General features: G+C 33.1%; 10 protein-coding genes, 1 long non-coding RNA gene and 1 other non-coding gene across 16 annotated transcripts; 7 read left to right on the forward strand and 5 right to left on the reverse strand.

The window, feature by feature from the left end:
* Window positions 1-1,759: 1,759 nt before the first annotated feature.
* On the forward strand, window positions 1,760-2,997 carry LOC126674323 (ethylene-responsive transcription factor ERF105). The gene has a single exon (XM_050368763.2). The coding sequence runs from the start codon at window positions 1,890-1,892 to the stop codon at window positions 2,706-2,708; it is 819 nt and encodes a 272-aa protein (XP_050224720.1). The 5' UTR covers window positions 1,760-1,889; the 3' UTR covers window positions 2,709-2,997.
* A 2,910-nt stretch (window positions 2,998-5,907) lies between these two features.
* Window positions 5,908-7,058, forward strand: LOC126674324 (ethylene-responsive transcription factor ERF106-like). The gene has a single exon (XM_050368764.2). The coding sequence runs from the start codon at window positions 6,215-6,217 to the stop codon at window positions 6,791-6,793; it is 579 nt and encodes a 192-aa protein (XP_050224721.1). The 5' UTR covers window positions 5,908-6,214; the 3' UTR covers window positions 6,794-7,058.
* An 8,610-nt stretch (window positions 7,059-15,668) lies between these two features.
* On the reverse strand, window positions 15,669-22,032 carry LOC126674321 (ATP-dependent 6-phosphofructokinase 4, chloroplastic-like). The gene is made up of 14 exons (XM_050368760.2): window positions 21,512-22,032; window positions 21,358-21,404; window positions 21,215-21,254; window positions 21,063-21,125; window positions 20,761-20,898; window positions 20,506-20,664; window positions 20,305-20,358; window positions 20,097-20,165; window positions 19,244-19,373; window positions 19,101-19,141; window positions 18,050-18,274; window positions 17,099-17,147; window positions 16,530-16,684; window positions 15,669-16,377 (listed from the first exon to the last, which is right to left on the reverse strand). Exons 1-14 carry the CDS (start codon window positions 21,761-21,763, stop codon window positions 16,210-16,212), a joined length of 1,590 nt encoding a protein of 529 aa, XP_050224717.1. The 5' UTR covers window positions 21,764-22,032; the 3' UTR covers window positions 15,669-16,209.
* A 588-nt stretch (window positions 22,033-22,620) lies between these two features.
* Window positions 22,621-26,308, reverse strand: LOC126674322 (putative lipase ROG1). Of its 2 annotated transcripts, XM_050368762.2 has the most exons (11): window positions 25,935-26,308; window positions 25,690-25,757; window positions 25,385-25,455; window positions 25,041-25,277; window positions 24,053-24,216; window positions 23,895-23,950; window positions 23,752-23,804; window positions 23,551-23,671; window positions 23,269-23,366; window positions 22,893-22,996; window positions 22,621-22,819 (listed from the first exon to the last, which is right to left on the reverse strand). In XM_050368762.2, exons 1-10 carry the CDS (start codon window positions 26,072-26,074, stop codon window positions 22,925-22,927), a joined length of 1,080 nt encoding a protein of 359 aa, XP_050224719.1. In that variant the 5' UTR covers window positions 26,075-26,308; the 3' UTR covers window positions 22,621-22,819; window positions 22,893-22,924. The 2 variants fall into 2 exon arrangements, with proteins under 2 accessions (XP_050224719.1, XP_050224718.1); XM_050368761.2 differs by having other exon boundaries at window positions 22,621-22,996.
* A 1,125-nt stretch (window positions 26,309-27,433) lies between these two features.
* On the forward strand, window positions 27,434-27,626 carry LOC126675951 (U2 spliceosomal RNA). Its single transcript, XR_007640132.1, has one exon. It is a non-coding gene; the product is annotated as a U2 spliceosomal RNA (small nuclear RNA).
* A 408-nt stretch (window positions 27,627-28,034) lies between these two features.
* LOC126673280 (uncharacterized) lies at window positions 28,035-30,539 on the forward strand. Its single transcript, XR_007639273.2, has 2 exons — window positions 28,035-28,429; window positions 30,161-30,539. It is a non-coding gene; the product is annotated as an uncharacterized LOC126673280 (long non-coding RNA).
* Window positions 30,540-30,796: 257 nt separating this feature from the next.
* LOC126672949 (uncharacterized) lies at window positions 30,797-32,014 on the forward strand. Its single transcript, XM_050366895.1, has 3 exons — window positions 30,797-30,942; window positions 31,103-31,419; window positions 31,470-32,014. The coding sequence occupies exons 1-3, from the start codon at window positions 30,797-30,799 to the stop codon at window positions 32,012-32,014; spliced, it is 1,008 nt and encodes a 335-aa protein (XP_050222852.1).
* Window positions 32,015-44,307: 12,293 nt separating this feature from the next.
* On the reverse strand, window positions 44,308-50,817 carry LOC126673279 (protein ARABIDILLO 1-like). Of its 2 annotated transcripts, none has more exons than XM_050367362.2 (13): window positions 50,659-50,817; window positions 48,704-50,100; window positions 48,299-48,457; window positions 48,144-48,224; window positions 47,917-48,048; window positions 47,289-47,416; window positions 46,921-47,008; window positions 46,272-46,366; window positions 45,840-45,903; window positions 45,544-45,719; window positions 45,186-45,404; window positions 44,976-45,060; window positions 44,308-44,844 (listed from the first exon to the last, which is right to left on the reverse strand). In XM_050367362.2, the coding sequence occupies exons 2-13, from the start codon at window positions 50,057-50,059 to the stop codon at window positions 44,671-44,673; spliced, it is 2,757 nt and encodes a 918-aa protein (XP_050223319.1). In that variant the 5' UTR covers window positions 50,060-50,100; window positions 50,659-50,817; the 3' UTR covers window positions 44,308-44,670. The 2 variants fall into 2 exon arrangements, with proteins under 2 accessions (XP_050223319.1, XP_050223320.1); XM_050367363.2 differs by having other exon boundaries at window positions 50,598-50,817.
* Window positions 50,818-53,233: 2,416 nt separating this feature from the next.
* Window positions 53,234-56,284, reverse strand: LOC126675129 (uncharacterized). Its single transcript, XM_050369722.2, has 6 exons — window positions 55,780-56,284; window positions 54,916-55,404; window positions 54,463-54,684; window positions 54,300-54,372; window positions 54,064-54,171; window positions 53,234-53,876 (listed from the first exon to the last, which is right to left on the reverse strand). The coding sequence occupies exons 1-6, from the start codon at window positions 55,894-55,896 to the stop codon at window positions 53,509-53,511; spliced, it is 1,377 nt and encodes a 458-aa protein (XP_050225679.1). The 5' UTR covers window positions 55,897-56,284; the 3' UTR covers window positions 53,234-53,508.
* Window positions 56,285-58,589: 2,305 nt separating this feature from the next.
* Window positions 58,590-75,576, forward strand: LOC126674710 (uncharacterized protein At3g06530). Of its 2 annotated transcripts, XM_050369197.2 has the most exons (39): window positions 58,590-58,913; window positions 59,000-59,213; window positions 59,314-59,409; window positions 59,505-59,622; window positions 59,712-59,885; window positions 60,000-60,170; window positions 60,648-60,703; window positions 60,802-60,891; window positions 60,986-61,134; window positions 61,417-61,499; window positions 61,675-61,803; window positions 61,910-61,984; window positions 62,832-63,000; window positions 63,191-63,330; window positions 63,447-63,539; window positions 63,934-64,114; window positions 64,750-64,847; window positions 64,950-65,102; window positions 65,198-65,357; window positions 65,935-66,068; window positions 66,204-66,285; window positions 66,379-66,541; window positions 66,899-66,974; window positions 67,118-67,291; window positions 67,390-67,458; window positions 67,563-67,667; window positions 67,974-68,063; window positions 68,668-68,879; window positions 68,978-69,179; window positions 69,304-69,486; window positions 69,712-69,807; window positions 69,901-69,968; window positions 70,041-70,389; window positions 71,222-71,437; window positions 72,023-72,691; window positions 72,776-73,185; window positions 73,630-73,891; window positions 74,372-74,542; window positions 75,122-75,576. In XM_050369197.2, the coding sequence occupies exons 1-39, from the start codon at window positions 58,754-58,756 to the stop codon at window positions 75,353-75,355; spliced, it is 6,474 nt and encodes a 2,157-aa protein (XP_050225154.1). In that variant the 5' UTR covers window positions 58,590-58,753; the 3' UTR covers window positions 75,356-75,576. The 2 variants fall into 2 exon arrangements, with proteins under 2 accessions (XP_050225154.1, XP_050225155.1); XM_050369198.2 differs by lacking the exons at window positions 58,590-58,913; window positions 59,000-59,213; window positions 59,314-59,409; window positions 59,505-59,622 and having other exon boundaries at window positions 59,795-59,885; window positions 60,004-60,170.
* A 16-nt stretch (window positions 75,577-75,592) lies between these two features.
* LOC126674711 (pentatricopeptide repeat-containing protein At2g21090-like) lies at window positions 75,593-77,946 on the reverse strand. Its single transcript, XM_050369199.2, has one exon. The coding sequence runs from the start codon at window positions 77,727-77,729 to the stop codon at window positions 76,059-76,061; it is 1,671 nt and encodes a 556-aa protein (XP_050225156.1). The 5' UTR covers window positions 77,730-77,946; the 3' UTR covers window positions 75,593-76,058.
* A 10,071-nt stretch (window positions 77,947-88,017) lies between these two features.
* Window positions 88,018-90,675, forward strand: LOC126675332 (uncharacterized). Of its 2 annotated transcripts, none has more exons than XM_050369956.2 (7): window positions 88,018-88,327; window positions 88,409-88,622; window positions 88,724-88,890; window positions 89,099-89,223; window positions 89,749-89,809; window positions 89,923-89,971; window positions 90,349-90,675. In XM_050369956.2, the coding sequence occupies exons 1-7, from the start codon at window positions 88,151-88,153 to the stop codon at window positions 90,426-90,428; spliced, it is 873 nt and encodes a 290-aa protein (XP_050225913.1). In that variant the 5' UTR covers window positions 88,018-88,150; the 3' UTR covers window positions 90,429-90,675. The 2 variants fall into 2 exon arrangements, with proteins under 2 accessions (XP_050225913.1, XP_050225914.1); XM_050369957.2 differs by having other exon boundaries at window positions 88,019-88,321.
* The last annotated feature ends 14,832 nt before the right edge of the window (window positions 90,676-105,507 follow it).

The following is a 105,507-nucleotide window of genomic DNA, read 5'->3' on the forward strand; positions in this document are numbered from 1 at the left end:
TTAATCTGATAACCTGACATGTAACAGATATGCTGTCTGATTCGCATACTAATGAAGTGCAAGCTTGATTAAACTCCTCCACCAGCCGCAAACTGATTTATCGGTATTAAAAATTACAATCATATTTTACGAATTTTAAGAAACCAAAAACCATGTTTTGCTTCATTACTATCTTGCTTATTCTGTTTGGGTGATATTTTTTGGTATGTTCTGTGTTTCTTCGACAATGCCTACCGATTGCGGGAGTTTTATAATTCAGTGGCGTTCTATTATTTCGAAGGACTCATATAAAACACTTTGTTATTCTTAATGGAATTTCATTATTTGAGAATTATGAAAAAACAGAAATAGAAGAATTTTATTTTTGATAACGTGCGTGGAAATTCTGATGTTGTGGTCTTCATTTGTGTTAATAAGGCAGTTTTCTAATTTGGATTTTTATAGAATTATGGAGTGTATTCTGTTTTATCGGTTGTAATTTTTTTTTTTAAAAGTTGTAGTCTCTAGTGTGCAACTTCGTGTGTGCCACTTTTTTTGCGTAAGTTTTAGGTTAGAGCGTTTTTTACTATTTTTATGACTCTTAATATAATTTTACATTCATCAAAAAGAAAAAACTACAACCATCAAATTTGATTGAACACCACCTGACAAACCGTTCATTAATAGGGGACAACAAATCTCTCACAACAAAAAACAATCTTTCACAAAGGATAAACATAAACTTTCAGAAAAAGACAAATTATTATAACCATAAACCATACCATCTTTGTTTTTGAAAAATTTTCAATATGTATTCGATTCTTGATTCACATTAAATATATGCATCATCGGTAAATTTTAATTGATTAACAAAAAAAAGTTGGCTATTTATTATTTTTATTAAATTAAAACAATAAAAAATGACTATCATTAATGGTAAAATTAAACCACTAATGACAACCAAAAAATTATGAAAAAAAACTAACAAACAGTTAAGGTTTTTTTAGAGAGAATGGAGAGAATTTTTATTTAAAGGGGAGTCTACTAACATACAATTGTTAGTTAATCATTTCCACCGAAGCTTAATTGAATTTATTTAAACAGGTTTGAACTAAAATTTAAACTTGATATTATTAGATTTATTTTTATAATTCTAATAAATTTATATTATTATAAATAATACTACTTCATCCCATTTTAACTGAAAAATTTCATTTATACATTATTTTTTAATTTTTTTTGTATTATCATATTGCATTGTATCACATCTTTCTCAAAATAATTATGATAAATAAATTAATTGCAAAAGATAAAATAAGAAATTGTATAAAAGATATTTATAAATAAAAATATCAACTAAAATGAGACATTTAAAAAGAAAACTAAACAGAAAGATAATTAATAAAATAAATAGACAATGTTCAATAAAAACTATACAATCACAATTTTTTAAAATTTAAAATATATAAATATATAATACTGGCATAACAAGCATTATTAAAATTCACAATTAATTAAGAGGATATAGAACGTCATAAATAAGTATTGTCAAATAAAAAAAATCACAAATAGCAAATTGTCAAAATAACTGGAACCATCCCAGAAGCATATTATAATCTAAAAGTAGAAATATTTGGACCCTCCACAAAATTAAAATATAAGCAATAATGAGTAACCATTACACTACACAACAAAAAATAAAATGAAACATTGAGGACCTACTCCAAATTTTCCACTACGATACTTCGTGGTTATACCCAAGAACCTCGCACGAACTACCTTTGCCTTTTCATTTCTAACCCTTCTATATAAACACAACACCCTTCACTCTTTATTTTCCACTCAACAATTTCTTCTTCTTCTTTCACCTTCAAGATAGTATTAAATTCAAGAACTAAGAACCTTTTTCAATGGCGTATCATCAAGAATACGAGTGTTCTACTCTAGAATCGATCAGGCAACATCTCCTTACGGACTTCGCTTCTATGGATAATTTCATTTTCAATCTTGACGGAGTTATCAAACCTGAAATACAAGATGATTTTGCTTTCGGTTTGTTTGTAGCGCCGAATCAACAGCAAGAAATCAAGACGGAATCCAAGCCGTCTCCGAGATTTAGTTCAACTCTTAGCCAGAGAAAACCAGCTATGACTAAAATAGCTATACCTCCTCCTCCTCCGACAGCGGTGGTTCCAACTTCCATGCCACTGCAGCAACACCAGCAGGCGGCGGCGGTAGCTGTAAGTGGAGAGAAACATTATAGAGGAGTTAGACGTCGGCCGTGGGGGAAATACGCAGCGGAAATTCGTGACCCTAATAAGAAAGGTGCTCGTGTTTGGTTAGGAACGTTTGATACTGCTATAGAAGCTGCTCGAGCTTACGATAGTGCAGCTTTTAGGTTACGTGGAAGCAAAGCTATCTTGAATTTCCCTCTAGAAATCGGTGAGTCTTCATCAATTAGTTCCGAAAATAATTCTTCAAAGAAAAGAAAAGTTGAGGAGGACACAGAGAGTGTTGGAAACTATAACAAAGCGGTAAAGATTGAAAAATCTTCGCCGGAAAGGGAAGAAATTAAGGCGGTGACGACGGATCCATTAACGCCGTCAAGTTGGAAGGGGTTCTGGGATGGTGATCAAGACCGTGAAGTGATGGGGATATTTAACGTGCCACCGCTATCTCCGTTATCGCCACATCCTTCAATAGGATATTCACAGCTTATGGTTGTGTGAAAATTAAGCGGATGCTAATTAATTAAAGATTAATTATGGATTACGGAATGAAATTGTCAATTATCTGAAGGCGAAGAAAGTCTCGGATCATGACGCAGAGATTGTAGAAAAATTAAAAGTAGTGAGTAGTGAGTAGTGAGTGAGGTTTTGGATAATTTTGTTGGATATGTACATAAATAAGGGTAGTAATGGCAACCAGCAATTTCATGAATGGTTTTGCTTTGGTTGAGAAATTAATTAAGATTGTATTTGTTCTTTTATTTCATTAATTATATGATTATTTTATCAACTTTGTTCAATCTTAATCTTCAATGGATTTCTTAACTTTGAATGATCATTTGATTTGTAAAATATTAATGGTTGTTATAGCCAGTTCGTTCTTAAAAAAAGACTTAATTGCTTTTAAATAAATCATAAATTTAATGTTTTTTTTATAGTTTTAACACGAATTCCTAATTTTTACAGTTTATATATAAAATATCATATTTGATAGTCGAAATACCTAGAAATTTTTTGTCATAAAAACAATAAAATATATATTTTCCGGCGTCTATATCATTGTTTTTTAATAAAAAAAATTATACGGTGTTTCAAATTGCAAAAAAATTAAAATTTGTGTCTAATATTGTCAAAATTGAAAGTTCTTGTCAAAATTACAAAACAAACTAAAATTCATAACTTATTAAGCAATTAAACCGGAAATATGTTAAAATTATTATTATTTTAATTTTTTTTACTTAAGAGCTAAATATATAGAATTATAGTTTATCTAATTGGGTGAAAAAATAATTGATAAGACATGGATCTTTTACTTTAAAATACAAAGGAAGTGATGAGATAATGTAGAAAAATACAACTACATAGTTCATACCTTGTCTTTTATGCATGGTAATGTTTAATTAGAAAATACAGAAGTTAGCAGCCGACAGTTAATATTATATATAAGCAAATTGATAGAGGGCGGTTATAGAATTCAAAATCTAATCAAAATAAAACTCTTGGAAATGGCATTAATTAATTGTCGTATTTCTGTTCATGCATAATTTAAAAATGTAACAAATAAGTATTTAATTTATTAATAAGTAAATAAAAAAAGTTAAGAAATTTGAGATTAAAAATGAAAGTATATTGTACATATCGAGGATACAAAAAAGATATTGAAATGTATTAATTATAAAAAATATAAATCATAGCATAGAGTAGCTCATCAATTTGTTTATTGCATATTTGTAATTTTGATTAGATTTTGTAAATTTAACTAATTCGTCTATACTTTAATTTTGTATTGAATTGCATTTTTAATTATTTAATTTGATTTAAAGTAAATTATAATTATAATCTGACTATCCACCTATCATGAGTGATATAGGCATTTGTAATTAAAATCTTATCTTATAACAGGACATCACTCGTTTTAATTAAATTATTCGTCATATATGTCTTTTAAATTTGTTTAAATAATTAAGACATATTTATTGATACAAATTTAAAATTATAAAATACACATAAAATTTTAATCCAAGCATTAAAGTAGCATGTATGAGTATTTCTATGGATCTACCATCTTATTTACTCATAGATGCTACTTTAATACTTGGATTAACGAATTTTAGTTGCATTCAAGATTTCATCATGTGAGTTGAACTAAAAAAAACAGGAAAAAAATATCTCGAATAAAAATTAACTGAAATTTCACTTTTTTTAGAATGATAATTAAAGAGTTAAAAAGGATCAATCAGAAGTAGTAGAGTTGTACATATGCATGATTCATGAACCTCCGGCAGCATTAAGACATGGATGGACAGATTAGCTCCACTTGCTCGGCTACGCATATTTATGAATTGTTGCTCCAAAATGGGGCCTCTATTTTACCAAGTGGCCAGCAAATCAACAATCATGTCATCTAGAGTGAAAATAATCATTTTGTTTTTCTGTTTTATTTTTATTAACTTTCCAGGGTCGCATCATAAATAGTGTCTTTAAAAATCAAAATAAATTATGAAGTAGCTAAAGACAATTTAATCTAGTCAGTGATCCCAATATCCCAAAACCATTTAAGATAAATTAATCTAAAGTCGAATCCGGTGGATTCTGAAGAAAATAATTATCTTTTCATCGTTGGATTTATCAATAGCAGTGTTTTGAATAAAATTAATTTATCTAACTAGTCTAGACATGTAGTGTTATTGAAGTAGGATTATGAATTAATATTGAGTAATCACTCAGCAATTGACATAGACATGATTAAAAAGCAAGTGATTCTGTTCATAGACAGGGTTTAAGCGCTGTCCCACCCAGGCTGCTAATCGATTTTAAATTTTGTTAAGATAATTAAATTTAAGGCCTTGTTTGGTTGGGAGTAAATAGGGAAGCTGTTCTTTCTGGGAAGCAGTAATTTTTTTTACTTGGTTCAATTTATATATTTTATTTCTCGAAAAGTTGAATCTTTGACTTCCTTTTAACTAAGGAAGTAACTTCCCTAGCAAAATTTAAGAAAGTAGAACTTTTCTAATATTTTTGTTGGATTTTTCTAATTTAACCTTAATTTTTTCTTTTAAAAAAATATATAGAAATATTTTTATTTATTTCAAAAAATATATCTATATTAAATTTTCCGGAAAGTAAAAATCGAAAAAAACAACATTTATCAAACTTCTTGTGAAGTTAACTTTCCAGGAATTACATTTTTCGGAAAGTTACTTTCCAGGAATTATTATAAATCGAACCAATCTTTACCGCAAAAATCTAGAGGGATCGATGTGGATCAAATTTATACAATATTATATTTCAATGAAAACTATATTATGTATTTATCAAAAATTCAAATGTAATATGTTTGATCAAATTTATTACTATCACTTTTTTCACTGGCTAATTCTGCTAGTTGATTTTAATCAAATGATCTAAATTTTAAAAGTAAAATATAATTCTGATATATGATCTTATCTTTCTTTCATAAAAGTCAAAAATTAGTTAATTTGATGTAACATTAGGGATCGTTCGTAATTACTCCAAAATAGATACACCAAGCAAGAACTAGTTGCAAACTTGCTATATGCAAAGATGGACCGTTAACAAACTAACAAGTAAATTAATTTGACGTAAATGTATATAATGGTGGCATAAAGCTAATGCTGGAGAGTCATTTTCATGTTGCAAAATATAGTTGTATAAAACAACAACTTGAAGGCAAAACTGTACGTCTCCAATTTGACATGAATCTCTCTCATATTTATTAAATAAAGCTGGATAAGATCCAAATTCCAGCTGCAACTCAATCGTTAAAACCGTGTGCACAACTCACTCTAGCTCCCTATTTTATATACTTCTAACCAGCCCAACAATTTCACCCACATCAAAATGAACACTCATTCTTGATTTCTTTGCGCAAATTTTCTTCTTTTAAATATCCCGACGATCTTATCAGAAAGCTGCTCAGCGCTTATACCAATTGAGCTAAAGCTCGTTGGTTGCTCCGGTTTTCTTGAATTTTAAAGAAAGTTAGAATGGCAACACCTCAAGAATCTTCAGTTCTTGAACTGATTAGACAACATCTTCTTGGAGACTTCAATTCTACTGATATTTTCATTACCAATCTTGATTCTTACATCTCCTCTCTTGCTCTTAATCTCCAACCCGCCGTCAAACTCGAAACTGAAACCTCTCTGTCCGAGTCGGAGTCCAATTCCGCTATGTCCGACCCTATTCATGACTATAACCAAGAAACTTCGTCGAGAACTCAACAGCTTGTTAAGCGGTCTCCGCTGCAAGACCATCAAGAGAAGCATTACAGAGGGGTGAGAAGAAGGCCGTGGGGAAAGTTCGCGGCGGAGATTCGTGACCCGAATCGGAAAGGAAGTAGGGTTTGGTTGGGGACTTTTGATAGTGATGTTGATGCTGCTAAAGCTTATGATTGTGCTGCATTCAGAATGAGAGGTCGTAAAGCTATCTTGAATTTTCCGTTAGATGCCGGCCATGCCGAGCCGCCAAAGAACACCGGCCGGAAGAGGAAGAGAGTGAAGAGAGTAGAAGCTGATGTGCCGCCGGAGTCTATAAATGGGTCTCCGGAGGTATGGATTGATTAGTTTTGGAGAAGTAAGAAGTGGAGGGAATGGAGTAAAACAGAAATTAACCGTATTTGCTTACTTGTCAGTAAATGATTGGTTCGAGGGTTTAGTAACAATGAACTATTTTATTTGTGTTTTTATGCATGAAATTTCTTTCCATCACCACTGTACATGAGTATCCTAATTCCTATAGATTATTGAATGTATGAATTAGAAGGGTTGTTGAGTTAAATTTGAATCAAGTGTGAATTATGAGATGATAATATAGATTAAAGTTTGATAATAGTGTTAGTGGGTAAATATACCATCTTCTTAAGCCACTTGAGTAGTATGAGGGGCAATTAGCTTTCTTAACTTTTTTAAAAATATTCTTTTTCTATTTATTAATATGTAATTAAATTAACTTTTTTTATATTGTTGAGATCCATAGGCATAAATAAAAATATATAAAATGAATAAAAAATTATTTTGTATAAGAATTTTTGGATTCAAATAAATTTTTAAAAATTAAGTGATCTTTTATGATTTTTCCAAGTGTACTTTTAAAATAAGAAAATTATTTTAACAGATACTTTGCTGAAATTTTCATAATTTACAATTTTGTTCTTTCTGTTTGATAATCAAACAATATGGTTTTTTATTTTAAATTTCATTAATATTTTAGACATCTCGTTCCTTTTTTATATATTATTTAAATAAGTCAAAATACTTAGTTTATTAAATTAAATTTCAATTTAGTTTTTAAATTTATTTATAATATAAATTTAAATATAAACTATATTTTTATGAGATTTAAAAATTTAATGAATTCAATTTATATTTTAAATAGTAATTTATGTCGTAGATAATGTTTTAGTATTTAATTTTTTTAATTTTTAGATAATGTTTTAGTATTTAAATTTTTTTACAATTTACATAAAATAAGAGAAGAAAATAAAAAAAATAACATTAAAATAGTGACTATTATCAAAAATGAACAAAAGGATTAAATATAACAAAAATAAAATGAAGAACTATATTATTTGGTTTTCAAATGATATAAAAATACCTTATATTATATTATTATTTTCATTTAAAATAAAAACTAACAGATTGAGGGTAATATATATTTTTATCAAAAATGAAATCATTGATTTCTCAAAATATCTTATTAATCTATAGTGCAGAATAGTCAAATGATAATTTGAAGTATAAATTCTACTATTCACATGTCAACACTAAAAGTATAATGTTTGAAGTTTGAATTGACTTGTGCAATGGAATTAAAGCATGTGGAGTATAATTTTCCTCTTATCTTAAGTTACTTGTCATAATTTGTGAATTTTGCTTGCTATTTTAACATAGACCACACATGCACAAGTTTTTTTTCCTCATAGGTAACAAGTCCAATTCTTTGAATGATTTGCCTATTCTATCTATTTTTCAAATTAAAGGCATTCCGAAAAGAGCATTTAGATTGATTCTGGTTTGTTGGTTTCATCCTCCAATGGACCAGATAAAAGTTAATGTAAAAAAGAGAGAGTGGTAGAAAAGTTTTGCATCGATAACGATAGCCTTTACAAGTAATATATAGAGCTGTACAAAATAATATAGGAAACTAATTAGTGCTAATTTCTAGCCTATGAAACGGTAATAATCCTTTGTCAAAGGAATTAACAAATCAGCTAACTAAGGAAAGTCAAACTCTACATATTACAATAATATTTCTTAACACTCCCCCTCAAGTTGGAGAGTGAATGTCATGAAGTCCCAACTTGTTACGCAGAGATACGAATTGATCTTTCCCTAATGCCTTTGTGAAAACATCTGCCAACTGAAAGCGTGTAGGGACATAGGCAGGACTTATCATTCCAGCTTGAAACTTTTCTCGCACTATATGACAATCTATCTCGATATGCTTTGTTCGCTCATGAAAAACAGGATTTGCTGCAATGTGTAATGCAGCTTGATTGTCACAAAATAATGATGCAGGAGATATATGAGGGACTCTCAAGTCTTGTAGTATCTGTCGTAACCAAGTCAGTTCCAAGCACGTATTGGCCATAGCTCGGTATTCAGCTTCTGCCGACGATCTAGAAACATTTGCTTGTTTCTTAGACTTCCATGAAATTAGAGAATTGCCAAGAAATATACAATATCCAGTTACTGACCTTCGCGTAGCACGACAACCTCCCCAATCTGAATCACAAAAGGCCTTTAGAGCAAAGTTGTTATTAGAAGGCAGCAACAAGCCTTGGCCAGGAGCACCCTTGATGTATCTGAGTACCCGTATTGCAGCATCCCAATGAGGTTTACGAGGTTCATGCATAAATTGGCTCAAAGTTCGAACTGAATAAACTATGTCTGGTCTGGTAACAGTAAGATATATTAGTCTCCCAATCAATCTTCTATATTTAGTTGGATCATTTAATAACTCTCCATCAGTAGGAGTGAGCTTTAAATTTTGCTCCATTGGAAATTTTTCTGGCCGAGCACCTATAAAACCCGAATCTTGTAGAATATCCATTGCATATTTCCTCTGTGACATGAATATTCCTTTCTTGGATCGAGAAAACTCAATACCCAGAAAATATTTTAAGTTTCCAAGATCTTTGATGCGGAAGTGATTGAGAAGAAAACTTTTGAGATTTTGCATTTCTTGCAAATCATTTCCTGTCAAAAGAATGTCATCAACATAAATAAGAGCCGCAGTAAAGGAGTTGCCTTGAGTTTTTGTAAAAAGAGAATAATCAGCCTTTGATTGCTTGTAGCCAGCCTTTTGAATGACATTTGAAAAAGTGGTGAACCAATTTCTCGATGCTTGTTTGAGTCCGTAAAGGGACTTGTTGAGTCGACACACAATGTTCTCCCCCTGTCGATGAAGACCTGGTGGTGTTTTCATATAAACAACTTCATGAAGATCACCGTGAAGAAAAGCATTTTGGACATCTAGTTGGTGAATGAACCATTGTTGACAAGCAGCTACGGTAAGAAGGCAGCGGAGAGTAGTGAGTTTGGCTGTTGGAGAAAACGTTTCTTGATAATCAATGCCCTCAATTTGATTATATCCTTTAGCAACAAGGCGTGCCTTGTAGCGTTCGATGGTCCCATCAGATTTGTACTTGATTTTGTAAACCCATTTGCAACCGATTGGCTTTTGTCCCGAAGGCAATGGAACAAGATTCCATGTGTTATTTTTCTGCAATGCTTCTAACTCTACATTCATGGCATGTCTCCAATTTGGATCAAGGATAGCTTCAGCATGTGATTTGGGCTCTTGATGACCTGTAATATTAGCTAGAAAAATACGATGGGCAGGAGTGATGCGAGAAAATGAAAGGAAATGAGATATAGGAGTACCTGTTGTAGAACTTGAACTCGAGGTGGAATGATTGACTTGTGAAAACATTTCATAATCTTTATGCCATATTGGACGTTGCATGGAACGAATGGATTTTCTTACAGGAATTGGAGTGATGGTATTAGGTTCAACTTGAAGAGTTGTGTCAGATTGGTCAAGAGGAGTTGGCATATCTGTTGTGGCTGCAGATTCATTTATATTGGATGGCCCAATTTGTGGATTTTGTGCAAGTGTGTTATTTTCCATAGATGGTTCATTGGTAATCCAATTTGGTGTAATATCAACAGAATGATCAGTTGTTATAGAAGTTGGATTAGACAATGGTTGAATGGAAGAGAAAGGAAAAATGGTTTCATTAAAGCGAACATCTCGACTAACAAAGAATTTCTTATCATCCATGTCATAAAGTTTGTAGCCCTTTTGACCCATGGGGTATCCAATAAAGATACAACGTTTGGCCCGAGAATCAAATTTGCTATGAGGATGAACGACAGTTGCATAACATAGGCAGCCAAAAACCTTTAAATGATCTAGTGATGGTGGTTTTTTATATAGCATCTCAAAAGGAGATTTACTAGATAGTAATGGTGATGGAAGCCGGTTGATAAGATAGACAGCAGTTAAGACACATTCTCCCCAAAAGTCTAAAGGTAAGTGAGATTGAAAAAGCAATGCACGAGCAACATTGAGTATATGACGGTGTTTTCGTTCGACGACTCCATTTTGTTGTGGACTGTAAATGCAAGTGCGTTGGTACTCAATTCCATTAGATTGAAAGAATTTTCTCATAGATAAAAATTCAGAACCATTGTCAACTCTAATGGCCTTAACATGAACATGAAACTGAGTACGGACAAATTCAATGAAGGATTTACAAATCTATTGTGTTTCAGATTTATGTTGCATAAGAAATAACCAGGTGCATCTTGTAAAATCATCTACGATGGTAAGAAAAAAACGTGCTCCTGAATGGGTAGGAACTTTATGTGGCCCCCAAATATCACAATGTATTAAGTCAAAAGCATTATAAGTTGATATAGAACTTAAAGGAAAAGGAAGTCTTGTTTGTTTAGCCATTGGACAAACAGTACAATTATTATCAGGAGACCAATTTTGTAAAGGTAACAATGAAGAAACCAGTTTGAGACGACCTGGTGATGGGTGTCCGAGACGCATATGCCATAGGTTTGAAAATTGAGAAACTTGATGTGATATAGGTGTATTTTGCAACGGAGACATGTAATATAGACCATTATATTGTTTACCCGAGCCAATCATCTTCCCCGTGCTCAAGTCCTGCAAGATACAAAAAGAAGGAAACAGAATGGCACAACAATTTAGTGCATTAGTAATTTTGCTTACAGACATCAAATTTAAGTTAAAAGAAGGAACACAAAGGACATTGTTTAAAGTTATGTCTGAATTGAATTGTGTTGTTCCCATTGAAGTGATTGGTGCAAACGATCCGGTTGGTAGATTAACTACAGGCATGGAGGGGGATTTTGTTTGTGTGAGGTTTTTAGGGTCTGAAATTATGTGATCGGTGGCTCCGCTATCCAAAATCCAAGGCTTTAAAAAAACAGAATTAATTGAAGTACTAGAAGAAGAGCACAGACCTGCAGCATTTGCATAGACATTTCCATTACCAGAAGCAGGATTTGGAGGTACCATTGAAATGGCATGAGCAAGCTGTTGAAGCTGTTCTGTGGAGAGACCAAATAGTGATTTAGAAGATTCTTGTGTGTTTGAAAGATTGACATCTGAGTGATTGTAATTTGCAGCATTAGCTGATGGAGAGAAACTATTGCGATATCCATGTTGTTGCTGATTTTGCCGATTATTATGTGATCTACCATTATTAGAGACCCATGTACCATCTTTGTATTTGCAGCGCTCTTCTGTATGACCTTTCCTGTTACAAAAGTTGCAGCGGAATTTCAGGGTTCTACAATACTCAATTGTATGGCCATCTCTCTTACAGTGGTCACAATACTTGTTTTTAAAATCATTTGAGGAGCCATGTGTGCGAGGTTGAATTGCAGCTGCTATAGAAAAGGTTTCAGTTGATTCTGAGATCATCTGTCGTTGTGCTTCATCTTGGACAACAAGAGAATATGCTTGTCGCACATTAGGTAGTGGTGATATCATCAAAATATTTGTACGAACTGTGTTGTAAGTATCGTTTAGACCCATAAGAAATTGCATTAGTCGATTTTCTTCTCTCTGGTCATTATGTGCCTTCATCTGGTTGCAGGTTGGAAGCGATTGATAAGTCTCCAATTCATCCCAAAAGCCCTTGATTTTAGTGAAGTAGGCTGAAACTGTCATGGAACCTTGTGCAAGAGAGGCTAAAGCCTTTTTTATTTTATAAACTGTTGGTGCATTCTTTTGTGAAAATTGATCTCTGAAATTTTCCCATACCTGTTGGGCTGAATTGGCATGAACAACTTCTTTAGCTAGATCTGGCTCTACTGCATGAGTTAGCCATGATAAGATTAGGCTATTGCATTGTTTCCAAATAGCATAGTCTGCTGGTTCATCAATTTCAGAAGGTTGTTGGATGGATCCGTCAATGAAGCCAATTTTATTTTTGGCTATGAGAGCATGAATCACAGACTTGCTCCATGATGAATAATTCGAACCATTTAATTTTGATGATACGAGTACATGTCCAGGTTGATCTGATGGATGAATAAAGTATGGGTTTGATGCATCTATGGAGGGATTTATATTTTTGGTGTTTGAGAGGGTTTTTGTGAACTCGGATGATGTTTCAGTGGTCATTTTATTGGCTGGTATATGAAGGAATGATGAGGCACCAGGTATTGCTTTGATACCATGTAAAAAAGAGAGAGTGGTAGAAAAGTTTTGTATTGATAACGATAGCCTTTACAAGTAATGTATAGAGCTGTACAAAATAATATAGGAAACTAATTAGTGCTAATTTCTAGCCTATGAAACGGTAATAATCCTTTGTCAAAGGAATTAACAAATCGGCTAACTAAGGAAAGTCAAACTCTACATATTACAATAATATTTCTTAACAGTTAATGAGGACGGAGCCGCTTTTGGTTCTTCGAAAGCTGCCGGAGCAGGAGGAAATTACAGAACTTCAAGGGAATATTTTAAGGGCTGTTTTGTTTTCAGCATTGGGGTATTTTTTGCTTATATGGCTGAGCTTATGGCGGTGATGAAGGCAATCGAGATGATTTGGAATATGGGTTGGCATTAACTTTAGTTAGAATGTGATTCTTCTTATTGGGTTCAGTTGTAAATTTTCAAATTAAAATCCGTTTTTTGGTTGGTTAAAAACAATGGTAATGACTACAATACGTTTTTAAATGAATTTTCGGATTTTCCATTTATACAGAAAAGAATGTATGGCATTGAATATTTTAGCTAGACACGGAGTCTTTAATAGGATGACCTCTTATTGTTTTTAGGCTTATCCCCTTAAAATCCCCCCACCTTTTACCCCCAATTCGTTTGCACCCTCACGTTGTAAAACCACCAAATATATCCAAATTACGACCTTTCACTTTCAATTGCACCCTTAAGCATTAAATTGATCTTTTTTCACTTGAAAAATATTCAAATCAATACTTTAAATTTTAGCATATATTTTAAAATAGGACTTAATATTTTATTTAAAACAAAAATAAACCTATTTTTTCAAGTGAAAAGAGATCAATTTAATACTTGAGGGTGCAATTGAAAGTGAAAGGTCGTAATTTGGGTATATTTAGTGGTTTTGCAATGTGAGGGTGCAAACGAATTGGGTGTAAAAGGTGAGGGTTTTTGAGGGGATAAGCCTTGTTTTTATTAGTTATTTCTTTTTGCACATTAGTCAATCCCATCAGTATCTCATCTTCATATTATTAGTTTGTGTGTTTGGGATACCTGTTTCAAAGATTTATTTATTGTTGGAAATTTATAACACTCCAACAAAATATTTCCAATAATTAGGTATAATAGGAAAGTTAGTTGTACCAGGTTTATTTTCAATGATTATAATCAAAAATTCCAATATGATGTTTTAAGCGGGTGATGCTATTATTAAAATAACATTTGATAATGATAAAATAAAAAGTTTATTTTGATAAAACCACCTTCTTATATTGATTGATAAAGAGAAAATGTATTCAAATAAAAAAAAATATTTATACAAAAAAATATTATTAAAATAAAAAATATCATTCTTCCATATTCTAAAAAAAGTATTACACATTTTAAACAATTAGAAAAGTATTAAAATAAATTTAATTCGCCATATAAAATAATAAGCTATCTATTTATCATGTGATATATATAATAATAATAATAAATGTAATAATCAATCAATAATTTTTTTTTGTTATTATCATATGTCACATGATAAATTGATAGTTCATTATCTTATGTGACAAATTAAAAACAGGTGTGAATTTTTCAATTGTGGAGATTGTTTTTCACTTGCACATATAGAAAAAGGTCAAAAGCAATGATAGAAACAGAAACAGTAGTCGACTTCATGGTCCAATAATGTGCAACTTGCAAGACTAAAGCTGAATGAAAGTCTTTTAGTTCTATTGTCTATCGCATTTATTGTGTCATTATAAAAATAAGCCACCATTAATAACCCATAACTCTTTGTAGATCGGAATAAACCTTTACTAATAATTTTATAGTCCGAGTCTGAGCTAATTTTAACAGATTGGGATTCAAATTGAGGTTGTTATTTTCACTATCTACATCGTTCATTACAAAATAAGCGGTGTAAATTAAAAAAAAATAGTTTAACCAAATTAATTTACATCGTTCATTTTACAATAAACAATATAAATTGTAAATATGATCCTCTAAAATATTCATTTGAACGTGAGGGAATTCCAATTCAATTGTAACCCATTTGTTATTAAAGTCAATGCCAATAGCCAGCGGTTAGGGTGATGCAACATGAAAAGTAGGGCCAAACAATTAGATGCATATAGCCAAAAGAATTGGGAACTTAGCTATAACAGAAGTTGTATTTAGCCATCCCACTTGATCAAAACAATTAGGATTGATGGATGAACAAGTTGTGTTGCAACGAGGGTCCACTGCTCGACCCAGTTGCACTAAATTTGTTAGTGAAAATCCGTACATGTCCATATACAATGTCCCCAGTTGGCACAATAACAAGTTGTAAATTATGGTCCAATCAACTTGCAACTATTGCGAGAAACACGTCACATATTATGGCTATCGTCATACAATTTTATCCACATGACCTCATAATTCTAATTTTATTTTATTGGTTAGGTTAATAGGTTCTAATTCTTGGATTTCAAGGTGGACCACCTTAGCATTTACATACATGTCATGCAAATAGATGATTTTGATGTCCAAGGGATACGTTAAAGTTTTGTGGCTCCTACAACTATTAATGTCAATCCTACAATTACTATATGCACATTTACGGATTCTATTGAAGGAGCATGTGTTATGGAGCATGATAATGCTGTACATATGAACAAATAAATTGAATTTTTAAAATCATATCAAAATCGAGATTTGTTTTTATTGCAAATGATAAAAGTCGCAAATGGATGAATCTTTTATAGATCCTTAGACCATAAAAAAAGATAAGTGGATAACATATCAAGTACTGATTGAGCATATCACATAAACTTGACTGCGCCTAGTGGAATCAATCCAAATATAAAGGGAAGGTTTCATCAAAATTCTCCCAACTCAACAGTCAGAGTATCGGATCGTGAAAACCTTGCCAATGAACATCTCAGCTGGTACGCAACAGCCAACAGACACTCGATTCAGAAAGTATATGCCCCTCACATCCTTCCCAACAGGGTGGGTTACTGCTAAACTTGAGCCATTTCAAGTATGAAAGTTAACTTTCTATACATGCCATATATTTTGAATCAATGATAACACATCGAGCCATTGAATGATTTATAACTGCATGTCCTAGGCAGAAAATGTATAAAGCTAGGCTGCCAAATAATACTTCTCATACGTAAAAGTATATACTTCACAGGAACTTCGAATTCAGATCAGAGAAATTTCTCCATTTTGGCGCTGACCTGTTTAGCTTTCACGTTCAGATCCTCAAAATCTAAGTAGTAATCTTAATGTTGTCATTTCCCGCATCAACTTTGTTTTCATCTATTTGTTCTTGCAACATTTCATTTGATTTTAAGAAACTAGGCTGATTTGTGGATGCAAGTAGTCTAGCCCACATCCTATCTGTCAACTTCACTGTATTTGTTGCCTCTGTCACTCTCTGCATAACACCATCATCATGCTATTATAAACATATCAATTGAAGAGCATAAATTACGGAAACTCATTTTCATTCGGCAAAACATACACATGAATCCAATTTTTGCGCCTTGAATTTTATAGACATGACACAGATTAAGGATAAGTGCTTACTGCAATGGGAATATAAGCATGTCTGCTGTTCACAGGTCCAACTGTGAAGCCCGTATACCCAGCCATGGCTCCATGAACTGCACTTTGTGCAAGAAGAGTGCAATAAATGTTGTCTGATGCATTACTAGGAATGGCTCGTATCATATATGTTGGATCTGCAGAGAAACAGATTAAATATTAAACTTAACCATATTCTAGTCATCCAAATCATGAGTATATTCATCAAAAAAGAAATCATGAATATATAATATATTTCTTGTTCTTGTTAAAATCCCCACCGAGTATCACTTATTTTTCAACCTACACTTCTGCATGATATGGCCTCACAATAATCAGTGATATCATGAATAATATATGTTCTTTTGGCAAAACTTCCACTTAGCTGCAACAAAATGCTTGTTCAGTAATATATTTTTCTTTAAAGATTTGACTAACAGGATTTTTAAGAGCTGGAGTTCATATAGAAAAGATAGTGTAAAATTTACGGGCAAGTTTTAGTAGAAGTAGAACTCGACAAAGGTGTTGCTATAGAAAGTGAGATTCGAGACGGAGAGTATTTCAGAACGTACCTATATACTTCATATTTACAGCCATCTTGCGGAAGTTCGTAAAATGATCCTGCGATATTATAGATACAAATATGTCAATATGAGAAATTATGTAATAATAAGAAATAGCTTAGATGCAGAGAGAGTAGTAAAAGTTCAAATAACAGACGCGGAGCACTACAATCTCTTTCCTTGCGTGAGTTCAAAATGCTAAGTCACTAACTAGTGCAGTTGCTTAGTGGCAACAGGGTCCAAAAAACCCTATACTGAAACCCTGCAATGGGATTTCCATGTTTGATCCATTCTTCCTTACTTTTGCTCGGTCAAGCTTAGCAGGCCACAGGGCATGTTGCTGACATGGAGCAGTTCTATATTCTCTGCATTTTAATTTCTAAATAGCATCCCTCTACACTCTCACACAAGAGTGTGACTAGTGACTAGTGAGTAGTGAATGTGCGTTAGTACATCCTAGTGTAATATTTACAACATATTTTTAAACATCCCCTCAGGTATGTGTTAAAATCAGCCAAGATACTACAGAATCCTTGACTTTCACGTGATCTTTTCACTTCTGGCCAAATCTTTCGACTACAACAAAATTAGCCATGACCAGTTGTAACTTGTAAGTGATATAATTGCATACATGCTGTGCTTTCAATAAAAACCATTAAGCACGATCACAAAGAATTAATTCATCCTCATCATGTTTCTTTACCTATAGGCATTGGATGTAGCCGAATATAATTATGTAATCCTTTTCCACTATCAGACAACGCTTTAGCAACAGTTGACTATTTTGGGTGATATAATTGTATCCTCATATCTATATTTTAGGATCTGCAGGTGATGTCTGGTTCCAAGGCCAAAATGCTTCTAGATAGAAATAAACTATTTTGTGACCTTGCGGAAAGAGATGTTCAGCAGAAAATGCAAATAATAAATCAAGTAAAGAAAGCACATTTTGACTTCTACCTTAATGTTCTGGGTCAACCACAGGCCAACATCAAGAAGAAGCTTGTTTCCTGATGCATCTCTCTCATCAGTTGCTTGTGTGCTCTGAGCAACATATTCCTGTCCTGCTCCTTCTGCTATCACAATGACCAAATGGCCATTTTCTTTTAGCCGCTGCTCAATATATTCATAGAGCCCACCTGGGCCTTCCAGAAAGAATGGAGATTCTGGAATTAAGCAACAATCCTGTCACATCCCAAATACGTTCATGACACTTATGGTTACACTGTCCAAATCACATCAAGGAATCAAATACCCAAAGAAACATGTCCTATTTGCTACTTGTTTAAGTAATGACAGAAATTGGACAACAATGGTGATAGAAATAGAAATGAAGCTAGAATATAATGCAAAGATGGTTGCTTCGGGAAATGGACCAACAACCTTATCCACTGAATTGAACAGAGATGTACTTAAATTTATTACTCTGGTATTACTCTCTTGCAGACTAAAATACTCATTACCAAAATGAGATTGTGAAAATCACATTCATTGTGGGTTCAAAAAAACTCTAAACAAATATTTTTCACAGTTTCCGTATCAAAAATAATTTTTGTTACTGATATTATCTGGAGGAATTACTAGCAAAAACCAGAATGGAAGCTCATATTGAGACAAATGGTTATAAAGAAGGAATCAACTCATACGTTTATAATAAGCTACGAGCCGTGCAAGAATGCGGGGATATAGCAAGTAAGCAGCAAGGTTCTCCCTTTAGCCTTTAGGACCAACTACAACAAGCTCGCGACTCTAATAGAAAGAAGCAAATGATTGACCCATCATATCATCCGAAGAAACGGAAAATACCAAAAAGTTCAAATTCAGCCAAAGTTAGCCTCACACTCATCTCAAAACCAAGTACATTAACCAAAAGTAGCTCTTACACACCTTGAATTTACTAAGTACTAATAATTGACAGTTCATTGACACCCAAAAGTGTATATATATAAACAGATTTTTGTCACAAGGAAGAAAGGTCTTGGTCCAAAAAAAAAAGGAAGTAAGGTCTTACCACATCTCTGCTTGCCAAAGTTGCAAACATAGCAATGAAACCTGAAGAAATAAAAAAAACAAGGCAACAGGAAAAAAAAATCATGAGAACTTGAATCTGTATAGAAATTTAGAAAACCTTATAGATATTATCAAATAACCTACCACTGTATCTACCCATCAGTTTAACTACTCCAACTCCATTCTCTACACTTTCAACCTCTACATGCGCAGCATAAATTGCTCTTTGAGCTTCCTCAACAGCAGTATCAAATCCAAAAGATTTGTCTATCACCTAAAACCGCAAACACAAACCACTGCAATGTATAAGGACTTCATATAAGAATAAGCCTTCAAAATAAATACCTAACAGGACTCAAAAAATATAGAAATATGGGAGACTTGACCTAATGAACCTGGAAGACACTTTGAAAAGAAGGGTCAAGCCCCCAAGAAACATAAAGAAAGGCTAGATGAATAAACACAAATTGGCAACTTACTCAACAAAATTATCATTTTTTCACCAATAATAAATTGAAGAAAATTAAAGTTTTCACACAAGCAATAGGCTCAAATTGCAACTATTATGCAAAACTCCAGGTAGCAGCTAAGTACCTTGCTTCATCCTGTCTAAGACAAATTTTGATAGTGTCAAGGCATCAATGATTCAAGTTCAAACTAATTGTACCTATCTCATATTCTCATACCAAATCAATTTGCCCCAGCTATAAGTTGTTCTAGAAGTTCACCGCCCTATCCATGATATTCCTGAATATAGTGAACTTGGAACTAAAAGGAAACTGTACGGAATTAGCATGAGATAAATGAAGTTCACATGAATAATTGAAATTTTAACCATTAAATCTTGTTCTTTGTGATAAATTGAGATATTCTATAGATTGTTGTAAGTTGATACCATAGAGTCTATTGTCCCTCTAAAGCCCTTCTTGTAACTTCTACTAGCTGCAGTACAACAACACATTTTGCCATGAATTAGGGAAGAGTTGATAAAACTTACAGCAATATCATTATCAATTGTCTTGGGGACTCCAGCAACTGCCACTGGAAGACCACGTCTCTCAACTTCCTTAACAAAAGAAATGCACCAATAGAACCAAAAAATTAGAAAATTAAATAAAAACTGCTGCATTTTCCCAAAATGCAGTATGACTAATAGCTGTTAACTAAAAATAGAAGCATTCTTTTTAGTCAGATGATTTGATCACCTTGGAAATTAGAGCTGCTCCTTTCTGAGTGCCATCACCTCCAATAATATACACCTACAATCCATGAAAGTTCAGTTTACACAAAAACTTAATGAAAGTTCAGTTTGTTTTATCTTTTTCTTTGCTACTGTCTCTTGATTTTCCTGAAAAAGAAACTTAAATACCAGAAAAACAAAATGAATTAAAAGAACAAATATATACCTGATTTATCCCCCTGTCCTGAATGCTATCAACAATCTTTTGAGTATCATGGCCGCCTCTAGACGTTTGAAGAAAAGTTCCACCACGCTTATGAATATCATTCACACCTTTAGGAGTCAATGTCGATGTGTTTCTGGAGTAGAATCCTTTATATCCTCCCTTCAAAGTTCCAAATTAATAATTTCTCCCTTGATAAAAACAAATGAAATAACCAAGGGAGTATCAACGAAGCTAGGTAATTCAAAGAAAACTCACCTGAATGCCAAGTATATTATTGACACCATACATATAATTCAGTCCACAAACTATCTCCCGGATAACTGTGTTAATCCCTGGACATAAACCCCCACAAGTCACAATGCAAGCACGAACTTCTTCAGGTTTAAAATAGACCTATCATCACAATCACCGTCTGTTAGCTTTTCACGATTTGAAAGTAACATTATGGTGTGGCTTCATTTGCTACGAATCACTTGCAATAATTCAATTTCATGCGCATTACATTTTTGCAAAATGAAGTCATATTTATAGTAAAGGCATTTCTACTTCAAATTTACCTTTTCTCTCGGGCCTGCGCGCCTAAAATGAACTCCTCTCGGAATATCTTTCTGTACAACAACCTGATTCGAAACAGCACAACAATTACGATGGGGATAACAACAGAATTGCCAGTCAAAATTTAGTCAAAACGCGGTTTATATATACTCACTGATTCAGCCACCGCATCCTCTGGCTTAACAAAAGTTTCCCTAGCCAAAACAAAAACATTGTTCAATTACCGGCTAATTACTCAAATCAGTCTATTTAAATACATTGAAGTGAAATAAATTAAATGAATAGTAACTGACGTACTTGACAATGGCATATGCTTGACTTTTATGCAGTGGATTAGGGTAAGACTGGAAATAAAGAAAAGTAAGTAAGCAAAGATTAGCAAATTAAAAATTAACTATAACAACGATCAAACATATTAATAATACATATAAAAAAAGAGAAAAATAAGTACAGGTAAATCAGGAAGAAAATCTGTTAAGTGAGGGACGTCTTCGAGGATGAAGCCGTTATCATTAACAGCGCCGTTAGATGTTTGAGCTTTGAGAGTCAAGATACGGCGATTTTGGCGCCAAAATAAAGATTGCGTGGATTTGGGATTGGAATAGCGAATCGCTGGAAATAGATACGGTTGCTGTAGTAGAAAACGCGAGGTGGTAGAAGAGGAGGAGGTGTGAGAGACGGAGAAGTGAACGGTAAGATTCATAGTCTGATTTCGAGGGAAGAACTGTAAGTGTTGCAATGGAGAATTGGTGAGCGTGTGGAAGAAGAAAGAAAAGAATTTGTGTACGGAGTCGTTTGCTGCAGGCAGGCGAGGTGATTGTTATGCTTTTTGCTTTTGCCCAAGAGATCAGTTCTTCACTAGTCAAACGACAGCACACGTACCCTAGTCTTTGGGTGCTACTGTCAAATGAAGAAATTAATTGGAAGCTGTAACTAGAAAGGAGGTGAACAAAAGGTTATAGAGGTGCCTGAACTTGTGTGTCAGTATCAATAAGCTTACGTTTAACAATTTTAATTAATTAATAATATTCTCTAAAGATCAATTAAATAGAATAAACGTGTTCGTGGCCTTGATAATCCAGTTTGAAGCTAAGTATTCGACGGGAATGACCTTTTATTTTGAAAAGGGATCAATTAGTAGAATAAAATAATTTAGAAAAGTTCTTATTATGAACGAGAAATGAATAACCTTTTGTTTCTTTTTAGTCAAAGTGACTACTACAACAAATTTTAGTACTATCTTTTTGGAACTGATTTCTCAAGTGTCATGCCAACTGTTTCCTTAGCATCTCCGTTACAAAAAATACTTAGATGAACCAAACTCGTTATGTATTTAATGAATGTTCTGTAATTCTACGTCGTGAACTATTCATGTAGAAATTCCTTCTTCCTTGCAGTATTCATCAAACCATTTTGTTCATGAAGACTTTCCTTTTGCAAAAATATGATAAATTTTAGTTTCAAACCTCAGCAAAGAAATTGATTGAATATGATATCAAATTCCTTTATGTTGCGACTCTACCTCTCATAGGGTTATATTCGACCAAACTGGACTCTACATAGAGAAATCAGACATTTTTACCTGCATGCTTTAAGAAAAAGGCAAGTCCTTACTACATAGCACTAATTACATTTTATAAGTGTTCTCGTATAATTGTAATTACAATAATTTGGTAAACAAACAAAATTTCCCTTAATTGTGGATCTCGCGGCAGGCTTTGTCGAGTTCAGAGTAACTGAAAAGTAGATGAACTTCAACCTGCAACAGTCACATTTTCGATACAGGTCTAAAATCCAGATAGAAGTTTAAGACAGTTTTCATTGTAGCTTACCAAATGGAAGTAATATCTAGAAGTTGTTTAATCTAAAGAAGAATATGATCAATAATGTGCTGTATAACATCTGCACCTTCTATATGCATCACATTATCTTTAACCTGCCAAATTGATCAAGCATGCTGTAAGTTAATACTCAAGGTGTTTTCGTTGCATCTAAACACCAGAGAAACAATTATCATTCCCGGGGTACAACATTTTTTGATGTTAAAAACATGCAACAAACGCACAACCAGCTATTCTATGGCGATTACGATAGCATGTGAACCTACAGAATGTGCAAGCTAGCACCAATGGCAATGGGCACATTTATGCAAGCATCCAGCGCGTGAAGTTGTCGAGGAAGCAAAGAGAGATGATCTGAAAGAAATACCTGAATGACACTATGAGCAGCAAACCTCTGCCTGCTGCTATGGAAGCTAACATCTACTTTTTCCCACGACACTCGGGATAGACCTGTCACTAGCTCCTCTGCATCAACAATCTCCACTCAGCAAACTTAAAGAATAAGCAGTTGTTGAGAAAAGCAATATGAATGTCCAACATTTTCGATGAAGTGAATGGGTGAACTTGAGATACACTAAGGGGCCAATATATCAATCACAGCAGGCAGAATGTCCTATATATCAACCAGAAAAACAAAATTGGGACATACCTTCAATCTTGTCAGAGTTATTTTCCTCTGTTAAAATAAGATCAGTTCCTTCAGAATCATAGGACTTGCAGCGTTCTTCATATACAATATGTGGATACTTTTCATTCAAATGATCCTCCCACTAATATCCACAAAAGTAATCAGATCCGAACATCAGGTTACAAACATTCTTATAGAAGTACAAAGAACAAGCAGATGTACCTTTGGCAATTCACTGTTACGCCTAATTGATGATGTCCTCCAGCCCACAATATCTACTTATCATCAAGGAAGCAAACCAGTGAAGACCAAGAATAATTTTCAATCACACAAATAATACACGCTTCAAATAAATCCAAGGATACGGTCATAACCCACGTTTGAATACACAACTCGACGTCTAAATGTGCGCAAAGCAGACCTACACAATGAGTTTGATGCTTCTGTCAAATTACTTATAAAAATATGTAACAGTAATGACACCTTAGTATAAATAAGCAAGACATGAGATCCAAGTCTATACATGAAAAAGCAATCGCCATAGTCTTCTATCATCTGTTTAAGCAATGGAGGTTTTCCTTCATCAACATCAGTTAGAAAAAGGTGTCGGCCTGTTCTCCTGAATATCCAATGAATAACAAGGCCTGCAGCTTTCTCAAAGGCATTTACACCAAAAAGAAAAGGTACCTGCACGTAAAAGATAATGATTTTGGCAAAACTGGAGATGGAACAACATTGAAGTTGCTAAAACCTATAAATAACTTTTGTCACATCTAGCAGTTTGTTACCATCATAAAAAATTTGAGCACATATCATATTAGTTTAATTATGCAGCCTCAAATTAGTGAGTATCCAGGGTAGCTTACCATAAAATGGATTGTGATGAAGCAACACTAAGAGCTGATGAAAATACATAGGGAGAGATTATTCAGAATTTTAAGTGATAAGCTTACATAATGATACGTGTAGGAGATGGTGGGAGGCAATTAAGCTACTTTTATCATCATTCCAATTAGATATTGCCTCAGAGTTGCTCAACCCAGCATATTTACCTAGCATAAACCACCATGCATTCTAGGTTCACTTGCTTTTGCTTTGATAGAAAACATAGGTGAGGCAAGTGTCGCATAATATTATCATGATTTGTGACCTAATAAAGGTGTAAGATTAAAACTCACTGCTATCAATTCAAGCAAGCTCAATTTCTAATATGTACTCCCAAAAATCGCTTTCACTTTATCATTAAGGCTCAAAATTGTGGCATTATTTCAAGCACCAATTTGTCATCTCAAAGTTAATTTGTGGAAGCAACTTAGATATGATACTCTTTCAACTTCCATTTGGAAGAATCTTACTTTATCAACTAATAAATGTTTCATAACTTTTACTCATTACTCAGATGCAGAGAATTTCATGTAGTCATCTCTCGCTATGTATTCTCAAGTCTTAGGGAGGATACTGTTTTTTTTTTTAAATAATATGCACGAACAAAAAGAGTTGAGATGCAAGACCTGCTTGTTCCCCCTTGAACCAAGATGGGGTGTAGCAACAGTGATGAAGTTCATAGCTTCCAAGCCACCAATTGTAGCCTTCAAGCCCTCTCTATCAGCTGGTGACTCTCCTAAATTTTCATCTATGAGAGGTCTATACAATCTCCCAATTGCATATCTCGCCACCAACCCTCCCACAGAATGTGCAATGAAGGAAATCTTTCGTAAATTTGGCTTTCTTTGAATCACCTCAAGAACCTGGAATTCATGTCAGTTAGAAACGAAACAGAACACATAGCACTTGGTGAAAGCACGAAGCAAAACTGCATTTTATAACACAAATAAAAAAAATATGAAAAACCAACCTCCTGAGCTAACCGCTCACCCATCACATCCACGCCATCAAGAGTCAGCCTTGACGCATTACGTTCACTACCTATAAGTTTGTAAACCAACATAAGCATTCTATTCAAAGGGGAAAGAGCCATTGCTTTAAGAGCAACTAATTAAATTTAGCTTGCTTCCAACATAAGCATTCTACTCCGAGAAAAAGATCATTCGGTTTTCATAGCAAATTCCAAATAAAATCCTCAATGGAAACTAATTAAATTTAGCACACGTTCATTTAGAAACATTATTTAAAAAAATAAAAAAAGGAATTGCTCCTTACAATGAACAATTACTTTATCAGGAAGCATTCTAACAAACTGCTCCGCTCCAAACTTCCAATCTGAGGCACTGCACATAATTACATAACAGAACCTTAGTCGATTAACAAAATTATTAAAATAAGCAAGAAAATCCATCAAATAAACTTCCTAATAATAAAAATTAGCGCAACCTAATTCTTGTGAATTAATTACAAAATCAAAACACGAAACAAATTCCTCAAAATAATAAATAAAATTTTCAGACCTTCCAAGAATACCGTGGACCATGATAACAAGATGATCAGCAGAAGAAGAATCAGACTCGTTACAACTCCAAACATCGCAGCTTCCGTTAACCGACTCCGTAGAACAAACTCCGTTCTTAACACCCTCTCCGTTCTCCATAATTTGCTTCAATTCCCACAATTAATTCGCTCTTAAGTTATTTAATACGCATTTAAAATTTGACCAACTAATGATCAGATAAATGAACCAGAGGTTTTGGGTTCGGTTATAGGAAATCTTGGTTAGAGTTTGGTTAGTTAGGAAAATAAATGAATTGAAGAAGAAAGAAATGCCTGAGGGCGAAGAAAGCTTAGAAAAAAGAAGACGTAGAGAAGGAAAGACTCATGAAATGAAAATGAAATAAAAGGTAGTGGATATTTTCCTGCTTTTGGATGCGGTTGCCAGTTAAGTTTCTCCACGTCGGCAGATAAACCAAATTTGCCCCTTTTTATCGGGTTTGCAAATAAATATCCATTGAAAATGATAGGGATGGGAAATATACTTACCGATAGGGGTGTAAATGAACCGAGCCGTTCGCGAGCAGCTCGGTGTTCGGCTCGACAAGAGCTCGGTTCATGTTCGTTCGTATTTTAAACGAACCGAGCTCGAACTTGATTTTATGTTCGTTAATATAAACGAGCCGAACATGAACATAGTGGTGTTCGGCTCGTTTATGTTCGCGAACAGCTCGAATAAGAGTTCATGAACAAGCTCGTGAACGAGCTCGACTAAGAGTTCGTAAACGAGTTCGTGAACGAGCTCGTATATAGTTCACGAACAAGCTCGTTTAGAAACTCGATTAGGTGTTCGTGAACTAATTCATATCTAGATTAATTTGTATAATTATGTTTCTAATTTATTCAGCTCATATTCGTGAACGAGTTCGATTAGATTGTTTTTAATTTATTCAGCTCATATTCGTGTTTGTTCGTTTAAAAGTTCGTGCTCGTTCGTTTATCCGCTAAACGAGCGGGCTCACGAACGAGCTCGTTTAGTACTTATCGAGTTCGTTCGCGAGCTTGTTCGTGAACGAGCTCGTTTAGTACTTATCGAGCTCGTTCGTGAGCTCGTTCGTGAACTTGTTCGTTTAGCGGCTAAACGAACGAACACGAGCTGAACACGAACCGAACATGAACACTATAAAATTTAAACGAACCGAACATGAACACTCTGTTCAAAGCTCGACTGAACATGAACCGAACATGAACACCTTGTTCGCCAAACGAGCCGAACATGAACACTCCAAAGCTCGGCTCGGCTCGGTTCATTTACACCCCTACTTACCGACTAAATTAACCGATCCATAGATGATCTTTTATCGATTCGATTCAACTAAAAAATTTGGATTCGATCGGTTCAGTTTTAATAAAAAAATGTTTAAATATTAATTTGGTTTGAGATTTGAATCGTTAAAATTATTCGGACTAGCTAAATAAACTGAATTTTTTTAAAAGAAGTTCGATTGTTTTTATGTTTTTGTTAGTTTTTAACCGAACCGGCTGAATTATCGACCTATTTTATCGGTTCAGTTTAATATCTGATATGTGGGTCATTGGCCCACACAATATTAAATTTATTTTTTAAAGGGGAGGGTTCACCACAGTAGCTTGCTACTGCAACCGTCACGAGTCGCTTGAGCGTTGCACTACTACTCTAGCCTGGCTCACCCCTCCGAAAAAAAGAGAAAAAAAATAAAAAAAATGTTCCAATTATAATTTTTTATTCGGTCGGTTTGATTTTTTATATTCGGTCGATCAGTTAGTTCGGTTTGAAAAGTTCGGTTCATTTTAACCGAACCAATCAGATGTTTATCCCTAAAGAATAAATATATCTAAAAAAATAAATTATTAACTAGTGCCCCTAAAGAATAAATATATCTAAAAAAATAAATTATTAACTAGTGCATAATAGTTTTTAAAATACAATGTATCATTTTAAATTTAAATGTTATAAGCACTAGATAGTATTATAGTAAAGTCGTGAAATATAAATTTTATATTAATTAATATAAATTTTTAGACAAACTATTTTAAATTTAGTAATATAATTCTACTAGAACTTTTTTAAATTTTCCTGCACAGATTTACTTTCTAAATCAATCACATGCTCTTGTTTTGTTTACCCCTCTGCCCATTATAAGACCAACTCCATTCCCACCGTCAACTTCTGATGCTGACCCACTTCCAATCAAAACATACGGTTCTTGATCTCATTCCATTCCACCTATTAACTCAATAACTTCTACCCATTTGATCACAAGCTAACTCAGTTGACACTTGCTTAGCTCCCAAACAACTTTACAAAACAAAACAAAAGAAAATAGATAGATAAGAAAAGGAGTGAGCTTTGCAAAGAAATGAGAGCTCTTTCTCTTCAAATTTTCTTATTCTTTCTTGTTCAAACTGTTAATGGAGAGAATCCTTCACGTGGAAAGTTACTAACGGTGACATCTACCCTTTAGGTGTTAAGCAACAGGTACCCTCTGCATTACTTTACTTCACTTTTTTGTGCTCTCTGGTTTTACTTTTCTTGGTAATGTTTCTTGATTTTCTTGAATCTAAACAACATGCCTTTTTTCTTTATTTGGTAGTGTTATAAGCACTAGATAGTATTATAGTAAAGTCGTGAAATATAAATTTTATATTAAATATAAATTTTTAGACAAATTATTTTAAATTTAGTAATATAATTCTACTACAACTTTTTCAAATTTTCCTTTCTAAAAATTTTAAATATCATCTGTAACGATTTTTAATTACTCTTAATATGGTGTGCATATCTTGATTGAGATTTTTTAGTAGCCTGATATGTATCAAACAGACTATGTAATTTTTGTGAATAAACATAAGTAGAAGAAAAGAAAAGGCCGAGAAGGCGGCGCGTCGGCTATGGCGCGTTTTGTAGTCGGTACTTTTGACGACGACGACGTGTATTGTTTTTTTTTTTAATTCTAGGTCTACTTGAAAACAATCGGCTGAGCTATCTGCTAAAAAATATAGGCAAAATGTATATCATACGTGTGTCTCTTTATTTATACATATTTTAGCATTAAATCCCTCTATTTTTATTTCATCAATATTCATTCCTGTAATTTTAATTTTATATATATTAAGTCTCCACTATATTAAATAAAATGTATGTACTTCATACGCTATTAGTAAATTGTATTAAAAATTTATATACAAATTTTTGATCTTTAAATTATGTATTAAAATAAAAAAGTGAGTTATAATTTTAAAATCAAAAATAAAAAGATAGCATATTAATTTGAAACAAAGAGACGGAAATTGACATAGAGCAATTCACATGACAGTGTTTATGTAGTAACGGATAAAGACGCTCACTAAACTACAACTATTTCTTTAATTATTTTTATCTAAATTATTGTCACTTTGCGTACATCTAAAAGTTAAAGTGAATTAATTCATCACTTATGTCACATCTTCTTTCAGCTGCTTATTTATTTAGCTTTTAAAATAAAGTAGACGCTCCGCGCAATGGTTATGGTGGATAATTTTTCTTGGTTTACAATAACTTTTTTTTCATTGAGTAAACAAATACAAAAAAATTTAGTACATAACTTGGTTTACAAGAAAAAAAAATTACCGCCTGTGCCAAAATATGTACTTCTTTGTTGAAATTTTGACTCACATGTTGAACAAAGAATTCTTGAAAAGAAGATTGTAGATGCCATATATATTCTGACAAATTCTCCAAACTTGATGTAATTGAAAGATACAATTGAATTTATTGTCTGTATATCAATGTTGATGTTTACAACACCACAAGGAGGAACCAAAAAAGTGGTAGATGGTTGTTGGATTGTTGCATTTGTTGTCTCCATTTCAGATTCATCCATGTCCAAACAACAATATTAGTGTGATATTTATTGATTGTTTATGACATTTATTATTATCTTTTTCATATGATAAATCGATGGTTTATAATCACATATGGTGAACTAGGTTCACATAAGTATTATTCGTGTGGAGAATTTTTTTTCCTTTACTGCTTGAAGAATGTTGAGATGCAAGTTTAAGATTGTTGTTTCAATCATTTATTTCTCAATTGGAATAGGTGTTTTGTAGCATTGTTCTTTAATATATATAGCGTTATAAGTATACCTTCTAATAAAAACTTTATTCAAACAAACGCAAAAATTATACAATCTCCAGTTTTCACTTATTTCATTTGTTCTGGCTGCAGTCTACAGAGCCAAAATTAAACAGAAACTAAAATACAAGAGTTAGGGGGGACATATTTCCTTGATGCTCCTGCATCATGCAACAGACTTGCGTGGTGGCCTGAATGTTGTCCTCCGGGCATAGTAAACTGTGATGATGAGTATAACATTACTTATTATGATAGTTTCCATTCTCATCAACTTCAAGAAAGATCCGACTTGCAATTTCAATCATTAGATTGAGAAAAGAGAGGGTGAGAAAATTACGTGGACAAGAGAAAAAGTAGAACAGACCTCGGAATAAATTTGAACAAGATTGTGCCAGAGAGGCCTAAAATCTTCATCAAAGTAAACATTGATTGCACAAAATGGCATTATTTCAAACTATATAATTTACATCTGTATTGGTTTTGAAATCAATCACGGGTAGACCAAAGTCTTACATTCTAAAGCTCAGCTAGACAAATCATACCTTTGAGAATAAATATTGCTGCCAGAATGCCAGATGGACACAGAAATGGGAGGTGACATCTAGATTATTGGAAGATAATACTTATGATAATGATAATAGTAATAGTACTAGTAATAATACTAATAAGAAGAAGCAGTAACAGGAAAAGAAACTATATTTTGGAGGATTTTCAATGCCAAAACTAGAAATGGCTAGGGGGCGGGGCGGGGTGGGGAAGCTATCCCCATCACCGTCCCCGCTAACAAGATACCACAAGACTGAAGAAGAAGGATTATGTTTATTGAAATGTTCTAATTTGCAATCTGAATTCTATCTATTACACTCTACGAGGAGGTGAATATGCTTTAATCCACCTTGAAACCAGTCCGCACAAAAGCATCACAGGAGGTAGTATAATACGGCTGACCTCTTGAAAAGTTGAGAGTTGACCGCTCGGACTGTCACGGACAGCCGAGTTGGAAGATGTACGGTATAAAAATACTAAACAACCTAGGTCGTCTACTACTTTTAGAAGCCTTGAATTTGTGAAAACAGTAGTAGCTAGAAAAAAAACAAATGACATATGTGTATGGACACGGCTGCTAGGCTTAAGCCTTCCTACTTGTGATAATCTGGAAACAAGGAGAGTGTTTGTTAACGCCTCATGTTCAGTGTGTGGAGGCTTGGATGAGTCTATCAGTCATTTGCTTGCAGCGTGCCCCTTCGCACAAGACTGCTGGTTAAAAGCGGGTTTTGCTCCTCCGTTGGTTGTGTCTCAGAGATTTAAAGATTGGGCGGTTGTCGTCGGCGAGAAAGGAGGAGGCTTGTCTTGTGGCTATGATTTGGTGGCATCTGTGGATTTATCGTAATGATGTGAGCAGGTAAGTGGTCTTTGACGGTGGAAGTGGCGAACTTAGCTTGTGCTCAGTTATTGGCATGGCAAGCTGCTAGGCTTAAGCTTCAAGAAGTTCTGATTCAGCTGCTGAGCAAGGATGATGGAGTAGTGAATTGGTCCAAGCCAGCGATGGGTATGTGGAAGGTTAAGGTTGATGTTGGTCGTAAGCCGGATGGGTCTTCAATTGGGTTAGGCTGTTTAGTTAGGGATAGTGGTGGTGTCTTAGTGCAAGCTAGAGCAGTGAATATTTTGAGTAATTATGATCCAAGAGTCGCTGAAATTATGGGCATCCAAGAAGCGTTGAGTTGGCTTAAGGGTGTGCAGAGTGAGGTAGTGGAGTCAGATGCTTTGGAGGTGATTTTGGATATCTGTAATCCTACTAGAGCGGAATTATATCCTTTAATTATGGATTGTGTGGAGCTAGCGAAACAGATTTCTAATTTAAGTTTTGTTTATGTAAGACGATTTGCGAATCGGGCTGCGCATGTTGATGCGCGTTATGCCCGTTCCATGTCAGGTTATCAGGAATGATTTAGTCAGTTTCCTGAATTTCTTACAACTGTTATTACTTCCAATTTGATCTAATAATATTTCTTTCCATTCAAAAAAAGTATTAATTCGGTTTGAGATTTGAATCGTTAAAAGTAATTGAACTGAACAAATAAACCGTTTTTTTAAGTTTGATTGTTTCCTTAAAAGTAAATGTGTTTTATCTGAACTAGCTGAATTACCGATCTATTCCTTCGATTTAATTTTAAATTTTATTTTCTTCTTTTATTCGACCAGTTATATTCCAATTATAACTTTTTATCCGATTGATTTGGTTTTTAATATCTGAGAGTTAATTCGGTTTGAAAAGTTCGGTTTGTTTTAACCGAACTGATCGAGTGCTTGTCCCTAGAAAATAAATACATTTAAAAAGAGAAATTATTAACCAGTGCTGCAGTACATAATATTTTTCTAAATACAATATATTATTTTAAAATAGTAAACATTAAAATATGTAGTATTTTTTTACTAATATATCTATTCATTTTAACTATTATTATAATAAAAAATAAACTGTACTAAATTTAAACTATAATCAAGAAATGTTAACATTTTTAAACAATTTAAAAAAAAATAGAAAATCCAATTCTTCCTTCAATAAGTTATTTTCTAATTATTTATTTTTAGGCTTAATTCCTTAAAAAAACCTCACCTTGCAATTTTCTTCGTTTATACTCAAACCTTGTAAAACACTATTTGTACCAAATTTTGAGTATTTATGTTTCATCCCTACCCAAAAGCATTAAATTATACTCTTTTCATTTGTAAAGAGTTTAAAACATACTTTTTCTGTTTTAAAAGATACAAACAAATCCTTAAACTTAAAAAATAATCAAATACATTCAAATAATTAATTAATTTTTTAAATTTTATAAAATAATAAAATAAATTAAAAAATATTAAAAAAATCTGGAATCAACGAGGAGCCGCCGCTCCTTCTCCAAATTTGGAGAAGGAGTTGCTGCGCTCCTTCTCCAAAAGTGAAGAAGGAGCAGCAGTTTCTTCTCCAAATTGGAAAAAATGGAGAAGGAGCGGCCGCCGCTCCTTCTCCGATGAAAAGGAGCGGCGGCGGTTTCAGAAATATTTTATAAAAAATTAAAAAAAAATTATATTATTTTTAATTTTTTAAAGAAGTTGGCATTTTTGAATTATTACTAGTTTTTATATATAATTAGTATAAATGTTAAAAATGAAGGATTGTTTTGAACTCTTTTTTAAATGAAAAGAGTACAATTTAATACTTTTTGGTAAAGACGAAACATAAAAACTCAAAATTGGGTACAAGTGGTATTTTTACAAGGTCAGGATATAAACGAAAAAAAATGCAAGGTGGTTTTTTTTTTTAAGAATTAAGCCTTATTTTTTAAAAAATGATATACAAAAATTAAGATAATTTTTTTTGATTCAGTATATTATCTTTTATTTTAGAGTATTAAAGTATTAAATAAATAAAATATTAAAATTTTATACCTTATATTTATCAGTGTCAATTCTACAAAAAATAATACTGATAGGCTATAATTCAATCGTTATAAACACTTTCTAATATCATAGTAAGGTCGTAAAATATAAATTTTATATTAAATGCAAATTTTTAAATAAATTATTTTAAATTTGAAAATATAATTCTACTTGAACTTTTTTAAATTTTTATTTCTAAAAAATTCAAATATCATCAGTAACGATTTTTAATCTCTCTTAATATGATGTGCATATCTTGATTGAGATATTTTAGTAGCCTGATATGTACCAAACAAGTTATGTAATTATTGTGAGTAGACATAAGTAGAAGAAACGGCTAAAAAGGCGGCGCGTCGGTTGTGGCGCGTTTACTTCTGACGACGATGTTTTTTTAATTTTAAGTCTACTTGAAAACGATTGGTTGAGCTATCTACTAAAACAATATAGGCAAAATGTGTATTTGGGTCTATGTACATATTTTAGCATTAAATTCCTCCATTTTTATTTATTAATATTAGTCCTGTAATTTTAACTTTAAATTTAATAAGTCTTTATTATGAAAATAAAATGTGTGTACTTCATACGATGTTAGTAAATTGTATTAAAAATTTCATTATGCATATATAATTTTTTTATCTTTAAACTATTTAAAAATAAAAAGTGAGTTATAATTTTAGGATAGCATATTAATTTGAAACAAAGAGAGAGAAGTTGACATGGAGCAATTCACATGCCAAATGATGGGTATAGATAAAAGATTAGAAGCTTTAGAATATGAAAAGAACAAGCCATGATCTTATTTTGGTGTATGATCAAACATCAAATCTGACCTTACGGTGTTTCTGTAGCAATGGATAAAGACGCTCACTAAACTACAAGTATGTCTTGAATTATTTTTACCTAATATATTGTCACTTGCGTACATTTATAATACTTGAAGTGAATTAATTCATCACTTCTGTCCCATCTTTCTTTAACTTCTTGTTAGGATTAAAAAAAATTATTTTTAATTTTCTTTTACTTAAATAAATTTCTAAATTTTTATGTCAGCATTTTAATCAATTAGATTCGATAAATCATTTTAATCAATTAGATTTTTAAATGTGCGTTTCAGAAGTAAATAAGTCGTGCGTTTGAGGTATACATATTAGGACCTACTTGACCTAAATTAAGAGAGTTTGAAATCTAAATGACCAAAAAGATAAATAATTTTTTTACTCAAAATACAAATTTAAAAGTCTAATTAACTAAAAAATTAAAATAATTTATTTAATTTCAAAATACAAATTCAAAAAATCTAATTGATTCTTTGCTCATTTATATTTTCAGTTGAACCACCATAAGCAAATCCCAAGCAATGTCTAAAGAATCTCAACATCAAGCTTAACTCTCAATTAAGAATATGAAAATTTTGATCTCTGAAAAGAAAAACATCAATCATGGTGTTGCAAATGCGTTGAAAAAGTTCCAAAGCATGGTACAAATTTCCGTGATAGGAATTGTTGCTTAGGCCACAAGTGAGAGCTAAAACTTTGCACCACTTATTAAAAAAATGCTCGGTACTGAATTAGGATAGGAGTAGTGATTAGTAGCACAAATTTTGGGATGTTTTTGTTTTCCTTTTGGGAAAAGGATTTCCATCCAAAATCTATATATATAAACAGCCAACTCATTTATGATATTTAACAAACTCCGTAGTTTTAAAAAATAAATTAACACTCAGATGGAGAGAGAGGAAATTAGAGGGCCAGGGGACTGGAGAGCTCTACGTATTTCAGCAATTCCGGGGAATAAAATTTGGATTATTTTGGGAAACTGCTCTCAATTCCTTTTCTGTTGTATTGCATTTGCTCAGTTTTTAATAGCATATTCTCACAACATGATTGTCATCTTGTCCCTTCCCTGTACACCTGCCGTCACTTCTCTAGCCTGGATAGCACTCTTTAATTCTTTTCGCGATGGCAAAGATGTGACTCCTCATGTGCTCGGCCGCTCAGCCTTATGTCTCCACCAATTGCTTTCAATCGGCGCCGCAATGCTGCTCCGAGCACTGTTGCTTTATAATTATACCCTTATTATCTTACTCGTATTATATACTCTTTATCTACGCTCTCTCCTAAGACTCCGATACAACGTTTTAGATTTGAAAATTGGAGATGCGGTATTGGTAGTATTTATGCAGTTTGGCGTGTATTTTACGTTATTTAGAAATATTTATATTTTTGGTGGGGTTCTCGTCTTCTGTGAACTTGTTATTTTCTATCAGATTTGCGCGTATAAAGTCCCTGATCATGACATCTATACTAATAATAATAACAATGGCAGCTCGAGACTAAAGTCATTCTTTGGTGGTTTAGTTGAGTTCTTTGTTTCTGGTCATCCCGTCGGTGATCTACTAGAAGTGAACGATGCTACGGAAACAGCCCCTGATGCAATTCGTAACCAAATTGTGGAGCAAGTTTGAAGGTTTCGGATTCATTCAAATTGTAATTATCCAAGAATTAAGTATAGAAGAATTTGAGATGCTGCCCGTTTGTTTTCTATTGTGATTCTGCAAATAATTTAGTAATATCCAAGATGAGTTAAAGATATCCACCAAAAAATTAGTTTTTTATAGCTGTGTAATAATTTGATACAATTCTTGACATCTATTGCAATTTCAATGGCTCAATTTTCCTATTTAATCACTTGTTTATCCACCATTATGTTACTCCCGGCTATAATAACTTGAAGTAGGCAATTGTTAATTTTTTCCTTTAATGTTTGGGTTGAGCAATTAAATTCGCTTAGACTACGGAATCGATGATCTTAGACCTTGGTGTACGTCTTTACTCTATATGTAGATGTCTTTTTTTTTTGTTTCAAGATTCAGTGTCATTTCATGTTTGGTGGAATTTGAATTGTCGACAGAGGAAAGAATACGGTAGAACGTTAGACTTTTCGATATAGTATAATTATATAAAGAGAAAGTTCTAAAGATTTGCTTGTGGAGTTAAAACAAGAGACTTACGGATAGAGTGAAGAACATTTGCAACATGTTAGTCCGGTTGGATCTGTTTAATTAATTAAAATTAGTGGTGTTCCGCATTCTAGGAATGCGGTGATAAGATATTCAGTTTTATTAGGATTGTTTTGTTAGAATAAAATCCCTATATGTTAGGGTGTTAGTTGCATATCGTTATTGATATTTTTGTTAGCTGTGTATCACTGTTTAGTGGGCAGATTTTTCTCTTTTCTGTTTTGTAATGGCTATTTAAGCCTAGTTCACTTATTGAATAATATAGATCATTCCTCCAGATTGTACAAGTTTGTGTTCTATTCTTTACAATTTGGTATCAGAGCTTCCCACTGAGGCCTGAAAAGAAAAGAAAAAACAGCAGTTTTTTTTTTGAGTGATTTAGAAGAGAAACAAGAGAATGAGTGAAGATAAGAATTTCGTGCAGCCTGCTGTTCCACGTTTTGATGGTCATTATGATCATTGGAGCTTGCTAATGGAGAATCTCTTGAGATCCAAAGGATATTGGAGTTTGATTGAAACTGGTTATGAGGAATCAGCAGCAGGAGTGGTGTTGTCTGAAGCGCAACTGAAGGAACAAGAAGAATTGATGTTGAAAGATCTCAAAGCCAAGAATTATTTGTTTCAGGCTATTGACAGAACAATTCTTGAGCAAATTCTGGAGAAGCGTACTGCAAAGCAGATATGGGATTCTATGAAAACAAAGTTCGAGGGAAATGCTAGGGTGAAACGCTCGACGCTTCAAGCATTGAGGAGAGACTTTGAAATTCTGGAAATGAAAATAGGTGAGACCATTACAGAGTATTTTGCTCGTGTTATGAGTATAGCAAATAAAATGAGGAGCAACGGAGAGCAGATGAAGGATGTCACTATTGTAGAAAAAATTCTTCGAACATTAACTGAGAGATTCAACTATATAGTTGTCTCAATCGAGGAGTCGAAGGATATTGATGCACTCACAATTGATGAACTGCAAAGTTCACTCATTGTGCATGAACAGAAGTTTCAGAAGAGAAATGGCGAGGAACATGCTTTGAAGGTGACTATGAATGATATGAATGGAGGTAGGGGTCGAGGTAGAGGCGGCTACTTCAGAGGCAGAAGTGGAGGTAGAGGTGGAGGCAGACGAGGAGCTTACAATAGAGCTATTGTTGAATGTTACAAGTGCCACCAACTGGGCCATTTTCAATATGAGTGCCCAGCTTGGGAGAAGGAAGCCAACTATGCAGAACTAAATGATCAAGAAGAGATGCTCCTGATGTCCTATGTTGAGGTAAATTATGCATTGCGTGAAGATACTTGGTTCCTTGATTCAGGTTGCTCAAATCATATGAGTGGAAACAAGGCTGCATTTTGCGAGTTGGATGAGACGTTTCTGGAGACAGTAAAGTTGGGGAATGACACCAAAATGAATGTGCTTGGAAAAGGAAGGGTGAGATTACACATCAATGGTAGCAACCATGTTATCACTGATGTCTTCTATGTCCCAGAATTGAAGAATAACCTTTTAAGCATTGGACAGCTTCAAGAGCGCGGTCTTGGAATTTTAATTCAATCAGGAAAGTGCAGCATATATCATCCGGAGAGAGGGCTTATTATTCAAACTAAGATGACGGCTAACCGCATGTTCATTTTAATGGCTAAATCTCAGTTCGAAAAGGAGAAGGGCGCTTGTTTTCACACAACTACCTCAGATCTGGCTCATCTTTGGCACTGCAGGTATGGACATTTAAGCCACAAAGGCTTAAAAACGCTACAGTCAAAGAAAATGGTTCACGGACTTCCATTACTTTCTACATCAGATGTGACTTGTACTGATTGCATGGTGGGAAAACAACACAGAGATTCTTTTTCAAAAAGGAGCACATGGAGAGCTACAGAGAAGCTGCAACTAATTCATGCAGACATTTACGGCCCAATTTCTCCAGCATCAAACAGTAACAAAAGGTACTCATTATGTATCATAGATGATTTCAGTAGGAAGGCATGGATTTATTTCTTGAGTGAGAAGTCTGAAGCATTCAACATGTTTAAAATGTTTAAGAAACTTGTTGAAAATGAAGTTAGTTCATCCATTAAATGCTTACGTACTGATAGAGGTGGGGAATTTAATTCTAATGAATTTAATGAGTTTTGCAAGGAGCATGGTATTAAGAGACAATTGACAGCAGCGTATACTCCTCAGCAGAACGGAGTGGCTGAACGGAAAAATCGAACAGTGATGAACTTGGTGAGAAGCATGTTGTCCGAAAAGAAAATGCCAAATTTCTTTTGGCCTGAAGCTGTTAATTGGGCGGTCTATGTTCTAAGCAGAAGCCCGACATTGGCTGTAAAAGATGTCACACCACAAGAAGCTTGGAGTGGGATAAAACCTACAGTGGAACATTTTAGAGTTTTTGGATGTGTCTCACATGTGCATATTCATGATGAAAGAAGGACAAAGTTGGCCAGCAAGAGCCTTCCTTGTGTTCTATTAGGTGTCAGTCAAGAATCAAAGGCTTATCGACTTTATGATCCTACCTCAAAAAGGATTATTGTAAGTCGAGACGTTATTTTTGAAGAAGAGAAAATGTGGGACTGGGATAAGCAGTTGGATGAACAAATCTTGGTCAATTTGGAATGGGGAGATGATGATACTTCTACTGCTGAAAATAATGTTGAAGAAGCCAACAACGGAGAACATGATGGTGGAGAAAATGATGAATCAAATTCAGCATCTTCAAGTGCATCAACAGAAAGTTTAGGAGAAGGAGAAAGAATTCGACAAGCTCCAGCTTATTTGAGAGATTATGTCACCGGTGAGGGTTTTTCGGATGATGATATTGAGGTTAACATGGCCCAAATCATATCTGGAGATCCAATTCATTTTGAAGAAGCCCAAAAATGTTCTAAGTGGAAGCTAGCAATGGATACTGAGATGGAGGCTATTGAGAGGAATGAAACATGGAAACTAACTGAGCTGCCTGCAGGTGCAAAGAAAATTGGGGTGAAATGGATTTATAAAACAAAATTTAATGAACTTGGCGAGGTGGAAAAATACAAAGCAAGATTGGTGGCTAAGGGTTATTCACAACGAGAAGGAGTTGATTACACTGAAGTTTATGCACCAGTGGCAAGAATGGACACGGTTCGTATGATTATTGCTTTGGCAGCTCAAAGAGGATGGAAGATTTTCCAGCTTGATGTAAAGTCCGCTTTTCTTCATGGAGAATTAAGTGAGGATGTTTATGTAGAACAACCTTTGGGATACGAGCAGAAAGGGAATGAGCAGAAAGTATATAAACTGCACAAAGCCCTTTATGGATTAAAACAAGCTCCGCGAGCTTGGTTCAGTAGACTTGAAGCACATTTTATAAATGAAGGTTTTCAAAGGTGTCACAGTGAACAAACTTTGTTCATTAAAAACAATGGTGGAGGTAAGATTCTTATTGTAAGTGTCTATGTAGATGATTTAATTTACACTGGCGATGATGAAGTTATGATGAATGAATTTAAAGAGTCCATGTTAAGGGAATTTGATATGTCTGATTTGGGGGGTATGAGGTTTTTTCTTGGCATTGAGGTTTTGCAAAGTACTAATGTTGTTTATATTTGTCAAAGAAAATATGCCACTGATGTTCTAAAACGATTTGGTATGGAAGATAGCAATGCTGTTTGTAGTCCTATTGTTCCAGGTTCAAAGTTGCATAGAGATGAAGAGGGAGTCAAAGTGGATGAAACATATTTTAAACAAATAGTTGGTAGTCTAATGTACATCACTACCACTAGACCTGATATGATTTTTGTTGTGAGTTTAATCAGTCGTTTCATGTCTAAGCCTACAGAGTTACATTTGCAAGCTGCCAAAAGAGCTCTGAGGTACTTAAAAGGAACGGTGAACTACGGGATATTTTACAACAGGAGTGGAACTGAAGAACTTCTTGCATTCACTGATAGTGATTACGCCGGAGATGTTGATGATCGCAAGAGCACCTCTGGATATGCTTTCTTGATGAATTCAGGAGCTGTTTCATGGTCTTCAAAGAAGCAACCACTGGTCACTCTATCGACCACCGAGGCTGAGTTTGTGGCAGCTGCTGCTTGTGCTTGTCAAGCTGTGTGGATGAGAAGAATACTAGAGAAATTGGGGCATGGGCAGAAAGGAAGCACCACAATCATGTGCGACAGCAGTTCAGCCATTAAGCTTTCTAAGAATCCAGTTATGCATGGGAGAAGTAAGCATATTGATGTGCGTTTTCATTTTTTGAGAGATTTAGTTAAAGATGGTGTTGTTAAGATGGAATTTTGTGGCACAAAAGATCAAGTTGCTGACCTGATGACTAAGCCTTTGAAGTTGGAAGATTTTCTCAAATTGCGAAAGATGTTAGGAGTATGTGAGGTGTTGGATAAACTACATACTTGAACGTCTTTAGTTTAAGGGAGGGAATGATAAGATATTCAGTTTTATTAGGATTGTTTTGTTAGAATAAAATCCCTATATGTTAGGGTGTTAGTTGCATATCGTTATTGATATTTTTGTTAGCTGTGTATCACTGTTTAGTGGGCAGATTTTTCTCTTTTCTGTTTTGTAATGGCTATTTAAGCCTAGTTCACTTATTGAATAATATAGATCATTCCTCCAGATTGTACAAGTTTGTGTTCTATTCTTTACATGCGGAACCCCACATGTTCCGCATTTCTAGAATGCGGAACATGTGGGTTCAGACACTCTTTTGGAATTAATTCCAAAAGAGGCACAACAATGGAAATTTGGGTGCCAAAAATCCGAGGTTACTCAATTTTGTCCGAGTTGCAAAACTAAACTCTATTTTTAATTTTAAAAAAATACAGCATCCCCTATTTTCAAATTAAAGCAGCCCCTATAACTTATGCATCTTATGACATAATATTCATTGTTTTTACATCTTGAAACATTACATATGAGTAAATATATATTTTTTAAAAAATAAAAAAATAGTCGTGTTCCCACCGTACCCCCATCCTATTTTTTTTAAAATACCGTTTTTTATACCCGTAACGGTGTCTATACCCGTACTCATACCCGTATCGATGCTTCATAGGTTATAAGTAAGGCTGCGATAAGATAAGCATTTTACCCTAAATAAATGAGATCCAATATGTGCTGATTGTATTGATTTGTTTCATTGTTATATAACAATAACATATATATGCATATTTATGGAATTACTTTTTAAAAACATGATAAATATCATATGCTTCAAAATTATATATTTAAGTTAATTATATAATTAATATGAAGAAAACACAATTTTATTTTTAATTTTTTATTATATGAATGACATAAACTTACTTACATAAATTAATTTTTTAATAAAAAAATTGGATTGATTTGTAAAAAGAATAAGATTTTAATTTCTTTATTGAATTGTTAAAAAATTCGGCACTAAATTAATTCATTTTCTTTGTCTATTTGACACTCTTAGCCCATGTTTGGTTCATGGAATGGAATAACATGAAATAGAATAACTATTTCATAAGAAATGGAATAACCATTCTTTAGTTTTTGAGAGGACTACTTATTCCACAAAATCATGGAATAACAATTCTATGGAATACTTATTCCATGTACCAAAACAAAAAATTGTTATTTTATACGGAATAGCTATTCCATTTCGCACCTATTCCATGAACCACACATGGCCTTGGAATTTTTTTAAAAGATTACCAAATTTGTATCCATCAACTGGACATTCAAATCAATGCTCTGATTGTAATTATCGCTGGAGACCATATGTTCACCTATACCATATTTTACACGAAAGTCTGGTACTGAATTAAGATACAAATACTGATTAGTGATGTTTTTCTTTTCCTGTTGGGAAAAGGATTTCCATCCAAAACCGATATAAACAGCCAGCCAACTCATTTATGATATTTAACACACTCCGAATGTTAAAAAAATAAATTAACACTCTTGACTAGATTCTAAAAGCCCTATATAAGCAGCCGAAGTAAGGAATTCTCATACCAATTAAGATGGAGACAGAAGAAAGTAGCGGAGCTTTATGTATTTCAGCAATTCCGGGTAATAAAAGTTGGATTTTCTTGGGAAGCTGTTGTATACCCGCTATCTTGATAATTATATACGTTCAGCTTGTAACAGCATACCCTCACAATGCTCTTCTCATCTCACTCCTTGGGTTTTTGTGTGTCCCTGCCTTCGCTTATCCGGCGTGGTTACCACTCTATAATTCTTTTCAGGATGGCAAAGATGTGGCTCCTCATCTACTCGGCCGCTCAGCCTCGTCTCTACTGCACCAATTGGTTTCTATCGGCGCTGCTGTACTTCTTCGAGCACTATTTCTTTTTAGTTATACCCTTATTGTCCAACTCGTATTGTACACCCTCTGTATACGCTCTCTCATAAGACTCCGGTACAACGTTTTGGATTTGAGGATTCGAGATGCAGTGCTGGCCGCAATTATGCAGTTTGGCGTGTATTTTACTACATTTAGAATTTTTTATGTTTTTGACGGGGTTCTTGTCTTCTGTGGTATTCTTATTTTGCACCAGTTTCACACCTATAAAGCACCCGATTATGACATTTATAATGATAATAACAATGACGATATTTCTGGTAACTCGAGACTTAAGTCATTCTTCGGTGGTCTAGTTGTATTCATTGTCTCTGGTCGTCCTGTTGGTGCTCTACGGGAACCATCAGAGTCAGCCGCTAATACCATCCATATCCATACCGGGGAGCAAGTTTGAAGATTCTGATTCATTTATTTAGCGCTGTTTTGATTGTAATTGTTATCCAAGAATTACATTATGTATAGAACAATTTTAATTGGTAACCATATCCTTAAATTTATAGCCAAATTCATAAAATTTATTTTAACAATTTACTCCGTAATCTTCTAAAATTAGGGTAATTGTTTCTATTCTAATATTTTCATATAACATTATTGATAATAATATTTTATTCCAATTTCAAAATATTATATTTCTTATTTAATATACCATACCAATTAAAAGACGATTATTCAAATATCTTTGTGGCTGTTTTTAAACGCTCCGAGAATATAAAATTAGATGTAATTGAACTTAAAAGAATTATAGATTAGATTATTAAAATAGACTAAATGTAATCCATATAAACCTATCTTATAAATCTATGGACCTTAATGACCTTTTACTAATTACTCTCTAACATGGAGCTGCCAGTATTGCTTTGTAGGGGTGAGCATTAAACGGTCAAAACCGAATAACCGAACCGAACCAAACTGAATTAATCAAACCGAAATATAATTTGAAAATATGGTTCGGTTACGGTCCGAATTTTTAAAATTTTGACTATTCGGTTCGGTTTACGGTTTTTACAAAAAAATAACCGTAATAACCGAACCGACCGTATTTAAAAATTACGTTGTTTTAAACTTTCATATACTCACATTTATATATTAAACTTGTTTAATTTTATAGTTTTATAATAAAAAACGATAAATATAGATTTAATTTAAAGCACATGTACTCTCTAGGTTAAAATTATCCATTTTTTTTATTTATTTTTTAAAAAACTGTTTTTTTTTCTTTCTAAAAACCATACAAAAAATATTACGGTTTTCGACCGAACCGAACCGTAATATTTCGGTTTGGTTAATACGGTTTTGATATAATTTGGTTAATACGGTTCGGTGACCGAAATTTTTAAAAAACCGAACGGTTTTGAATTTTTGGGCGGTTCGATGACCGAACCGACCGTTGCTCACCCCTATTGCTTTGTTCTTACCATCCGATAAAAACTTCAAAAAGAAAAAGACAAACACGGGAAAAATTTACAATCTTTCAGTTTTCACTTATTTCATTTATAAAGACTGCAGAGCCAAAGCCTGGAACCCTACAGTCTAAGAATATTAAAAGAGAAGTGAATGCTATATAAGTACTGCAAATACAGTTAAAAGAAATTCAAAACTGGACATGTACATGATTTTCTCAGCTTTTGTAGGCTGCTCGCAGATCGATTTGTTTAGGTGCTTCATCAGCTGTCGGAACTAAACTTCTTTCGGCAGAACTTGCTGCAATCTATGCTCTGCTACATTCGGAATTACCTCGACGTCTACACGCCAGCAAAAATTCTTAAAACGCTATAAACTGTGGTGCAACTGCAAATAATTTGGAATCGAACTGTTTTAAGATTTTAGCTTGCTTCCGAATGATTGTGTTCAAGGTTCCGAAGCAAAATTTTTGCAAAAACTTTGGTTTCAATTGGAGCTGTTGCCGCGGCAGCAGTAGCTCTTAAGATCCTTGACGCCCCTGCATCATGCAACAGACTTGCATGGTGCCCTGAATGTCGTCCTCCGGGCATAGTAAACTGAAATGATGACAATTTTGATCACTTATTACGATGGTTGTCATTCTCATCAACTTCAGAAAAGAACGACTGGGAACTCAATTGTAATCAAAAGGGGAAAGCAAAAGGATAGGGCGAGAGAGATTATTTACCTGGAGAAGAGCAAAAGCAGAACAGGCCTTCAGTATAGAAGATTGATTACGTAACATGGCAACAAATCTTCCAATCTCATCCGCACTGATAAGATATGGGAAAAATTATTGTAAGAATGAGGTCAAACAAAATGTTGCAGATTTTTGTACATGTGCATTTGGTGTATAATTCTAATTGTACTTATGGAGGAATAAAGATAAAAGTTAAACCTGCATCTCAGAAGCCCAGCTTCTGGTATGCGTGCTGCTTCTGCTACTCGTGTGAGAGTGGTCCGAGTTGACGATGAAACAACAGTGGCAAAAGTTTGCGAAGTAGAAAATGAATGAACAAATGATTGAATGTGCCTTAGGGCAATTTTTTTAACTCTATCTATGTCCAGACTCTTCAAAACACCCTCTGAGGGGGCCGCTTGTTCAATGTCATTCATTCTGCATACAAAAATTCCGCAAAATTTAGTGAAATAAGCACGGAATAATTATTCTCACATAACTTGTCAATATGTGTTTTACAGATCAAAGTGTGATGAGCTGATGATCACAGAAGACGACGTGCATTAAAAATCTGTACCTTCCATCAAACACATATGCTAATGCCAATGCAGCCATGAAACGTGCCATTTTTGATGGTGATGAAGTGCAAAGACGTATAAGGACAGGAACTCCGCCATCCTCTACAATGCGAAGTGCATTACCGGGATTAAAGGCCAAATTCCAAAGAGCACCTGCTGCTGTCTCATGGACATCCTGATAAAATTAAATGATATCATATATTTGGAATGATCATCTAAAATTACAATATTTAACGAGATCGGCTTGGACATGATGATTCTATTTCTTCTGAGCTCAACAAGAAGAGATACATACTGTGACATCTGAGCATGCTAATGCAATGAGTGGAGCTACACCACCAGCTTGTCCAATAGCAACACTAAGTAAATAGGAGAGAGATAATACAAGTAAGAGTTAAGTATTTTTGATATGCAATCTTTGCCAACCAGTAAAAATATTAGGCTAGATAATATCCAATGAGATAGCTAGATACAAATATAAATGGAAACATGTGAAAAATCAAAAAGTTTAAGGGTAAGAAGAAGTTGCTAGAATCAATAATACGGTGAAGACAAATAAGCACTTGCAAGAAAGGAAGCACGATGTTTTAAATGATGAAACCAAGAACTCATTTATGAAACTAAAATCTTTAAATTTGAAGCGCAGAAACAAAAACTTAGAGTCATCCTTGCACTTACTACTGCATAAGATAAAATACAGAGTGCAGAATTAACAAGAAATTGCTACCTGATAGCTTCTGACACCGACAATCCCCAGAGAGCACCTGCAGCCCGTTCTTGAAGACCTTGGGAGGAATTTGAGCAAGATTGTGCCAGAGAGACCTAAAATCATTACCAAAGTAAAAATCAAATGTTAATTGTGATTGCATACTACCATCATTCCAAACTATATAATTTACATTTGTATTGTTTTTGAAAGAAACATGCATGCATTTTAAGTGGGAACTCAAGCTCGGGTGGATCAAAATAGACATATCATACATTTCCTTAACACTCACTCTGAAGTATATCGAGTATAAACATTGCAGACATATAGACACAGAAAAGGGAGATGACATATAGGTCATCAGAAAATAATAATTATAATGATAATAATAATAACAATGACACTAATAATAATAATAATAAGAAGAAGTAATTACAGGAATAAAACTATGTTTTCAAAGACTTTCAATGCCAAAACACTTGCAGGTCTCCAGTTTTTTTGATGCTACTATCTAGTCGTACAATATGATACAAAGATCCCCGACTAAAATCATGCATGCAAAAAAGGGGAAAGCATGCATATACTTCGATATTAATGCATCAAATCAGATGATAGAAAAAAAGACAAGACAAACAACTAAATAAGGCACCCATGTAATTACAATGCCTACCAAGGCCACAATGCCACCGGCTGCTGCTATTGCTTCTCGATTTTCGTCATCAAATGATAGATTCCACAGAGCACCAGCAGCCTCATGCCTGTTTATGAGTAATTACATGAAACTTCAGGAATAGTTTTAAAAGAAAGCAAAACATCATTTACACTAAATGTTATCAAATTTGAATTTCAACTCTAGCTCAACAATGGAATATATCCAAAGAAAAGCCACGAGTAAAAGACAGCGAAGAGTTAAAGAAATTGAGAATTATTTGAACTTATAAGAAATGAATAAGGTATACTCACTCAAAGCCAGTATTAATACACACGTAAACACACATATTAGTTCATCTGCCGGCAACTAAAAGGAGTTAAACTTACCTTAAACCTTCATGTTGAGAATATGTGAGTTGGACCAATGCTTCAAGTGCACCTGCCTCTTTCCCAACAGCTGTATTATTATCATTGCTATCTCCAGGAGCAGCCAAATTTGCTAATGCACGCGCAGCCTAGTAAAGAAGAAAAACATTTTCAAATGAGATAGTTTACAGTTGCAATTTGCTAGATGTTGTCACATGTTATTGACAGGAAAATACTATTTATTCACACGTAAAAACTTTTTTAACTGGTGAGAATTAGCAAGGAGGTCAAAGATCACGACTCCAACGTGTCTTTTCTACATGGCAAAGGATGAAAAAATTGACAATGTGAATTAATCAACCGGCGTAGCCATGTTGACTAGGGTGCTTCAAGTCACACAATAATTAGCATTCATTTAATGGAAAATATCAGGGTTTGTTTGTGGCATAGTATTCATGTCATTATCTGACATTTCCTCTTCTAAGTTCCCAACCTTTTTTTTCCTGTTTTTGTATAATGAGAATGCATAATCCACTGACAAGACTATAAGAAACCCACTCCATTTAGAGGACTTACAATATGTAGGAAATTAATAATATAAACAAGGACAATTATCAGCCTATGCATGTTAAATGCCAAGTAATACCACCTGCTCCTGAACGCCTTCAAATTTGCAGGATTTAGCAAGCATCACCAGAGCATGGACACCGCCTGCTATTACAACTTCCAAGCTACATTTGTCATCACTTGCCAAATTTGCCAATGCCCCAGCTGCACGCTCCTGACAAGAATCATACAGTTCACAATTTATCCTTAAAATGCTCCAGTTGTTGCAGAATTATTTAGGAAGTCATAAGCAAACTACAAAATACATACAAGAACGCCATCACTGCTGGAGGGCCATTTATAAATGAGGTCGACCAAAGCTTTTATACCGCCAGCTTCAACAATGGCACCCTGAAAACAAACATGAATTATTCAGCCAGGGATTTGGGGTCAACAAATAAGAAGATTGCTTCTGTATCCACAACCTTGTGTTCTTCTCCAACAGAAAGATTCCATAGTCCCCCAGCAGCCTCCTCAGCAACCATCCTATTCAATGACCTAGCTAAATTGGAAAGGATCTTGATTCCTCCTATTTCAGCAACAGCCTTTGCTACTTTTGAATCAACCGATAAATTTGCTATGGCCTGAAAGCTCATCAAAATATAAAAGGGTGATGTCAGTTTCCAGCACCGAAGAAATTAAATTCACATGTTGAGTATAAAATAATATAAATAAAAGACGTGCTTAAAACATTAAAACATCTTTTGACATCTATCTCACTTTCAAGTCATTGTTAGTATTACTTCTAACTTTTTTGTCAAGAATTTCAAAGGATTAGCATCCAATTTCCAATATGATTAAAGACTGATGCCTGATGAAATGATCCTCACCTTTGCTGCCTCAGACTGTAGTCCCTCTTTAAAAGATTCTGCAGAGTCTAAAAGCAACTGTATTCCACCATTTTGCATGACTGCCTCAGCCCTTCGAGAATCAATGGGGGCATTTTCATCATCAATGATAACAAAAGTTGCAATTGCAGCAGCTGCTCTTTCTCTCACATCTTCCTCTGAACTTTGCAATAAATGAAGCAATAGAATTGCACCTTGCTTCAGCCAGAAAGCATCAAGCTCCTTACGATTGAGCTCTGCGATACGCAGGAGTGAATGTGAGATTACCCATTCAATCCACAAGACCTTCTCATCCATGCTTCTGTCTCTGATCTTTAACTTCCTCCCACAAGTGACCGTATTACCTTCATTTTGAGTAGTTTCGGCAAATAATGAGGCTATAGCCTTGAGATTATCATTAAAAATAGTTAGCAATATTTTACCCTTACGAACATGTATCGTGTCATTATTAGCTTCAGATTCAAAAGTTGGGCAGTTCAAGACAACCAAGACCTTTAAGTTTCCGGACAATGACAAAAGTCTTCTGACTGAACTCAAACTTATATCTGTTCTTGACACGTCTAAGCCCGCCAACTTGGGTAATTTACTCCAAACTTCTGATGCTAAGCCCCATTTCAGGTTTCTAGTTCCAGCAACGGATAGAAACTGAACAGAAGTCAGGTTTCCCAGTGCCACTTCATCAACAGCGTCTGATTCCATGAATGCAACATCCAACAGATGTCCACAGTGCCTAGCCAGCAAATTTATAGCCTCAGAGCTAACTTCTCTAACACCTGAAAGCTGAAGCCTTCTCAACTTGGGACAACAAAGGGCTATTGCTTTGATGGCATCAGTACTAATTCTTTCACAGGCATTTGATGTAAGTTGGATACTCTCAAGCATCTCATGCCGTGCTGCTATAACTGAAACAGTAGCATCTGCGATATCCCAACAGGAATCACCGCTGATTTCACGAAGTCCCCTTGCTCGAAGACGGATTATTGCATCAGCAGACTCTGTCCCACGAAACTTAAGCTTCCGGAGATTTTTGGATCGGAAAGAAAGTGACACTGCTGTCTCGATATCAAACTTGTGAGGCCGCAAGTCAAGTGATTCCCATAAACAAGGGGATGAGCCTATAATTCTAAATGTTCGACAAGTGGATGACAAGCTAGCTCGATCCCGATAATTCAGATAAGAAAAGAGTTGAATAACCGCATCGTCCGGGAATGTAGTCCAATCAAGGTCACTAATAGTCTCTAAATGCAAACCCCCACCATCCGAAATTGCTGAATTGCTATCTACATTTTCTACACCTTTTCCCAAATGTGATAACTTTCTTTTCACCCTCCGAGTCATCTCTCAATTAAACAATCTCTAAGTTTGTCAACACCTCAATCCTTCAAGTAAACATATGTAAAACTCATCAACCAAACAAGCTCAAATTTTCCAAACAATGCAGACCAATAACAAACATACAAACAACATTAATACACTAAGTCAAAAACAAAACAAACACAATATACCAGACAATCAAATCACCATTCTTAAATCCATTGGTAGAATATTCAAACATGCAGTCAAACAAGCTTCAAACTTTTCAGAAGCTCAAAACCTAGCATTGGGCAATTCTAATGCAAAACAACCAAACATCCATTAAAACAAGCTCCAATTCAACAATCAAAGAAACCCCATATCTCATAATTCAATAATTCAATCAAAGAACCAATCCACACAAAAAATAATCTAAAAATAACCAAAAATAACAAAACAAAACCAAAATTCAAAGCAAAAATAAGTAATGGGTATTACATAAACAGTCTCTACTAGTTCTTTTTACTCTACTAACTTGATCATCACAATAAAAAAAAGATTAGTTTCTGATAATTCTCAATACCCTGTTGAACATGAACAACACAGAAGCTTTTGCTAGAGTGCAATGGCGGTTAACTAATTACCTTCACATCATCTGAATATACATAATTCGTAAAAGAATAAGACAATAGGGTCTTTGAGCAGACAATGAAATAAAAAAAAGGTTGAAGAAGAGCGGTGGATTAGCTTGTGTTTGTGCTTGTAACTTGTAAGTTGTAAGGCTGTAATATTTTATTTTGGTATTTTAGAAATCTAAAATTCTCTCTTTATTGGATGTTTTACCATGTGATTAGTATTTTTTATTTTTTTAGTTCATAGGTTTAATGCTTTTGTTAAGCATTTCTGTTTTTTTTAGGCCAACTTATTTCCAAGTTGTAACAATTACAAAAATAATAGAGTTGTTACATTCTTTTTTTGAACAAAAATACTTGTAAATTTTATGTAATTTTTTTCATCCAAATACGTATATTTAAAACCATTTTTTAGTAAATTACATTGTTCATATTAATACTTTTTCCATCCCGTAATAATATACGTAAAATAATTATATAAATTAAATTTTCGTTAACACTATTTCTGTCTCAAAACAATATATTTATTGTTTAAAAAATATTTGTTTCCATAGTACATATCTCTTTATAAATTTAAATTATTAAATATTCTTTTGATACTAATGCAAAATAAATAAATATATTAAAATTTTAGAAAGAAATATGATTTATATTTTGGAACATTCAAAAAATAAATATATTATATGGAACAAATGATAGTTTTATTCTGAAGGAGTTAAATTTTTTAGTTTTAAATTCTATAACTAAAATATTTGAGCTTATGATAAATAAGGTGAAATAAATTGGACTTTTTGGATAGTTTATCTAGGATTTTAATCACACATTCTATAGAAAAGGTTTCTATTAATATTTTCAACCAAAAAAAGAGATGAATGTGGTAGAAAGAAAATGTGCATTCCAAAAGGCCTTTCTCTTCCTCAATGAATATGATATTTTTTAAAAGTGATCATTCAATACAATAGATGTGCCGTTTTAATATGCAACACATTCGACAAATTTTACTCTTTTTATTTAAACAATCAATACATGTCAAAAATAGGATTAAAATATTTTGCATAGTGACATGGCACACCTCCATTGTATTGAATAAATTTCTCTTTCTTAAAAGATAACAATAAAGACAAAGATCATATTTAGATAAAATTTAATGAAATTAATTAACATGATCAACATTTAATTAGTATCCTATACATATTGTTTGCTTGAAAACAAGCAAAGTTGAAGTAACATTAAATTCATGTTAAGGAGTTGCATGAGGCAAGTAAATTCCTCTTATCAAGTTTTTATTTAAATAGTTTCGCATTACGTGCTACGCACGTGGCTCGTAATGTGATTCGTCAATTTATGTATTAAGTAAATTTATTATAATTGTAATAATTCATTTTATTTATTATTAATATCAAATTAGTTAGAATTTTTGTTGGAAATAAATATAATTATTTATAATAATTAAATTTTATAATTTCTTTATTTCATTAAAATATCACCGAATTTGTTAAGAAATACTTTTGTAAAGGTATATTATATTTGTTACTTTCAAACACCCTTAATTTCAAGTGTCCAACTCCGCTGTTAAATTAGTTAGAAATTTTTATTAGAATAACAAATACTATCTATATTACAGACTTTAGACTAATAGTTGTAGTTTAATAAAATAAGTTTAATATGATAATAAATACCATATTAAAATACCATGGAATTAGGGAAAGAAAGAGAGGAATTGGAAATTGAATGGGTCGAAGTAATTTAAATTAGCTAATTTTTAGGTAAGACAATTATTAATAATTAAATATCCCCAATAGTTATCTACATCTTTGTTTTGTTTTTTAATGAGAAAAACAAAAACTAATTCTATTCAATATATAACGGACTATTTTTATTATACCTAGGACTCTAAAATTTATGTTCCTAGTATCTTTCTAATTATGTAGTATTTGTTTAGATTAATCTTTTTAATCCTCGTTGAAATCAAATTTTAATTATGTTATAACTCTAACATTTAGATAATGATTTAATTACCATAAAACCTTAAGTTAAGCAATAATTTATTAAGGACATTAACGTAAAAGTGCCTGTCCCCTCCCCCATCCGTGCTTTTATATATAGTATAGATATAGATAAAAAACTTAACATCAACAAGTCCTTGGTCTTCGTTGAGCTAGTGGAGTCAGCTCGCATTTTCTTGCTGGCAGTGGCATCTATTTTTCACCTTCTCATCTTCTACATATGCCCAAAATTCGTGGCCAACAAGAACAACTAAATTCCATGCATAATGGATTGATTCCATGTAATGAATGTTGTGGGTTTCCACTTTCATTCTTGGTTTTGTCTCATTAGCATATCAGCCGAAACTTGTTGCCAACAAAAGTTTCTCATGCCCGTTTTTAGGACAAAATTTTACTACAAGCACCAGCAAACTCGCTAGAGTTTCCTTCCATTGCATGAAATTCTACAGGCAGCAGCTTTGTATTGTAGAATTGAACAAATTTAGTCGAACCTTATGCCACATTCCCTCAAGGATTAGAATAACGCTCAAAAGTGTGATAAAATACCATGATTTCATGCCATATATGTTGGGCTGCTAGCATTTCCATGGAACTTTTGTATTCAAGTTTCAAACATAACTACACACTGGTTAACATCTAATCCGTCCAGCACCATCTCGAATCTCATTTTAGGATACTACCGCTATGCATAGTAAATTTACAACAAAACAGAACTGTCAGTACAGTCCAAACTACAACAAACAGAAGCCTCTCATATACAGCATATTACAGAAACAAAACTGAGAGTCGCAAATGCTTGGTTGATCGTATTCGTAGGTGCCTTTTTACGTTTTTTTTTTTACCATAAGTAGAGATTTTAATCATCGGAGCTATATTCACTAGATTCTGGCAATAGGGGAACTGCAGCACAGCAGAATGATTCCTTGTCCTTGAGGAGAAGACAGCTTCCATTTGAATTCCACTTCAGATCAGTTATGCTGAACTGTGGAAGTGGATTACTTATACAGTATGCACCTGCAGGAGTCCACATGTACAAGTGGCAACTGCCCGTGCAAAGCACTAGTCGTGCACATGTTGGGTCCCAAGCAGCTGCTCTGATAGGATCCTTTTGCACCAAGATGGCAGCAAGCTCAAGATGATGCATGTCCCATATCCACATAGCAGTTGGCATGCTATCATTACGAGTACAGATATACTGGCTATCGCTGCTCCATGACATGAGACCTGCCGAGAAAAATAAAAAACTCATAAACTATTAAAAAAATCTATAAGAAATATAGGATTCAGTGGCATTGCTATTGCTAATTAGGAGATATGATACTGGAAAAGAAAAGTAACAATGTTGCATTCCTAAGGAAAACATGTGTTTTTCTAAATCCACCATTGTAGCACATGCGAAATCTAGGCTTACCTATTCCTTGTTTAGGGTTTGGTTTATCAGCAGGAGGCTTCTGGAAAGGCAGAGTAACAGGCAGATCTGTCACCTCATATCTGACTCCGAAGTGTCCTTCCCCAGCATCTGAACAAAATGCTCAAGCTTAATAGAATTATAATTCAATATAAGAAAGCAGTACAGTTGTAGGCAGAGAGAGTACGAGTTGCTATCATAGCCCAATAAGGCAATAACAATAAAATCAATAAGCTTACCAGAATGGCCTTGGAGAAGTTCATCACTTAAACTAAGTTCAGACATATCCAGGTGCAATGGCTCATCCACCTCCTGGCAATTTGAGAGAAATAGATTAAGTTGCTTGTGACAAATTGAATGACTGCACATTCAAAAGCATCAACAAGCAGAAAAATCAATTACCTTGAACACAGCAGCACAACAAGGAGCACGGACAGTTGATAGGTGCGTAAATTCAGCAAAAGTTTTCCAGGTCAAGTGGTTTAGAACCCGAAACATCTGATCATAGCTACCCACAGCTAAAAACTGCCCACAAGGAGACCATGAAACAGTTTTTACACCAAGTCCACTTTCATATGCTTGATATTTGAACAGACACCTCCCATCTGGGGAATAAATTAGAACCTGAATCAAATTATCCCAGCCATAAGATCATAAAATTTCCAGGTATGGTCATGGTTTAAACAAAGTAAATGCAAAATTAAATACGACAAATTAACATTCTTATGAGAAATTAACCACTAGATATTAAATAAGGCATCAAATTACGACCAAGAAATAGAACAATGCAAAATTTGTTTTCTGTCTTTCACAATGGACATAAACAAAGGCAAGGAAGAGCAGGCAAATTGTTACCTTATATTCAAGAGGTGAATCCCAAATTACTATAGAGCTATCATCGGTTGACCACTCAATATCAGCCAAATCCAATGTATCAACAGCAAAAGTACCCATTATCTCCCAAGTATAACACGAAAGCAAATTAACATAATCCTTACAATCCCGCCTCGTACAAATAGCAGAGAATTTCCCATCCTTGGTAAATGAAATGCCTTTCGAAGCATGTTTAGGCAACGGAACATGAACACAAGCCGTATTAAGCAGTGACCAAACAGTTAAACGCAATTGAAAGTCCGACGTAGTAAGTATGTGACGACTATCGGGACTCCATCTAGCATAAGCAATGCCAGCTGGTCCTTCATCAATTTTGCAAGTCCATTCAGGCTGTGTTAACGACCATGCTTGAATCATCGGTCTTTTATAAAGACCGCATAGGATATACTCGGAATCAAGTGCCCATTCTATATAGCTTATCTTATCCAAACACGAAAATAACTGCACAACCTGAATATAGCACAAAAAAACAAAACAAAACTGCTAATCAACATTTCATTTTAAACCTTTGCTCATATAACAAGCTAGAGTTAAGCTGCAAAACTTCATCCGGTATAAGCGCTGAGCAGCAATCTACTAGGTCGTGATAACAAAGAAATTAAATTATGTCAAAATTGATTTTATTTTGTAATAATTCAGTTCAATTAACAATGCGTAAAATTCAACAGCTAAAAAAACTCAGGTTATTGATTTATAACAGACAGCTCAGTTAATAAAATAAATAAAAAACAAATCTCTTACTCCAAATTTTTTAGATATTATAAAATCAAACACAGCATTACGATAAAGAAATTAAAAAATTGAAAGGAAGACGAAGAAATGTACCTTAAACGACAGCGTATCACGGATGACTAAACGGTAATCGACGGCGAATGCTATATATCTGGCATTGGGAGAGAAACTACAGGGACCTGTATGTTTATAAGCTTCCGTGAACTCCATTTTTTTTACAGAAACTATAGCTAGCAATTTCTAAGTTTGAAATTTGTTTGCATTTGTAATTGTTATGAAAAGGATAGTAAATTAAGAACACAAATCACCAGTTTGGATCTAAAAAAGTGGTTAAATCTAAGAGCAGTTCAAATTTTTGTTTTTGAAAGGAGACAGATTTTTGACTGTGGCGCTACTGTTTTTTATTTTGTCTTTTCCTTTCTCTTTTTCACTGTCTATGATACGGTGTCGCATTACCTTCCGGAAGAGGATTTAATTGTAGATTGCTCCTAAAGTTCACTCTGGTATCCATTTTAGGCTGCAATTTGTGTAGGATTTGCAGCTTAGTACTTTCAGTTATAAGTGTGTTTGATTTCAATAAATTTTTGTAAGCTTAAAAACTTATAATATTTATATTTATTTAATTTTGAAATTTTATTTTTGTAAATACTTGAAATTAATTATACTAAAATTAATAAAATTTTAGTGTAGAATTTTAGTTCTAACATCCAAAAGAAACAATATGAATATATAATATATGAGATAATATTTAAAAAATAGAATATTTTATTAAATTAAAATACTATGTTTATAACTTTTATTTATTTTATCTAAAATTAATGTGATGTGATATTTTGTACAAAAATTAAATATAAAATTAGTTTATAACTGATAAAAATAAAATGAATTTTATAATAAAATTGAATCAACCCCTATATTAATCCTGCAAATTATTCAGGATCATATTCAACCACTATGGTAAGAAAAAATACATTAGAATTATAGTTATGCCTAAGTTTATAAAATCTAGATGTATAATTTTTTATTATATAGAAATATACTAAATAGAATTAAAGTGATTTTTAATTAAGTTTAATTAATAGGGTTAAAATTGGATGCTATATAATTGTGGCGAATACAAATTAAAATGCTTAAATAATTATATTTTTTTTTTAAAAAAATTGTTAGACTTTGCATCTTTAATTTTAATATATATAATTAATTGGTGTTTTTATGTGTTTAATGTCTTTGAGCTAAATCGTGTAGAAAATGTGAGATTTTGGCATTTGGTTTGACATACGATCTTCCATAATTATGGATGATCGTCTGCCTTGCCAAAACGGCAATGCTTTGACCAATTTTCCTACTCAGTTATGCTTCAAGACGAGCTCTCAAAATGATTAACATTGCAGACGATTTTCACCACTTTTCAAATGATTGTTTTATTTGAAAATGATCAAATAAAAAGTGGCATAACCACCTCCAATAATTAAGCAAACAAGTTAGCATACGGTCGTCTATATGAAGCAGCCGGTCGTCTACTGTCCGGACGATCGTCTATGGCTTTAAATTCTTAAAAAAATTAAACGTTTTGAAGAAGTGTTTGTTTGCTAAAGACAATTGTCTTATGTGTTAAGTGTTGCATTTAATTAAGAAAGGAGCTCAAATGGGGCATTCTCAATTTCAAAATGATTGTCACATCACACAAGATTCAACATATATGGGTTCATTCTGTTAGGTTAGAGCAATTAATAACAATTTTGTATACGCAAATTCTATCTAAACTCTCAACACTAATTGTGTACAATTTCTTATATTGATCGTTTGTTTTCGTTTGGTGAAGGCCTAATCACTCAAAAACCCTTCATCTTTAAACTTTTTTTCAATTCCACTTCGACGTTGAAAATTTGTCAATTTTACCCACTTTTAAATTTTCCGTTTTCAATTGTACCCCAATATTTTAATTTTTGTTAATTTTTTTACTTAAATGATGAAATCATTCAATTAATTAAGTCTAAACATGAAATTAAATTCCTTTTTATTCAAAAAAGTACAAATAAGTCTTTTATTTTTAAAAACTAACTAAAAACCATAATAAAATTACACTAATTTAAATTCTTAATTAATTTAACTAAATTTAAATAAATTTTAAAAATATACAATCAATATATGCGAGACATGGAGAATGTTTTAAACAAATTTCCAAACGCAAAAGACGTTAATTTAATTTTTCAGGGTACAATTGAAACACAAAAATGCAAAATAGGATAAAATTGACAAATTTTCAACGTCGGGGTATGATTGAAAAGGGGCTAAAAGGTCGGAGATTTTTAAGACATTAGACTTTTGGTGAAACAATGATTTCACATTATAGGTAGTTTGATTACGCTTAAAAGACAATCAATTTTTTTTTTTGTCAAATAAAAGACAATCAATTGAGTTAAGAGTTTATTCCAAATTAAGTTTTGAATATCTTTATGACTTGTTACATTTACAAATCAAATTTTTTGATTGAATAGTATATGCGGGTTTGATTGTGAACCGGAGTATTCTAAAATTACGTTGTTAATTTCTCAAATCCTAACTTTCTTCTACTATTCAATTTTTAATTTTTTAAATAATCTATATTCATCCATTTTAAATTTACATTTAAAAATTATTTTTCTATGTGTATTAATAATTGATATATATTTAAGTTTTAAAGAATAATATTACATTATGAGTTGTAAAATATTAAACTTTATCAACTACTAGGTAGAAGCATTATTAAAGTTTAAAAATTATTCATGATCTTGAAATAAGAGGCATCAAAATTGTATGTGGAGTAGAGTTCAGGAGTGGCTCAATAATTAACCCTAAATAATACAGAAAAGACAAAACGACCCTTAAATCATGTCATATTTTCCACATTCACCATCCATCTCAAAACCCTAAACATCCACGTCGTTGAAACCTGGTTTACTCAACTCAACAGCTTTTTAGGGTTTAAGCTGCTTCACCTCTCTTCACTCAAATTTTACACTCGTCCATCATTTTTACTTAAAAATCTTCGTTTGTTGCTCTCTAATTCTCCAAATAACCAAAAACCATGGCGACAAGCTTAGCTTCTCAATTAGCAGCAATTAGGTCTGCTATACAAATCGACACAGACTCTCAAAAACGGCCTATAACTCGTCCGTCTATTTTATTCGATTCTAAAGAAGCTGCTGATATCGACACAGACACTATTTTTAGTATCGCGCTTTCAGGTTAGCTCAAATTTACTTAACTTTTAATTTGAAGTAATTGACGACACATTTTTAATTCAATTCGTTGCGTTTTGTGTTTTATTCAGGTCTTGAGATTCTTATAACACTCGATGAACGATTCAGAATCTATAGAAATGATTTGTTTAGTGATAAAAGTAAAGAAATGAATAGAGAATTGATGAATCAAGATGAGAATAATCGTATTAATGTGACTATTGGTTTATACCTGAGGTTGCTCTCTGGTCATCTTCAGTTACCTGCTGCTCATAAAACACTGGAATTTTTGATTCGCCGATACAAGTAAGCATTAGTTCAATTCAAGGTTGAATTGCTATTTTTGTTCTTTCTACGGGGAATTCGCGAGGAGTTGTTTTTTTTGACTGTGTTATAAATAATGTAGGATACATGTATACAATGTTGAGGATTTGATTTTATGTGCCTTGCCCTACCATGACACTCACGCTTTTGTTCGGATAGTTCAGTTAATTGACACAAGGTAATGCAATAAGGTGCCTTGTTATGTATTTTTGTTGCTGTTTGATAAAACATTATGGTGACATTCTCAAAATTTTGAATTATTATTTCATGTAGAAATAGCAAATGGAAGTTTTTGGACGGTGTTAAAGTTTCGGGCGCACCACCTCCTAGGAATGTTATTGTGCAGCAGTGTATCCGTGATATGGGAGTTCTAGAGGCTCTTTGCAATTATGTGAATGTTTAATCTCTTTTGTAGTTCTGGACTGTTGGGTTAATTTGATATGGTGAATGGTTGTATTGAAAGATTATGTTTTGCTGCAGGCATCTCCTTCAAAGAAATTTCAACCTTCAAGACCTGTCATCAGCTTTAGCACAGCAGTTGTTATTGAAACTTTGGGTTCTATAACCGATGTTAATAGTGACGTTGTACATAGAATCCTTCCATTTGTAGTTTCTGGACTTCAGCCTAATCTGAAAGGAGGCTCAGATCACAAGGTTAAATTTAGAGATACTGTTTATTGGTTTTGATGGAAACTTGGAAGTATGTTGTTCGCTTACTTGACTTGCTTTTCAATTTCTAAAGTTAAAAATATTTATTGTTCGATGTAGGCAGGCGCTCTAATGATTGTTGGTTTATTAGCAAATAAAGTTTCCTTGGCTCCTAAGCTTGTTAAAAGTTTGATCCGGTCGATTTCTGAGTTGGCTCAAGAAGATGCAAAAGGGTTGGCGGATCTGCAGTGGCTTCGTTTATCAGTTATGGCTTTAGTTAACCTTGTTCAGGTATTAAATTTGAATTCATCTTCACTTTTTTAATCATTCGCATGAAACTTTCCATGGGAAATCGTCATTTATTTATTTATTCACTTTGTTGACTATTCTTCCATAAAATTTGTTGCTATGGTCTATTATTTTTATCATCATGTTTGTGTTTACTGGGAGATAAACGCGGGTCTGCTCCTTTTGTCATTTCTTATAATTATTCTGATTTGTTGTCTGATTCTGGAAGACAACTTTGATTTTCTCATCACATGTATAGCATACAATCTAATTATATGTACTAAGAATACCGATTGCCAAATGCAATTAGTTCATCTATGCATAAACTTCGTGGCTTCAAAAGGGTTGCTAAGTGTTGCTCTCACTGAAACCTATTCTGAAATTTGAATTGAAAATTTTCAGGCTTGCATGATACTATAAACAATTATATTTATTTTTATTTTGATGACCTCTAAATTCACTTTGTAAAAAATTTCCCAGTTGCAACCTATCAATGCGTTTCCAAAGAAAGTTCTGGATATTATAAAGGGTACTAGGTAAGTCTTCAAAAGCCTCGCATGTTTGAACATTTACTGCATCATGAAGTATGCTAATGCTGGTTAACATTTTGTAATGATCTTCTTATGTACTGCAGGGATATTTCTGCGGTTCTTTTAGAACTGTCTAAGGAATTCAATATTGAGAGATTCCTCAATGTGCTTGTGGAATCTTTGGTTGATTACAGGTGTGAACTAAATTATATTTTGTTATCAACATGCCGGTACCGTGGCATATTATTCATTTAGCCATTGCCTAGACTGATTATTGTTTGTTGGCAGTTCTTCTGATGATGCGTGTTGCTGTGCTTTAATATCCATAATAGAGAGGGTTCCAGTAAAGAATTCTGTTGAACATATAGTTTCAAGGGTCCTTTTTTCTTGTATAAAAATGGCACAGAAAAGTGACAGTTCAATGCCATCCTTATCAGGTATTTCTAAGCACTGGCATTTTCATTGTGTTCACATTGTTTTCATGGTATGTTCGTTGATAATACATGCTTATGGATATTTATCCTACCATATGTTTTTCTTCTCCTCTTTATTTTTAATTTTATGCCATCTGTTCATTAGTTAGTGCAATGATGTTGGGCAAGTAGCTAGCTTTCATCTATTATTTTCAGAATTATTTATTTGGACCTGCTTACTTTGAGATGCTTAAGATCTCTTTGCTAAGGTCATGAATTTTCTATGCTTGTTGTCGGACTTTTCAGGGAGCTGGGCAAAGAAAATTTTGATGGTTATTGATAAGAATTATCCATCTCAACTTCATCAAGCAGTTTGTAAATTCTTGGAGGTCTGCTAGCTGAGTTCTCTTTCCTCTCTCTCTCTCTCTCTCTCTCTCTCTCTCTCTCTCTCTCTCTTTATATATATATATATTTCAATCAATTCATCTATATTTTTACCTATCTATTTCTCTCTAGCATGCATTATAAATTCTGGTTTTATTGATTTTCCTCCTTTTTTGATAGGATTCGGAAAGCCAATCCAAGAAAAAGGGTGGGGTGTTTGAAGCTTTATGTAAAATGTTGGATGGGAATTTGGATTTGTCAATCGCTTCATCAGACTCCAAAATTTGGCTTGCTCTACAGCATCCCATGGTATTATTTATTGTCATTCCAAATTCCAATATTGTGAAATCTATTTGTCAGCTCTTCAAGTTAGCATTTTGTCAAGCCTTCTAAATCTGCTGTAATGTTACAATAGGCTGAAGTTCGGTGTGCTACATTGTCCAGTTTAAAGGAATCTGGTTTTCTGAAAACCTTGGCTGCTGATTCACAGGTAGTATTTGACGCATTTGTTTTAAAATTCTTTGTGGTGAGTTACTGTCATTTGGTATATGGAGAAATGGAGGGTCTACAACACTCCTGTTCTTCACTATAAATGACTGTTGTTGTTTGTGGATTTTTAGTTCTGCCAACTTGTCATTAGTAGTTGCTGTAGAATCATTTTTCTTCTTTCGTACTCTGAATTCAATGCTGAAGTATTATAAATAGCATTTTATTTTTTTTCTTTGGTTGATTATGTCACATGGAAATTTTTCTTTGTTGATTATATGTCACATGGAAACTTGTTGAGTCCTATGTATTGGTGTTTTGTTTCTTTTTGCAGAACCACTTCTGGAATTTTAGAACTTTTTATTTATAACATATTCTTGTAAAAATTATAATTTTTCCATTTTTTCGTTTCAACGTTTTTCCGTTTCTGTTTCCATGCGACATATGTAGTGAGGGTAGCCTGCTTATCAGAAAGCTGTCACTTTATGTTTAAAAAAAGCCACAACTTAGTTTGTTGCATTTTTTGGGTCAAAATATGAAGCTGTGCCTTCTGGCCATTATGAGTGATGTTGTTGCACCTGTTTGGAATATCATGTTGTGCCAAGGAAGCTTATAGTGCAGTTGGGCATGGTTTGGCATGAAATTGATTAACAGAATCAAAGCAATTATTTGATTATGTGTAAAAAAATTCACAATTCTTGTTTGCCACTATTGATTTCTGCCTGAAGGGCTTCTTGCCCTTATGGCTGGAGCAATTAAATGTGGACCTTTTTCAATAACAATTATTTTTTTGTGTCTCGTCATTTAGAATCATGTAGTGATCTATCCATTCTGATTTACTTGTGATGCAGAGTCTTGGAACTATTCGAGATGCAATCTTGCGCCAACTTCAAGATAGTGATCTAACAGTTGTTCAAGAAGCTTTAGCTCTTGAGGGATTATCGGAGATAATAAGCGCGTCTGATCTTCTTGAAACACTGGATAGTGTACTTAAAAGATGGGCTGCCTCCCAAAAATCAAGTGAGCATGGCAAGTTTCTGATGCTTTCCTCTTGGACACTTTATATGGCTACCAGGCATCCTGGTTTTGCTGTTACACTTCTTCCTATTGTTTTTCACTTTTTGTTTGCAAAACGTTTTCATCTGTCTTGTATGTATGCGAGTCTTAGTGCTCTAAATCTCATTTTTCATTTGGTTCTTCTGTTTTGCAGGCTTATCCGACAACTCTACTCTTGCTGATAATGTGGCTGTCTCAGTCCTGCAGCTTGCCATTTCAAGCTTCCATGATCAGGCTGATTACTTGGAGAAACTTGCTGCTAGGATGTTTCCTTTAATCCTTATATTGCCTAAGGTCTGTAGCTGTTGTGCTCTATGGTTTCGAGGTTACAACGCCGTGAAGTAAATTGTAAAAAGGTACTCATTATCCTGCTTTTATTAATTTGCAAGTGTTTTGTTTACTGGATGCAGACACGAGGTCTAAATTGGAAGATTTTGAAGTTATCAAAGAAAATGAATTGGCCATTGTACCAAAATCTCAATGGCATCCCTACTGAAGATGAGGTATTTATTTTTGTGCTATTTTGCTTGCAGTTTAACCTTAAATTCTCTGTATCATATTTCAAAGCATCAGTGCTGACCCATAGTAGTCTATCTTTAACGCTAGAGTCTGGAGTAAGTCAATGCTAGTGTTGGACTTCACTGAAAGACAAGATTTATGTTGATCGATGACATATTTATGCATTTGATATAAATCTAGTACAAATACAGCGATTAAATTTTATAAGTGTAAATGCAGTCTTGCTCATTCTGAGTATTTTTCCAGCTGGTGCATCTGATATTCCACATTTCAAGTTTTCCAGTTGTTGCCTCAGTTTTTTCATTTTCTCAATAGTATTTTGATGTCCGGCTCTACATCACTTAAATAAATTTATCTGTCAACTGGGAAATTATGCAGGAACTATCCAAAGAAAACATATCTGCGGTCAATATAAAAATTATTAGCAGCTTGGCAGAGACATTCTCAATGTATCCAGATGACTATACATCTTGGTTTACCAAGAGCTTCAATGATTCGAGTTTGTCAAAGACTCTTTTCTTCTTGGTTGTGATGCAGTCATTTATTAATGCAAAGAATGGTATGTTTTCTACTCTTTGATAAGATTACCATTGTCTTTTTGCACTGCTATTTTAAATGTGTTCTTACAAGCTAATTAAGGTTAGGTTGCTGTTGAGATATGTTAAGCCCATTTTATAAACTTTTTTTTGGGAAGAAGGGAAATATGAGAGGAAAATTTGAATGGAGTTCCTTGCCTTTGTTTGCGAGGAGGAAAGTAAAGGAAGGATGAAAGTAGGAGTTGTTTCTGCCTGGCACAATCAGTCCAATGTGGAGAGAAAATAAAGAGAGGGATTTACAAAATAGTTCTTGCCCTCATATTTTCCTACTAGTTAAATAAGAAAGGAAAAATATGAGAAAATTTATCTGAATTTTTTCTTCCATCACATATTTTCGTAGGTAGGTGCACCTAAGTGCAAGGCTATTCTCTTGAGCCAACATTTGTATTATGGTATAGCAAGAGGGCACAACAGAGGTGCCTGCTTTGTAGCCTAGCATGCATCGCTTATTTTAACAGTAGTTATGGGCTTTGTATATCTATGATACACCCATAAATTTTGTATATCATGTAACTGCCACTTTCATTTAGGTTCATTGTATTTGTTTTGCTTCTGAGCCCTAACTATGACAAGAGACTCCTGCATTCTCTTGCTGCAGATGGCGCGCAACTTTCGTTGCTTTTTGATGCTTGCTTCCCTGTTTTAAAGACTGAGTGGGAAGTTCTTGAGTGTGCCGCTGATGTTTCTGTAAAAGAGGTTGGTTGATTTGGTTGGATATTAAAAGTCCTGTTTTGATTTTCTTATCTTTTCTCTTTTTCCCTTGAGTTTTAAATTTATGCTTATTCTTATGGTTGGAAGTGCAACAAGGAGATGATACACTGGGAATGTAAGAAATTCACAGATCAGCTAGCTGATAATGATTTCAGTGCGTTGAAGTCAGACATTCTAATTTGCATCATGTGGAGATTAGTGGAGGCAATTGTTTCTGCAGTAGCCACAGATATCCTGCTGGTTGGTGATTTTATGTGGATAATTTTTTGATGTCATGATTTCCTTTCTACTGAGATCACTGCTGTTCAACATATTGACTTTTGCATCTCTTTCAGGATGATAATGCAAAGTGGATAAGCTGTAGAGTTAGGGACTTGTATGTGTTTCTTTCAACTTCTCAGCTAAAGCATGTCTTCAAGGAACACCGTCATTACCTTATTACAAAGTGCAACATCTCTCCTGTTGATTTTCTCTCTGGATTTTTCATTAATGAAGGTGGTTAACTTGGCCTCTTTACATAGGAGGCATTGACATTGTTATATTTGGAATATTATACCTTTTGTATTTAGCGTCTTCTCCTTTTGGGGTAATAGAAAATGCAGGTTTCATATGTTATTGATTTAGTTGACATTTTACGAAACTTTGTCAAAGTAGTTTGCATGTGGTGCATTATGGTATCAGATACCATTAAGCTTGAAAACTTAGTGGCAGTACCTTTTAATTCTAAGCAAAGCATGTTTCCTTGCTTTTTTGTAACTAAAATATAAGTTTTTAATTAGAAAACAAAAGCAAACCAGAGTTTTCTCATTTTGTTTTCCTATAACAAATATTTGGTTAAAGAGAATGAGTTATATACACCATTTGAGTATTCTATTAATATGGTTTTTGATGTTACCGATCAATGTGCTGCGGAAGTTATGACAAGATGAAAATCAAAAAGTACAACAAAGATTTTAGAAAGCCATAATCTCCAAAAAATTAAAAACAGTAAACCACATGTTGAGTTTTTGAAGTTTTCTTGAAGGCTTAATTCATGGTTTTATGTTTCTATGCTTTTTTGGTTATTCTACAGATGTTCCTGTTGCTGTCCAAGTTGAAAGTCTTCACTCTCTTGCATTTCTTTGTCGGGAGCCTGATGATCGATTGCTGTTTCAACTTCTAGCTAATTTCCCTTTGCTTCTTGTGCCACTTGCCTGTGATAAGCAGGTTCAGAAGCTGTTCATTTAAATTACTTGGTCCACACTCTTTTTCTTTTTTCAAACCTTCAACTAGCTCAGGGATCTGCTTATGGTTTAGTATATGGTTTGATCTGACTCTCTAGAGTCTATTCACTCTTTTCAGGATATAAGAACTGCTGCCATGGGCTGCATTGAAGCATTTTATGCACTATCGCTCCGGGTTGACCATTTGAGCAAGAAAAATGGTATATTATTCGACATTGAACTTGATGCTCCAAAAATGTCGTTCTGCATGTTTAAACTTTTTAATATCTAAAATGTGGATGGAAAAATGACAGGCAACAACGCGAGTTGGAGTCATTTCCTCGATGAGCTTCTTGGCCTCATTATCCAACAAAAGAGGGCGATATTATCAGACAATAACTTTCTACCCTCTTTATTGACCTCTTTGCTTGGCTCATCCCATGGTGGTCTTCTAGTGCCAAGGAATGTTGAACAAAGGTATTTTTGTGCATTGATTTTTTTTTTGTCTTGTGTGAATATTGAATTTGCATCTTTGCCAATTGACTGGCTCGTTATTTTACTCCTACTTCCAGCTGTATAGCTTATACTATAAATTCAATTTTTAATTTTACTAAAATGTTTAATGCAAGTTAAATTTTGCTATAATTATGTCCAATTATACCAGAATAATTGATTGTATTACTTTATGCTGGAATTATCTTTGGTACTTACTAATAGACTTGATGCTTATGAACTATTCAAAGGTTCTTTAAATTATATTTGGTGTGTATGAATTGTCATATTTTTCGTATTACACTTAGTTGGAAATTACAAGTTGTTGCTGTTAATTTTCAGATTTGATCAATCTACTAAGGAAAAGATTCTTGCCTTTATCTTGGGTTATGCACTTCAACTTCCAACATTTGCGAAGGTTTCCCCTCTTTGATATGATCTCTTTTAAGTTTCAGAAGATATTCATTTTTTATGAAGAAATTATGTTTTTGACATATTTCATTGTTCTCATAGAAATGTTTTTCATAGGCTGAAAACTGACCGAGTTGATTTTTGTGGCAGCTAATGATTGTATCTTTGCTTAAAGGATTGGGGCATGCAATAATTTGTGTTAAAGATGTTGAAACACTTTTGGATCAGCTTCTGAAAAGACGCAGACAATGTAATTTTGAGGCAGATAAGTCGATACAGAAATTGTCCAAAAGTGAAGTCAAAATCTTGTGCCTTCTACTGGAGGTAAATTAATACAAACATACTCACACATGTGTTTACATGCTGCTATAATTGTCTCACTTCTTTCCCTAATTGTAAACCCATCCTCTTGTTTGTAATAGTTATGTGCTATGTCGCCTTCATCATCTGACAAATGTGCTACTGATGATTATTTGCTAAGGGCCTTGCAAGTAAGTAGCTATTTGCAACTGTTTGTATGCTTCTGATGGTTGATCATGTCTTTTTACACTGTTTGCGAATTCCTTTTTGCTTTAATGATGTTTGTTTTATCCAGCTGGATGGGCTCTCTTTTGAAGAATCTGCTGTTGCAGAACCTTGTATCACTGTTCTTCATAAGTTAACTGGTCACTATTACAGTAGTTTGGCAACTGAGAAACAGGTTAGCTTATTAGCCTGCTGATTGTTTTGTGCTGCATTTTAGTCCAACTCTATTACATAAGCGTGCAGAATGAAAAAACAGTACTATAATATAATAGAAAAAAATTATGTTTTGAGGTGATATGGAAAGTAATGGAGGATAATGATTCTTGATATGTCTGTATATTAAATAACAATATTCAGGAGGGGAGATATACATGATTTTGTACTTAGGTTTTTTTATGCCTATGGCATGCATCCGTTTTCTAATTTTTCATTTTGATGGGCTATAATTTGCTCATTGTGTGTTTTTTCTTGCTTTAAGCAGGGGTTGCTTTTTTGTGAGCTCGTGATTTTGTTCCGGAATCGCAATGTTGATATTCAAAATGCAACTAGAGAGGCCTTACTCCGCTTGAATGTTTGTGCCTTCAATTTCCGCTGTCTTTGTCCAACTTTTTTTTTATTTCTATTATTTATCAGACCCAATTTACTTGGGATTAATGCTTAGTCAAGTTGAATTTATGTGATTGCTTATCAGAACTTTGATTGGAATTTTGAGATTAAACAAGTTATTGAGTTTTACCTGTTTAGAAATGATTGTAAAACGGCATTAACTTTATGGTCATAAGTCATGAAACACTCTCTTGTTGGGCTCTTTATTTTCTCAATAACAGTTTGGCTTACTCTTTTGGTACCAAATTTTATCTGGATCTTAGAGCTGGAGGGGTAAAGACTGATTCCAATGTTGTTTCATAAGTTACTGAATGAGTTTATAAAAAATAGATATATGTAGCATGAGCTGCTGGATGGTTGTCACTTCTACACAGATGCTAGAAGTACTTGATATCATATATTCCATAAAAAAGACCTTCAAAGGCTTGCTTGACCTCTAATGTTCTATTCTATGATCCTGCCCCAATATATGTGCTGTATGATTTGTTTTTTGAATCATAAGATGTATGATGATCTGGAAAGCAAGGGTTCTATTAGAGACTTGATTGGCAACTATTTGGCTGATGCAGATTACATGCTCCACAGTATTCCAGACACTTGATTTCATACTCAAAAAGGATACTGGCAAAACTGGTTCATCATTTGGGAAGAAGACAAAGAAAGCAATTGCTCATCAAGCTTCCAGTTTGGAACTTGATGTGGTTTGTAAAGGAGAAACTGCATTAAACTTGCTGAGCTCCCTTCTAGAGATATTGGTGCTTAAGAAAGATTTGGCTAACAGGTTTATTCAGTGATGTACTGGATGATTATTTTAAAATTCGCCCTTACCTTTTCATTTCATTGGTGTGCCTACCTATATGATGCAATTTGATGTTGCAGGGGTTCTCTTATTGCGCCCTTGTTTGAGCTTCTTGGTAAAATCTTTTCAGAAGAGTGGCTAATTGGCCAAGATCAGAAGTCCATCCAAGCTTCATTTGGCATTTTTGAGACAGCATCCAGTACAGTGTGTTACATTCAACAGACAGTTCTATCTATACTGGATGATATTATTGCTTCATCTGTAAATTCTGTTCCCCTAAAGGTATCCTACTCTTTTTGACGCTGGAAAATTGTGCTGGGTCATGCTTACATGGCCCTGTCCATATTAGGTTTCATAAATATGTGTGTTTGTGTTTTATCCCTTTGACATCTTTTTTTGATTGCAGGATGATATAACAAATAAAATAGACATTAAAATATTGGTGGAGTGTGCCCGTTCTGCCAACAACAGAGTCACACGCAATCATATATTCTCATTGTTATCTTCGATTGCGAAGATCATTCCGGACAAGATATTGGAACATATATTGGACATACTTGCAGTCATTGGAGAATCCACTGTTTCTCAGGTTCGTACATATGCATTTCCCTGGTACAGAATATGATATATCAGTTTATATGTGGAGTGTGCACGTGGACAAATGCAAGTGTCATTTGTTTGAAGTGAGAATTTTTGAAGCCAAATGAAAGAAAAATACTGATGTTAAAAGATAATTTAAAACCTGAGACCGTTATTGTTCTATATTAGCTGCTAATCGCATACGCATTCCTTCTGTTTTCTGTTAATGCTATAGATTGATAGCTACTCTCAGCAAGTGTTTGAGGAACTTATAGCTACAGTTGTGCCATGTTGGCTAGCTAAGACAAATGATACAGAGAAATTGCTCCAGGTTGTTTTCAGTTTTTTCTTCTCTGTAGAACACCTTTCCCTGGCAATTGGTTGCTTTGAACTTATTTTCTCAGTTGGCTAAATCTATCTGCAGATATTTGTAAATGTTTTGCCTGCAATTTCTGAACACAGGAGGCTGTCCATTATTGTGTACCTGTTGAGGTATATCTATTGAACTTTGGTGACTAAAACTGCATTTTCCATCTTCCTCTTTATTCACATGCTTCTTTACAGGACATTGGGAGAGCGTAATAGCTTGGCTTCTTTGCTTGTCCTACTCTTCCAGTCATTAGTTTTAAGGGAAGGACGAGCTTACCTTGATGATACGCGAACATTAGAAAGTTTTACATCTTCTATAAAGGGAGAGTGGGAGTATGCCTTCACTGTGCAGATATGTGAGCAATACTCATGCGTGATATGGCTTCCGTCTGTTGTTATGCTGCTTCAACTTATTGGAAAGAGTCACGTGTGCCAAGAATTGCATATGGAGTTGATTTTTGCAATGGATTTCATTTCAAATAAACTGAAAGATCCAGAATTGGCCTTCAAGCTTGAATCAGGCGAAGATTCTGATAGCATCCAGGTTCCGATTCACTCTTTTAGCAATTTTATGCTTCAAAGTACGGCAATAATTTTTTGAAATTGTTAATGCTGTGGTTACATTTCCGAACTTATAATTTGTGCTGCATTACAATCATCCATCAATTCTCCTCATATTTGTCTCTTGGAAATGTAGATCCTGGAATTTTAATTCAAAATTTAGAATATCATCCTGTACTTGAAGAACAGGATGATAGTCTATGTTTTCTTAACAGAATGTATTTTCAATTGCCCGTAAGATTTTCTCTTATGTTGAGAAACTTCCCTTTTCTTGTTCCCTCGGACTAATGTGCCTTTCACGAGACCTGTGTGAACTGGATTCAGTCATTCTGTGAGTTTAATTTAGAGCGCCTTTCCACCCAAATGGTGCTGATTATCTCCTTTGTAGCACTAATTGTTTACCTGTTATTGTGTTACATTTCCAGTTAGATGGGTATATTTTTGAATGATAAGGGAGAATAAGCAGTTCCATACATGTTCTACCATATACTCCCTCTATCCCTTTTAGGAAGTCCCTGCCATTTTTTTATGCCCACTTAAGAAGTCCCATCGTACCTTTTTAACATAATTTCATATATTTACCCTTTGTTCTATCTTAATAGTAAAGCACATTTACAAGAAAATTAATGATATGTATAGTTCCAAAGCACAATTAATAAGGCAAAACAAGGGAAAAAAATGTTTTTATGACTTGCTATTATGTGTGAAAAAAACAAAAGGACTTCCTAATTGGGACGGAGGGAGTGTATTTTTCTCTAATTTTGTACCTGCAGTTGCTTGCATGACTGTGGAATGACCACTGTTGGTGTTTACAGGCATCTCTTGGAAAACTCATGGAACATGTTATTTCTCTTTTACATCTTATCGACAAGGGAAGAAAGCAAGTAACTATTCCTCTTACAATGAGAAAGGAATTAAAAAAGTCCACACATGCTGTCTTGAGGACTATCACAGCGGTTATGAACCCTGCATCATACTTCAGAGCGCTCATCAATTTGCTTGGACAATCAGATGGAAATGTGCAAAAGAAGGTATATAGCTATGTAATACAGTGTGCTAATAATAGTAGCCATCAATTTAAAGCTTGTTATTTTTGTGTTCTTGTTGGACTTAGGATAATAGTTTGTAATCTGAGGTCCTGGAAAGATAAAAGATACTGTTTTAGTAAGTATTAAAACTTGGTGTCTTTATATGGTACTTCTTCCTCTCTCCTTTCTCTTTCTGTACAGGTTTTATCAGTTTACCAGTAGAAAATGATATCTGGCTTTTGTATGGATGAAAACTTCAGAAGCAATGTCATTCTTGCTTTCATTAGAATTCTAGGCATCTTTATTTGACTCCATGCATTTACTATTTTTTATAATACAATATCAAGTTTACTGAATTGACGCGTAACAAATCCATTATTAACATTAGTTCATATGTAAATGTGTTTATTGCTGCTAAAAAAAATCACTTGGAAGTTTCAATTTTTGCTGTGTGAATCATAACTTTTACTACATTCGTTATAGGTTAATAAATTCGTATTCGTTTAGGCTTTCAGTTCAAATTCTTAGCTTTTCCTTTATGCTGAAACCTGGATATTTCTGACGTTTTTAAATCTCGCTTGCACTTAGGCTCTTGGGCTTCTTTGCGAGACATTAAGGGATCGTCAGTCAAATAAAGAGAACAGCAAGGGGAAAAGGAATTTGAATGTAAATTCAAGTACTGGTTGGCTCCATATGGATGAGAGTTCGCTTGAATCGTTTCACAAGATGTGTTTGAAAATTGTTGGGTTAATTGATGATGAGAAGAATATAGTAGATGCACCACTAAAACTTTCAGCAATTTCTGCTCTGGAAGTCTTGGCGAATAGCTTTTCTTCTGATTATTCTATCTTCAGCATATGCCTTCCATCTATTGCAAGAGGCATTAGCTCACCCGTCTTGGCCATTTCTTCTAGCTGCCTTCGCACAACTGGTGCTTTAGTTAATGTGCTTGGACCAAGAGCATTATCTGAACTTCCAAGCATTATGAAAAATGTAATTAAGATATCTCATGAAATCTCATTTAAAAATGGTGATGATAACACCTCTCCTGCACTATCAACTTCAAAAGAATCAGTCATGCAGTCTATTCTTTTAATTCTGGAGGCAGTTGTGGACAAGCTTGGTGGCTTTTTAAATCCATATCTCAAAGAAGTTATAGAACTACTAGTTCTTGGACCTGAGTATACAACTGAATCCAAGCCAAAGCTAAAATTGAAAGCAGATGTAGTACGAAGGCTCTTTACTGAGAAAATCCCTGTAAGTTTTTGGAGAATCTGCTTATTCTGTTTATCTTATCCATCCTTATTTGATGAATGCCAATCCTGGCTTTTGCTTGTGCAGGTTCGACTTGCTCTGCCGCCTTTGCTAGCATTACATTCTAAAGCAGTGGAGTCTGGGGACTTAAGTGTGGCAACTTCTTTTAAATTGCTTGGAAGCTTAGTTGGTAAGATGGATAGATCATCTGTTGGTGGTTACCATGAAAAGATTTATGACGTTTGCTTGGGTGCTCTCGATCTTCGTCGTCAACAGCCTACTTCAATTAAGAACATCGATGTTGTCGAAAAAAGTGTACTTGATGCTATGATATCTTTGACTATGAAACTTACAGAATCAATGTTTAAGCCTCTATTTCTTAATAGTGTTGACTGGGCGGAGTTGCATATTGAAGATAATGATAATGAGGGTCATGCATCAATTGATAGGTCCATTGCATTATATGGTTTGGTCAACAAACTTGCTGAGAATCATAGGTGAGCCCTATGTGTCCCATTTGCTTAATTGTTTGTTCTTTAAATTGCCTGACCTAAAATTTCATTTTTAGTGCTCCTTGCTTGCTAACTGTTTATTATGATATTTGAGTTCACATATTACTCCTTGCTTTCTAAATTGTTCATCATGTTGTGGTTCTAATTATGATATTTGAGTTCACATATTTTGATGGTTCATCCTGATATAATGCACTTTATTATATTGCAAGTTTCAATTGGACATCATTTTGCGTGTTAACACCCATTTGTGTAATATAAGTCAGACATTCGTGGGAAATTATCGTGTTAGGATATTAACAGTAGTTGTCAATAAATAGTTCATCTGTTTTCAGGGTATATGGTTGATAGCGGCTGTAGAATTTTCTTTTTCTTTTGTAGTGTATGCTATCTCTAAGACATTGAGCCATTTCTCATTGGTTATTGCAGGTCCCTTTTTGTTCCTTATTTCAAATACTTACGTGATGGATGTGTAAAACATCTCATGGATGCTGCTGATGCAAAAGGTGCCGCTTTGATTCGAAAGAAAAAGAAAGCCAAGATCCAGGAAACAGGAAAAGAAATAAAAGGAAACACCAGTTGTTTATCCCTTAAAAACTGGCATCTAACGGCATTAGTCCTATCTGCTTTACATAAATGTTTTCTGTATGACACTGAAAGCCTTAAATTTGTTGACTCCTCAAATTTTCAGGTTAGTAATCTGCACTTGCAAAACTCCAACTTTGTGACATGCAGCTATAAACAAGTTTGCAGGTCATGCTGTTTAAGGGAGTAAAATATAATCTTGATGATGAGTTTATGATTTTTTTTCATTTTTATCTTCTTTAAGCTGGTCATGTTAATAAAGTAGAATCCTGCATTACAAACTTCACATTCGTTTAACTCATCAATCATCACCTTATTATTAAACGGGTGCTGTATATACCAAAATTCAGTTCATACGCCCGGCAGTTAAACTGTTTCTGCTGCATACTTTGTCCAATTGGCAATATCAATATCATTAGTACTCCCTTTGTGCTGTAGATTTTTACAGCACATTGGTGTATTTCAATTTTATTTGAATGTCGGCTGTTCTCTGATACTTCCGTCTCTCTACAAGATCCTATCTCTTGTGCCAATGTTAGTTTTGTTCTCTTTCTTACCTTTTTTATTTTTTGAATTGTGATGGCAGGTTCTGTTGAAACCCATAATCTCACAGCTCATTGTGGAGCCACCTTCTTCTCTAGAAGAACATCCAGGCATACCATCTATTGAGGAAGTTGATGATTTGTTGGTGGTTTGCATTGGTCAAATGGCTGTAACTGCAGGAACTGACCTTCTATGGAAACCTCTGAACCATGAGGTGATTTTTGAAATCGTTATTTCTTTCCAGTGCTGCATTTTTGTCCATTTCTTCCGATTGCAAGGGTTGAGCCTTTTCAGTTCAAATTATTGAATGAATCTTTACAGGGGGTTTTGTTTGCACTTTGCCTGTCAATGATATGAAAGTTATTTACATTTTATTTTAGGTCAGCCCGACTCATTTGAGAAATTATGACCGAATATAATAGCCACAAATTTCAATGGATATGGATATGGGGTCTTTTAGAATAAAAAATTTCTACATTGTTACCTTGAAACACCTATAGTTTTTGACAAAAGTTGGATATCAGCTAAAAGAGTGCCCTATTTTTCTCACTCTGTTTTCTTTTCAAGAATTTTCAAACCATGTCTCACATTCAAAATTCTTATATGAGGTGTTCCAGTCTTTTTCAAATTAACATATCCTCGTAGATCTGTATAATCTAATGCAACTAATTATTCACAATTGTAAGAATATTGAAGCTTTCCTGTATGATTGTTTGAGAATTTATTTTTGACTCAGTTGGCAAGATGAAGAGTTTGATATGTCGCGTAATTTTTATTTTATTGGACTTTTCAGGTATTGCTGCAAACTCGAAGCGAGAAGTTGCGTGCTCGAATTTTAGGATTGAGAATTGTGAAGTATCTACTGGATAATCTTAAAGAAGAATACCTAGTATTGCTGCCCGAAACCATCCCCTTTCTGGGTGAACTGCTCGAGGACGTGGAACTACCCGTTAAATCTCTAGCGCAAGACATTCTCAAGGAAATGGAGTCGATGAGCGGCGAAGATCTTCGGCAATATCTCCAATAATCTTGAATCCATGATTGTTATTTTCTGGATTCGGAGGTTAGCAGAGATAAAAATCAATACAGAGCTAATGTATGTAATTTATTTTTATTTGTGTTGAGGAAGTTGTAAATTGAAATTCTATATTCTTAAGAGTTAGGTGAACCGAGAAGCTGAAACTTATGTGATAAATGCTTCAATCAATTTTGTATACATTCTGCAGCAATATATAGCAATTTATTGTCTTTTTACGAGTTAAAATTCAAATCAAATTGCGCTGCAAGTTCTTTTAATTTTTGGTGAATCTGGCCGCAAGATGAGCCAATAACAGCATATGCTATTATCCCCAATTCCAGGAACAGGGTTCTTTCTTGTTCTGTTTCCATGAACAGGGGTTCTTGTTCCGACGTCAAGAACAAGGTCTCAGTCCAATCGAACCCATCGCCCAACAATAGAGAAATTTAAAGATGCTTTAAAATTGTTCAATGAGGTGCTTTCGAAATTTAAAGTTGACGCCAAATCGAAGGGAACATCCTTTAGTATTAACCTTCATGAAGATGCGTTTAGGGATGTGTTAATACAACAAAACGGGTGGGATCTGTTCCTGGAACTGAGATTGGCGATATTTTCAAGTGCAGGGTCGAACTGTTTATTATTGAGCTATAGCTCGTTGGTTGTTTAGACCAAAACATAATGCAGTATTCCTCTAAGAGTTTCTTTGATAACTTCATAATAAAGCATCATCCCAAGTAATCCCCTTCATGTGGAAAAACAGGTGAGTAATCAATTTGTTAATATCTTCAATCCGAGGATGGACTCTGCCTCCGCTAACAAATTGATATCTTTCATTTCTCACCTCAATCCAACTTTGAGCAGCATCTTTTCTTAATCCTTTTTCCCCAATCACCTTCCTCACCCTCTCGGCTTCATTCCACTTATTAGCTGCAGCATATATGTTGGACAGCATAATGTACCTTCCAGCATTAGTAGGTTCCAACTCAAAAAGGGCTTCAGCCGCATGGCTACCAAGATCTGCATTTCCATGGACACGACAAGCGCCCAAGAGTGCGCCCCACATACCAGCATGTGTTGATCCATTTAGTGATTTCTCTATTAACTTCATTGCTTCCTCCAGCCTGTTTTTCCTTGCTAACAGATCAACCAATACCGAATAGTGATCTGCGTTTGGGATTACGCCGTAAACATTCTCCATAGCCTCCAGAATTTGAAGTCCTTCAGAAACTAGACCTCTGTGACTACAAGCAGATAACACCCCGAGAAATGTGACATGATTTGGGATCTTGTTTGCTGCTTTCATCTTCTGAAAGAGCTCGAGTGATTCCTCCGCATATCCATTTTGTGCAAGTCCTGTTACCAGCGAGTTCCAAGACACGACATCCTTCTCTGGCATACTCTCAAACAACGCCTTTGATGATTTCATCTCTCCGCACTTACAATACATGTCGATTAATGCATTAAATATGTAAATATTGGACGCATCGATCTCACTCCTCCTTCTAATGATGTATCCGTGAATCTGTTTACCTTTCTCAATAAGCGCTTGATCTGCACAAGCATTTAAAACGCTAACTAAGGTAAATGCACTGGGCAGAACACCAGCTTCCTGCATTCGTACAAAAAGCTCCAAAGCCTTATAACTACTCCCGTGTTTTGCAAAACCAGCTATCAAACTAGTCCAAGAAACAACATTCTTAACTGGCATTTCTTCAAAAACACGAAAAGCATCATCCATTCTACAAGCCCGAGTATAGGCTGCGACCATAGAAGTCCATGAGACAACATCCCTTCTAATTATTCGACGAAATATACGATAAGACATATTAGGTTCGCCACATTTGCCGTAAGCATCAACTAAAGCGTTATAAACTATGGTATTAAACTCCAACCCGATAAGTATTGCTGCCCCATGCAGTTCACGTAACATATCCAATTGGCCTAAAGAAGCAGCTACACTGACCACCGTAAACTCATCAAAACATAAATAACCAGAGTCTCTTTGGATCATTTTAAAAACACCAACTGCTTCGTTATGAAAGCCATGACGAGACAAGCCAGAAATGAGTGAATTATAGCTAACAAGATTTGGTTCAGGCATTGTATCGAACAGGTGACGGGCAGTGTCGAACATAGCAGCATGCGAATAAGAAGCGATTATAGTGTTCCAAGATCGAATATTCTTAACGGGATTGTCATCAAAAACTTTTTGGACATTGGCAATGGCGTTGCATTTGTTGTACATGTCCATCAAACGGTGGGAGACAAAAGAGTTAAAGACAAGTGCTGTCTTGATGAGATGAGAGTGAAGGGTCATGCCAAGCCTAAGGTTTCTTGTAGTGATGCATCTTGAAAAGATGTGATCATAGCCATGCTCTTGCATTGAACTTCTGCCGGAAAGAAGTCAAGTTCCGACAGCACCTAAACAAATCGATCCGCCAGAGCTGAGAAAATCACGAACATATTCACTTTTGAATTTCTTTGAACTGCCTATGCAGTATCTATATAGCATTTACTTGCCATATAATGTATTGAAATTGCCATAAAATTTTATATTTGCGTAGTCTAACCGAACTTAATTTCTCAAGCCAAACACTGAAGGAAATAATCAATGTTTTAAAACCCGAACCGTTGACAGAACCGGTATGTCCACCGGTTCAAGGTCCAACCGGTTGAACCGGTTCAACCTTTGGTCCAACCGTTTAAATAAAAACTAAAAAATATATATAAATTATAATATATATGAAAATAAATTTAAAGTTTTTAATAAAATGGACAATCAATATGACTTTCTTAGACTGCAGTAACTTTACATGTTAAAAAATAAATACAATTCTAACTCAATAATAAGCCTGGCCCAATATATATTTTTTCATCTCCAACATTAACCTAGCCACTACTAATTCTTTCTAAATTTCAATACCTAGCAGCGGCGGCAACCATTTCTTCTCTCAACATGCATTGCTCACAAGTCACAACCAGAAAAGTGGAGCTTATATTTATCCACCACTAAACTTTCATTATTCAAGGAATTAAAGTATTTTCATCTAATAATCTCATGTTCTTCTATTAATTTTTCATTAAATCAGATCCCCTAAATCTCAGTCAATCTGTAAGATTCCAGATTTATATTAAACCGGCCGGTTGTGAAGGGTGTTCCGGTTCAACGGGTCTCTATTTTTTGCGGGTTTTTCCGGTTCAAACCGGTTAAACCAGAAATCCGGGTATTAAGCATCATTTGACCCGGACAGACCTCCGGTTTCCGGTCTAACCGGTTGAACCGGCCGGTCCGGTCCGGGTTTGAAAACACTGGAAATAATAACAATTGCGTACTTCACAAGTTATTACAGCCGGAAGTAACATAATGGTGGCTAATTAAGTGATCAAAATTGGAAAATTAAGCCATTGAAATTGCTATTAAATGTCAAAAATTGTATTAAATTACTACACAACTACTAAAAAAACTACAACAAAAATTGTACTATACCAAATTGTTTGCAGAATCACAATAGAAAATAAACGGGCAGCCTCCCAAATTTTTCTATACTCAATTCTTGGATAATAACAATCTAAATGAATCAAACTTGCTCCAGAATTTGGCTATCAGCGGCTGGTTCAGCAGCATTGTTCTGTTCGAGTAGATTATCAACGGGATGACCAGAAATAAGGAATTCAACTAAAAAACCAAAGAATGACTTTAGTAGGCTCGAGCTGCCAATGTCATTGTTATTATTATCAGTGTAGATGCCATGACAAGGGACTTTATACGCGCAAATCTGATACAAAATAACAAGTCCGCACAGGCGGAGAGCCCCACTAAAAACATAAATATTTCTGAATGCCGTAAAATACACGCCAAACTGCATAAATACTGCAAACACTGCATCTCGAATCTTCAAATCCAAAACATTGTATCGGAGTCTCATGAGAGAGCGTAGATAAATAGTATAGAATAGGAGTGAGATAATAAAGGTATAATTATAAAGCAACAGCGCTCGGAGCAGCATAGCGGCGCCGATGGAAATCAATTGGTGGAAACATAAAGCTGAGCGGCCGAGCACATGAGGGGCCACATCTATGCCATGGTGAAAAGAAACACCGAGTGCAAAGCACGCTAGAAGAGTGACGGGGGATACAAAAGGCGACGGATACGATGAGAATAACGTTGTCAAACAGGTTGACACGATATGGTGCTGAAAAGGTATGGAATATAAGATAAAAGAAAGGGAATGTAGAGCAGTGGCCCAAAATAATCCAATTTTTATTTCCGGGAATGGCCGCTGGATAATCTATACCTGAAATGAAAAAAGTTTCTGTCTCTGTGCTCTCCATCTTGGTTTGGGCTGGGGTTTTGACTGTTTATATAGATGTTGGATGGAAATCCTCTTCCTAAAAATTATCCTTTGATTTCTACCATTTCTTGTCTTGCGCTAGAGACTTAAACGGTTACTCGAGCAGTTCAGCTTTCAGGTGTTAGCGAAGTTAGCTCCGAGGCTATGAATTTGCTGGCTAGGCACTGTGGCCATCTGTTGTAGCTGGCAGTATAAAAGATTTGGTCGACCTTATTTATAAATGGCCCTCCAACAATGATGGCGTTCTTGTATGTATTTTGCACTTTGCTTATGACTTCCTAAGTAATTCTGCAACAACCGGAGCATTTTAAGGATAAATAGTGAACTGTATAACTCTTGTCAGGAGTGTGCAGCTGGGGCATTGGCAAATTTGGCAAGTGATGACAAATGTAGCTCATGCTCTGGCGATGCTTCCTAAATCTGCAAATTTCGGTATGCAATCGATTATAAATTTAAAATTACTTAATTGAAATTTTTATTTTTTTTATGAGGTTAAATACATAATAAACATGACACAATCCAGATTTTCTACAATATAGGCAATTATATTAAGACTATGGTAGGATGGAATGATGAAATAAGATTATTAAATGTAAGGTTAATTAGTTGTACATCTAAACTCACAAAACAACCTCGTTTTATGTTTTATAAAACAATGTTGTTTTGCTAATTCGGTTTAATTAAAACCGAACTTGATACCAAAAGGCAGAATTTCTATTTGCCTAATGAAACCGTTCCATATCACCTAATAACCGAATCATTTTGCATTTTTCGGTTCGATTTTAGTTCGGAATTTTGGTTCGGTTTGATTTTTGCACAGACCTAGATGATACCTGGCAACCCCCGCTTTTGAATTTTTGAGATGAATTGTCATTATCCAGTAGAGCCGCAGGTGGCACTTAGCTGGATCACAAGTTATTGCCACCTAGACAATAAGACGTTGAATCATATGTCACGTGCCTATATGCAGAAGGAAATTTTTTAAGTAATAAAGCCTTTTAATTTTTATTTTCAATTGTACCATTTATCTAAATTGAAGTTCAAAAAGATTTAAATAAACCTCCCATATTACTTCATTTTTGAAAATTATTATGATAAAAATGCAAATTGGAACAATATGGAGTAATATATAAACGAAATATTTGAACTTTTTTTCCATTCCAACTTGAACAAATGACTATAACTAAAAGTGAAAATTAAAAGATAGGCTAAAACTGAAATTTTAAAAGGTGAGACCATAAATAGAAAACATTAAAAAGGTGGAATATTAAAGCCAGTTAAAATATAGAGAATGTTGCAATGGGTTGCTACTAAAATTTGAAGGAATAAAATAGAAAAGAAAGGGAATGGAGAGCAGTAATCCAAAAGAATCCAAGTTTTATTCCCGGGAATCGCCTGGTACTTATATCATTCATGGACCTTCCTTGTACAATAAGTAATTGTATTTGTATCCTATTACAGTACGACAGTGTAAAAGTTTGCGAAAGGTACAAAAATAGCCCTAATGTTTAATACCATTGTTACTTAGACATTTATTATTTTTACTTTCTCAATAATAACCTTAATATTTTTTCAAAACTTATGGTGACTTAAACACATCATTTGATTTTGAGTACTGCTTATAAGGTGGCATTCAATTTTTCAAACAGTAGGTCTTTTGAGCCCCCATATCTTTATATTTAGGTTAATTAGTGAGAGAGCTTTGTGTTTTAGTGAAATATACTAATTTATTTTCTGATTTTTGTAAATTTTTCAAACAACAGGTCTATTAGATAATGTACTGATTATTATGTGTCGACAAACCTTATTGGCATAAAGCCATGTTTCAGATTCCTTGACAGCAGTAGGAAGTGGTTTTGCCCTGGTTAATGCAGAGGCAACACCGTGCATGTCGAGAACAGTAAAAATCTGCTTCTGCCATCGCCGAAAGTTTTCACCATCAAAGACTTGTATCTTTGAGATGTCTGGAAAGGGTTTGGCGTATGGAACAGTAGCCATCAAGGTTGGCGGAACAACAGCAGTATAGGAAGCGTAACCGTAGGTGGAGCGTCGGATTTCTCAGTATCAGTAACACCCGTGTGCAAAGTATCAGAAGACATATTTCTTAAGATTGTCGTGTAAAATAGAAATACAAAATGTTATTGATTATTTGCTTGAGGCGTGATATCACTGTCCTTAAGAAATATTTCGCAGTATGTGCGATATGTCACAGGATACAACAAGCTCTTCAGTTAATATACTGAAAGCATGAGAAGCTGTTTTAAATATTTGATACGAATCAAGTATCTCCCCTAATCCAGCAAGTCACGATTTAAAGTTTAAAATCAAACTTAATTATTAAGTAAATGAATGTAGACATAAAATTGGTTAAGTTAAAAAAAACCGAAAATCTTAGTAGAGGAATAAATAATAATAAAACCGGGTAGCAAAAAGATTAGTCAAGCCTACTTGACTTTCATCCCGAACTCCAACCCACAAGCCTACTCCGGAGGGGGGGGGGGGGGGGGGCGAGCCCATTGCTTCCCCCTCAACACACTTATGAGCCTATATTGCATAAACCCCATATAAACTCATTATTGAAGTTCTACACTTTCCATGTAGGATTTATGTTGTTTTGAAATAACACAAAAGGACAACTTAAGAATAAGACAAAATTAAAAACAATTTTTTACAACAACAATTACAATCAAAACAGAGCTAAATAAATGAATCAGAATCTTCAAACTTGCTCCCCGGTATGGACATGGATATTGGTGTTAGCGGCCGCCTCTGATGGTTCCGTTAGAGCACCAACAGGACGACCAGAGACAAAAAATTCAACCATACCACCGAAGAATGACTTAAGTCTGGAGTTACCAGAAATATCGTCATTGTTATTATAAGTATAGATGTCATGATCGGGTGCTTTATAGGTGCAAAACTGATACAAAATAACAAGTCCACATAAGCTGAGAACCCCACCGAAAACATAAATATTTGTAAATGCTGTAAAATACACGCTAAACTGCATAATTGCGGCCAATACTGCATCTCGAATCCTCAAATCTAAAACGTTGTACCGGAGTCTTATGAGAGAGCGTAGAAAAACGGCCGTGTACAATACAAGTTGGATAATAAGGGTATAACTATAATGAAATATTGCTCGAAGCAATACTGCAGCGCCGATAGAAACCAATTGGTGCAGTAGAGACGAGGCTGAGCGGCCGAGTAGATGAGGAACCACATCTTTGCCATCGCGAAAAGAAGTAATGAGTGGAAACCACGCCAGAAAAGCGACAACAGGGGCACAAAATAACGAAAGGAGTGAGATGAGAAGAGCGCTGTGAGGGTATGCTGTTGCAAGCTGAAGGTTTATAATAATAAAGATAGCGGGTATACAACAGCTTCCCAAAATAATCCAACTTTTATTGCCCGGAATGGCTGAAATACATAAAGCTCCGCTACTTTCTTCTGTCTCCATCTTAATTGGTACGAAAATTCCTCACTTCGGCAGCTTATATAGGGCTTTTAGAATCTAGTTTATTTTTTAAATCTATGGAGCATGTTAAATATTATAAATGAGTTTGCTGTTTATACAGATTTTGGATGAAAATCCTTTTCTCAAAAGGAAAAGAAAAACATCCTAAGATTTGTACTACTAATTACTACTCCTATCCTAATTCAGTACCGATTGTTAAAATACTGTATCCATAGTTGAAACAAAAGCAATCCTAGTTTTTTTAGAGCTCGTGTACTGGCTACTACATTTATTATAAAAAGCTTCAATTTCATCATCAAACTATTACTTACCATCTTTTCTCCATTTATCTTAGTATTGATGTAGCAAAGATTAACTAAATCCTCATATAAACTAGTTCATGGTTCAACCAGCTGAGTGAAATTTTAAAACAAATAATACATAAAATTACCAACGGTAGTTCGCTTTGTTCGCTTTGACCGGCAGTTCAAGAGAGTCGATCACCGGTTGAACTACATGTTCAATCCGATTCTTTTACTTCGATTCGGTCCTTTTATATTTTATCAATCTGTTCGAACGACCGACCTAATCTTTTTTTTTTATATAATTAAGGAGGGGGAGCGCTTTTGGGAATAATTGAACTCATGACCTTAACAATTTGCAGCCCAACACTTATATTCGACCGGCCAATTTAATCCGGTTTTTAATCATTGCTTATAACAATCATCCACTCACAATTACAGCTATAGACAATTATTATGGGTAATTGATTTAATATGAAAGTTTACTTTTTGTTATTATTATAAACACTTATAAATTAAATTTACATTTAATTAATTTTAAAACTATAATTTTTTAAAAGTTTATTTTATCAGCATTGCAAACTGTTCTAAACTAATTTTTAGTAAAGTACATGTTCAGTATAAAACTAATCTTTTTTAGTTTATTTTGATATTATGAACCTTTAGTAAATTATTTTAGGCCAAATAACCAAAAAAGCCAAACCTTTGAAGAAAGTTCTATAAAAGTCCAAACTTTTCAAATTTATTCAGTTTGTCCTAAAACGCATGATTTTATTTCGATTTTGTCTAACTCTCAAATTTCAATTGATTTTGCATATGTGGCACCCACGTTGCGCTGACAAGATATGTCACACGTATGCCACCTAGGCGACTGCACGAAGTGGCGGAACCAGAACTCCAACTTAGAAAGGTTAAATTTTTTACATTCGACTATTTAAAAAAAAAATCAAGCGGCTGTAATATACTCCAAATATGTAAATTTGCAGCGGTAGGGCGGTTACAGAGAAAAACTGCCCCTAACACACGTAGGGGAGGTTATAACCGCACCTACTGGTTAAAAACCCAAAAAAATTGTTTCTTTTTTTAATTTTTTCCCGGCGAAGAGGGTCGGTCGATCCTCCTCGACCCTCCCTAGTTCCGCCACTGAATGCAAGGTAAAAAGTCCAAATAAATTTTTAGATTTTTTAAAAAAAAATATTTACACCGTCAAACTATAAATCATTTTAACTCAACTCTTAAAATATTTATCGCTTTTATATTTATAATTTTTTAAAATATTTTCACCCTCTTCACCCTCTTCTTCATTTATTTTATCTATAAGTGAATAAAATATATCAATTAAAACTAATTAATTAATCATCCTGTCCCCGTCATATACAAATTTTTTTCCGACAATTTTTTTTTTAAAAAAAGTTAATAAAAAAAGTTTATAATTTTTTTTAAAAATATATGTTTTTTCCCGAGAAGGCTCCTCGTCGTTGGAGGAGCAGATATGTTCCTCACCTAAGGAACAACACCTCCTCGCCTGATGAGCTGCTACAAAATGGTTTGGAGCTGATATGCTCCAAATGACTATAGAAGGAACATAATTTGTCAAAACAGGTTATATTTGCAAATTTTGAAAACTTTGGTCATAACCGACAAAAATCACAAATTTTTTATATTTTTTGAGGGTTTGGCGTAATATTTATGATATATTATGAAAGTAGGTTATGATAATAATATGATAAGTTTATTGATAATAGTTTGATAAAGTACGTAAAGTAATTTTACAGAAAAATTATAATGTCGATATGATAATGTTTATGATACCGATATGATAACGGAGTAAAAGCATAAATTTTTAAATTACGAGAGTAAAAATATAAAATTGGGAAAAAACATGAGCTATTTGTTTAACTATTTTCGTGTTGAGATAAAAAAATGTAATTAATTTTTATTTTTAGATAAATAAGTAAATTTTTCAAAATATTATCTTAAACAATAAAGAAAAATAAAATTTCAATATGGATCAAAATCAGCAAATAATATAATGAACAAAGGGTCAACGCGCTTGTGAAACGGGATCATCTAACCCAATTTATATTCTTTTGAGCAATAAACCATAAAACTCTTCATTTTTGGGTCAAATAACTCCATAATTGTATTTTAGAAACGCGTAAAATACAAATCGAAAATGAGAGATGCAAAAAAATAATTAAATACTTCCCTAATTGTTGCGATATAATTATCTTAAATCCATTTTTTAAAATAAAAATAAAAATTATAAGGTTATTTGATCCAAAATAAAGAATTTTGGAGTTAGTTGTTTAAAAACGTATAAATTGGATTAGATGATATTGTGTTGCAAGTTCAGGAGCGCGTTGACCTTTTGTTCATAGTATAATATGTGGCTCAATCGTAGACGTCAATCCAATTTCACTTCACTACTAAAATCTCCTCTTCCGATCATTTCACCGACGTGTCGATCGAGCTTAAGAATTGAGGTTTAACAAAAAGAAAAATTAGAACACTCACTGCTAAACTCTCTGAAATGTTGTCAAGATGGAACATAACCGCTTCTCAACTCTCCAAACTCTACTCTTCAAATTATAAACACAATCTTTTCTCCATTCAATGCCTCTCCAAATCATCGGCGTCCCGCTCTATCATCGGCTCCTCCTCGTGATTCCGCTGGACTCCCTTCCCCTTCCAAATCACTGGCATGTGGAAAACCCTAATCCTTGTGAGATTTTAATTGATAATTAGTCAAATATTAACAATTAATCAACTGTATTTGTTTTCTTTTTTAGGTAAATTTGGATAAAATGTTTTGATCAAAGCCACGTTCGTTGACTATATCGAAGGATTGTCCGCTTAGGGTTAACGAATCTGATTATCAAGGCATTAAGCGTTTTTTTAACATCTTGTCCAGGTTGGTCTGAAATGCTTCTAACATCTTTTTTAACATCTCGTGATAGACTTTGGGAATATCACGTTTGGAGTTGGTTTGTTGTTTCCATCTAGATCTGGGAAGACAATAGGATTGTTTCCTCTAATTTGTTGCGTTTGATACTAGGGTGTCGAGTATGAAGTTCCTCCAGTGTTGGTTTTTGCTCATGTGGTGTTGAGATCGTCGTTGCTAGTGACATTAGGTGTTTTGGAGGTGTTTAAGCCTATAGGTGAGGACTGATCCAAATTCTTTGGATTCATTGGTGCTTATTTTTTAGGTTTGATCCGTCAGAAGTCATTCCTTCAATGAGAATTTGTTTTGAGTTTAGAATTTTTTTTTGATTTTGAAGTTGTCAAATTTTTCCCCAGACAACGTCAATTGATGTAGTCTACCTTCTGATCATCTTGATTAAACCTGCAAAACAGGGTAGATAGCCAATTAGACAGTGGTTGTCCGATTAACTCTCTAATGCTAAAGTCAGTTTAGGATCTGAGCAGTGTTTTTGCGTATTAAATACAATTGTGTGTTTAGGCATATCTCAAACTCTTTATATAGTAGTCGAAAGAATACCTAATTGGATCCAAATAGAAAAGTGGTTCATACTTAGTAGTTTTGTGTTTGAATAGGAAATGATTCCTTATTAAAAGGAAGTCCTATTTAGAAATATCAGCCTGAATATGCTTATCTTCCTAAATAGGAGGTTGTCTCTGAATAGGAAAGTGATCCATTATATTCGGACTTCTAAATATTATTCTTCTCGTATAAATAGGTCTCTGGTGAGTCGTTTTGACATAGGTTCTATCTGTTGACCGAGTCCTATGGGAATCAATCATTCTAGAGATTTGGGCGAATCCCTCTTTAGTCTTCAAGCTTGGAGAGTCTCGTGGATTCGAGCATGAGTTTCATTTGGCTTTCGCCTCGGGCGTGTCCTAGAATTCACCCAGAAGAATAGATCATGTAGGACTTGGTTCCATTTTATTTATACTGGAATTTGGTTTCCATCATTTCCCAACTTCTTTTAAAAAAATAAGGGTTAAATACTTTGCAGGTTACCGCTATTTCAAAAAGGCTATCGAACTTCATTTATTTCAAAAAGGTTAATGAACTTTCAATTTCATTTCAAAAAGGATAATAAACTTTGATTTATTTCGAAAAGGTTATCAAACTATCAATTTATTATAAAAAAATACCAAACTTTTATTTTTTTCTAAAAGGCTATCAATTTTTTTTTTATCAATGGAAGGTTTTTAATTAAATTGAGGATTTATACGCGTATAGTTTATGTGGCGTTTAAAATTGTGTCGTATGGTTCAGATGATTTAGAAAATAAATTTTCGGTAATATATTAAAAACAAAAAAAATATTTGGTTTCATTTTTGTAAGATATTGATAGTTTGATAACATTTTCGAAACAAATTAAGATTCAATATTTTTTTGAAATAAATTGAAAGTTCAGTAATCTTTTTAAAATAAATTAAAATTCGGTAACTGTTTTGCAATATATTGATAATTCGGTAACCTACAGAGTACTTAACCCAAAAAATAAAATTTTGACATGGATCAAAGGATGGCACGCATCAAGTGGTGGGCCGAACCCGGACCAGCTACGATATAATGCGTAGCTCAATCGTAGCCGTTAATTCTATTCATTTCACCACTAAAATCTCCTCTTCCGATCAGCTCACCGGCGTGTCGATCGAACTTAAGAATTGAGGTTTAACAGAAAGAAAAATTAGAACACTCACTGCGAAACTCTCTGAAATGTTGTCGAGATGGAACCGAACAGCTTCCCAACTCTCCAAACTCTACTCTTCAAATCACAAACACAATCTTTTCTCCATTCAATGCCTCTCCAAATCATCGGCGTCCGCCGCTGTATCACCGGCTCCTTCTCATGATTCTGCCGGACTCCCTTCCCCTTCCAAATCACCGGCACGTGTAAAACCCTAATCCTTGTGAGATTTTAATTGATGAGTCAAATATTAACAATTAATCAACTGTATTTGTTTTCTTTTTCAGGTAAATTTGGATAAAATGTTTTGGTCAAAGCCACGTTCGTTGACTATACCGAAGGATTCTCCGCTTAGGGTTAACGAACCTGATTATCAAGGCATTAAGCGGTTTTTTCTTAAGCTTATGCTGTTCTATAGTACACAAAGCAAATCTATTAGAGGTGCTAATGTGGTTTACAAGCGCATTGTTTCGCAAGTTGATAAGCCTCTAATTTACGACGGTCAGCTGTTCGTCTAATTTTCGAGTATTTTTTGTTTATTTGTGTTGTATGTGTAATTGTAGGTGTTTAAGAGTTTTTAATTTTCTTTTATTGTATTGCAGTGTTCAATTTGGAGAAGACATTTAAAATGACATTCTCATTGCTTGTGCTCCACATGTGGCTTGTCCTGCGCCGATTAAAACAGGAAGGGAATGAGGGTGTTGAATTCGGGCAGTATTTGTATGAGATTTACAATCATGATGTTGAGCTCAGAGTTTCTAAAGCTGGCGTAATATGTTTATTCCTTTATTATTTTGTCGTGTTTAGTTACGGAATTAACCTCATTTCGTGGTTTCTGCGTTGATTTCATACTGGTTATGGTGCAGCGGGATTAACTACTACTGTATTAGACGCAGTGCCATCATTTGACTTCTTTTGTATTTCACTTTAGAAGTGTTCTCTAAAGTGTTTGTGATAATTAAGCTTTTGAATGGCAGGTTAACTTACTGTTGATAAAATGGATGAAAGAATTGGAGAAGATATTTTATGGTAACATTGTTGCTTATGATGCTGCCTTGCTTCCTGAGGCTAAATCTACTGAGCTAGTGAAGGTGGTTTGGAAGTAAGATTGTTGTCAAGGTTCAATCTATAAATGTCTTTGATATGAATTCTGCATTTTATTATTGGATGAAAATGTTATTTTAGTAGTGTAATTTTGATAGTAATTAAATTTGATCTTTGCTGGGTTTTTTGTGTATATCCCTTTATTGTTAAATCTTTTGCAACTTGCACTGAGCAGAAACTGTCCTTCGACCCCTTATATTTTTGATTAATTTTTTTTTAAAAGATCAATGCATCTTATAATGTATAACCACAAAAGATACTTCTTTAGAGTTGGAAACTAAGGAAGCTGTTTGCTCATGGATGGGACCTTTTGTCGTATTTCAAATTAAGCATATCATTAGATCCATTTCAAGGCTTCAAAATTAGCTTATGTGAATGTCATAGAAATGCATGATCATGATGGTAGTGGTACTACTATGATAAAGAAATAAATTTCCTTTTCTATGTAGTATGCGTTAGGAGCAACTAATTTTTAAATTAGTGTGTGTGTGTTCTTTTCCTCACCAGTTTGCGTGTATTACAGGAATGTCTTTTCTGATGATGGGAGTTCAGAGCCAGATGCTAGTGCATTACGTGCTGTCCAGGCATGCATCTTAGATTCTGTTTATTTTTAGCTCCCAAAATATCTTTCAACTTGTTTCCATCACAAATATATGCCGAATGTGACTGAATGTTCGTTCATTACGGATTTATGCAGGCAATGGCAAGATATGTACGTCATGAAGTCGATTGTTTTTCATTAACAGGTACGTTTGTTGGATTTGCAGATGACTTCATTTTGAAGTTGCTTTCTTGATGACAAACTTTTATATATCAAGTTACAAATTGTCCCAACTTAATTGACACAAAGTGAGAAGAGGAAACAGGGGAAGAAAAATTGTGTATAATAGGGAATCATACATGATGCCGTAACTATTTAGCCGTAATTCACATTTTCATCTAACAATTATTGATTCTGTCCGTAGGTTTACTTTTGAAACTAGTTAATACATTAAGTTGGGCGGTCTAATATCTACCTGGGAATTCTATGATGCAATTTTAGTGGCTCTTTTAAGTTACTCATTTGTATCTGTTGACTGTTGCTTAGTAGAAATTTGACTAAGTTGTGGAATTGGATGCGCAGACAAAGAAGCCATGTTTTCTGGGAATTTCATGTTCACCGCCTTGGAAAATGCATCTTCTTCTGATACAACAAGGAGGTGAATCCGAGAGATTGAAGGTATCGGCCAACTTACATCCAAGATTTTGGCTTCATAAAAATCTGATGAAAAACAAGTGTTAGTGTTATACAAGATGTATAAATGCAGACTAGAAGTGAATAATGCTATTCTTTAATAATATTCTTTACTTGATTATCTTTTCACTCTGAATTGTTAAGAGAAAAGTGGTCGATCGAGTTGACATTGATGTACAATGGTGCATGATAGATGATACAATACGTATTTGGCGACGCACTCGAGCAAGGTATTTTGATAAAGAATGAACGATGTGCTTAGAATGATTCCAGGATTAGATATTTCATTTTTTTTTTCTATAGTATTTACTTATTTCTTTTGCTTGATGGCACCTTATTTTTCTTCTAACTATAAACTGGCTGAGACTGATAGTTTATTTGTAAATTATCAAATTTCAGAGGGGAATTTTGTAGTCTATTTTTTTATATTTTATTTATTTTATCATTAGATGAAAGTGTTTTAAATTTAAATAAAGATCTCTCCTATTTTTATGATATTATAACAGATTGTTCTACTTTGTTAAGCTCTATGGATGATATATCCTATGCTTTTGTTAAACGCTCAGCGAATTCAGCTGCCCACTGCCTAGCTAAAGCAGTTGATTCTATGTCTGTGTGTGGGGAATGGTCTAGCCCTCCCTCTTTTCTTGTTAAGGTTCTTCTTAATGATATAAAATAAAGCTTAAGCTTTTTCTCAAAAAGAACAAATTTATTTTATAAATATAAGATACTAAAAGCATTCGAGCTTGGTTTTATGAAGGAAAGACGAGGATGGTGAATGAAATAAAAGTATTCGAGCTTGGTTTTATTGGGTTCATGTGTATAATGCATGGTTCCGAATTAGATTAGAAAATTTTCTTATGGACATTCAAATTTCAAGACATGATAATCATATCTACTTTTTTGGGTTTCTTTTTTTAAAATCATCTATCAATTAATTATGTGGTCTGTTTTGGATAGTGGACGAATTGCCTAGTTGCTCCATCAATGCATTTGAGAGATTAGATATAAATTTTTGTAGTTTTTATAATTTTACTGTTTTCTATTTGTAATTTTTGAATGTATTAATTTTTTTAATTTTTATTTTTAAAAAAGTGACATGCTATTTATTTTTAAGTAGCGCAATTAGAACTGGTATACATATCTCGAACAAAATTAAAGGCATTTATTATATACCGTGAAAATGAAATTGTGGTATATAATTGACTTATGTCCGATAATTTATATATGAGATTCTATATATGTTATTTATTTTAATGACGTAACATGTTATTTATGTTTAAGAGGCACGACTAGGGCTGACGTATGTATGATATTGAATGAAATTTATTATATAAATCTCGTTTATTTGTAAGAAGCGCCGCATAAGTAAATCATATTTTTTTCTTTTATCAATGTACATATATTGTTCTTCTCATTCTATCATATCACATGGTATTTCGATCTTCTTACTTCCGAACAAATGATTTTAGGTTTTATCAAATCCGATTCGATTTTTCTTTAATCTCAAAAACTTTCAACTATAATTTTTAAAAAGTTTGATCCTCATCACTATTCAAAGATGGGATCTTATTTCAAATTAAATCTTACATAAAAACATTTTAACCTTAATTCAAGGTAGAATAGTGGTTAGATTTAATTCAAGCAAATGATATCAGGTAAGTGATACATCTATTTTGCTTTATAGATTATGTGTATATATTTTTAAGGCCTAATGGTTTTAAAAGTATAAAATTCTGTGTGATTTTGCAATTTTAAACTAAATGTTTTTAATTTTTATGATAATGTTCTAATTTGGCAATTTCGTTATAATTTTATTCATTTTTTCAATCAATTAAAATTTGTCAATTTTTTTATCTCAGTACAATACCTATTTATCTTATTGACTTTTTTTATTATTTTTATCTTCAACTTGCTTTTGTTTTGCTTCGCTCATCGTAAATTAGATAATCTAAAATTAAATTTTAATATTGTTTCTGTTTTTTTTTTAGATTAAAAGTTAAGTTTTGAAAATTTTAAAAAATGAGTTTTGCTAATTACGGAACTAGTATATAAATTCAACAAACAATTGGGACAACTAAATTAATTAGAAAAAATTGAATAGAATTATAACAAAAAATAAAATTGTAATAGTAAAAAATAAAAAGCTTTGATTTCAATTGCAAAACCAATCAATTTTTTTTTTTGCATCATTAGGCCTTTGGTTTATTTTCTATTATTTAGTGTTTGGCCCTTGGATATAATTTAAATTTGAGAATGTACTGAGTTTACCAAGGTGAAAAAAATAGACTTTCAATAAATTTTTTACCATATAAGCATATATGTAACAAGATATTATTGCACATTTAATCTATATATTGTTGGCCTTACAGCCACTTTTCCTTATTAGTGTCTTCTACTATATCCAAAAAGTTGTAGTTCTTTCTTCTTCTTTTTCAATTTTTTTAATATACAAGAATATTATATAACATATCAATTGTACAGTTTGACATGTGCATTGTACCAAAATGAATTTAATATTATATAGTCATATTATTCTTTAACAATTTAATTTATGTTTTGACTTAATTAATCTAAAACTAAATTCAACCATTTGTTGCTCCGATTCCTAAAAGAAAAAATAAAACTTAATTAGTCTAAAACTGGAAGTACTCATATTTACAAATACAGTAAAATTTTGACTGTGTAATGCACAAACATCACAAATATCAATGATTAAATTTTTTGGGTATGAGATAGTAAATATCTAATAGTAAGTCTTCGTTATGGCAAAATCCGAAATTGTTAGTAAAAAATCTGCTTAGATTTCATAATAAATTTAAATCTTGGAGTCAGATATTTTACTTAATATGGTTATCAGAATTAACTAAAAATGGACCTCTTGTCATCTATAAAACTCTGGAAAATTTCAACAATTTTCAATCATTTGATAAGCAAAAACAACATGGAAAAAAAGAAAAAAAAGAAAAAAAAATTTAGCAATTCTATTGAAAAATCAGACCGTTGTTCATGCCAATTCAAGAAGAAGCCATTATTTCTTCCATTCTTCTTTTAGTGTAAGAGTCTCAATTCTTTTATTTGAAATAACTATTTCTCAATACTGTTTCCGATTGATATTTTAATTTTCGCGTCGCCAAAACTCTTCTATGCAGCAATTTTAATCTAATTTTAATGTGTTGGTAGTGATTAAACAAAAATACGTAGAAGAAACACAAACTTTTTTTTCTTCTAATTGTTGTGTTTTTTTACAGCGTCTAATAATAGGGTTGATTTGGCCTTTCTTAAATAAAAAGGCTGAGCTGCAAATCCCGGATGATCTAAAAGATTGGAAGAATTGTTCAGTTAGGAAGTCAGGATCATATGTCTAATCATATGGAGTCCTGCACTTCTACGATGACCCCCCTGTCATATGCTTTTCCGGAATTTGTTGGAATGGACTCCGCCGCGATCTAAGCAAATTTCGGCGGGGAACATACCATATATGTTGCACTCTCCAAAGTGAAGTTTCGTTACTGGATCGAGTTTTCGGTTTTTCGAGGATGAGACAGGACGAAGGTGCTTGAAATGGGCGATGAGTTGCTACTTACTACAGCTTCTAGTAGGTGCAAAATGAAATTTGAAGGGGAAGCTATGATATGGCGGGTCACATCTGAACTGGTTTCTTAGCACACTATTTTAAAGGCGAAATGCCTAAAAAATACACCACCTTTGCATCCTAACCTTCCACTGGTGGAAAAATGTCAGTAGATTGGCTCTGAATGTTTATTATTCATCCAAGTCTGCGACTCAACGCGTTGATGTGAGGTGATAAAGGCGGGGCCATATTTTCGCTTCTTGTGAGAGGGTAGTAAGTACCTGATGGAGCAACATTAGTTTGATTTTGTATGTCACTAATATGCATCAGAGTTGCAATAACAAGGTCTACATTGAGAAGCAACAAATTTGACCAATGCGAAGTTCGTTTTAAAATATATTTGAATCTTTTAAGTTCACTAATCTTGTATCTGGCTTGTTGATTTTGCAAGACTTATTTTTCTAGAAGTGGGTTGCTTCATTCAACTGATTTCTAGCCTATCACAGAAACTAAAAAGTAGTCTATTTATTCATACAACTTGTATTATCTGTAATTGATATCCACTACAATTTATATCACTACTAGAAAGTGTGATAGTTTGAAATAATTTGCTGGCTCATTTTACCTAAGAGTATAAATAAATTCATCATAACGGAACAAATTGATTTTCTCTAGTTGTATGTTCTTTTAATTATAACTATTAGTTTATTCAAAACAAATTTTCTTAAAAGATTCATTTCTATAATCTGATTCACATCATGTTATCCTCAACTATACCTAGCTGACAAAAATAAAGTCAGAATTTCAAAAATTATTTACCATATAGGCAAATATATAAAAAGATATTATTGCATGGCAGTCACTTTTTCTTATTTAATTGTTATTTTATTTGCTCATATATATATATATATATATATATATATATATAGACACACACACACATATAATAATATACTATAACATATCAATAATACAATTCGATAGGTATATTATCTGATATTTCCAAAATGAATTTAATTTTATATAGTCATAATAGCCTATAATCCAATAACAATTTAGCTCATATTTGATTTAATTAGTTCAAAACTTTAACTCTCCAAATTATACAGATACGGCTAAAATTTGCCAGTGTAAATTTGTAATGCATAAACATTATTGATGTTAAATAATTATCGAACGAGTCGAAATAGTATAAACGCTAGGTAATAAATTGTTAGGTCGGCGTGGGCTTAATTCCTCCCACAAGTGCTACACCTCTCTAATTATATAAAAACATGTTAAATAATTTAAAAATCGGGGTGTACGATGATAAAAATCTAAATGAATATGAAACATTATGACAGAATCTGAGATAATTTGAAATTTTTATGAAAAAATCTGCTGAGATTTTATCATTAATGAATTGAACTTTTTAGAAACATACAGTCAATTTTTTTACTTATTATGGTTATGAATTAACTAAAAATGGACTTTAATTCACTTATAAAAACTCATCAAAATTTTACCAATATTCACACAATTAATAAGGAAACACAACATGGGAAAAAAGAAAAGGAAGAAAAAAATTAGCAAACCGGTTTATATTCGGGATCTCGTTGAAAAATTAGATCGTTGTTCATTAAGACAATTCAAAAGGAGGCTACTATTTTTTCGTTCATTTTTTAGTGTAAGATTCCCAATTCCACCATAATACATCCTGTTTTTTGTTTGCCATAATAAATTTTCTTGATATAATTTTATCATTCCTGAAATTGTATATTAAAATTATTTAATTTCTCATGTAGTTTTAAAATAACTATTTCTACCAATGAGCTATAACTCAAATGGTATAAGCGCTAAGCAGCAAATTGCTAGGTCGTGGGTTCGATTCCTCCCACAAGCGCTCCCCCCTCCCCAATTATAAAAAAAAAAACTATTTTTCGTTACTATCTAATTGATAATTTAAATTTATTTAACCTAAACTTTTTAATGCATCGATTTTAATCTGATTCATAGTGTTGACACTTGATAGTAATTTTAAAAAAATGGTAGAAGAAACACAAATGTTACCTTGTTTAATTCATATTTGATTCATGTATTTCCTAATAGTTGTATTTTTTTTTTACAGTGTCCAATTTCAAGGGATGATTTGGCTTATTTATCTGAAGAAGCTGAGTTGCAAACCTCATACGAGTTAAAAGGATGGAAGTAGTCTAGATGAAAATTCGGGATCATACATATATTCACATTTTTATAATGACCCGAATAATGTTACATCATTATTTTACTTAATATGATTATCAGAATTAACTAAAAATGGACATCTTATCACCTATAAAAACTCAGGAAAATTTCAACTATATTCAATTAACTAATAAGCAAATACAACATGGAAAGAAGGAAAAAAAAAGAAAAAAAGAAGAAAAATTAGCAATTCTATTGAAAAATCAGACCGTTGTTCATGCCGATTCAAAAAGAGGCCTTTAATTTTTTTCATTCTTCTTTTAGTGTAAGAATTTCAATTTTTTTGAAATAACTATTTCGCATCACTGTTTATGATTGATATTTTAATTTTCGCATAGTCAAAATTCTTTTATGCAACAATTTTAATCTAATTTTAATGTGTTTGTAGTAGTGATTTAACATAATTATGTAGAAGAAACACAACTTCTTTCACTTGTATTTTTTTACAACGTCCAATTGCAAGGGGTGATTTGGCCTTTTTTATATAAAAAGATTAATTTCATATAAAAATGCCATTTTTACACATTTTTTTTATTTTAATCACGTTCTTTAGAAAATACCAAATAAAATCAACACCTTTCATTTTTTTGCAAATCTATCACAGATGAGAAAATCTGGTGTCTTTTTCCTCCCAAATAAATGTCATAATCTTAACAAATGCCCTAATTAACACAAAAAACGTCTTCTTACTCTTTTTTGTTGATTCTTGTCGAGTCAATAAAAATATACCGAATTTTCACATTCGTAATAGATTTGCGAAAAAAAATGAAAAGTAGTGATTTTATTCGACACTTCTTAAAGGACGTGATTAAAATAAAAAAAACATGTAAAGATGATGATTTTATATGGAATTAACCCTATACAAAAAGACTCCAGGATGATCTAAAAGATTGGGAAAATTGTTAGGTTAGGAAGTCATAAACATATGACTACTCATATAGAGTCATGCACTTCTCCGATGACCCGCCTATCATACGCTTTATCACAATTCGCAGCAATGGACTCCACCGCGATCCAAGCAAATTTTGGCAGGGAATATATGTGAGTGAAATAATATGGAGCCCTAAGAAAGCTAGCAAACTTCTTGCACTCTCGAGAGTGAAGTTTTCCGTCACTTGATTGAGTTTTCGAGTAGGTTGGCTCTGAATGTTTATTATTCATCCGAATCTGCGAATCAGCACATTGATGTGAGGTGATAAAGGCGGGGCCAAATTATCATTTCATGTAACAGGGTAGCAAGTACCTGACGGAGCAACGCTTTTGAATGTCACTAATTTGCATCAAAGTTGCAATAACAATGTCTGCACTGAGGCAGAGCAAATTTGACCATTTGCGAAGTTCATTTTTAAAAATATTTTAATCTTTTAAATTCACTAATCTTGTATCTTTTAGGTGGGAGTTGTTAAAGTAAAGCTGGTAATATCAGATGGAAAACCCAAGTATGAAAGGTGGGTTTTGGTGAATTAGATTAGATGGGAGAAAATCATGGATATAATTGAAAAGTCAAATGGGATAATTTAGATAAAATTTATCACATTTCAGTTTACTTTCAATTGTACCACCTTTTAAAAAACTAACTTACAACATAATCTTGAGAATTATGAGCACCTAAAACAATTTCACCCGGCTCCTACAAATTATCGATGTATCCATTCTGTATTATAAATGTATTTTTTTTAAGTTATCAAAAATGCTCCCTGGTGTAGTTTTTATAGATAAAAATAAAAACATAAAAAAAAATCATCTTATCCACTTTTGTATCAAGATGTATTTAAGATGTATGAGCAACTTTTTGTAATATTAAATACGTATTTATAATGTATCAAAATAAATACGTAAAAGGTGATTTTTTTTTAAAAAAAAATATAGAATTTTTTGGACTTAAAGCGTGTTTCCGATTAAGTGGTTTTTTTTGGATAATTTTATAATTATTCTTTGTTTCTTTTGTCTTTCATCAATATAAAAAGAAGGAAGAGTCAACGAGACTCTTATACTTATATCTTTGAATTATATAAATTCAATTTAGTTTTTTTGTTTCAATTACAACCTCAAATTTGTGTTTTCGAAACAAGTTATTTTTTATTTTATCAGTTGACTAGATCTCCAAATTTCTATCTAAGAAGTCAAATAAATCACGAATTTGATGAGGTTACTTGACCTAAATTAAAATAGACTTATTCAATTAAAATACACAAATTTAAGAGCCGCGTTGACCTTTTATTCGATATAATAAAACACAACCTTTGCATAAAGAATCAAGACCGTCTTTCATTGATCATCATCATCATTTGATTTAATTCAGTCACACTAACGATTTTATTTGCGTGAAAGACAAACGGTTATTTATTAAATTAAAAGTATAGCAATATTGATTATTGACATATAAAAATATAGGAATTAAATGAGCCTTTATAAATCATCAGTACTACTCGGTTTAGATTTAAAGCCTAATTACTTAAAAAAAATCTCACCTTATAATAATTTTTCGTATATACCATGACCTAGGAAAAAGTTCATTTGTACTCTTTTTTTGATTTTTCATTTTTAACTCTACCCCAAAAAGGATACAATTGACTATATAAAATTTTTAAGGATAAAAAATATTAATAACAACTAAATAGAAGGATTCCACCATATTTTTACTTATTTTAAAAAATACAAATAAGTCCTCTAACGTTAAAAATCTCAAATAAATTTTCTAATTTATTATTTTTAAATATTTAAAACCTAAATACTTTTTTTAATCCTTCCTCCCATAAAGAAAGGAGCGAGCTGCTCCTCCCTCCCATAAAGAAAGGAGCAGATCTGCTCCTTTCCCCCATGGGAGGAGGAGCTGAGCTGCTCCTCCTTCCATGGAGGAAGGAGCAGCTCGTGCTCCTCCTTAGAGGAGGAGCCCGGAGATTTTTTTAAAAATAAAAAAAATTACGTAAATTTTAATTTTTATTACGGTTAAAATAATTGTATATTATATGAATTAAATATTTATTATCAATTTAAATTTTTTTTGGAGAAGAAGGTATTTTTGTACAATTAATATGATTAATGTCTTATTAGAATAATAATTAAATTTAAAGGATTATTTTAGCCTTTTGGTATATGAAAAGAGATCAATTTAGTATTTCGGGGTACAGTTGAAAACGAAAAATCAAAAATATGGTACAAATGAACTTTTTCCTAGGTCATGGTATAAACAAAAAAATATTATAAGGTGGGGAATTTTTAAATAATTAGGCCTAGATTTAAAGTTGCATCTTTTAGTTTCGTGTTGATCATTTCACCATTTTAATTTATTTTCCATATATCAGGCAATTATTTGGCCCGTTTTGGATAGTTTTATTTTAAGTGTGTCTATTGTAAAATATGAAATTTAAATCTTGGTGTATAATTATCGCGTAGGAATTTTTCCACTCCATCAGTTGATAATCACATTCCAATTTTTTTAGTTAGACTAATATACCCTCTGTACTTAAATAATAAGTTAGAAATTGCTAATTAACCTAATCTATATTTTTTTTTGTTTTAAGATACTAGCTTTGTAACATTTTCTAAACTTCATATCATTATATTTTTACAGTTAACTTTTCACTTTAGTTTTTTTTTTCATTATGCTTATTCTAAAGTTTATTAAACTATTTTATTTACTACAAGTTTTCTAATAATAAAAAAGAAAGTTATCATTAATCAAATTGAATAAACATACTAAGCATAATATATATACCATACACATATATTTAGTAGATTAAGTGTATTTTATTCAAATTAAATAATTTATTCTAAAATTAAATATTAGTAGTTCTGGTATTATTATTATTTTTAGTAATAAATTTGATATGAATACTACTATAATTTATAGTAACAGAATTTATAAAATTAAAACATATTTTTAATTTAAATAAATTATTTGATTTTAATAATATTTTTACTAAATAAAACAGGTTAGTAAAATTTTAATATGCATATTTTTTTTAAAAAAATACAACAATATAGTGAGTTGTGATAAATAACAAAAATAGTATAATACAAAATTGTTACTATCGAATTAGTATTTTAAATGAAAAAAAAAATACAAAATAGTAGGTTAATTAGCAATTTTACACACACACACACATGTGTGTGTGTGTGTATATAACATTAAATTAAATTAAATGCATCTATTGTATAATAAAACTTTGAAATCATGGGGTATAATTAATGCATATTTGACAATTTAAATGTGAGAGCTACTATATATGATTTATTTATTTTTAAGATTTAATGTGATATTTTTTTAAGAGGCGTCATTAGGGCTGACGTATGTATTATATTGATTAAAATTTATTATATAAGTCTCAATTATTTGTAAGAGACGCCGCATAAGTAAATCATTGTTTTTGTTTTACCAATTTATGTATCATCTATCATTCTATCATACCGCATTGATATTCCGATCATTATATTTCCAATCAAATGATTCTTTGTCTTATCAAATCCGATTCAATTCTTCTTTAATCTAAAAACGTTCAACCATGATTTTTAAGGTATTTCGATCCTCATCAACATTCAAAGATCGGATTTTATATCAAATTAAATCTTACATAAAAATATATTTAAACCTTAGTTCGAGGTAGAATAGTGTCATGTTCTAATTCAAATAAATGATATTGGGTAAGTGATTCATCTATTTTGCACTCTATATTTTATTTATATTTTTTAATTCCTAATTCTTTTATTTATAATGTAATATAGATAAATTTGAATATGTTAAGGCATATTGTACTTCATTTCTTCATTTGCTTTATTTTTTGATTATTTTAGTATTGGGCGTTTGGATATGGTTTGAATTTTGGGAATTAATTTTGAAGGTATTTAAACTATCTTTTTTTATTTATTTTGATGACTATTAATTTTTTTTATGTCAGTTACTAAATTTTAATTATTTTTCATTTTAGTTTTTTCCTGCGAAAAATGCTTAGGTGGCAACCGGATTTTAACACTCAGCCGAATTTCAATAGTTTTATCTTGAAAACTTATCACATATACTAATTTCATTTTAAGAGGGGTTTCTAGGCCAAATTATGTATATATAATAAATTTTAAGGTGAAAAAATAAATTATGGCTGCCACCTATGTATTTTTGCCAAAAAAACCAAAATAAAAATAAATTAAAGTTTAATAATTAAAACAAAAAAATTAAAATTTAGTCAAAAAAAAGACGGATAGTTTAAGTATCCATTAAAATCAGTTGTCCTTAAATTTGAAATTAGACTGAATTTACCAAGGTGAAAAATATAGATTTTCAATAATTCTTTACCATATAGGCATATATGTAACATGATATTATTGCAGATTTTATCTATATATTGTTGGTTTTACAGTCACTTTTCCTTATTTAGTGTCTTTTATTATAAATTTTTTGTTTGTAATTTTTATTTGCAATTTAATATGTACTAGAATATTCTATAACAGATCAATTATACAATTTGATATGCATCAAAATAAATTTAATTTTATATAGTCATAATCTTGCTAGTTTAAACCAGTAATAAATAGCATATAATCCATTAAATATTTAATTATATTTTTGATTAAAATTGTCTAAAACATGAACTTCCCAAATCTAGTAAACTTTTGCCTATGGAGATGGAGTGCATAAACATCATTATTGTCAACGAAAATAATTCAAAAATCTGGGTGTGAGATTGTAAAAATCTAAATAAATCTGAAACATTATAGCAAAATCTGAAATGATTATGAAAAAATCTGCTTAGATTGTATCATTAATAAATTGGAATTTTTAAATTTTACAATCAGATATTTTACTTAAAATGGTTATTAGAATTAACTAAAAATGGACCTTTGTTCACCAATAAAAACTCAGCAAATTTTTAACAATATATTCAAACAACTATTAAGCAAACACAATATGAAAAAAAAAAAAAAAAAAAAAAAAAAAAATTAGCAATCCGGTTTATATTCAAGATTGTTTACATTGTAGCAATTTTGTTGGAAAATTAGATCGTTGTTCATGACAATTCAAAACGAGGCCATTATTATTTCCGTTCATTTTTTAGTGTAACATTCTCAATTCTACCGTAACACATCCTGCTATTTGTTTGTCATAATTTATATTTTTGAAATAATTTTATTCATTCCTGAAATCATGTTAAAATTATTCATTTCTCATGTAGTTTAAAAAATAACTATTTCTCTTCACTTTCAGATTGAAAATTTACTTCTATACAACAGTTTTAACTTAATTTCATAGCATTAACAGTAACGAAAAAATAATATTAGAAACACGACGTTTTCCTGATTTATTTCATATTTGATTCGTGTTTTTCCTAATTTTTGTATTTTTTTCCACAGTTTTCAATTGCAAGGGTTGATTAGGTCTTTTCATCTGTAAAGGCAGAGTTGCAAATCCCCGATGAGCTAGAAAGACGGAAAATGTAGTTCAGATGGAAATTCAGGATCATATATATATTCATATAGAGTCCTGTGCTTCTATAATGACTTACTTGTCATACATTTTTCAGTTTTCTTGACAATGGATTCCACCGCGATCCAAGCAAATTTAGGCGGTGGATATTCCATGTCTGTGGGTGAAATAATATGGAGCCCTAAGAAAGCTAAGGAACTTCTCGCACTCTCTAGAGTAAAGTTCGGAAATCTCATTGTGTCTTCAGTTTTTCGAGTACGAGACAGGACGAAGGTGCTTGGAATGGACAATGAGTTGTTACGAATATAGCTTTAGAAGTTGCAAAATGAGATTTGAAGGAGAAAATTATGACATTGTCGGTCACATCTGAACGAGGTCTCTCAGAACTTGCAAGTTCGACAATGAGAAACACACTCTTGCCAGAAGCTTATTCTATCCTAAATGGTGATTTGATGAAAAAGTTCTGGCTTGTTGATCTTGCAAGACTTATTTTTCTACAAGTCGGTTGCTTCATTCAACTGATTTCTAGCCTATCTCAAAAACTAAAATGTAGTATATCTATTCATATAACTTGCATTATCTGTAATTGGTTTCCACTACAATAATTATTTACCATAGGCATACAGTCGACCCTCTAATAATTAATATACATGGTGGATTAAAATTTTATTAATTTATTGAATATTAAATAAGACGTAATATTGAAATTGGTTCCCTGAAATTTTATTAATTATTAGAATTATTAATTTATTGAGTATTAATTATTAGAGGGTCTACTGTATATATAAAAAGATATTATTGCATATTTTATAAATATATTGCTGGTTTGACAATCATTTTTCCTTATTAAATGTCTTTCATTATAAATTCTTGTTTGTTATTTTATTTGCTCTTATATATACAATAATATTCTATAACTATAACATATCAATTATACAATTCGACATGTATATTATCTGATATGTCCAAAAATGAATTTAATTTTATATAGTCATAATAGCCTATAATCCAATAACAATTTAGTTCATATTTGATTTGATTAGTTCAAAACTTTAACTCCCCAAATTATACATATACGGCTAAAATTTGCATGTGTATATTTTGTAATGCATAAACATTATTGATGTACCGTCAAAAAAAAAAACATTGCTGATGTTAAATAATTATCCAATGAGTTATAGTTCAAATGGTATAAATGATGGGCATTAAATTGGTAGGTCGTGCTCGATTTTTCCCACAAGCGCTCCCCTCCCTAAATATAAAAAAAATGTTAAATAATTAAAAAATTGGGGTGTGAAATGATAAAAATATAAATGAATCTGAAACATTATCGCAGAATCTGACATAATTTGAAATTGTTATGAAAAAAATCTGCTTTGATTCTATCATTAATAAATTGAACTTTTAAAAAACATGCAGCAGATTTTTTTACTTATTATGATTATGAATTAACTAAAAATGAACTTTAGTTCACCTATAAAAACTCGGAAAAATTTCATCAATATTCAAATATTAATAAGCAAACACAACATGGGAAAAAAGAAAAGGAAGAAAGAACAATTAGCAATCCGGTTTATATTCAGGTTTGTTTATATTGTAGCAATCCTGTTAAAAAATTAGATCGTTGTCCATGACAATTCAAAAGGAGGCTATTATTTGTTCCGTTCATTTTTTAGTGTAAGTTTTCTAATTCTACCATGACACATTGTTAAGAGTTTGTGCGACAAGTTTCCTGCATTTCTATTAAGGGTAGGATATATACACATAATGAGAAAGAAAAAAATTATGTACGAGGATATTGAACAATATGAACTTGTTAAAAAAAATCAAAATTTTAATTATGTGAATCAATATATGCTTTCAATCATTGAAAAATAGTTTATTAATATGTTAATTATGTGAAAAGTGTTCAATTTGATTATAATCATATCTATTCTGCAGAAGCTTTTTTGAGTTACATGGATCAATATTCATTGGTATAATTGTCTTACAAGTTTATAAGCTTATTTACATGTTCATTAATAACTGCAATGTGATTCTAAGGTGGGCGCTTTACGGGTCATGGCGCTTTTGTCATAGATACTTGTGTTATATTATTGTTCTTCAATTGTTTCATTTCCATCTCACTAAATTTAGTCGTTTGGTTTGTCAAAAAAAGGGAAAATGAAAATGGAAATGATTGCCATTATTTGTATTTGTTTTGTCAAAGTTTACTAGGGAATGGGAATGTGATTACCCACTTCAATGGGAATCACCCATTCCCCCCTACCCCATGGAAATGGACTTTAATTTGGGAATGAGAATCAAAATTTAACAAAATATTTTAATAATAAATAATTAATATATAATTATTAAAAAAATTATTTCTAAATATTTATTTTAAAAAATATACTTGAAATTTCTTAAAAAAATTAAAAAAAAAGTTAATTTTTTTTAAAATTTTAATTTTTTTTAATTTAAAATTATTTTTTAAAATTTTAAAATCTTTTTTATATAAAAAAATATTTTTAATAAATAATAAATAATTGTTTTTATTAAATTTTACCCATTCCAACACTAATTTTGAACCAAACAAAAAATGAAAACAATCATTCTCATTCCTTCTCATTCTCATTCTCATTCCGATTCCGATTCCCAACCTTGAACCATACGGCCCCTTAATTGTTTTGTATTCTTTTATATTCATATTAATGCTAATTATTGGACGAATATTCAGGGCAACCATGACTGCCTGTGGGGATGTAAATGAGTGCATATCTACTTCTGAAGCTTCCGAGTTGGCTCAAAAGCTTGATGAGAAGGATGTCCGTAATCTGCCGCGGCCTGGCGAAGT

Source organism: Mercurialis annua, linkage group LG3, assembly GCF_937616625.2.
Source record: "Mercurialis annua linkage group LG3, ddMerAnnu1.2, whole genome shotgun sequence".
NCBI classification, from domain to species: Eukaryota; Viridiplantae; Streptophyta; class Magnoliopsida; order Malpighiales; family Euphorbiaceae; genus Mercurialis; species Mercurialis annua.

Excerpts from the sequence above, each read along its gene's own strand:
- LOC126674710 (XM_050369197.2), top strand. The coding sequence starts at position 58,754 with ATGGCGACAAGCTTAGCTTCTCAATTAGCAGCAATTAGGTCTGCTATA. Across the intron at positions 65,103-65,197 it reads TAGCCACAGATATCCTGCTG|GATGATAATGCAAAGTGGAT; the intron begins GTTGGTGATTTT and ends CATCTCTTTCAG. Across the intron at positions 70,390-71,221 it reads AAGATTCTGATAGCATCCAG|GCATCTCTTGGAAAACTCAT; the intron begins GTTCCGATTCAC and ends TGGTGTTTACAG.
- LOC126674711 (XM_050369199.2), bottom strand. The coding sequence starts at position 77,729 with ATGCAAGAGCATGGCTATGATCACATCTTTTCAAGATGCATCACTACA.
- LOC126674322 (XM_050368762.2), bottom strand. The coding sequence starts at position 26,074 with ATGGAGAACGGAGAGGGTGTTAAGAACGGAGTTTGTTCTACGGAGTCG. Across the intron at positions 25,758-25,934 it reads GTCCACGGTATTCTTGGAAG|TGCCTCAGATTGGAAGTTTG; the intron begins GTCTGAAAATTT and ends AATTATGTGCAG. Across the intron at positions 22,997-23,268 it reads CTGCTCATAGTGTCATTCAG|GTTAAAGATAATGTGATGCA; the intron begins GTATTTCTTTCA and ends TCAATTTGGCAG.
- LOC126674321 (XM_050368760.2), bottom strand. The coding sequence starts at position 21,763 with ATGAATCTTACCGTTCACTTCTCCGTCTCTCACACCTCCTCCTCTTCT. Across the intron at positions 20,166-20,304 it reads GAGCAGCTCTAATTTCCAAG|GAAGTTGAGAGACGTGGTCT; the intron begins GTGATCAAATCA and ends TCTTTTGTTAAG. Across the intron at positions 17,148-18,049 it reads GGTTGACCCAGAACATTAAG|GATCATTTTACGAACTTCCG; the intron begins GTAGAAGTCAAA and ends ATAATATCGCAG.
- LOC126674323 (XM_050368763.2), top strand. The coding sequence starts at position 1,890 with ATGGCGTATCATCAAGAATACGAGTGTTCTACTCTAGAATCGATCAGG.
- LOC126675332 (XM_050369956.2), top strand. The coding sequence starts at position 88,151 with ATGTTGTCGAGATGGAACCGAACAGCTTCCCAACTCTCCAAACTCTAC. Across the intron at positions 88,623-88,723 it reads TAAGCCTCTAATTTACGACG|TGTTCAATTTGGAGAAGACA; the intron begins GTCAGCTGTTCG and ends ATTGTATTGCAG. Across the intron at positions 89,224-89,748 it reads CTAGTGAAGGTGGTTTGGAA|GAATGTCTTTTCTGATGATG; the intron begins GTAAGATTGTTG and ends CGTGTATTACAG.
- LOC126673279 (XM_050367362.2), bottom strand. The coding sequence starts at position 50,059 with ATGACTCGGAGGGTGAAAAGAAAGTTATCACATTTGGGAAAAGGTGTA. Across the intron at positions 45,720-45,839 it reads TAGCATGCTCAGATGTCACA|GATGTCCATGAGACAGCAGC; the intron begins GTATGTATCTCT and ends TAATTTTATCAG. Across the intron at positions 45,405-45,543 it reads GCATATGTGTTTGATGGAAG|AATGAATGACATTGAACAAG; the intron begins GTACAGATTTTT and ends TTTTGTATGCAG.
- LOC126674324 (XM_050368764.2), top strand. The coding sequence starts at position 6,215 with ATGGCAACACCTCAAGAATCTTCAGTTCTTGAACTGATTAGACAACAT.
- LOC126675129 (XM_050369722.2), bottom strand. The coding sequence starts at position 55,896 with ATGGAGTTCACGGAAGCTTATAAACATACAGGTCCCTGTAGTTTCTCT. Across the intron at positions 54,373-54,462 it reads GTTGTGCTGCTGTGTTCAAG|GAGGTGGATGAGCCATTGCA; the intron begins GTAATTGATTTT and ends TCAAATTGCCAG. Across the intron at positions 53,877-54,063 it reads AAACCCTAAACAAGGAATAG|GTCTCATGTCATGGAGCAGC; the intron begins GTAAGCCTAGAT and ends TTTTCTCGGCAG.
- LOC126672949 (XM_050366895.1), top strand. The coding sequence starts at position 30,797 with ATGGCTAGGGGGCGGGGCGGGGTGGGGAAGCTATCCCCATCACCGTCC. Across the intron at positions 30,943-31,102 it reads CTATTACACTCTACGAGGAG|GTCGTCTACTACTTTTAGAA; the intron begins GTGAATATGCTT and ends TAAACAACCTAG. Across the intron at positions 31,420-31,469 it reads GAAAGGAGGAGGCTTGTCTT|GTAAGTGGTCTTTGACGGTG; the intron begins GTGGCTATGATT and ends TGATGTGAGCAG.